This window comes from Erinaceus europaeus, chromosome 4 (assembly GCF_950295315.1).
Source record: "Erinaceus europaeus chromosome 4, mEriEur2.1, whole genome shotgun sequence".
NCBI lineage: Eukaryota > Metazoa > Chordata > Mammalia > Eulipotyphla > Erinaceidae > Erinaceus > Erinaceus europaeus.
In genome coordinates this window covers 56,653,962-56,795,783 of record NC_080165.1, presented here as the reverse complement: position 1 = coordinate 56,795,783, position 141,822 = coordinate 56,653,962, and the positions used below count along the sequence as shown (strand labels likewise).

At 45.4% G+C, this 141,822-nt stretch overlaps 5 protein-coding genes and 1 non-coding gene across 32 annotated transcripts; 1 reads left to right on the top strand and 5 right to left on the bottom strand.

Moving 5' to 3' along the window:
• Positions 1-28,643: 28,643 nt before the first annotated feature.
• LOC132538547 (small nucleolar RNA ACA64) lies at positions 28,644-28,769 on the bottom strand. Its single transcript, XR_009549895.1, has one exon. It is a non-coding gene; the product is annotated as a small nucleolar RNA ACA64 (small nucleolar RNA).
• A 26,705-nt stretch (positions 28,770-55,474) lies between these two features.
• ZBTB9 (zinc finger and BTB domain containing 9) lies at positions 55,475-58,391 on the bottom strand. Of its 4 annotated transcripts, none has more exons than XM_060189616.1 (2): positions 58,171-58,391; positions 55,475-57,995 (listed from the first exon to the last, which is right to left on the bottom strand). In XM_060189616.1, exon 2 carries the CDS (start codon positions 57,908-57,910, stop codon positions 56,507-56,509), a length of 1,404 nt encoding a protein of 467 aa, XP_060045599.1. In that variant the 5' UTR covers positions 57,911-57,995; positions 58,171-58,391; the 3' UTR covers positions 55,475-56,506. The 4 variants fall into 4 exon arrangements, with proteins under 4 accessions (XP_060045599.1, XP_060045600.1, XP_060045597.1 ...); XM_060189617.1 differs by having other exon boundaries at positions 58,178-58,391; XM_060189614.1 differs by having other exon boundaries at positions 58,202-58,391.
• Positions 58,392-59,195: 804 nt separating this feature from the next.
• Positions 59,196-93,516, bottom strand: SYNGAP1 (synaptic Ras GTPase activating protein 1). Of its 12 annotated transcripts, none has more exons than XR_009549482.1 (20): positions 93,252-93,490; positions 89,471-89,592; positions 87,307-87,412; positions 81,018-81,109; positions 80,464-80,585; positions 78,597-78,750; positions 78,276-78,374; positions 73,864-74,487; positions 73,597-73,741; positions 73,243-73,387; positions 71,459-71,695; positions 71,118-71,319; positions 70,654-70,832; positions 69,965-70,006; positions 68,526-69,600; positions 67,897-68,070; positions 66,107-66,318; positions 64,947-65,037; positions 64,038-64,117; positions 60,975-61,108 (listed from the first exon to the last, which is right to left on the bottom strand). XR_009549482.1 is itself a non-coding variant. In XM_007527438.2 (19 exons), the coding sequence occupies exons 1-19, from the start codon at positions 93,316-93,318 to the stop codon at positions 60,962-60,964; spliced, it is 4,035 nt and encodes a 1,344-aa protein (XP_007527500.1). In that variant the 5' UTR covers positions 93,319-93,516; the 3' UTR covers positions 59,196-60,961. The 12 variants fall into 12 exon arrangements, 9 of the variants coding, with proteins under 9 accessions (XP_007527500.1, XP_060045588.1, XP_060045589.1 ...); XR_009549484.1 differs by lacking the exon at positions 69,965-70,006 and adding an exon at positions 61,778-61,895 and having other exon boundaries at positions 64,947-65,050; positions 66,107-66,312; XR_009549483.1 differs by having other exon boundaries at positions 61,052-61,108; positions 64,947-65,050.
• A 2,910-nt stretch (positions 93,517-96,426) lies between these two features.
• Positions 96,427-97,963, top strand: CUTA (cutA divalent cation tolerance homolog). Of its 6 annotated transcripts, none has more exons than XM_060189600.1 (7): positions 96,427-96,535; positions 96,620-96,724; positions 96,919-97,127; positions 97,301-97,360; positions 97,451-97,496; positions 97,595-97,644; positions 97,748-97,963. In XM_060189600.1, the coding sequence occupies exons 2-7, from the start codon at positions 96,632-96,634 to the stop codon at positions 97,869-97,871; spliced, it is 582 nt and encodes a 193-aa protein (XP_060045583.1). In that variant the 5' UTR covers positions 96,427-96,535; positions 96,620-96,631; the 3' UTR covers positions 97,872-97,963. The 6 variants fall into 6 exon arrangements, with proteins under 6 accessions (XP_060045583.1, XP_016045598.1, XP_060045586.1 ...); XM_016190112.2 differs by having other exon boundaries at positions 96,429-96,535; positions 96,620-96,673; XM_060189603.1 differs by having other exon boundaries at positions 96,449-96,538; positions 96,622-96,673.
• Positions 97,964-98,069: 106 nt separating this feature from the next.
• PHF1 (PHD finger protein 1) lies at positions 98,070-104,241 on the bottom strand. Of its 4 annotated transcripts, none has more exons than XM_016190145.2 (15): positions 103,673-104,241; positions 102,555-102,731; positions 102,381-102,462; positions 102,034-102,129; positions 101,544-101,644; positions 101,318-101,466; positions 100,751-100,846; positions 100,521-100,589; positions 100,270-100,393; positions 100,096-100,163; positions 99,836-99,940; positions 99,515-99,704; positions 99,336-99,430; positions 98,982-99,059; positions 98,070-98,689 (listed from the first exon to the last, which is right to left on the bottom strand). In XM_016190145.2, exons 2-15 carry the CDS (start codon positions 102,711-102,713, stop codon positions 98,401-98,403), a joined length of 1,701 nt encoding a protein of 566 aa, XP_016045631.1. In that variant the 5' UTR covers positions 102,714-102,731; positions 103,673-104,241; the 3' UTR covers positions 98,070-98,400. The 4 variants fall into 4 exon arrangements, 2 of the variants coding, with proteins under 2 accessions (XP_016045631.1, XP_007527497.1); XM_007527435.3 differs by having other exon boundaries at positions 98,982-99,062; positions 103,673-104,237; XR_009549481.1 differs by lacking the exon at positions 98,070-98,689 and having other exon boundaries at positions 99,515-99,693.
• Positions 104,242-104,707: 466 nt separating this feature from the next.
• On the bottom strand, positions 104,708-135,490 carry KIFC1 (kinesin family member C1). Of its 5 annotated transcripts, none has more exons than XM_060189594.1 (12): positions 135,153-135,490; positions 133,660-133,741; positions 127,281-127,418; positions 127,091-127,190; positions 126,239-126,292; positions 126,073-126,123; positions 125,477-125,874; positions 114,253-115,032; positions 110,920-111,210; positions 110,746-110,819; positions 110,532-110,607; positions 104,712-104,983 (listed from the first exon to the last, which is right to left on the bottom strand). In XM_060189594.1, the coding sequence occupies exons 2-12, from the start codon at positions 133,660-133,662 to the stop codon at positions 104,939-104,941; spliced, it is 2,010 nt and encodes a 669-aa protein (XP_060045577.1). In that variant the 5' UTR covers positions 133,663-133,741; positions 135,153-135,490; the 3' UTR covers positions 104,712-104,938. The 5 variants fall into 5 exon arrangements, with proteins under 5 accessions (XP_060045581.1, XP_060045578.1, XP_060045577.1 ...); XM_060189597.1 differs by having other exon boundaries at positions 133,690-133,741; XM_060189598.1 differs by lacking the exon at positions 133,660-133,741 and having other exon boundaries at positions 104,708-104,983; positions 135,153-135,179.
• Between the last annotated feature and the right edge of the window lie 6,332 nt (positions 135,491-141,822).

Sequence of the window (141,822 nt, the reverse complement as noted above, 5' to 3'; positions counted from 1 at the left end):
TTTTGCCTCTAGGGTTATGGCCGGAGCTCGGTGCCTACACCACGAATTCACTGCTCCTGGAGGCCATTTTTTCCCTTTTGTTACCCTGGTTGTTTTACCATTGTTGTGGTTATTATTATCATTGTTATTGAAGTCATTGTTGTTGGATAGGACAGAGAGAAATGGAGAGAGGAGGGGAAGACAGAGAGGGGGAGAGAAAGACAGACACCTGTAGACCTACTTCACCACCTGTGAAGCGACTCCACTGCAGGTGGGGACCAGGGTCTCCAAATGGGATCGTCTTTGAGCCACGTGCACTTAACCCACTGCACTACTGCTTGACCCCCTGCCTGGTTCCACCATTCTAAACCACATCTCCCTCTCCCTCTACTTCTCCTCCTCCTCCTCTTTCTCTCTCTCTCTCTCTCTCTCTCTCTCTCTCTCTCTCTCCTTTCCCCAAGTCACTTCATATTCATAGGTTTCAGGGGTTAGTATGTAGATTTCTCTTTTGTGGGGGCACCACTCAACCCACCACAGGTTTTGGCGGAGGCGCTGTGGTTAGGGAGCATGTACGCCAGTTCTAGAGAGAATGGGGGCAGAGGGAGTACCGACAGCAAGTGTGTCTAGAGCTGGAGGGTAAGACTGAGTCACACTCGCCTGATGAAAGCAAGGTTCCTATTATACCCAACTCTCCATGTCGCATGCAGCACCCCACACACACCCTCAGGAGGCAGGGGAGGATAAAGAGGTGGCTGAGGGGAAGGAACTGGATTCTGGGGCTACTGTACCTGGCAATGCCCTTCTGTCCAGGTGTTGCAGCAAGCATACTGCCCTGGGGCCTCTAATGCCTAGAGACCAAATGAGCTTTACTGGGGTGGAGGTGAGGGGCAGAAAGTCAGTAGCTTTGTTAAGGTCAATGGCAATGAGGTAGACAAGAAAGAATTTGCAGTGGTTCAAACTAAGAGTCCATCCCAGCCCTTTTCCATAGGATTTCTTGAACAGGGACGCAAATAGCATGGCAACAGTGGGTTAGAGTAATCTTAGCCTTGAACAAGAGAACTAGACAGAAGGTCTTAGGAAGGGTATTGCCCAGAATAGGCCAAACTTGGATATGTAGACAAAGAGACATTGCTGCCAGGAAGAAACCACTTCCTGAGAAGAGATGACAGCACCTGGAGGAAGATGGTTCCGGGAAGGATATATTTCAAGTCTTAGTTTAAACATAACCTTTTCAAAAAGCCTTTCCTCGACATACTCCCAAGTAAGTTGGGTCCCAGTTCCTTCAATTCACTTGTTCAGTGTCCCTCATCAATCTGAGGTATCTCTGCTACAGTAGCAACTGGCCCAGCATCTCTGCTCTTTTAAAAATATACATATCATATTTGTTTATGAGAGAGTCAGAGCAGCACAAAGGCACATGCAATGCCAGGGATCAAACTCAGGACCTGGTGGTTGAGAGTCCAACACTCTATCCACTGCACCACGTTCTGGGCCATTCAGCATCTCTGCCTAGCATAGCCAAAAGAGAATGTGCTGGAGAAGGGGAGGGAAACATAATTATTGTCCCCAGAATGTTCTTGGGAGAGTGCTTTACTCTGAGCAGTTGCTATAACCTGCTGTAGGTGCCCCCTGCCATTTTCTGGAGCTCTTCTATAGGGGAGAGGGGGACAGGGACAGGAGAATGACCTTTTGTCTCTTTGAGTCACTGAGGATAAGTGACTATGACCATTCCAACAGGTTTACCTGTCTGGTCTCCTTTATTAACATCACAGCAGTTGACTGCCAGCCATACCCCTTCCCCATACCATTGCCCTTCCCCATACTCATGCCCAGGCTAAGGAATGCCATTCTCTTTCCCTCTCCCCCCCTCTAAATCTTTTTTTATTTACTTAGTATTAGATAGAGAAATTGAGAGGGGAGGGGAAGATAGAGACCACTGGTGAAGCATTCTCCCTGAAGGTAGGGACCAGTGCTTGAACCTAGATCCTTGCACACTTTAATGTGTATGCTTGAGGTGCACCACGACCTGGTCCCTAAAGTGCCAATCCGAAAGATTTCCTTGGTGCAGTAACTTCCCATCAGTTTTCCCTCCTGTATCTATTAGTCAGCCCTAGCTGAAGAAAATGCTTCAGGGGCTGGTATGTGCCACTCCAATACCAGCAGAAGCCCCTCCATCCCAGTCAGTCCTTCTGACGGTCAGGTATACTTCAAACATTTCTGGAAGAGTGGTTTTACATAGTTATTGTATTATAAACAAGGTGGGCCAGGTCTTCAACTGTTTCTGAGGCTTACCACTGGAAATGATACTAGCAGAGAGGTCAGCACTCTGCTGTGTGCCTCTAGTGTAGTCTGTAACCTACATGAGAAATTAAAATGTTGAAAAAAATCTAGAGTTTTGTTTGCTAAGCATTAGTTATTAGTCCCCTTTGTAAATAATGTTTTTAGGATTAGGGCTCTTACTCAGCGTATTATTCCATAATACCTTTTTTTTTTCTCTTACTTATTCCCTTTTGTTGCCTTGTTTTATTGTTGTAGTAATTATTGTTGTTGTTATTGATGTCATTGTTGTTGGATAGGACAGAGAGAAATGGAGAGAGGAGGGGAAGACAGAGAAATGGAGAGAAAGATAGACACCTGCTTCACCACCTATGAAGTGACTCCTCTGCAGGTGGTGAGCCGGGGGCTTGAACAGGGATCCTTACTCCAGTCCTTGTGCTTTGCGCTGCCTGCACTTAACTCGCTGCACTACCGCCTGACTCCCATACCTATTTATTTTTAAAATTTAATTCTGACATAAAAGTCACATTAAACTTTTATTTATTTATTACCAGTGCACTGCTCAGCTCTGGCTTATGGTGGTGCAGGGGACTGAATCTGAATCTGGGACCTGGGAGTCTCAGACATGGGAGTCTCTTTGCATAATCATTATGCTATGCCCCCCACCCCCAGTCCTCCCCTGCCCAAATCCACTTATTTTTTCTTTATAAATAGGACACTGCAGGCTGGGCGGTAGTGTACACACATAATACTATACACAAGGACCTGGGTTCAAGCCCCTATTCCCTAGCTGCAATGGGGACACTTCACAAGCAGTGAAACAGGTCTGCAGGTGTCTCTCTTTCTCTCTCCCTGTCTCCCCCTTTGCTCTCAATTCATCTCTATCCTATGGAATAGGATGGGAAAAGAAAAAGGAAAACTAGCTGCCAGAAACCATGGATTTGTGATGCCTGCACAGAACCCCAATGATAACCCTAGAGGCAAAACAAACAAACAAAACAGGGCTCTGCTCAGTCCTGGTTTATAGTGGTGCTGGGAATAAACCTGGGACCTGGAAGCCTCAGGCAGGAAAGTTGTTTGCATAACCACTGTGTTGACTTTGATTTGTAAAGCAGAGATATAAAAAAACTGGAAGAGGAGGGGCTGGGCAATAGTGCATCCTGTTGAGTACACACATTACAGTTCAAACCCCCAGCCCCTACCTGCAGGAAGAGGCTTCACGAGTGGTGAAACAGTGCTACAGGTATCTCTATCTCTATCTCCCTCCCATTTCTCTCTGTCTGTGTCCAGATATATATCTGAGCTGAGGAGCTGAGGATGTAGTTCAATGAGAGAATGCATGTTTCACATGTATGAAGCTCTGAGTTCAACCCCCCCCCACACACACACACAACTTTGGGACTGGAAAATAGCTCACTAGGATAGTGCTCTGTATTGGTATGTATGCAACCTAGGTTCAAGTGTGGCCCCCACCACACTGAAGGAAGATTTGGTGCTGTGATTTCTTTTCCCCTTTCTCTCTCTTTCTGTATTACTCTTCTTATCTGAAAAAGTCAGCCCAGAGCACTGAAGCTCTGGAGATCATAGGGAAAAAAGAAGAAGAAGAAAAAGAGACTTTTAAAACCTATTTTTACTGTGGTCCAGGAGATGTTGCAGTGGATAAAGCACTGGACTTAAGGTCCCAAATTCAATCCCCAGCAGCACATGTACCAGAACGATGTCTGGTTCTTTCTCTCTCCTCCTATCTTTCTCATAAATAAATAAATAAATAAATAAATAAATAAATCTTTTTTAAAAAACTATTTTTATCTTGTTATATTAGTTTCTATCTTGTTATATTAGTTGGGCTTTTTTCTTGTATGTTTGTCCCTGAAATAATGCTGATCTGACTTCCAGTCCAACTTTTTAGTATTTATTTTATTATTTCTTTTTCTTTTTTTTAATATTTATTTTATTTATTTATTCCCTTTTGTTGCCCTTGTTGTTTTATTGTTGCAGTTATTATTGTTGTTGTCATTGTTGGATAGGACAGAGAGAAATGGAGAGAGGATGGGAAGACAGAGAGGAGGAGAGAAAGATAGACACCTGCAGACCTGCTTCACCGCCTGTGAAGCTACTCCCCTGCAGGTGGGGAGCCGGGGTTCGAACCGGGATCCTTATGCTGGTCCTTGTGCTTTGCGCCACCTGCGCTTAACCCGCTGTGCTACAGCCCGACTCCCTATTTTATTATTTATATTAAAGTGTTTCATATTTAAGAGAGAAGTCAGAGCACCACTCCAGTATATGCAGCGCTGAGGATTAAACTTGTAGTTCTACGCTGCAAGTCCTGATCACCACCAGCTGATCTATTTCCCTAGCCACTGACCTAATTTTTATTCTTCTTTAAGGAAACAGAGACACCCAAATACCACTTCACCATCTATTGAGTTCCACATATCTCTGTCCCTGGTGCTCTAATGTGGTCTCAAGGATAAAACCCAGGGCCTCATCAACGGATTGAAGATATGAGACTTACCTAATGAGGCCCTTTGAATCTTTAAAATTAAAACCAGGGTCAGGCAGTAGCTTGACAGGTTAAGCACAAGTGGTGTGAAGTGCAAGGACCTGTGTAAGGATCCCAGTTCGAGCCCCGCCCCCCACCGGCTCCCCAGATTCACAAGCAGTAAAGCAGGTCTGCAGGTGTCTCTCTTTCTCTCCCCCTCTCTGTCTTCCCTTCCTCTCTCCATTTCTCTCTGTCCTATCCAACAATGATGACATCAACAATAACAATAGTAACTACTACAACAATAAAACAAGGGCAACAAAAGGGAAAAAATAATAAAAAAATTTAAAAAATTAAAACCTAGGAAACAGAAAAGTAATTTATTGGGTAGGGCTCATGTCCTCTGTGTGTTATTTAGGATGCATGTTCAATCCCTGGTACCACATGAGAGCACCAAGGACAGACAAGTGGAACTTCATGGATGGTGGAGAGATGTTTGGTGTCTCTCCCTCCCTGTCATACATATAAATATAAAATAAGGGAGTCGTTAATAGTTCAAGCCCCTGGTCCCCACCTGCTGGGGGAAAGCTTCATGAGTAGTGAAGCAATGCTCTCTCTCCCTCTCCTTCCATCTCAATTTCCCTCTCTCTCTCTCTCTCTCTCTCTCTCTCTCTCTACACACACACACACACACACACACACACACACACACACACACACACGGGATGGGCCAAGGAGGTGGCTCAGCGTTATAGTATATGCATGAGGATCCAGGTTTGATTGTTGGTGAGAGAAAGAAAAAAAGAAAGAAAGGAAGGAAAAAAGAAAAGAAGAAAAAAAGAAAGATAGGAAGAAAGGAAGAAAGAAAGAATAAAGAAATATTAAAAGTAAGTTTAAAGGAACTGCTGAAAAGAAAATATCTTGAGGTATTTGAGAAGTCCAGTATCTATTTCATTGCCTACTGGTATATTAGCTGCAAAGTTTTCTCTAAGTTTAATATTTATTTCCTGGCTGTAAAGAGAAGGGACTATCTCTGTTAGACACTTGGGGACTAAGAGGAGTGGGCCTCATTATAACCAAAGGCTTTCTCGGTGTGATGTTGCATTCAGTGTGACCTAGATATGATGCTCTAATATCATGCAATTCTCCCAACACACTAAGTATGTATGTAATTTGAAAATAAGACCAAAATTGGTTGCTGTTTCACAACTTAAGAGTGTGGGGTCCTATTTGTGTCAGAAGACTCCATTGTGTTTCTGAGCTGCCATACTGAGGTTTCTAGGTAAAAGACATCGTAGCCATTTAGTGAAAGAAAAAGCAAGAGATCATGTGGCGGTAACAGCAGGCCCCCCCACCCCCCTACGCACTATAGCCATCTGTCTGTCTAATGACTTCTACCACCTGATCACAGACAAATGGACTCCACCATCTAAAAGTTTCACCACAAATAATGTCATAACCTCATCTCTCTCTAACCCAACAAAACTCCCCTATACCCTGAACCTAGGGGCCCAGAAGATGGTTCCTCCTCTCAAAGGCCTTTTGATTATATTATAATGTGATTAAGTCTCTGTCAAGAAAGAACACCTTGTATGGGAATAATTTTTAAAAATAAATTTTACAGGGTTGGGGAAATAGCATAATGATTATGCAACAGATTCTCATGCCTGAGGCCCTGAGGTCTCAGTTTCAATCCCTAATACCAACACAAACCATAGCTGAGCAGTGCTCTAGTTGCTCTTTCTCTCAAATTAAAAATAAAATAAAAAACTAGTTTTATTTTTTTATCTAATGTATACAACTTATTAGTTACATATTTGAAAACTGGAAACATTAATTTGGGTGAATAACCATAATCGCAAGTAAAACAATTATTAAAATTTCAGTAGTGACTTAATATTGATTTACAAAACTGTGACATGACAGGAGTATAATTCTGCACGGTTCCTACCACCAGAGCTTTGTATCCCCATTCCCTCCACTGGAAACTTCAGCAGTTCTCCCAAGGTCATTGATACTGGTTGACTATTATTTCTATAGTTACCTATCTATACTTATACATATTGCCCTATCTTTTCTATGATCCTTCCTTCTTTTCCTTTCTAAGTCCAAGTGTCCTTCCTTTTGTCCTCTTCTCTCTTTGGGTTCTGATGGAATTGGAGATCAGAACCCTCTAGTCATCTTCCCTTAATATTTCTCTCCTTCTGAGAGTATGGACCAAAATTCCTTAGAGGGTACAAAAGGTGAGAGGTCTGGCTTCCGTAATTGCTTCTCTGGACATGGACATTGGCAGATCAATCCATACCCTCAGAGAGATGAAACTTTGTGACATATTGGTAAGGCCATCTGCCCATGGAAGTCTATTATGGAATCATAATAGCATCTGCAACTTGGTAGCTGAAAGGCAGTAAGATATAAAGCAAGACAAAAGATTACTAAACAGGGACCAAAAGGCAGGAATAGAGCAGATGAGAATATGGATATTAGGGTGGAAAGAAAGTAGGAAGTCTATTTTAGATATTTTTTCTAGGGCCTATGGCTTTAGTAATTTTTACTTGAGCTTGTAGTTAACATGGAAGTGAACTAAAAATACTGTCTGAAAAGATGATGTCTGAATTGAGAATAGGGCTAGGAAGTAGGATTGGGGCAGAGAATAACTCCCACACTTGAAGAAAAATCTATAAATAGTGGTCCAGGAGGTGGCATAGTGGCTAAAGCATTGGATTCTCAACCATGAGGTCCTGAGTTTGACCCCCGGCAGCACATATACCAGAGTGATGCCTGGTTCTTTCTCTCCTCCTATCTTTCTCATGAATAAATAAGTAAATAAATTCTTCAAAAAAATCTATAAGTAAAATTAATTGGGGTGGAGTAGATTGCATAGTGGTTATGCAAAGAGACTCTCATACCTGAGGCTCCATAGTCCCAGGTTCAATCCCCTGCACCACCATAAGCCAGAGCTGAGCAGTGCTCTGGTTAAAAAAAAAAATTAGCTGTTTACCCCATCAACCTGACCCAGGACCCATATACCCATATCTATTCATATTTAGCACGAGAACTTGTATAGCCTGAGTCCCTGTCAGTCTGAACTCACATTCCATGGTCACAGCTGGGAACATTCTAGGTGCATTCATTTCAGGACCAGTCTACCTTGAGTGCCAGAGTAGAAGGACTCAGCACCCTTCAGTGAATGGGGCAATCCCTACCATTGTTACTAATAAAATACATTCTTTAATTTCTTTATTGGAGAATTAATGTTTTACATTCGACTGTAAATACAGTAGTTTGTACATGCATAACATTTCTCTGTTTTCCATATAACAATACAACTCCCACTAAGTCCTCTGTCATCCTGCTTGGACCTGTATTCTCTCCCCCAATCCACCCCAGAGTCTTTTACTTTGGTGTAATACTTTGGTGCAATACTTTGGTGATCTCACTCTCAGGCAGAAGTTGAAAAACAAGATCAGAAGAGAAAACACAGTGGATCCTGAACTGGAATTGGCATATTGCACCAAAATAAAAATTTTTAAAAACTCCTTTTAAAAAAATAAATTTTGTATAATCCTTCAATTTTATTTGATCCCAATTCCACTCCCATTCTATAAACTCTTACATATTTGAATTTGAAGTTTATTATTGAGATAGGTTATTTCCCTCCCAAGAAATTTCCTATAGGGGCCACCTATTTATTTCCACACCAGCTGCTACTACAGACTTTTCTGAAAGGAGGCATTGAAGACATAGGAATAGTTGTTGGGGAGATAGCATACCAGATAAAAAGCACTGGACTCTCAAGCATGGGGTCCTAAGTTCCATCTCTAGTATAATTCATGCCAGAGTGGTGTTCTGGCAAGTGTTCTCTCTAACACATAATTAAACAAAACAAAACAAACAAACAATCTAAAGGAAAAATTTTAAAAAGGAAGGGGCCAGGAGGTGGAACACCTGGTTAAGCACACACATCACCATGCTCGAAGACCTGAGTTCAAAGCCCCTGCTCCCTACCTGCAAGAGGGAAATTTCACAAGTGGTGAAGCATGTCTGCAGGTGTCTCTCTACCTCTCTCTCTCTACCTTCCCTTCCTGTCTCAATTTCTCCCAGTCTGATCAAATAAAAGGAAAAAAGGGGGAAGATTAAAAGGGCACCAGGAGTAGTATATTAGTCATTCAGGCACCGAGTCTGAGTCTCAGTGATAGCCCTGGTTGGGGAAAAAAAAGAGAGAGAGAAAACTGGGAGTCTGGTGGTAGCGCAGAGGGTTAAGCCCACGTGGCGCAAAGAGCAAGAACCGGTTCAAGGATCCAGATTTGAGCCTCTGGCTCCCCACCTGCAGGGGAGTCTCTTCGCAGGCGGTGAAGCAGGTCTGCAAGTGTCTTTCTCTCCCCCTCTCTGTCTTCCCCTCCTCTCTCCATTTCTCTCTGTCCTATCCAACAACAACAACAATAATAACTACAACAATAAAACAACAAGGGCAACAAAAGGGAAAATAAATAAATAAGGAGAAAACAGAATTTTCTCAAAGCAGGGACCATTTCTTAGTCATTTTGTTATCTCTAGCACTTGATGTGAATAAAATATTGAATGGGGATTTAATGGTCAGGTCCTGTACTTTCTCTTTTTTTAATTTTTAAAAAATATTTATTTTCCCTTTTGCTGCCCTTGTTGTGGTTATTGATGTCGTTGTTGTTGGATAGAACAGAGAGAAATGGAGAGAGGAGGGGAAGACAGAGAGGGGGAGAGAAAGGCAGACACCTGCAGACCTGCTTCACCGCCTGTGAAGCAACTCCCCTGCAGATGGGGAGCCAGGGGCTCTAACCCGGATCCTTCCGCTGGTCCTTGCTCTTTGCTCCACGTGCACTTAACCCGCTGCTTTCTTATGGCCATAAAGTGTCAGCAATCTTGGCTTTTAAGCCAGAGTTAAGCAGTGATCAGAAAAAAAAAAAAAAAGAAAAAGGGAAAGAGAGAGAAAGATGAAGATAGTGCCTACAGACAGGGGAAAGGGTAGACAGCATAATGGTTATGCAAACAGACTCTCAAGCCTGAGGCTTCAAAGTCCCAGGTTCAATAATCATCACCCCACACGCATACACACCACCATGAACCAGAGCTGAGCAGTGCTCTAGTAGGAAAAAAAAAAAAAAAGATAGTATCTACAATTCACCAGGCTCACTCCTAGCCCAAAGGAGGGGTTACAATTGGTCTCCCAAGCCCCAGAGGGCTGAAGCCAGAATGAGATGGGGCAATGGGCTCAAAAGTGGGAACTCACCTCTGCAAAGTCCTTTGCGCCCCTCCCTCTTTTTACTAGCCCCTAGAAGGTTTAGGGACACAGGGAGCAGAGGGAGACAAGCATGAGCCTGCTGGAGAGCCCAAAAATGCACCCCAGGCCCATCTACAAGGGAACTAGAGAAAGCTTACCTCAATGGGGATAGGCAAGATAAAGGTTTTCTTTCTTCAGAGGAAAAGGAAAGAGAGCACCTCCTTTCCCAAGCAAAAGCAGCCTGCACCTTCCCCACAACACACACACACACACACACACACACACACACACACACACACACACACACACACACACACACTCCTCTTCAGGCAACATACCTTTGGCTTGGGAGAGGAGGGTTTATGAGCCTCAAAACCCTCTGAGATGTGAGAGACAATATCCATAAAATCTAGGATTGCTAGAAAGCCACATTGCAGCTCCAAACTGCTGAAAATAGAAAGCAGGAAGTGAAATTAATAGCACTGGGAGTGAGAAAGAAGCTAGGCTGGGTGTGCTTGTCTTTAAAGCTTGTCTTTAAAGCTCACCCTTTGAACACCTTCTGACATCCCAATTGCTGAGGTAAGCAATTTGTACTCATTTCCTTTAATCCTCCAAACAACCCAACATGGGTGTAACAATATTGCTTTATTGGAGAGGAAATTCTCCTACCTTAAGGAACTTGCCCAGTCACGTGGCTAAATCCAGTTCTGGCTGACTACAGGGTATGGATTCAGTCACTAGGCCCTCAGTGCCAATAGCTTTCAAGCTTGGACTAAAACCCACAGTAAGAGATGCATTCAAGATCTTCACCTGATTCACATTATACTCCATGTAACTGAAAGGAGAATTTCATAAAACAACATGTACCCATTACAACCTACAGTGTTCCTTGCTATTTTCTATTCTATTCATTCTATTTTATTTTAAAGAAAGTGCTGACTGTGATCTGCTAAATGCATTTCATAATTCATTACTGGGACAGAACTCCCTAGCTGGAGAAACATCATATTACTGGAGGGGGTGGGTTGCACCCAGAGGAGGATTTTACCTGATTCCCCAGAATGTGAAGGGCAAATAGATTCCCAGGATAGACAGTGAAGACTGTCTGCAAGAGAGTCTTACTGAGCGGCTGGGTGATGGCTCACCTGGTATAGAACGCACTTACTACCTACCATACAAGGGTCTGGATTCAGCGGAGAGTCTTCTTGAGCAGTGGAGCAGTGCTGTGTCTCTGCTTCTGTCTGTCTCACCTCTATCAAGAAAGAAATGAAGAGTAGTGTTGGCGGTGGCACATCTGTAGAGTACACATTATAATGCTCAAAGACCTGAGTTCAAGTCCTGGAGGGGGAAGCTTCATGAGTGGTGAAGCAGTGCTGCAAGTACTTCTTTCTCTTTCACTGTCTCTCTTCCCTTTCCCTCTCAATTTCTCTGTCTCTATTATAAATAAATAAGTGGAAGGAAGGAAAGAAGATAAAAGAAAGAAAAAGGTAAAGCTGTGCAGGCGTCAAGCCCCAGTGAAAACCCTAGTGACCCTAAATAAATAAGCCACTAATTGTCTGGACTTTATGAATTCTATCCCAGCATAGTGAGAGGATGTGTCTCAGAGAGGATGTACCACAAATGAAATTGGCAGTGAATTGTGAACAAATAATTAATGAGTAATTATAAAAGGGAACTATATACATCCATGAGGAACAAGTCACACCATTTTGGTCTCTGTCTATCTGGTAATTAATCAATATTTGCCTGCAGGAAGACTTCAGGGACATGGTCAAGGGTTCATGTTCAACATTCTTACTAGTCATTTGGACATGGGAATGGATGACATATTTATCAGAGAGTTTCAGAAGGAAAAAAATAATAAAAACTGGGACAGCCAAAACACTGTATGATAGAATCAGAGTCCAAAAATAACCTTGCAGTTTGGAATGGTGGGCTGAATAAAGGTGAAAAATAATAGAGGCCTGTATTCTGCTTATAGGTCTAACACTTAACTTCATAAGCATCAGATGTGGTGAGAGAGGTGTGGAGTATAAGATTTAAGAGCAGGGAGTCAGGCGGTAGTGCAGCAGGTTAAGTGCAGGTGGAGCAAAGCGCAAGGAAGAGCTCAAGGATCCCAGTTCAAGCCCCCGGCTCCCCACCTGCAAGGGAGTTAATTCACAAGCCATGAAACAGGTCTGCAGGTGTCTGTTTTTCTCTCCCCCTCTTTGTCTTCCCCTCCTCTCTCCATTTCTCTCTTTCCTATCTAACAACGACAACATCAATAACAACAACAGTAATAACTACAACAACAATATTAACTACAACCACAACAATAAAAAACAAGGTGAGCCCTAGATCAGATCAACTTGATGGGGTTTACAGTCAATAATATTTATACACTTTTCCCAGATCCAGCTTTCTGGTCCTTTTTCCAGCCACGACATCATCTCCCCAGACAATAAATAGGATCCACCTGCATATCAGATTTCAGGCTCAGGGGAAAAAAAAAAAACTAGTATAGCCACAGACTCTTTGGAATATAACTAAAATATGCCTACTAGTTATCTACAAAACGGAGACCCCACACACACACACAACTCTTCATCTGCACTACTCCAGCCTTTAGGTTCATGATTAGTCAAAAACTTGTTTGACTTTATATGTTAACTCTCTTTTCAGCCACCAGGTTCCAGATGCTAGCATGATGCTGACCAGACTTCCCTGGACAGATGACGCTACCAATATGTCCTGGAACTCCGATTCCCCAGAGCCCCACCCCGCTAGGGAAAGAGAGAGGCAGACTGGAAGTATGGATCAACCTGTCAATGCCCATTTTTCAGCAGGGGAAGCAATTACAGAAGCCAGACCTTCAACATTCTGCATCCCACAATGACCTTGGGTCCATACTCCCAGAGGGTTAAAATATCGGAAAGCTATCAGGGGAGGGGATGGGATATGGAGTTCTGGTGGTGGAAATTGTGTGAAGTCGTACCCCTTTTATCCTATGGTTTTGTCAGTGTTTCCTTTTCATAAATAAAAAATTAAAACAACAACAACAGCAAGGGCAACATAAAGGGAAAATAAATAAAATAAGTATTAAAAATGTGTGCACAAATTAAGACAAAACAGTTTAAAAAATAAGGTTTAAGAGCAATACATGCGAAGGAGTTATGGTTTTTACTGCAAGCTAACAAATGAAGTAACAATGTGTCCAGGTCTCCAATACTGCAGATGTAATCTGTGACAGCACAAGCTTAGGGAACAATAAAAGGGAGCCAGAGCCCTTCTACTTTGTGCGGGTTAAGTGATGCTGGAAGAACTGGCTTTGTGTGAACTATTAAAGATAATATTGACACATTGCAAACTTTGTGGAAGAGAATATCCTAACTTTTCCTACATCAGAATTAAAGATTTCTGTTCTGTAAAGGACACCATAAAGGTACTGGATGGATAACAGAAAACTGGGGAAAGACAGTAAAGGGTATAAAATTGACACAGACTTAATAGCTGTAGTATTTAAAGCACATCTGCAAATCAGCAAAAGAAAGGTAGGAAAGCAGGAGAAAAGAGGACTCAGGGGAGGAGTAGGTTTTTTCACAGAAGAGGAAATTTGAACTGCTACCAGTGTAACAAGAGATGCTGGGATTCACTTACTAATCAAAGAAATGCAAATTAAAACAACAGGACTTCTTTTTCTGGTAATAGCAGGATAATCCACTCCAACAGTCTTCCTACTGAAAACAACTAAATAGGGTGATGGAACATCCTCCACAAAGAAGTGACAGGATAAGATAGTATCACCACCATCCACAGGACCCTGGCATCAAACAGGGAGGCCCCAAGAGGTTGCTTTCTCCCTAGGGAAACACTAGGGTAAGATAGAATGTTCCTTCTGGTGGCCTTTTGAGATGAGCAGTTCTCCATCCAACCCAGGACCTGCTTCAGGTGGGACACTTAGCAGAGAACTTTTCCCCCCAAGTAAGCTCAGGATGAGGTCAAACTGAAGCGGACCAACCCACCAGAATGACAATGTGGTTCTGTTAGCTGTTAAGTGTGATACACACAACATACATACCTACATACATACACACATACATATGTATTACATTTATATCAAACATCAAGAACTGAACTGGGAGATAACTCATCTGGTAAAGAACATGGCTTGCATTGTGCACTGCCTGGTTTTGAACCATGGCACCTCATAGGAGTTCCAATACATCAGGGGGCAGTCCAGTACTACAATATTTCATTCATTGTCTCTCTAGAAAAAAAAAAAGCCTCACTTTTTGTGGAAAATTGACTAAACCAAAAGATCCAGAACAGTACTTTAAATAGACTCAAACCATATATTTTAAATAATTAATTGAATTTGCACTGTTAAAATAAGATTCCACTAAATCCAAATACCAGTTATAATTTATTGTGGTATTATTCAAAATAGCTTATAGGGTAAACAAGATAGTACAATGGTTATGCAGAAGAATTTCAAGCCTAAGGCTTCAAGTTTCCAGGTTCAAGTTTCTTGCACCAGAAGCCAGAGATTAACAGTGCTCAGGTATATTAAAATAAAATAAAATAAAGGGAGTCAGGCGGTAGTACAATGGGTTAAGAGCATGTGGTACAAAGTGCAAGGACCAGCATCAGCATCCCATTTCCAGCCCCTGGCTCCCCACCTGCAGGGGAGTTGCTTCACAGGTGGTGAAGCAGATCTGCAGGTGTCTATCTTTCCCTCTCTCTGTCTTTCTCTCCTCTCTCCAGTTCTCTCTGTCCTATCTAACAATGACAACAACAATAACTACAACAACAATAAAAAGCAACAAGGGCGACAAAAGAGAAAGTAAGTAAATAAATATTTAAAAAATAAAATAAATAAAATAAAAAGTACTAAAACAAAGCAGCTTACAATTACTGAACATGGTTCTTGTACTAATTTGGCGGGTGAGGGGACTGGTCTAGAAGCTATTATGACACAGGCATACCTCAGAGACATTTCAGACTGTTTCAAAACACTGCAATAAGGGGCTGAGCAGTGGCACACCTAGTTGATAACACATGTTACTGTGTGCAAAGATAAGAGTTCAAGCCCCCAGTCCCCACCCTCAGAGGGGAAGTTTCACTACTTGTGAAGCTATGCTGCAGCCCCTCTTCCCTCTCTCTCACTATCCAAAAAAGAGTTTTAAAAATGAAAGGAAACAAAGCACCACAATAAAATAAGTCATAGTAATTTATTGGTTTCCCAGTGAATGTAAGTTATGGTTAGGGAAGTCAGCTCAGTGGTAAAATACCTGTCTAGCGTGCATGACGTCCTGCACCACATAACAGCAGCAATAACAAAACCATGGCTAGTGGAGATATAGTTATACTCTCTGTTTCATAAAACATTTTTTATTTTTATTTATTTATTCACTTATTTATTTATTTACTTATTTTTACCAGAGCACTGTTCAGCTCCAGCTTGCGTTGGTGCGGGGGATTGAACCTGGGTCTTTGGAGGCTCAGGCATGAGAGTCTCTTTGCATAACCATTATGCTATCTACCCCCGCACTCATAAAATATTTTTTAAATACATTATTACTAAACCTGTTAACCATTATCTGAGCCTTCAGTAAGTCATAATTTTGTTTTCTTTTATTTCCACAAGGGTTATCTAGGGCTCCATGTCTGCACGACAAATCCACTGCTCCAATGGCCATTCCCCACTCCCCCTCTCTCTTCCTTTCTCTTTCTACTTCCTTCTCACCCTCTTTCTTTTCCTTTCTTTTATTTGATAGGACTGAGGGAAATTGGGGGGTAGAAAGGGAGAAAGATAAACACCTGCAGACCCACTTCACCACTCATGAAACCCTCCCACCCCCACCTCTCAAGTGGGTACTGGGGTTTTGAACCCAAGTCCCTGTGTATAGTAATGTGTTTGTTCAATAGGCGTTGGCAATTTCTTAAATAAGACAATAACAAAGTTGTTGCAGCACTGATGAACTCTTCCTTTCAAGAAAGGCTTCTCTGTAACACATGATGCTGTTTAATAGGATTTTTACTTACAGTAGAATTTCTTCAAAATTGGAATCAATTCTCTCAAATTCTGCTGCTGTGTTATCAACTCAGTTTATATAATATTCTAAGTCCTTTGTTATCATTTCAATAATGTTCACAGCATCTTCACTGGGAATAGATTTTATCTTAAGAAACCATTTGTGTTGTTCATCCATAAGAGGCAACTCATCTATTAAAGCTCTATGATAAGATTGCAGTAATCCAATCACATCTTTAGGTTTCCTATCTAATTTTAGTTCTCTTGCTAATTCCACCACATCCGTAGTTTGCTTTCTCAACTGAAGTCTTGAACCCCCCAATGTTATCCAAGAGGACTAAAGTCAACATATTTCAAATGTCTATTCATGCTGATATTTTGGCCACCTTCTATGCATTTTGAATGCTCTTAAGGACATCTAGAATGAGAAATCCTTCCAGAAGATTTTCAATCACTTTTCCCAGATCTAGCATTTAAATTATTATCTGTGGCAGTTCATGTCTTTAGAAAATGTATTTCTTTGTTATCTTTATTTATTTATTTATTGGATAAAGACAGCCAGAAATCTAGAGGGAAGGGTGACAGAGAGGGAGAGAGACAGAGAAACACCTGCAGCACTGCTTCACCACTTGCAAAGCTTTCCCCCTTCAAGTGGGGACCGGGGGCTCAAACGCAGGTCCTTGCACATAGTAACATGGGTGCTCAACCAGGTGCACCACCTAGCCCTGAAAATGCATTTCTTACAGAGCAACGCTAAAGGGAACTGGAAGGGAGCTCATTCAGTAGAGTGTACACTTTACCATGCCCAAAGACCTGCGCTCGAACCCCACTCAGCACCACACAAAGAGGGAGACTCATAAGCATTGAAGAAGCAATTCTGTGGTGTCTCTTTTTTCTGTATCTTTCTTTCTCTGTCTCTTAACTTCTGCCAAAAATAAATCAATCAAATAAGACTCCTCCAAAAGTGATGGAATCATGTAGGCACAAAGCCCCAACAAAAAGCCTGGAACAAAAATAAATAAATAATACCTGAAAACTGAAAAATACAAAAGGGGACAGGGGAGATAGCATAATGGTTATGCAAAAAAAATGTTCTCATGCCTGAGGCTCCAAAGTCCCCAGGATCAATCCCCAACACCACCATAACCCAGAGTTGAACAGTGCTCTGGTAATAAACAAACAAACAAACAAACAAACACCTTGTGGGGGAGGGCTGAGGAAACAGCATAAAATTATGCAAAAAGACTTATAATTAGGGCCAGGTGGTGGTAGTGGCGCACCTGGTTGAGTGTACATGTTACTATGCATTAGGACCCAGGTTTGAGCCCTTGGTCCCCACCTGCAGGGGGAAAACTTTGCAAGTGGTGAAGCAGGGCTGCAGGTGTCTCTCTGTCTCCCGTCCACTCTATCATCCCTTTCCTTCTCACTTTCTGGTTGTCTCTATACAATAAATAAATAAATAAAAATAATAAAAAAAATTTTTAAATAAAACAACAAGGGCAACAAAAGGGGGGAAAATAGCGGTGAAGCAGGTCTGCAGGTGTCTGTCTTTCTCTCCCCTCTCTGTCTTCCCCTCCTCTCTCCATTTCTCTCTGTCCTATCCAACAGCCATAACAAGGGCAACAAAATGGAAAAATATAACCTCCAGGAGCAGTAGATTCGTGGTGCAAGCACTGAGCCCCAGCGATAACCCCGGAGGCAAAAAAAAAAAGTTTTTTAAAAAGATAGTTGTGCTTCAGGCACCAAATATGCCAGATTCAATTCCCAGAAACACCATAAGCCAGAGCTGATCTGTACTCTGGTAAAAATAAATAAATAGACAACAATGAGATATCACTTCACTCCTGTGAGAATGTCATACATCAGAAAAGGTAGCAGCAGCAAATGCTGGAGAGGGTGTGGGGTCAAAGGACCCTCCTACACTGCTGGTGGGAATGTCAATTGGTCCAACCTCTGTGGAGAACAGTCTGGAGAACTCTCAGAAGGCTAGAAATGGACCTACCCTATGACCCTGCAATTCCTCTCCTGGAGATATATCCTAAGGAACCCAACACACCCATTCAAAAAGATCTGTGTACACATATGTTCTTGGCAGCACAATTTGTAATAGCCAAAACCTGGAAGCAACCCAGGTTCCAACAACAGATGAGTGGCTGAGCCAGTTGTGATATATATATATATGGAGAGAGAGATAGATATATAGATATGTATATATACAATGGAATACTACTCAGCTATAAAAAATGGTGACTTCACTGTTTTCAGCCGATCTTGGATGGACCTTGAAAAATTCATGTTAAATGAAATAAGTCAGAAACAGCAGGATGAATACGGGATGATCTCACTCTCAGGCAGAAGTTGAACAACAAGATCAGAAAAGAAAACACAAGGAGAACCTGAACTGGAATTGGCTTATTGCACCAAAGTAAAAGACTCTGGGGTGGGTGGGTGGGGAGAATACAGGTCCAAGAAGGATGACAGAGGACCTAGTGGGGGTTGTATTGTTATATGGAAAACTGGGAAATGTTATGCATGTACAAACTATTGAATTTACTGTTGAATGTAAAACATTAATTCCCCTTAAAGAAATTAAAACAAACAAACAAACAAACAAACAAAGGAGTAGTGCCTGTATCCCAGCAGTGTGTCTGGACCTGGATAACAAAAGATTGAGTACTAAAACGTATTACCACCAGCCAGCTTTAGTGTTTCCTGGTTTGGTGTAAAGTTGTTTATATTGAGGCTACATTTGCAAACTCCTTATTAAGGAATTAAATTTACATTGGTTTGCTTTGCTGTATTTGGAATGCTCAATTCAGATGCATTTTTATTAGATTCTGAGAACTCTAGGGGGTTCTTATAAGTAAGCTTCTTGCTAATTGCCTTTTTTGTACATAAACAAAATCCCAGATTGAAAAAAAATGAGAGAAAATGAAGAAATAAAATTTCTCTACTTAAAATGCAATTCTTTTGTAGGTTCTTTTTTTGCATTATTTTTATTCCATTAATTATTTAGCATATTTTTATGGTCCACAAGAGTAACTGGCCTGAATTAAAATTGAAACTGGGAGGGGGATGGGGGGAAGTACATACGTAGTCCAATAGTTGTTTATTTCAATAATACTTCTGAGAGACAATGGGATGAATTTGAAAGAATATTAATGTTACAGTCATGCAGACCTGGATTTTAAATGGGGCTCCTCAATGGGCTATATAAAGACCCTTTTGCAGTTCCTCCTCTGTTAAATGGGAATATAACCGAATCAAGTTCATTCCCAGGCACCACATAGACAGGGTTTAGCATTGCTCTGAAATCAATCCCTCTTTCTCTCTCTCTGTTTCCCTCTCCCTCTCTCTCTCTCTACATATATATATATTTTTTTCAAAGACAGGACCTCACAAATACATAATTTCCCTCCTCTGGGCTACTTTTTCATCCAGATAGTCAGAGAGAGAGAGACCACAACACTGGAGCTTTCTCTAGTTCTATAGCACCTCAAATATGGTACTGTTATTGTTTAATCTAAAACCTTATTAAAAAATTGCCAGAAATTTGGAAAGACATGAATGGAGACTGGGTATTAGAAGACATAAGAAATTACTATTATTTAGTAAGTGATGATGTCCTTATTTTGTTTTTTAATTTCTTTATTGGAAAATTAATGTTTTACATTCGACAGTAAATACAATAGTTTGTACATGCATAACGTCTTTCAGTTTTCCATATAAAAATACCACCCCTACTAGGTCCTCTGTCATCCTTCTTAGACCTATATTTTTCCCCCACCTACCCACCCACCAACCTACCCCAAAGTCTTTTACTTTGGTGCAATAGGGCAATTCCAGTTCAGGTTCTACTTATGTTTTCTCTCTCATTTCTTTTCCAAATTTATTAATTGGGAGTCCGGTGGTGGCGCAGCAGGTTAAGTGCACGTGTCACAAAGCGCAAGGACCCACATAAGGATCCGGGTTTGGCCCCTCCCCACCTGCTGTGGAGTCGCTTCACAAGTGGTGAAGCAGGTGTGCAGGTGTCTATCTTTCTCTGCTTCTCTGTCTTCATCTCCTCCATCCATTTCTCTCTGTCCTATCCAACAACGACATCAATAATAATAACTACAACAATAAAACAAGGGCAACAAAAGGAAATAAATAAATATGAAAAAATTATTTATTTTTCCCTTTTGCTGCCATGGTTGTTTTTATTGTTGTTGTAGTTATTATTGTTGTTATTGATGTCATTGTTGGATAGGACAGAGAGAAATGGAGAGAAGAGGGGAAGACAGAGAGGGGGAGAGAAAGGTAGACACCTACAGACCTGCTTCACTGCCTGTGAAGCGACTTCCCTGCAGGTGGAGAGCCAGGGCTTGAACTGAGATCCTTATGCTGGTCCTTGCACATGCACTTTGTGCCACATGGGCTTAACCCGCTGCACTACCGCTCGACTCCCTTGTGTTTTCTCTTCTGATCTTGTTTTTCAACTTCTGCCTGAGAGTGAGATCATCCCATATTCATCCTTCTGTTTCTGACTTATTTCATTTAACATGAATTTTTCAAGGTCCATCCAAGATCGGCTGAAAACAGTGAAGTCACCATTTTTTATAGCTGAGTAATATTCCATTGTGTATATATACCACAACTTGCTCAGCCACTCATCTGTTGTTGGACACCTGGGTTGCTTCCAGGTTTTGGCTATTACAAATTGTGCTGCCAAGAACATATGTGTACACAGATCTTTTTGGATGGGTGTGTTGGGTTCCTTAGGATATATCCCCAGGAGAGGAATTGCAGGATAATAGGGTAGGTCCATTTCTAGCCTTCTGAGAGTTCTCTAGACTGTTTTCCACAGAGGTTGGACCAATTTACATTCCCACCAGCAGTGTAGGAGGGTTCCCTGGAACCCACAACCTCTCCAGCATTTTCTGCTGTTACCTTTTCTGATGTATGACATTCTCACAGGAGTGAAGTGATATCTCATTGTTGTCTTTATTTGCATTTCCCTGACAATCAGAGACTTGGAGCATTTTTTCATGTGTTTCTTGGCCTTTTGGATCTCTTCTGTGGTGAATATTCTTTCCATGTCCTCGCTCCATTTTTGGATGGGGTTATTTGTTGTCTTGTTGTTGACTTTGGCAAGCTCTTTATATATTCTGGTTACTAGCCTCTTGTCTGATGTATGGCATGTAAAGATCTTCTCCCACTCTGTGAGGGAACTCTTGGTTTGGTTTTGTTTTGTTTTTAGCTGTGCAGAAGTTTTTTAATTTGCTGTAGTCCCATAGGTTTATGCTTGCCTTAGTCTTCTTTGTAATTAGATTGGTTTCATTGAAGATGTCTTTAAAATTTATGCGGAAAAGAGTTCTGCCAATATTTTCCTCTAAGTATCTGATAGTTTGTGGTCTAACATACAAGTCCTTGATCCACTTGGAATTTACTTATGTGTTTGGTGAAATATAGTGGTTCAGTTTCATTCTTCTGCATGTTTCAACCCATTGTTTCCAACACCATTTGTTGAAGAGACTCTGCTTTCCCCCATTTAATAGTCTGGGCACCTTTGTCAAAGATTAGATGTCCGTAGGTGTGGGGGTTTACTTCTGGGCTCTCAATTCTATTCCACTGGTCAGTATGTCTATTCATGTTCCAGTACCAAGCAGTTTTGATGACAACAGCCCTATAATACAATTTGAGATCTGGGAGTGTGATGTCTCCGGTTCTGTTCTTTCTTCTCAAGATTGTTTTGACAATTCTAGGTCTTTTCTGGTTCCAGATAAACATTTGTAGCATTTGTTCTATTCTCCTAAAAAATGTGCTTGGGATCTTGATGGGGATAACATTAAATTTGTAGATGGCTCTGGGTAGTATATTCATTTTGATGATGTTAATTCTTCCAACCCATGAACATGAAATATCTTTCCACTTCTTTGTGTCTTTCTCAATTTCCTTGAGAGTGACTCATAATTTTCAGTATGCAAGTCTTTCACTTCTTTGGTTAAATTTATTCCTAAATATTTTATTATTTTTGTTGCTATAGTAAAAGGAATTGATTTCTGGATTTCAATTTCTTCTAACTTAGTGTTTGCATAGAGGAATGCCACTGACTTTTTGAATGTTAATTTTGTAGCCTAACACTTTACTGTATTGCCTGATGATTTCCAAAAGCTTCTTGCTGGATTCCTTAGGTTTTTCTTTTTTATTATTATTTATTTATTCCCTTTTGTTGCCCTTGTTGTTTTATTGTTGTAGTTATTATTGATATCGTCATTGTTGGATAGGACAGAGAGAAATGGAGAGAGGAGGAGAAGACAGAGAGAGGGAGAGAAAGAGACACCTGCAGACCTGCTTCACCGCTTGTGAAGCAACAGTATTGTTTCTGATTAATTATCGTGACAAGAGATGAAAGTTCTAGAGCCTTTCACTTAGCCCTGCCTACCACATAGGTCAGAGACAAAGTGGGATTCTGTCAATTGCCAATTATATTTTCAGGAAATTCACCACAGGGTGAGATCAAGGGTCAACAGGGACCACTGTGAGTCAGGCTTAAGTAGAAAGTCCATCTATCACCTGTCAAACCCTACTTTGGATGGTGAGACACCGTTTAGCATCAATCTAAAACCAGTGTCTAGTCATCCCTGATAGGTCTGACTATTCCCTTTTCCCCAGTGCACAGTCATTCTACTAACTGGCTGCAAATTCCTCTGAGAAATGCCTGGAGCAAGATTAAGATGTGTACTTTGGCAGAAGTGCAAAGTCCTTCTTGAAAGGAACCTGGTCTTTCAAAGGGTCCTGGGTCTGTGGACTGATTTACAAAACTGAGAGGTCACTGTGCTCTATGATGATGATTCAGGTTAGGTTTTTCAATACTGGATTTAGAGATTCTCCTGTTATATCAATCAAGCACTATTCTAATAGGTTAGTTTTCCATTTCCTCCTAGAAATACCACGATCAGTTAACTACCACTAAAGATCACTATAAACCAAGAACTTCTGATTACTAAAACATCCCCGATGCCTTTACAGTGAATGCACCCACCTTCTCTTCAGTGGCTAAGTGCTTCCCCTTGGCCCATGCTACAGTGGCGTACCACTATCCTCACCAAAGTTAGGAATCCGTCTCAAAGGTAGAATCCCTTACAGTCATATCTGACTTCCAGTAGAGAGCAACCACAACATTTTTCAAAGATGCATCCAGATGCTCTCTTCTCTAATATATTTCTCAATTCAAAGGTAGTGTCTTCTTGGCCTTTCACATAGGGGATAGGTCACACATAGTAAAATCCAGTCCAACATTGCTCTTTTCCTGTCCCTTTGAATTTTCTCCTCATCATGCCAGAAAAGCTCTGGCATCTTAACTTCATTAAAATTATACCTCATTAAACTGGAATATTGCATTCAAGTTTAGGTCAACCAATAAGCAGTTAGAACCACCACTAGCTACACAATCTAATGCACTACATTGTGAATTTTAGTAAGCTCAATCATATAAAAGAATATAGAGTGGGGAGTTGGGCGGTAGTGCAGCGGGTTAAGTGCACGTGGCGCAAAACACATGGACTAGCATAAGGATCCCGGTTTGAACCTGGCTCCCTACCGGTGGGGGCATCACTTCACAGGTGGTGAAGTAGGTCTGCAGGGGTCTATCTTTCTCTCCCCCTCTCTGTCTTCCCCTCCTCTCTCCATTTCTTTCTGTCCTATCCAACAACGACAACATCAATAATAACTACAACAATAAAACAACAAGGGCAACAAAAGGGAATAAATAATCAATAAATTTTTTTTAAAAACTAAAAAAAGAATATAGAGTGATAGGGAATTCTATTTTACTTTTCTTCATCTGCCAGCTGCAGAATAACTTCTATAACATCTTTTCCAGGTAACTACACAAATAAATGATTAGCAAAGTCTTGTAATTCTTTTGGTGCTTCCAGCCCAGCCCCTCTACTAAGATTTGACACTATTTATAGATCTTCTGGCAGCAAGGGATGACTGTATAGTGGATCTTGAAGAAAATGAGCATCCTCTTTAAAGGTATCTGGGTCCAGGGAGATAGCATAGTAGTTATACAGAAGGCTTTCATTCCTGAGGCTCCAGAGTCCCAAATTCAATCTCTGACATCACCATAAACCAGAGCTGAGTAGTGTTCTGGGGGGGGGGGGTTTAAAAAATAAAAGCATCTGCCCCAGGTAATGTTCTTACAAGATTTTCAAGCAAAAGAAAACCAATATTCTCAGATAGCAGAGGGCAAACTGTTTGTACTGGTGAAGGGGATGAGAATGACCTCAGGGTACAGGATTATCAGTTCCACTTGGATATCTTGATTTGTTTGAAATATCTCAATTTCAAATTTCAGCATCCCATGCTTTCCTGATTATTGATTGGTCTAGCATTTTTTGACAAGATTGGTTTTTCCTATACAAGGACTTCACCATGCACAGCTGTCTTTTTTTCTGATAGAGACAGAGAAAAGTAGAGGGCAAGAGAAGGGAGAAAGAAAGATACCTGCAACACTGCTCCTGCACTCATGGAGCTTCCTCCCTGCTGTTAGGGGTCTGGGCCTTGAACCAGGGTCCTAATGCTTGGTAATGTGTGTGTTCTACCAGGTAAGTGCACTACTGCCTAGCCCCTTGACAAGACTGTTAATTCAAGAATCATCATCCAGCAACTTACACAATTAAACTTTGGTTTTGGTTTTCAGCAATAACAGCCATGGAACTATAAGAAATATGAAATCTTCTTACAGTTATCATGGAGTCTCTATGATTCTTATTCTATGACTTGATGAGCTGAGAGTTAACAAGCCTGTCATTTCCTCCACAGAAGTGCTCAAGTATACTCAGATGAGCTTTTCCTGCAGCAGTCACAAGGACTCTCAAGGCTTTGGTGGCACTATATCACAATCAACAACAGAGTAGCTGTGAAGTCACTGAAATGATTTTGAGGTTACTATCAACCCATCTCTCAGCAAAGAGGTCAGCACCGAGTTTAAGCTCAAGGGTATGCCCAAACCAGTACCCAAATTCCACTTCAATGATCTAGTTACTGATATCACCCCTGGTACCAATTCTTTATCACTCTGTGTCCAGTTGAGAGACAGAAACCAGGAGCGTGGGTGGTGGTACAAGAGGTTGAGTGCACATAGTACAAAGAGTAAGAATACACTCAAGGATCCAGTTCAAGCTCTTGGATCCCCACCTACAGGGGGGATGCTTCACAAGCAGCAAAGAAGATCTGCAAGTGTCTCTCTCTCTCCCTCTTTGTCTCCCCTGTGTCTCTCAATTTCTTAGTCTTATCCAATAAAATGGGGAAAAAATGGCCGCCAGGAGCAGTGGATTCATAGTGCTGGCACCAAGTCCTAGTGATAACCCTGGAGGGAGGGAGGGAGGGAGGGAAGGAGGGAGGGAATGAGGAAGGGAGAGGGGAGGGAGAGGACATACAACCTTAAAAGGATAGGTTAGGGTGGTGCGAAGTGCAAGGACCAGCATGAGGATCCCGGTTGGTTCCAGCCCTGGCTCCCCACCTGCAGGGGAGTCACTTCACAGATGGCGAAGCAGGTCTGCAGGTGTCTATCTTTCTCTCCCCCTCTCTGTCTTCCCCTCCTCTCTCCATTTCTCTCTGTCCTATCTAATAACGATGACATCAATAACAACAATAATAATAACTACAACAACATTAAAAAACAACAAAGGTTATCAGGAACAACAAAATAGACCCCTTTGTGGGCCCCCCATAGGACCTTGCCCTCAACTTGGATCAACAATGGTAGAGAATGTTCCATCCTCTGAAGGAAGGATGGACAATATACTCTATGCTACACCTGAGGAAGATTGGTCCTGATATTGGGGCTGCTTGGAATGTTTCTACTCATGACCACAAAATGTGAGCTCAGATCTACAGGGATGCAGAAGTCATATAGGTTCCTAAGCTGAATATGGGCCCCAGATCACATCATATTGATGGAGCTTACAGTCAACAATATTTATACCCCTTTCCCATATTAGGGAGCTACTCTCTTCCCTGATCCAGCTTTCTGGTCCTTTTGCCAGCCATGACATCATCTCCCCAGACAATAACTTAAATCCACCTGCATATCAGATTTCAAGCTCAGGGAAAAAAAAAAAAAAAAAAACTAGTATAGCCACAGGGCAGAAATATGCTGGCTTGCCTAGGCAAGAGCTAGTTGTTTCAGACACGTAGGAAATAATTCTTTAGAGTGCAGACCAACAGACTGAGGTGGGGTTTTGGGATAGAGAAATGAGAAATGGGCAAAGAAATGAGGCAACTGAACTATGTATTGTTTGCATTATGATTGTGAGAATAAATCTCAGGGTGACACTAGTTGAAGTTGATGGGTAGGCATACAGGGGCAGTCAGGTCACCACTGTATGACTGAAGCTTGGAAGCTTTATATCTTCCCTGGAAGGGGAGCAATAATGTGGGTTTCTGGGCCCACATTGGGGTTGAGGGACTACTTTCTCTGGCACATGGCTGGAGCAGAGTACTCTGTATGGAAAACACACACACACACACACACACACACTGCTGATAGACCATGTAGCTGAAACAATAAAAGCAAACAGTTACAAACTACTACTGGGAAGAGAAACTCCCTTCTCTCTGCAATGTCTCTCCTGTGCCTTCCATATCATGCTCATTGTAGAAGAGAAATGCATATATAATTCAGCCCACTACTACAGAGCAGGTACTAAAAGGGTAAGGTTGGAGATGAGAGTTAATAAATTGATTAACTAAAAAAAAATAATAATAAATAGGCATGTATAAACTATTGTATTTACTGTCAACCATAAAACACTAATCCCCTAGTAAATAAAAAAAGAAAAGTACAAAAAAAGGAAGGAAAAACAGGACCATAGAAAAAGTGGGCAAAAATATAGATAGATGGATAGACAGATCATTACAGAAACAATAATCAACCCACATCTGTGACCTTGGGAGAACTATTGCAGTTTCCAACGGAGGGAGTGGGGATACAGGGGACACAGAATTCTGGTGGTAGGAACAGTGTGGAATTGTTCCCATTATCCTGTAATCTTGTAAACCAATATTAAATCACTAATAAAAAAAGAAGAGAAAAAATAATAATAAATAAACAAATTGATTAACTGGCATTACACTCTCAACTACTTTGCTACAGTGCTTATCTAGCAGTTAGAAAGAAAAAAAGAGCATCAAAGGACATAAATAATGGTGAGGTCATGTATGATATAGCAAATCCTAACAATGGGATTTTCAAAGTTAACCCAATTGCCAAATAATTTGGTTATAACAATAACTATCTATTGCCTTCTTAAACCCTAAGATAGCAGGAACCTCCTGCTTCCTCTATAAAGCCCATATTTCCCCCACTCCTGGAACCTCTAGGGTAGGTAGGGTTCACTTTCCTGCATGCTTCTCTCAAGTCATACCAAATGATACTGCATCTGCTGATACCAACCTATTCAATGCAATGAGTACCATCTCAGCATGCTTCACTTCGGACTGTGTCCAGAGACGTCAAGTGTGAAATGTCAACCCTTCAGCATCATTACATGGGTGAGACCTTTCCTTTTTTAAACGATTCCTTAATTCCATTTTGGGTGGTTCATTTCCTAACAAAGCCTCAAAGCCTAGATAAAGACTATGGTCCATGTGATAGGGCAGATGTATCCATAAATTAGGGCAAAATATATACCTGAAAGCAAAAGTGCACAATAAGTAAGCCAATAAATGAAGCAAGCAAGTAGAAAGACCTAAAAAGACACCACAAAGTACCAATGAAATTGTTTCTACTTAGACGTAGATAACCTCCTCACCTACTTCCTATTACACTTCTCTCAGTCACTCCAAAGCTAACCTTATCAAAGTAAGGACTACAAAAGCTGAATAGGGGCAAGAAACTGGCATACTTTAATGATGACTCTTTAGTCACTATCAGGCCACTCCGTCACCTGGGGCTCTAGTCGGAGAGTCCTGGGATTCCCACACAGACACGTTGAGCCTAGACCTCGAATTGATCCCTCTCTACATTGTCACTGGTCATCTCCATCAGCAACAGCATATGGACCCCTTTGGAGGCCCCCATAGGACCTTGCCCTCAATCAATAATGGTAGAGAATGTTCCATCCTCCAAAAGGGGGTTGAATAACATACTCTATCACCTGAGGAAGATGGGTCCTGAAATTGGTGCAACTTGGAATGTTCCCACTCATGACCACAGAACGCGAGTTCGGACCTACAGAAATGCAGAGATTACATAGGCTCCTAAGTTGAATATGGGCTCCAGATCAAATTGATGGGGTTTACAGTCAACAATATTTATACACCTTTCCCATATTTGGGAGCTACGTTTTTCTCTGATCCAGCTTTCTAGCCCTTTTTCTTTTCTTTTCTTTTCTTTTTTTTGATCAATCAGCAGCTTTATTTAATTTACTAGAATTATAGAAGAGAAAGAACCAGACAGTCTGGTACATGTGCTGCCAGGGACTGAACTTGAGACTTCATGTTCGAGTCCAATGTCTCTTTGCACTGTGCCAGCTCCTGGACCCCTCGACTGGCAGCCTCACTGAAGCAAGGTGGGGCATCAGGGTCCTGCGGGCAGAGAGTGGGAGGAGGTTAGGGACCTGGGCGGAGGTGAGTGGCTGCTCAGGGCGTGTTGGGGCCTGGGTTTCACCTGAGCGCACTGAAGGCAGGCGGTGAGCTGAGGCCCCGCTGGCTTTAGGCGCTAGATCTCACCCATGGCCATAGTAGAGGTTCTAGCCATTTTTCCAGTCATGACATCATCTCCCCAGACAATAACTTAGGTCCACCTGCATATAAGATGTCAAGCTCATGAAAAAACTAGTATAGTCATGGGCCTCTTGGAATATAACTAAAATAGGCCTACTAGCTATCTTCAAAATGGAGACCCCAAATCTTCATCTGGAGTATTCCAGCCTTTAGGTTCACAATTAGTCAACAATTTGTTTGGCTTTCTATGTTAACTCTTTTTTCAGCCACCAGATTCCAGATGCCAACCAAACTTCCCTGGGCAGACAACCTCACCAATATGTCCTGGAACCCCGATTAGGCTAGGGAAAGAGAGAGACAAGCTGGGAATATGAGTCGACCTGTCAACGCCCACACTCAGCAGGGAAGTAATTACAGAAGTCAGACCTTCTGCCTTCTGCACCCCATAAAGACCCTGGGTCCATGCTCCCATAGGTTTAAAGAATAGGAAAGCTATCAGGAGAGGGGATGGGATACGGAATTGTGGTGGTGGGAGTTGTATCCCACTTATCCTATGGTCTTGTCAGTGTTTCCATTTTATAAACAAAAATTTTTTAAAAAGAAAGAAAGAAAGAGGGCTTGGGAGACAGTGTAATAGCTAGTAGGTTTATTTTAGGTCTATTCCAAGGGGCCCATGACCCTACTAGTTTTTGTCTGAGCCTAACATCTAACATGCAGGTGACCTAAGTTATTATCTGGAGAGATGGTGTTATAGTTGGAAAAAGGACTAGAAAGTTGGATCAGTGGGTATGAGCTCCCAACTCCCCACCTGTGGGGGTGGGGGTGGGGTTGGGGGTGAGGGGTTGGGAGAATCGTTTCACAAGCATTGAAGAAGGTCTTTTCTCTCCTCCTCTCTGTCTCGCCCTCCTGTCTCAATTTCTCTCTGTCCTATCCAACAACAACAGCAATGAGAACATTAACAGTAACAATTAGGGCACAAGGGCAACAAAAATGGAAAAAAATGGCCACCAGGGGCAGTGGATTCGTAATGCAGGCAATGAGCCCAGCAATAACCCTAGAGCCAAAAAATAAGTATTATTAACTCTAAACCCCACCGGCTTGATCTGGGGCCCATATTCAACATAGGAGCCTGTGTAACCTCTGCATCCCTGTAGGTCTGAGCTCATATTCTGTGGTCATGGCTAGGAACATTCCAGGCTGCACTAATTTCAGGACCCATCTTCCTCTGGCAGTAACTAGAGTATGATGCCCAACCTCCCTTCAGAGAATGGAACATTCCCTACCATTATTGATCCACAATGAGAGCAATCCTATAGGGGCCCACAGAGGGGGTCCACTGTGTTGTTCCTGGTGGAGATGGCCAGTGACAGTGGATAGAGGGATCTGTTAGAGGTTTAGGTCCATCATGTCTGTGTGGGAACCCCAAGACTCCCTGACTAGAGCCCCAGGTGATGGGGTGGCTTGGTTCTGACTAAAAAGTCATCGTTAAGGTATTGCTGTCTCTTGCCCTTATTCAGCTTTTATAATCCTTACTTTGTCTGACAGGGCTAGCTTTGAAGTGATTGGGGGATGTGTAATAGGAAGTAGGTGAGGAGGGTATCTAGGTCTAAGTAGAAACTATTTCATTAGGTACTTTAAGGTATCTTTTTTAGTTCTTTCTACTTTCTTGCTTCATTTTTTGACTCACTGCAAATTACTGTGCACTTTTGCTTTAAAGTATATATATATTTCCCCTAACTTATGGATATATGTACATATGCTCTATCTCATGGACCCTGGTCTATATCTAGGTTTTGAGGTTTTGTTAAGAAGTGTGCCACTTGAGGGGCCAGGCAGTAGCACACTTGGTTAAGTGCACACACTGCAGTGCACAAGGGCCCAGGTTTAAGCCCCTCGTCCCCATCTGCAGGGGTAAGGCTTCATGAGTGGTGAAGCAGGGCTGCAAATGTCTCTCTATCTCTCTTTCTCTCTATATCCCCCTCCCCTCTCAATTTCTGTCTGTCTCTATCCAATAATAAATTAATTAAAAAGTAAAAAAAAAAAAAAAGTGTGCCACTTGAAATGGAATTAAGGAGTCCTATGAGCTAGGTACAGTCTCACCAAAGTAATGAAGCTGTAGAGTTGACATTCCATGCCTGAAGTGAAACATGCTAAGGTGGTACTGGTTGCATTGATTAGACTGGGATCAGCAGATGCGGTGTCGGTTGTTATGGCTTGAAAGAAGCATGCAGGAAAGTGAGCCCCACCCTAAAGGTTCCAGGACTGGGAGGTGTATGGGCTTTATAGAGGAAGGGGAAGATTCCTGCTGTCTTATGGTTTAAGAAGGCAATAGATAGTTATTATTATAATCAAATTATTTGGCAATTGGGCTAACTTTGAAAATCCCATTGTTAGGACTTGCTGTATCATACAAAACCTTACCATAATTGATGACCTTTTATGCTATTTATATATAGCTGCATCATATAAAGTAATGCCACCAATTGCTTTTGTTCTCCCTGGTATAAGCTTTTTGGAGACAATATTTCAAAGAATGAGAGTCGGGTGGTAGTGCAGCAGGTTAAGCACAGGTGACACAAAGCGCAAGGACCGGCTTAAGGATGCCAGTTTGAGCCCCGGCTCCCCACCTGTAGGGGAGTCGCTTCACAAGCAGTGAAGTAGATCTGCAGGTGTCTTTCTCTCCTTCTCTCTGTTTCCCCTTCTCTCTCCATTTCTCTCTGTCCTATACAACAACAATAATAATAACTACAACAATAAAACAGTAAGGGCAACAAAAGGGAATAAATAAATAAATAAATGTTTAAAAAATATTTCAAAGAACAAGTCATTATTAGAAATGTATTAACAGGGAGTCAGGCGGTAGTGCAGCGGGTTAAGCGCACGTGGCACAAAGAGCAAGGACCAACATAAGGATACCAGTTCGAGTCCCCAGCTCCCCACCTGCAGGGAAGTCGATTCACAGGCGGTGAAGCAGGTCTGCAGGTGTCTTTCTCTCCCCCTCTCTGTCTTCATCTCCTTGATCCATTTCTCTCTGTCTTATCCAACAACGACGACGACATCAGTAACAACAATAACTACAACGATTAAAAAAACAAGGGCAACAAAAGGGAAAATAAATAAATAAATATAAGTATATTAAAAATTAAAAAAAAAGAAATGTATTAACAGGGAATCGGGTGGTAGCGCAGCGGGTTAAGCGCACATGGTGCAAAACAATGACCAGTATCAGGCTCCCGGTTCCACTCCCCACTTGTAGGGGGGTCGCTTCATGGGCGGTGAAGCAGGTCTCAGGTGTCTGTCTTTCTCTCCCCTCTCTCTTTGTCTCCCCTCCTCTCTCGATTGCTCTCTGTCCTAACCAGCAACAACAACAGCAATAATAACAATGATAATAACGACAACAACAAAGGCAACAAAATGGGAAAAATGGCCTCCAGGAGCAGTGAATTCGTAGTGCAAGCACCGAGCCCCAGCAATAACCCTGGAGACAAGGAAAAAAAAAAAAAAAAAGAAAGAAAGAAATGTATTAACAATTTGAGCCCACTGTTAAAACTCAATCTGATTTAGAATTTGAAGCCTTAAATGCTTAGATTGAAGGAACATATACTCAGCCTGTGGTCTAAGCAACAAAAAGTTTGAGACATTCAATCTGTTTTCCCCCTCATATTAATTAAATAGTTGTTTGTGAGTAATTTAATATTTCAAAAAAAAGAGTCATTATTAGAAATGTGTTAACAGTTTAAGCCCACTGTTAAAATTCAATCAGTTTACCAATTTGAAATCTTAAGTGCTCAGATTGAAGGAATATACTCAGAACCGGGGTCTATGCATCAAAGTTTGAGACATTCAATCTATTTTCCCCTCTTATATAGATTAAATAATAATGTATAAGACTATAAGTTAATAAGAATGTATATTAACACCATTTCTGCCACCAAAGGTCTGTGTCTCTGCCTCCATCCCCTATAGTGGAGCTGAAAATCTACCTTTACCTTCCACCCTTGGGATTTGGAGAACTACCAAGATAGCCAGAATTTGAGAGAGCAAGTTTTCAAATGAAATGGGAACTCATTGAGATGAGTTTTCAGATTCTAGTCCATTCACCCTGTGCAGGTTTTAGGTGGCACAGGGTGAGAGACCAAGAAGCTCTGGGCTGAGGAGAGCTCTTAAGACAACCGGAACTTGTATAAAAATCCTAGCGAGGAGAGTTCTGAAAAATGAACTTTCCCTATAAAGACATTTGTTTGTTTGTAAATGGCAGAAAGACTAAGAAGCTGAGCAGAGCATATGCTAAGAAAATGAGTATCTAAATAGTTTTTGGCTGTCTCAGAGCACAAGTGACATAAAATGTGGGAGTCCAAGCAAATTAAGTAGGAGGGTTCCCTCAAAACCCCAGGGCTCTCAATTAGAACCTCTTAAGGTCTACATCCTAGGATTAATGGGAAGCCAGAAGCCAGAAATAGATAAAGTTGCGCAGAGCAAGCCAGCCACAAATTAATTCAATTCCTGATTAAATTAAATTTATCTGAACTACCTCTAACTCGCTGCCTAGAGAAAGCAAAAGTAAATCTTCTCTGGAGAAGGGTAACATCACCATACTCTAAAAGTATTCAAACAAAATTTCCAACACTGAATTTAAAACTACCAAGCATACAAAGAAGGAAAAAAAAAAAAAGATAGGGAGTCAGGCGGTAGCGCAGCAGGTGGTGCAAAGCGCAAGGACCTGAATAAGGATCCCGGTTTGACCCCCAGGATCCCCACCTGCAGGAGTGTCGCTTCACAAGTTGTAAGGCAGGTCTTCAGGTGTCTGTCTTTCTATCCTCCTCTCTATCTTCCCCTCCTATCTCCATTTCTCTCTGTCCTATTTAACAATGACAACATCAATAACAATAATAAAAAAAAAAGGACAACAAAAGGGAAAATAAATAAATATAAAGAAAAAAGAAGATAATGTTAAGAGGACTAGTAACTTCATGAGAGGAACAGTCAGGTAAAGGAGATAGGAAATACAAAAGCCTTGGTATGAGAGTGTGAGTCTTAAACACACTGTTGAGCAGTAACAAGTGAGTCAGTATGGCTGCAGTGGATTGAGCAAGTCAGGTAGCAGGAAGTAAGACCTATGATGGGAAGAGGACAAGAAAAAATATGACCTGCAGTGTATCGAGTAGGGTGCCAGAGAAGCTCCTCTTCTGCAAACATCAGTGTTTGGTTGATCTACTTTAAATGTTGTTGTTGTTGTTGTTGTTGTTGTTGTTGTTGGGAACATGGGTTCAGCAATAGTCTCACTGGCTTTCTATCTTGCACCATACCCTACTAGCCATTTCCGTAAGTTTCCATAGGTCTCTTCCTTCTGGTTGTTACTCTGACTTTGCTGCCTGTTATGGTAATTATGTCAACTTCATTCCTAACAATGCAATCAGGGCCTTTATTTTTTTCAAAATCCTCCACTGACACTAGGGACTCCTGTTCCAAAACAGCCTCCTCTATGAATCTTCCCAAGCTAATCAGTAGCTTTCTTAGCTACTACCGATGATGATGCTTGACATGTAAGTGTTCCATTCTAGCACACTTCTTTCTTTTTCACTTGATTTATTTCATATGGGTTAGTTTTTATTTACTAATGAGAGAAAGGGAGAAATAGAAGCAGAGCATCAGTAAATAAAAAGACCTAAAAAGACACCATAAAGTTCCTAATGAAATAGTGTGTCTACTTAGACATAGATACCCTTCTCACCTACTTCATGTTATACTTCCCTCACTCACTCCAAAGCTAACTCCAAAGTCCTTATCAAAGTAAGGACTGCAAAAGCTGAATAAGGGCAAGAGACTGGCATAATTTAACTATGACTGTTTAGTCACTACCAGGCTACCCCATCAGCTGGGGCCCTAGTCGGAGAGTCCTGAGATTCCCAAAAAGACATGATGGGCCTAGACCTCAAATAAATCCCTCTCTCCATTGTTACAGGTCATCTCTATCAGGAACAACAAAATAGACTCCTCTGTGGTCCCCCACAGGACCTTTCCCTCAACATGGATCAACAACGGCAGAGAATGTTCCATCCTCCAAAAGGAGGCTGAACAACATACTCTATGTTCCACTTGAGGAAGATGGGTCCTGAAACTGAGGCAGCTTGGAATGTTCCTACTCATGACCACAAAATGTGAACTCAGATCTACAGGGATGCAGATGCAGATACAGGGATGCAGATGCAGGCTCCTAAGCTGAATATGGGCCCCAGATCACATCAAATCTGTGGAGATCACATCAAATCTGTGGGATTTACAGTCAACAATATTTATACAACTTTCCCATATTAGGGAGCTACTCTCTTCCCTGATCCAGCTTTCTGGTCCTTTTTCCAGCCATGGCATCACCTCCCCAGATAATAACTTAGATCCACCTGCATATCAGATTTCAGGCTCAGAAAGAAAAAAAACTAGTATAGTCATAGGCCTCTTGGAATATAACTAAAATAGGCCTACTAACTATCTACAAAATGGAGATCCCCCCCAACTCATCATCTGCACTATTCTAGCCTTTAGGTTCATGATTAGTGCACAATTTGTTTGGCTTTATAAGTTAACTCTTTTTTCAGCCACCAGGTTCCAGATGCTACCATGATGCCAACCAGACTTCCTGGATAGACGACCCCACCAATGTGTCCTGGAGCTCCGCTTCCCCAGAGCCCTGCCCCAGTAAGGAAAGAGAGAGGCAGTCTGGGAGTATGGATTGACCTGTCAATGCCCGTGTTCAGCAGGGAAGCAATTACAGTAGCCAGACCTTCCACCTTCTGCATCCCACAATGACCCTGTGTCCATACTCCCAGAGGGATAAAGAATAGGAAAGCTATCAGGGGAGGGAATGGGATGCAAAGATCTGGTGGTGGGAACTGTGTGGATTTGTACCCCTCTTAGCCTATGGTTTTTGTCAGTGTTTCCTTTTTATAAAACAAACAAACAAACAAACAAAGCAGAGCATCACTCTGGTACAGGTGATATACAACGCTGGGGATCAAACTCAGGACCTCATGCTTGAGAGTGCCATGCTTTATCACTGCACCACCTCTTGGCCTCTATAGCACATTTTCTAGTGCTTTACTGAGTGTCTTCTGCATCTCCCAGGGAACACAGTCAATGGATGGGTACTTTGATCTTAAGGGGAATCCATTCTAACATGTCTATACTTTAATTTTCCCAAGGCAGTTCCAGCATTACCACCTCTATTACTACACAATATTGTGTTCCCAAATTACAAGAAGCTTTCTCATTGCTGTACTAAGGTCAATTCAAGATATCTTTGCCAGACATTAGATCCTAAATCACAGAAGTGCCCTTCTAATCTTCCTTATCAAGGTTTATATTCTAGTCCCTTTGGCCCAACACTCAGGATCCCTCTTCCCACAACTGTGACCCCCATCCCTAGCCTAAGCATAATCTCACCATTATTATTATAATGTATTAGCCATATCCTATAACTTCTTTGATGAATAATTTCTTTCCTCCCAGTGTAAATCACTATTCCCCAATTGGGCCATGTAGAAGCAAAATCCAAATTACTGATCTAGAAGCCAGGAGGGAAGTTAGAGGCAAGTCCTAAGAGGAGTAAATAACATCTTTTTTGCTTGTCTTTTTTTTTTTTTGCCTCCAAGGTTATCACCTGGTCTTGGTGCCAGCACTATGAATCCACTGCTCCTAGGGGCTATTTTTCCCATTTTGTTGCCCTTGTTGTGGTTGTTATTCTTATTGTTGTTATAGCTGTTATTGTTGGATAGGACAGAGAGAAATGGAGAGAGTAGGGTAAGACAGAGAGGGGGAGAGAAAGATAGACACCTGCAGACCTGCTTCACTGCCTGTGAAGCGACCCCCCTACAGGTGGGGACCTGGGGGCTCCAACCGGAATCCTTATGCCAGTCGGGTCCTTGCACTCCACACCATGTTTGCTTAACCTGCCGTGCTACCGCCCAGCCCCCAGAAAGTAACATCTTAAAAGTCATCTGCTTCAGATGTGGCTTCCATATGTTTCTGAACAAAGTACAAGGGGATTGTTATCTTCTAACAAGGGGGAAACAGAGCACTTCTTTTTAAAATTTTTTTAATTTATTCCATTTTAATGACAGAAATACAGAGAATCAGAGAGGAGAGAGAGAGAGGAAGCAGAGTGTTGCTCAGCTCTGGTTTATGGTGGTGCTGGGTATTGAATCTAAGACCTTGGAGCCTCAGGCATGAGAGTCTTTGCATAACCATTATGTTGTCTCCCCAGTCCAAACGGAGCACTTCTTTAGGTCTAGAGCATTCAGAGGCATGAGAATTCAGTGGTATTAAGTATGTCCTCACAAGTATCTCCATTTTAGCTATCAGGGTGACACTTTCTGTTCCTCATGCCACTGATTTTGATGTAGAAGTCTTTTTTTTTCCCACCCCAGAGCCAGGACCTCATACAGGTATGATTTTCACTGCTCAAGGCCCCCCTTTTTTTTTTTTAATTCAGGAAGAGAGACAGAGAGAGGGAGACACATCTCAAAACAGGAACTTCCTCCAGCACCATAGCACTTCCCACATGGTGTCATAACATCTATAATATAAGAAATTCGCTCTTTTCTCTCCTGGGAATTCCATTATGCATTACTTAGGTATGCTAGTCTCAATCTCTTTTCTTTGTTGTTCTTATTGTTTTTTGAGCAAAAAACCTTATGTATGTGTGATTTCACTGCTCCTGGACTGCTTTTTCAGAGACAGAGAGGGACACCACAGCACCCAGAACTTCCTCTAATAGGGTTGCAAGCTTCTATAGGTGGCCAAGGTAAGCTATCCCTTATCTATCCCTTAAATTTACATTCCACATTTTTGCAAGATTGTAGGAATAGGTTTGGGGTGCCTGGATTTCTGCACCCCTTTATACTTATACTCCCAGCCCCTCACTCACCAATCCATAGTTTCATACCTTGCAGATCTCTTGTGCCTGTCGTTTGTTGTCACTTGACACGGCTTTTACTTTTTTGGGAGAGAGCAGTTTTATGTTTCTCACCACCTGGCTTTACTTTGATATCTCTCTCTCTCTCTCTCTCTCTCTCTATATATATATATATATATATATATATATTTCTCTCTCTCTCCCCTCCCTCTCTTTTATTGGTAAAGAAGCCATTTATTGGGGCCAGGCAGTGGTGCACCTGGTTAAGTGCACATATTATAGTACACAAGGACTCAGGTTCAAGCCCCTGGTCCCCACCTGTAGGGGGAAAGCTTCACAAGTGGTGAAACAGAGCTGCAGGTCTCTCTCTCCCCCCCTTTCTCTCCCTCCTCCCCTCTATCTCTCCCTTCTCTCTACCTCTATCTAATAATAAAAAAATAAAATAACAGTAAAAAACACAAACTTAAAAAAATAAAGATGCCATTTATATTAGACTCAGTGAGTCTATAGGTTTGCCCCCTGAACTAAACTGTTAACATCTTTCAAATAGCGTGTAAATGTATTTACAGCTGTGCCCACAAGAACAGAGTTCTGAGAGAAAGATAACCCTGGCAGGAGCTACCTCAGGCACAACACCTACAGAAATCACACCACTGATTTACCTCACATCTTCCAGTTTTATACATAAGACATAAAAACCCGGGAGTCGGGCGGTGGCGCAGTGGGTTAAGCGCACGTGGCGCAAAGCGCAGGGACCGGTGTAAGGATCCCGGTTCGAGCCCCCGGCTCCCCACCTGCAGGGGAATCGCTTCACAGGCGATGAAGCAGGTCTGCAGGTGTTTATCTTTCTCTCCCCCTCTCTGTCTTCCCCTCCTCTCTCCATTTCTCTCTGTCCTATCCAACAACAAAGCAACGTCAACAATGGCAATAATAACCGCAACGAGGCTGCAACAACTAGGGCAACAAAAAGGGGGAAAAATGGCCTCCAGGAGAGGTGGATTCATGGTGCAGGCACCGAGCCCAGCAATAACCCTGGAGGAAAAAAAAAAAAAAAGACATAAAAACTCAGGAGCAGGGCAGTAGCACAGCGGGTTAAGTGCACATGGTGCAAAGCGCAAGGGCCGGCGTAAGGATCCTGGTTCGAGCCCCCGACTCCCCACCTGCAGGAGATTGCTTGGCAAGCAATGAAGCAGGTCTGCAGGTATCTTATCTTTCTCTCCTCCTCTCTGTCTTCCCCTCCTCTCTTGACTTCTTTCTGTCCTATCCAACAACAACAGCTATGACAACAATAACAACTACAACAAGTGCAACAACATGGGCAACAAAATGGGAAAAATGGCCTCCAGGAGCAGTGGATTCGTAGTGCAGGCACTGAGCCCCAGCAATAACCCTGGAGGCAAAAAAAAAAAAAAAAAAAAAAAGACATAAAGACCCACATATGCCCTCATGAAGCCTATATGTTTCTGTGACACTTTGCTTCTGCTTAACAATAATTGTTGCTAATTGGTGCTCCAAACAAGTCTTATACCACTTGGCCGTGTTTGTCTATATCTTAAATTAGATATGAGCATACACATTAAACTCATCACTCACTTACCCTCTAACTAACCCAGTGAATCTTGTTCTAAACCCTTTAAGAAAACAAACCCACTGCCACTTTCTGTCTGATGTACTAAACTTCCTTTCACCACCCTACTCCTCACTTGAAAAATGCACAACTTGAATCACATTTCTTTTTCAGTAAGGCTATATCCATGCCGTTTAGAGGTATGATGGCACCGGGTTGGACCTATGGTAGGATATGACAAAAATCTCCACTCTGAATTTCATGTGATTAGATCACTTGTGTTGCTCTAAAGCAACAGTTAAGCCTCTAGGAGGGATGCCTTGGCACAATCTCTTTTTTTCTAAACCTCAGAGGGTCCTCTTCCAGCTCTGTACCTCTTATATTGTGAAAAGATGAAGGAGGGCCAGGTGGTGGTGCACGTGGTTGAGTGCACGTTACAATGAGTAAGGATCCAGGTTCGAGCACCTGGTCCCCACCTGCAGGGGGAAAGTTTTGCGAGTGGTGAAGCAGTGTTGCAGGTGTCTCTGTCTCTCCCTCTCTATCACCCCCTTCCCTCTAGATTTCTGGCTGTCTCTATCCAATAAATAAAATAAAGATAATAAAAAAATTTTTTAAAGATGAAGGCTCATTTGTTTTTCTTCAGTCTCATGTCAACCTCTATTTGTTCTTTACCTTCCACCAGCTCTATGTCTATTCTACTCTTGACAAAGCATTCACAGATTCTCTCAACATCAATCTTTACCTGATTCTGAACCCAGTCTACCAACAAACTATTCCAAATAATGCTGAAAAATAAGAAACCAACAACAAATTTCTTGACATTGATGTCATCAAATAATCTTTGATGATAAACATAAGCCATCAGATTAGTTGGAGATATGGAAGATGATCTATGAGAAAGGTAGGGGGATTCCTTGGTCAGTCATTTATAGAACTGGGGAATATGTTTCACCTGGAAGACTTGAACTGTGTCAAATATGGAATGAAACCCACATCAAATTCAGCTGTCATATAAGAATACTTCCCATAGACGTTCAAATTCATTGTTGCCCTGAAGTTTGTTGTGCAAAAATTGGATTAAAATAACCCAAATACTAGAAGTTTAGATGTTTTTTGTTAATAGCAGGTATCTCATTTACTGTCCTAAGAGTTTGTCTATAGGGCCCTGTTCCATGCTTGTGGTGAGGAAGGAGCTTTGAGAAGGACCATTATGGCTTTCCTAACATTCTGGTGTTCAGGGATCACTGAAGTTTTGAAAACAAAGATTTTTTTCCCTGAGGTAAAAATTAGCAGTGGCCCTCTAAGGTGTCCTCTACTTCTGTTTTCAAAAGATTATCTTCATATAGGGTTTCCAGTCAATTTGGTTCCAGACAAGAGCTGTTTGAATAAACATTTCAGAGTTCAAATGGCTTGTTGGATTGTTTCCCATGTTACTAGGGATCTTTTGATGGTCATCAAGAACATTATGTAATGGAATGCACTAACATAAACTATGTCATGGAATGCAATAGCATAAAATGCACAATGAACCCAAACAAGCAACAATTGGGTCTAGATACCAGAACATCAGGCCAATAATTTAAAGAGCTAGTTCAGTTCTCAGTAATAAGAGTCACCAATAAAATAAGATAATGAAACCTGAAACCCAAGCAGCTCAGACACGTTTGCAACCCTGGCCACTAAGTTCAAATTGCTTTCCGAATTACATCTCCCTGATGTTGATGTTGAGCTCAACTTGTCAGAATTACATGAAGCATGGTTCTATAGAACAGCAAAGAGCATTATTTCCAAGTTTACAACAAACTCTGCCTCACTTAACCCACATTTGTTGACCTTTCTGTCTCGTACTGTGGAAAGTTTCCCTGTGTGTTGTTTTTCCATGTATTACTGCAGTCTTGCTGCCAATGCGAGAAGGAGAGACACACAGGTCCTGTCTTACTCTGCAATCTTGGCTAAACCCCCAACAAAACTTTTTTTTAATATATTTTATTTATTTATTAGAAAGATAAGAGGAAAGAGAGAAAGAACCAGACATCACTGGTACATGTGCTGCCAGGGACTGAACTCAGAACCTCATGCTTGAGAGTCTAATTGCTTTATCCACTGTGCTACCTTCTGGACTCCAACAAATCTTTAAAGGAGATTTTAGACCCTGTAGATAAAATAATTGCTGTTGCTCACAAGAGATCATGATCATAACCCCAGCAGAAGCATCACATTCAGATTTACAATTTCTAGTACAGTTCATTGTTGTCAGAAGTTGTATGACACAAAGTAAACACTTTTCCATTTTGAGCTTGTCAATATTCCCTTATTATTAATATTTATTTTTATTGTATTTACTTATTTAGTTAGTTACCAGGTTTATTGCTGGGGCTTGGTGCCTGCACTGTGAGTCTACTAATTCTGGCAGCCATTTCTCCTTCTTTCCTTCCTTCCTTCCCTCCCTCCCTTTCTTTCTTTCTTCCCTTCTTTTCTTTCCTTCTTTCTTTCTGATAAGACAGAGAGAAATTGAAAGCAAGGAATAAGTAGAAATGGAGAGAGAAAGCTGCAGTCTTGCTTCACTGCTTATGAAGCTTCCCCACTGCAAGTGGGGACCAACAACTTAAACCAGGGTCCTCGCCCAATAATGTGTGTGTGTGTGTGTGTGTGTGTGTGTGTGTGTGTGTGTGCTCAATCAAGTATGTCACCACCCAGCCCCGCTTATCAAAAATTTCAAGAGTAGGTTCATAATTGTCCACCTGCAGACTGCAATGCCAAGGAAAGTAAAATATCCACTGGTGTCTGGATCCTGACATGGGTAAGCCTCAGGCACTTAATATTTCATTCATTTCTGTAGTTTGTTCTTGTTCACACTCATCCAATGTTAACAGCAGCAGTGACTACAGTCTCCACATCTACCTTCCCTTCTGTAAACTTTTGTAAAGTGTAGGAAACACTGCAATCTCCAGTAACCATGTTGAAAAGTTTTGCCTTGTGGGGGCCAGATTGTAGCTCATCTGGTAGAGCACATATTTTACTAGGTGTGAGGACTTAGATTCTGTCACCACACAGAAGCACCATGCAAAGGACATGTTTTACAAGTCGTGGATTATTGCTAGATGTTTGTCTCTTCTACCTCTGTCTCCTTCTATCTCTGTCCCTCACTATCTAAAAATAAAAAATAAAAACTCATGGGTACTGGTGTATGGTTTGAGTGCACATATCATAATGTGCAAGGACCCCAGGTTCAAGTCCCTGGGCCTCACCTGCAGGAGCCAGCTTCATAACTGATGAAACAGGTCTCTCTCTCTCTCTCTCTCCTCTATCTCCCCTCCCCTCTCTGTCTCCAGCCAATAAATAAATAAATATTTTTTAAAAATAAAGATAGAGAGTTGGGCAATAGCACAGTGGGTTAAGCACATGTGGAGCAAAGCGCAAGGACTGGCATAAGGATCCCGGTTTGAGCCCCTGGCTCCCCACCTGTACGGGAGTCGCTTCACAGGCGGTGAAGCAGGTCTGCAGATGTCTATCTTTCTCTACCCCTCTGTCTTCCCCTCCTCTCTCCATTTCTCTCTGTCCTAGCCAACAACAATGACAACAATAATAACTACAATAATAAAACAACAAGGGCAGCAAAAGGGAATAAATAATTATTTTTAAAAATATGTTAAAGGACATAAGTAATTACATTGGGCTGTCAGAAAAGTCATAACACATTTTTAAAGACTATTTATTTATTCCCTTTTTTTGCCCTTGTTTTTTTATTGTTGTAGTTATTATTATTGTTATTGATGTCACTGTTGTTGGATAACAACATTAATAACTAGGAATCAATATTTTTGTATAATATTTTTGTATAATAGAGGTATATAGTAAAAGAAGCCAAGTGAAAACATAGTAATGTTAAAATTGAATTGAAAAGTTGGTATGAATTCATTAGTTGTAATGAATATATATATTTTGGTACTGTTTATTGAAATGCACTAGAAGCAATGACTAAGCTATGTTGTGATATTTAATTCCACTCCCTGTTAGAACAAAGTATGACTTCGTGGAGAAACTGCTCATTCAAGGTATATAGCAGGCATATTCCTAGGGCTGTCTGGCACACCATTTTTGTGTGAAGAAATGGGAAAGTGGGGCTGAGGAGGTAGCATAGTGGCTATGCAAAAAGATGTTCATGCCTCAGGCATCAAAGGTCTCAGGTTCAATCCCCAGCACTACCATAAACCAGAAAACACAAAAAACAAACAAAAACAGCAATAATAACTCCCCTCCCCCAAAAGAAAGCTTTTGAAGATAATGTCATGTCAAAAGAACACAGAAGGGAGTCCGGCAGTAGTGCAGCAGGTTAAGCGCACGTGGCACAAAGCGCAAAGACTGGTGTAAGGATTCCGGTTTGAGCCCCCGGCTCCCCACCTGCAGGGGAGTCGCTTCACAGGTGGTGAAGCAGGTCTGCAGGTGTCTGTCTTTCTCTCCCCCTCTCTGTCTTCCCCTCCTCTCTCCATTTCTCTCTGTCCTATCCAACAACGACGACGACTTCAGTAACAATAACGATAACTACAACAATACAACAACAAGGGCAACAAAAGGGAATAAGTAAATAAATAGAAAAAAAAATTTTAAAAAAACACAGAAGTCCATCTGAAGGTAGCCCCACGGAAACAAATTGTGGAAATCTGAGCAACTAAAAGAACAATGATTATACTGAACATATTGAGTCAATAAAAAGTCATTAGTTTATGATACCGAATGAAATTAAGTCAACTAGACTCTTATGTCACTGTGTGAAGTAGGTGTTAAAACAGCTGTTTACTTATTGTTGTTGTTGTTGTTGTTGTTATTTCCAGAGCTTCACCACTCTTGGCTGCCTTTTTCAGATAGAGACAGAAAGGCACACAGGCAGGAAGGCAGAAAGAGAGAATGAGGCTATAGCACTGAAGCATCAGTGAGGTAGGGGCCAGGCTTGAGCAGGGCCCTCGCATAGAGCAAAACAGCGCACTACTCAAGTGCGCTATTATTTTACAAACCCAAAACAATTACTTAGTTTTAAATGTGGTGATTAATGGCTAGTCGATAACTCAACTTCAGTACCAAACTGAAGAACCTGAAGCTCCTGGTTCTATCCCTGATACTGCCTTCTCTTTCATGTGGAACTCATTTGAAAGAAAACAACTAAATGTAGGGAAAAAAGTGAAGAGGTAACTAAAGGTAAAATATCAAGGATTTGGTTTGTTTTGTCAATAAAAAAATTAAGGATAACCAAATAAGCCTGGGTATTAAAGAAAGCCTTTGAGTAATTATAATTAAATATTAGTGATCTGGGAGGTGAGACAGTGGATAAAACACTGGATTTGCAAGCATGAGGTCCTGAGTTCAATGTCCAGCATTGCATGTACCAGAAGATGCTCTGGTTCTATTCCTCTTTCTCTCATCAATTACAAATAAATATTAAAAAGTATAAAGAGATACAAGTTAGCAAAGCATAATTTCATAAACTCCAATGAGATTATTGATTCATAGAAAAATAATCAATTGATATTAAAATAAGTAGATGAATGGTTATTGCCAAAATTCATGTAGAACTAAAACAATGTCACACAGATTATCTTTGTCTCAAAAGGGAAAACATTACCTGTTAACTGAGTGACCAGACTGTCAAAACATTACTCTAGGGAATCTACCTTAGTATCACTAAAGATTGATCTATGTGTCCTTAACGGAATGCAGCATTCAATACACAACAATATAATGTCTATATGATTTTATGATTTCTTTATCGTGTATCCTTTTTATGCATTCCTCAAAGGACTGAATCCATTTCTAAAAGCATGCTGGATTATGACTGTTTTTTAGATAGTGGGAAACTGTGTATCATGAGTTGATTTATTTACTTAGTGCCAGGAATCAAAACCAGGACCTCATAAAGGTGAGCTCCATCCCTAGCCCTGTACATTATTATTTTGAATGGAAAGAATAGTAATGAATTCTCAGCACATTTAACCCCCAACTGATTTTTTTTTTCCTCCTCCAGGGTTATTGCTGGGCTCGGTGCCTGCACCATGAATCCACCGCTCCTGGAGGCCATTTATTTTTTCCCCCTTTTGTTGCCCTTGTTGTAGCTTCGTTGTGTATTATTATTGCCCTTGTTGATGCAATTCGTTGTTGGATAGGACAGAGAGAAATGGAGAGAGGAGGGGAAGACAGAGAAGGGGAGAGAAAGACAGACACCTGCAGACCTGCTTCACCGCCTGTGAAGCGACTCCCCTGCAGGTGGGGAGCCGGGGGCTGGAACCGGGATCCTTCCGCCGGTCCCTGCGCTTTGCGCCACATGCGCTTAACCCACTGCGCCACCGTCCGACCCCCCCCCCCCCCCCCCGCAGCCAACTGATTTTTTCAGTACTTGAAACACTGAAAAAAATCTATACATATATAACAATCAGCCGTTTTTATGCTTAACATAAATCATCTAAAACATCAGTTACATAATTGTTTAATATATAATTAAATTAAAGTCTTTTGTATAACCATTATGCTATCTACCTTGCCAGATTATTTTATTTTATTTTTTTGAAATATTTATTTATTCCATTTTGCTGCCCTTGTTTTATTATTGCAGTTATTATTGTTGTCATTGTTGTTGGATAGGACAGAGAGAAATGGAGAGAGGAGGGGAAGACAGAGAGGGAAAGAAAGACAGACACCTGCAGACCTGCTTCATTGCCTGTGAATCGACTCCCCTGCAGGTGCGGAGCCAGGGGCTCAAATCGGGATCCTTGTGTTTCCCGCCACGTGCACTTAACCTGCTGCACTACTGCCTGACTTCCTCCCCAGACTTTCATTTCTAAGGCTTCGAGATCCCAGATTGACCACCATCATAAGCCAGAGTTGAGCAGTGCTCTGGTAACAAAAAAAACCTACCTATTTGTTATTCAAAACAACTTTTTAAAAAATATTTATTTTATTTATTTATTCCCTTTTGTTGCCCTTGTTGTTTTATTGTTGTAGTTATTATTGTTGTTGTCGTTGTTGGATAGGACAGAGAGAAATGGAGAGAGGGGGGGAAGACAGAGAGGAGGAGAGAAAGATAGACACCTGCAGACCTGCTTCACCGCCTGTGAAGCGACTCCCCTGCAGGTGGGGAGCCGGGTTCGAACAGGTATCCTTATGGCGGTCCTTGTGCTTTGCGCCACCTGCGCTTAACCCACTGCGCTACAGCCCGACTCCCTCAAAACAACTTTTATGCCTGAGACTCCAAGGTCCGAGGTTCAATCCCCAGCACTACCATAAGCCAGAGCTGATCAATGCTGGGGTTAAATAATAATAATAATAATAATAATAATATACCTCCTGCTGTTCAAGGCTAGTCCATTCTCAGAACCTTGATTCTTTTAATTATCCTATCTCTCCTGTGTCTTCCCCTTCTCTGTCTCTAATTCCTCCTTATCATTTAACCATGGTTATAGGGTTATGAGAGTTCATTAATAATGTAAAGTAGAATAATGCATTGTACTCAGTAATAACTGTTACCTGATATTATGAGAATATTAGTTTCCCACACTTGAAAATTTTTCTCAGACAAGGATCACATACATAAGATGAAAGTATTTTTAACAAAAAAAAGGATAATGAAGTTTACAATATACAAATAAGGATGTTATTATTAATAATTATCTCATAAATGCAAGAGTTCTCCAGCACTGGTTTTGTTTGTTTTAAAGAGTTACTTATTTATTAATGAGAGAGAGGAGAGAGAGGTAGAACCAGAACATCATGTTGGCACATAGAAGGCTGGGGACTAGACTTGAGAACCCAACACTTTCTCCACTGTACCTTCTCCTGGCAACTTCTATCTCTCTCTCTTTAAAGGTTTAAAGAAATCAGAAAATATCTCATGTTCAGCGGGGAAGCAACTACAGAAGCCAGACCTTCCACCTTCTGCACCCCATAATGACCCTGGGTCCATACTCCCAGAGGGATAAAGAATAGGGAAGCTATCAGGGGAGGGGATGGGATACGGAGTTCTGGTGGTGGGGATTGTGTGTACCCCTCTTATCATATGGTTTTTGTCAGTGTTTCCTTTTTATAAATAAAAATTAAAGAAAATAACTCAGTAGATAAATTTATCAGTAATTTAGGGCTTATCATGTGAAAGGATGAGGACCTGTCAGTTGCAGAATACACCTGTTTGACATATGGATTTTCTCTTTCCCTTCCCTTTCTTCCTCCCTCTTTTCCTTCCTTCCTTCCTTCCTTCCTTCCTCCCTCCCTCCCTCCCTCCCTCCTTTTCTTCCTCCTCCCTTCCTCCCTCCCTCCCTCCCTCCCTTCCTTCCTTCCTTCCTTCCTTCCTTCCTTCCTTCCTTCCTTCCTTTCTCCATCACTGTGAAACAGAGGAGGAGCAAAGGAGAGACACCTGCAGTACTGCTCCACCTCTCATGAAGCTTCCCTCTGCAAGTGGGAACCAGGGGCTTCAATCCAGTTCCTTCTACTGCACTTTACCTATTGAATCACTACCCGGCCCCTGCTCTGTCTTTCAATATTTACTTACTTATTGGTGCTGGGTTCAAATCTGGGTTATTTTCATGTCCAAGCATGCATACTATTCAGGTGAGATGTTTTTGTCAGCACAAAGACTGGCATGTTTGACAAGGAGACCTATGAACTTAACACTATGGGGAAAGGAAAGAAAAATATCTCTTAGTCCATTTGGGCTGCTATAACAAAAAACTAGAAAACAAAAACTAGGTGCCTTTAAACAGCACAAATTTATTCCTTACTCTTTTGGAGACTGGAAAGTTCAAGATGAAAGATGCTAGCAGATTCAGTCTCTGACTGAAGATCTGCTTGATGGTTCATAGATGACATAGATGAATTAAAGCTATTATGCTTGCAGCTAAGACTAAAACAGGACATTCTAACTAATTAATGAGATATGGGAAACTAAAAAGTCATGATGATTTCTAGAGTTTTTGCTCAACCAATTGAATTAGAGGTCATTTAATGAGTGGGCAATAGGAATAGAAGTTTGGGGGAGTCGGGTGGTAGCGCATTGAGTTAAGCACAGGTCGTGCAAAGCGCAAGGACCCACGTAAGGATCCCGGTTTGAGCCCCGGCTCCCCACCTGCATGGGAGTCGCTTCACAGGCCTGTGAAGCAGGTCTGCAGGTGTCTGTCTTTCTCTCCCCCTCTCTGTCTTCCCCTCCTCTCTCCATTTCTCTGTCCTATATAACAACAATAATAACTACAATAACAATTTTAAAAAAAACCAACAAGGGCAACAAAAGGCAAAATAAATAAATATTGAAAAATGTTTTAAAAAAGGAAAATAAAGGAATAGAAGTTTGGGAGTAAGTCAGGTGTTTTTTTGTTTTTTTGTTTTTTTCCAGAGCACTTCTCAAGTCTGGCTTGTGGTATTGCAGGGGATTGAATCTGGGACTTTGGAGCCTCAGGCATGATAATCTGCTTGCAGAACCAATATGCTATCTACCCCCACCCTAGATCAGGGATTTGTTTGACTAGAAGCTGTTCAAAGAGCCAGCTGATGTACTTCTTCAGTGTTCTTTTAGACCAGAAGTTGACAAAATTATTCTAGAAAGGATCAGATAGTAAATATTAGGCCTTACATGCCAAGAAGCAAAATCAAGGTTATTATATATCTACTTAAGAAATTAAACAATATTTTTTTCCAGAGCACTGCTCAGCTCTGGCATTTGGTGGTGCGGGGGATTGAACCTGAGACCTTAGAGGCACAGACAAGAAAATTTGTCTCTTCTGCCCACCGTATCATCTGAATAACATAACCACACAGAGTTCTAAAGTCTTTACATCATTATCAAAATGAATCCCAGTAGAAAAGTTTTATCTTAAGTTCTTAAATATTAAAGTCTCTTAAATTCTATACTTTCAATACTTCTATTCTGGAATTTTAAAAAATATGTTAAAAGGGAGATGGGCAGTAGCACAGCAAGTTATACGCAGCTGGTGCAAAGCACAGTGGTAGTGCTGGGGATTGAACGTCCCCCTCTGTCTTCCCCTCCTCTCTCCATTTCTCTCTGTCCTATCCAACAACCACAACATCAATAACAACAACAATAATAACTACAACAACAATTAAAAAGCCAAAGGCAACAGAAGGGGAAATAAATAAATAAATATTTAAAAAAGAAGAAATGAAAGTCTATTGCATAAAGTGCTATTAACCCTGACATACCTATAAGATCTATCTCTTTCACTATAAGGAAAAAAGGATGAAGGTGGAAAGGTAAACTTTGTTTGAATCAAATTTTTTCATCATGGAACTCAACTTCTGTATAATGAATAATAACTTGGGGCCGGGTGGTGGCACACCTGGTTGAGTGCACGTTATAATGCGCAAGGACCCAAGTTTGAGGCCCTGGTCCCCACCTGCAGAGGGAAAGCTTTGCAAGTGGTGAAGCTGTGTTGCAGGTATCTGTCACGATCTCTATCACCCCCATCGCTCTTGATTTCTGTCTTTCTCTATCCAATAAATAAATAAAGATAATAAAAATTTAATATGTAATAACTTAAAAGAAAAAAAAAACCTCAGGGCCAGGTGGTAGTGCACCTAGTTAAGTGCACATATTACAATGCACATGGACCTGGGTTCAAACACTGGCTCCCACCTGCAGGGGGAAACCTTCATGAGTATTGGAGTGGTGCTGAGGTGCCCCTGTCTTCACCCTTCCCTCTCTATTTGTCTCTACCCAATAAATAAATAAATAATTAAAACACCTCCAGCATAGTGTTTTAATTGGTTTTACAGAAATAGTAACAAAGTGCTACAGAGATTAAGGAAAGGGAGGAAGTAATTCTACCTTAAGCTCAGACAGCCAAAGTGGAAGTTTGGGTAAGTTCAACTTTTTTTTTCTTAAGATTTATTTATTTTTTAGAGAGAACCATCACACTCTAGCATATGCAGTGTCAGGGATAAACTTGGGACCTCAGACATGTAAATCCTGTGCTCTACCACTGAGCCATCTCCCTAGTCACAGATGTTGAATACCTTTGAAGTGCCAGGTGTATCTGAGACTTTAAGAATCCCAAGATATGGAGTAGGACACCAAAGTAAAAATCCTGGGGTGAGGGTGAGGGTGGATATTTGACTTCTAGGGGTGGGGGGGTGGGGGGTCGGGGGGTAGGGTGGGAAATAGTCTTTTGGTGTGGGAATGGTGTTTATGTACACTCCTATTAATTTTTAGTCCTATAAATCATTATTTAATTAATATGAGAGGGGAAAAATTGACTGTATGTCTCAAACTTTTTAAAGTACAGACTGAGTCTTTTTAATACATAGGCTGAGTCTTTTTTTTTAAGTTTTTTTATATTTATTTATTTATTCCCTTTTTGTTGCCCTTGTTGTTTTATTGTTGTAGTTATTGATGCCATCGCTGTTGGATAGGACAGAGAGAAATGGAGAAAGGAGGAGAAGACAGAGAGGGGAGAGAAAGATAGACACCTGCAGACCTGCTTCACCGCCTGTGAAGTGACTCCCCTGCAGGTGGGGAGCCAGGGGCTCGAACCAGGATCCTTACACTGGTCCTTGAACTTTGCGCCACCTGCGCTTAACCCGCTGCACTACCACCCAACTCCCCATAGGCTGAGTCTTTGATATGTTGACTCTCTCAAAAGCCTAGACCAGGGAGAACAGAAGCAACCGGTGGCACAGCTATATACAAATAATGTCAAAGGACATAAATTATGGTGATGTTGGGTATTATACAGCAGATCCTAACAAAGGGATTTTTCAAAGTTAATCCAATTGTCAAATAATGTGATTATAACAATAACTATCTATTGTCTTCTTGAACCCTAAGACAGCAGGAACCCCACACTTCCTCTATAGAGCCTATATTTCCCACAGTCCTGGAACCTTAGGGTGGGGTGCACTTTCCTGCATGCTTCTCTCAATTCATACCAAATAATATTGCATCGGCCAGTCACAACCTAATCAATGCAACGAGTACCACCTTAGCATGCTTCACTTCAGACTGTGTCCAGAGAGTTCAGGTGTGGAATGACAACCCTTCAGCTTCATTACTCAGGTGAGACCTTTCCTTTCAAAGTATTCTCTAATTCCATTTCAGATGGTTCACTTCCTAACAAAGTCCCAAAACCTAGATATAGACCAGGTCCCATGAGATAGAGCATATGTTCACACGTATCCATAAACTAGGGCAAAATATATACCTGAAAGCAAAAGTACACAATAGTCCGCAGTGAGTCAGTTTAAAGTTCCTAATAAAATAATATCTAATTAAACTTAGATACCTTACTCAGCTACTTCCTATTACAGTTCTCTCATTCACTCCAAAGCTAACCTTAGCAAAGCAAGAACTGCAAAAGCTGAATAAGGACAAGAGACTGGCATACTAATGATGACTCTTTAGTCACTATCAGGCCACCCCATCAGCTGGGGCCCTATCCGGGGAGGGGAGTCCTGAGATTCCCAAAAAGACATAGTAGGTCTAGACCTCAAATAAATCCCTCTATCCATTGTTACCAGTCATCTCTATCAGGAACAACAAAATAGACCCCACATAGGACCTTGCCCTCAACTTGGGTCAACAACGGTAGAGAATGTTCCATCCTCCAAAGGGAGGATGGACAACATACTCTATACTACACCTGAGGAATATGGGTTGATATTGGGGCAGCTTGGAATATTCCTACTCATGACCACAGAATGTGAGCTCAGATCTATAGGAATGCAGAAGTCACATAGACTCCTAAGCTGAATATGGGCCCCAGACCAAATCAAATTGATGGGGTTTACAGTCAACAATATTTATACCCCTTCCCAGATCCAGCTTTCTGTCCCTTTTCCAGCCATGACATCATCTCCCCAGACAATAACTTGGATTCACCTGCATATCAGATTTCAGACTCAGAGAGAAAAAAAAAAACTATTATAGCTACAGACTCTTTGGAATATAACTAAAATATGCCTACTAACTATCTACAAAATGGAGGACCCCCCCCCCCAACACTTCATCTGCACTATTCCAGCCTTTAGGTACATGATTGTTCAACAAATTGTTTGGCTTTGTATGTTAACTCTCTTTTCATCCACCAGGTTCCAGATGCTACCATGATACCAACCAGACTTCCCTGGACAGACGACCCCACCAATGTGTCCTGGAGCTCCGCTTCCCCAGAGCCCTGCCCTACTAGGGAAAGAGAGAGGCAGGCTGGGAGTATGGATTGACCTGTCAATGCTTCCCTGTTCAGCAGGGAAGCAATTACAGAAGCCAGACCTTCAACCTTCTGCATCCCACAATGACCCTATGTCCATACTCCCAGGGATAAAGGGATAAAGAATAGGGAAGCTATCAGGGGAGGGGATGGGCTACAGAGATCTGATGGTGGGAATTGTGTGGAGTTGTACCCCTCTTATCCTATAGTTTTGTTAATGTCTCCTTTTTAAAATAAAATTTTAAAAAATAAATTAAAAAAAAATGTAGTGAGGGCCAGGCGATGACGCATGGGGTTAAGCACACATAGCATAAAGCGCAAGGACTGGCGCCAGGGTCCCTGTTTGGGCCACAGACTTCCCAACTGTAATGGCTTCACTTCACAAGCGGTGAAGTGGGTCTACAGGTGTCTATCCTTCTTTCCCCCTTTCTATCTTCCACTCTTTTCTCAATTTCTCTCTGTCCTATCCAACTACAATGGGGAAAAAATGGCTCCCAGGAGTAGTGGATTTGTAGTGTAAGCATCAAGCCCCAGTGATAACCCAGGAGGCAAAAAATAAAAAATAAAAAAATAGGGAGGCAGGCCGTAGCGCAGCAGGTTAAGCGCACATGGTGCAAAACACAAGGACCAGCGTATAGAGCCCAGTTCGAGCCCCCCGGCTCTCCACCTGTAGGGTGGTTGCTTCACAAGCAGTGAAGCAGGTCTACAGGTGTCTTTTTCTCTCCCTCTCTGTCTTCCCCTCCTCTCTCCATTTCTCTCTGTCCTATCCAACAACAATGACATCAATAACTACAACAGTAAAAAAAAAACAAGGGCAACAAAAGGGAATACATAAAATATAAAAAAATAAAAATAAAAAAATAAATGAATGTAGTGGGTGGACTATGAACTACTCTGAGATCCTGCCATTAAATTTGCTCTGTTAACTACAGTCAGAAAATAAGACTGCATGCCTGAAGCAATTAACAAAACAAACAAACAAAAAAATCCCAATATAGGGGGCTAGGGAACAGCAAAAGAACTCACCTGCACATGACCCAGAATCACGCACCCACTCACTACCTCCTCTACCCTCTGACTTCAGTTTCCCCTTGAGGATTCTTTCCATGCCCACTTTACTGCCTCAGTGGAACATGTAATCAAGGTGTTTGCTGAAAACTGAGCTCTCTCCTAGAAAATTTTGTCTTGAGATAAACATTAAAAAATAAGAACAATGGGGAGTCGGGCTGTAGCGCAGTGGGTTAAGTGCAGGTGGTGCAAAGTGCAAGGACCGGCATAAGAATCCTGGTTTGAGCCCCCAGCTCCCCACCTGCAGAGGAGTCGCTTCACAGGCAATGAAGCAGGTCTGCAGGTGTCTTTCTCTCCCCCTCTGTCTTCCCCACCTCCATTTCTCTGTCCTATCCAAAAACGACATCAATAATAACTACAACAATAAAACAACAAGGGCAACAAAAGGGAATGAATAAATATTTTTTAAAAATAAGAACAATGGGGGGTCGGGCAGTGACGCAGTGGGTTAAGCGCAAGTGGCGCAAAGCGCAAGGACCTGCGTAAGGATCCCGGTTGGAGCCCCCGGCTCCCCACCTGCAGGGGAGTCGCTTCACAAGCGGTGAAGCAGGTCTGCAGGTGTCTGTCTTTCTCTCCCCCTCTCTGTCTTCCCCTCCTCTCTCCATTTCTCCCTGTCCTATCCAACAATGAACAACATCAGCAATGGTAATAATAATAACCACAACGAGGCTACAACAACAAGGGCAACAAAAGGGAGAAAAATGGCCTCCAGGAGCGGTGGATTCATGGTGCAGGCACTGAGCCCAGCAATAACCCTGGAGGAAAAATAAATAAATAAGAACAATGAAGTCACCATTCCCAAATCGACGCCCTGAATATTCCTTAGAAGTTCCTAGTGCCCTAAGTTCAAGCCCAGCCCCCTACTGCACTGAAAGAATCTTCAGTGATGTGATGTCTTTCTGTTTCTACCTAAAAAAAAAAAAGTCAACCTGGAGTGGTGAAGTCCCAGTGCTAACAAAAAAATTAAAAAGAATAAGTTCCTACTCCCTGAACCCCCAGAGTTTATCTAGTTTTTGTCCTTCAGATCTGGCTCTTTAGTCCTCCCTTTCATTCCAGTCAACCTACATTGCGTTTTGATAAATTTGTTTTTATTATCTTTATTTATTTATTGGATATAGACAGCCAGAAATCAAGAGGGAAGGTGGTGATAGAAAGGAAAAGAGACACTACTTCACCACTCACAAAGCTTTCCCTCTGCAGGTGGGGACCAGGGTTGGAACCTGAGTCCTTAGGCATCATAATGTGCGCTAAACCAGGTGCATCCCCACCTGGACCCTCTATGTGTCCTGATAGACTTAGAGCCGGCTTCTGTAACTTACAATCAAAGTATCCCAGTCAATGAATACAGCCATCTACAGAATGTGCAAAAAAGAATGGCAAGTGGCTAGAAATGTAGTTGATCCAAAATTGACAGATCTTCCCCACATCGCTTTCCTAGTGTTTTCAGTTGTTATCATGAGGATGAAAATATGGCAAGATTCTTTGGAGAGGTTCAGTCATAATATCATTTTTCAGTCCCTTCTGGATATTAGACCCACTAACTCTTAAAAAACATACTCTGGGGAAAGACAATTCATATGTCTCTAACTCAGTTCTACTATGCACACCCATGGCCATCATTTGACAAATGGAATTCTTTATGAAACCTCTGCTGACCTATAATGGGAAGTTTTACTTACTTCCTTTTGAGCCACTACTTTGTATTAATAATTTTCATGGACTTATGCCACACTTATTACTAGTAGTTATAGCTTCTCTAGTTGCTGCGAACTCTTTGAGGTCAGGGTACAAATCAGGATTTAGCATAGTATTTTGCGTAAGTAAATGTTTGTAGAATAAAACAGTGACAGGTCAGGGCCTTAAAAGTGGCCCACTGGCATTTAGGAGTGTTGTCTGAACTAGTATGAAACCATCCCATTGTTCACCAATCAATACAACTCACATATACATGGAACACATCTGCAGCTCTGTTCTCACACTACTACTTTCACACAAATTATTCAATCCAGTCCACTATCAATTTACATTCAGGGCAGTTTATTTAAAGAAATTAAATAATCTACAACATTCTCCCATTCCATTATCTACCCTTTTACCTTTCAACAAAGGAACTGGCCCCACCATGTGAGGATAGGGTCAGAAAAGGTGCAGTTTCACTCTGTAGTACTCTCTAACCTTCAGCATGTCTCAGACCTGAGTCCCTCTGACCATGGCCACATGTTCAGAACATTGGTACTACCCTGAGAACATTTAAATCAGTAACCATCTCCTGAGTTTACTGGTTACATCCCAGTCATTATGATCCATATGAGTGATCAGCGTTGGTCAAAGGTAGACAAGAGGCACAAGGTGTGGGGGGAACTTCCTCAATTAAGAGGGCTCTAGGAAGGACACATGGAATGTCAATTTGTTAAAGTGCTCAACTACAACATAAAAAATAAAAAAAAAATAAAATAAAAAGGTCATGGAAAAGTGCCTACTAGTGAGAAATCAAGTTATGGTGTGAGGGGCTTCTGGAGATACAGCAAAAGAAAGCACAGAAAAGGAAATCTGTTTATATGACTGCAGCAATAATGAGGGAAAGCTTAAAATTTAGTCTCTTAATTAGTAGAATATTGAGTCAAATATATCCCTTGATGGAGACCAGCTCCTTTAATTCCTCATGGACATGATATGGGGTCTTTATCATTACGCCTTTTTGTGTTAAGTCTCGAGAAATAAAACTTCTAATCTGAAGTCTGGTTTCCTGTACAAAAAAGGTCTATGGTAGGGACATGATCAATCTACATATAAATTGTTTGCCTATATAGTTAATCAGCTATTAGCCTACATGCTAATTAAGAGTAATAAGCAAATATTTGGAGCCAGATGAGAAATCTGAGTTCCTAGATTTGCAGAGTTGAGGCTCATACCTAAGAACAGAAAAACTCACAATGTATTTATCTTCTTGGCATGAATACAAGACCCAGGTGGCATTGTAGTAAGGGGTAAGTATCCACTAGCAGCAGTGGCTCTCCCATCCTGAAAATTAAAATATTGCTTCAGCAGTCACTTATAAGTCCAGTGAGCAGTGGCCCATCCCTGGCCCTTGCACAAATCCCGGTGACGAAGGAAGCAGGCATGGACTCGAAAACGACGACCACAGTGAGGACAGGCATGCAGGGCTCCAGCATGGGTTTTCATATGCTCTGTTAGGTGGTGCTTCAGCTTGAAACGCTTGTTGCAGATGCCACAGCCGAAGGGCCGAAGGCTGAAGGTCAACATGATGTGCCGGTCACGCTTTGGCTTCACTGCGAACCTCTTCCCACATAAACAGCCAAAACGTTTCCCATCTGCAGGGGGTGTCCCCCCCAGTTTCACAGGCCCATGCACAGCCTGCCCTACTCCCCCAGGCCCTCCACCCCCTGACAAGATTTCATTCCCGTGAAGATCCACTGGTTTCCAGGATGGCCCCCCTGTCCCAGATGTTGCCCCTGTTCCTGAGGGCAACAAGAATCCCAGTTCCCCACTGCCTTCTGTGTCCCCTCCAGGAAACACTTTGGTTTCCTCCTTTACTCCTCCTGGCTGAGGTCCTCCCCCAGATATCTCCTCCTTAGGTTCAAAGGGTTCCTGCTTAATGTAGAAGATTTTGGGGGACAGTGTAGGAGTAATAGCAGGAGGCTCAAGTGATACACTCTCACCTTCAGGAAGCCTGCGGGGAGTGGTGGATATAGGCAGCGGGTGGGATCCTTGAGGTCGGGGCAGACCCCCTGATACTCTCTGCAGCTGAGAAGTTTGAGAGAGTACTGTTGAGCCCTGATCCTCCTCCTCTTCATCTTCTTCTTCCTCTTCCTCCTCCTCCTCCTCTTCCTCAACCTGAATCTGTAACACCTCTCCCAATTCACTCCCCTCCCCTACTATGGGCTCCTCAGTAGAAGCAGCAGACTGGCCAGGGGTTTGGAAAGGGGATGAGCGAATGCACCAGCCTCCTGCAGAGGTTGTAGTGGAAAGTGTGGTTCCACGGGTTGAAATGCCACCACCAGAGGTTTCTAATTCTCTGAGAATCTCTGAGCACTGATCTACTACTTGCCACATCTGGAGGCCACTGGCCACGAGGAGATGGGCAGGGAGAGCGTCCAGTGGCAGACGGAGATGCCCTGAATAAATGAGCTGGAGCAGCCCTTCAAAGGCATCGGCTTCGATGACACTGGGCAGAGTGAGCCGGGGTGCGTCCCCCAGAAGAAGTTTGTCGTGAAAGTAAGGAGAGGCTGCGGCCAGCACGGCTTTGTGGGCCCTAAGTTCCCGGCCCTGCACCAGGAGAGACACATCACAGAACTTCCCCTCCAGCCTGTGGCGGTTCAGGGCCTCGAGCAGCAGTGAGCTATGCTGAGGGAACTCGATCTGGATTGTCCGTGGGAGTGGGTTGCAGGTCGGGGCCGGGGGGACAGCAGGCAAAGGCGTCGAGGTCTCCATGGCCTCCTGGGAAAGAGAGATTATAGAGGACGGAGCACAGGCGATGAGGGGCTGGGGGGGGGGTGCACCCCACGCGGGAGGAAGGCTGTGAAGGAAAGAGATGCGGGTCACGGAAGCCCTGAATAAGGAGTACCAGGTCTTCCCCAACAATATCGTCTTTTCCCTACCCCCGCAAAGGTGAAACTTTGCAGTCAGCGATGATTTCTGCAGATCGGATCTACGCACTCCCCAAACCCAGAAAACAAAACAGGCGAACACACAGCACACCAATAGGGTTCAGACTTCCAGGACCTGAGGAGGAGGTCCTGCAGTCACCAGTCTGACCTCGCCGGCCCGAGTAGCCTCCCGCCGCGCTGCTCTGCTCGGGCGCTCACAGGTCCCCACTCCAGGGGCGCGGCGGCCCTGCCCGTAGTCACCCGGCTGCACCCTACAACCCCGAAGACCCCCGCCGGAAGCTGCCGCCTCCCCTCCCAGGCCAACGTCGGAGATGGGCGAAGACAGAGATGCAGCCAATAGGAAAGCGAAGCCTTACAACCTCAACTGTGATTGGCTGGGAGTTATAGGAGGCGGTGCTAGGATCATTAGCCCCACCCCGAGCAGAGCCCAAGCAGAAGGCGGGCGGGAACGCTGGGGTCAGGGTTCTATGTAGCGCCGCCCTGGTCGGTGTGAACCGGCAAGATGTAGTGTGTGCCTGTTGTGCGGGCCGGGCGCTGTCCACAGCACCTAGTATCGTGCCTCAGCCCAACGTACTGTGGCCCTAGGTTTCCTTTGGGTAGACTGAGGCTGGCAAGCGGTGGCAGCGGATTGGAAGCCAGCTTCACTATTGGACCCAACTTCTTCCCTCCATTCCGCATAGGTGCGTTCACACCAGCAATTGGCTTGAGTGTGTGCGCGCAGATACTTGACATTTTGTCGATGTTTCTGTCTGAGCTAAATGGAGCTGAAGCAGGGGAGAGGTGGCCTGGATAAGTTTATCCAGTGCAAACCTCATAAGACATAATGCATTTCCCCAGATGCAGGGTGATGTAGGAGACTTAAGGTATGGCAGAGATGTTCAGTTTCTCACTAGCTGTCAGCTTCCTTTAAAAAGCAGAGCCTGATGATGGAAAAGGACCTAAGTGTAGCTGAGTGTTCTGTAGAGAGATGGGGAGATGGGAAATTGTGCCTTGTGTCAACACTGTACTTACTGTAAACATATCTCCCAATAAAAATGAAGCAGCAAAAAAAGCAGGGCCTGTCACCCTATTGATACATTAGAGGTCCCAGATTAGGAAAATCACAGCGATAAAAGAACAATCTCTGTTTATTAAACATGATTTTTCTGTTTCACCACACACTCCAGAAAAAAAGGAAATGGGGCTGGGAGTGGAGAAAAGGGTCAGTGGCAGAGGACAGGAGGCTGGGAGTGGGGCAGGATGGGGAGGGAGAACGAGAAAACAAAATAAAATTGGTAGGAAGAGCATCTGCCTACCCTCAGGGGAGTGGGTGGGAAAGGAAGCCTGGGGGGAGGGGGCCAGGAAGCTCTGTACAGAGGAGTTGCCCCCAGCCCCCACACACACACCCCGGATATGTACAGTACAAACCCCAGATAATTACAACAGCCAAAGAAAGGAGGGGGGGCACCCAGGGGTAGGGTCTGAGGTTAGGAAAGCAAGGAAAGGGCACAGGGATAAAATTTCACATATTTACAACTTTTATATAAGTATAAATTTGGCCCCAGCTGGGTATATGTGTATGGGGGTGGGACTAAAGAGGATCTGTCCATACAAAAGAAAGAAGGGAAGAGTTTGGGAAGTCTCAATACCAAACGCAAGAAGGGATGAGGGGGCAAGGCTGGGAAGAGGACAGCAGTTAGGGAAGTGGGGTGCCAAGAAGGAGCTTCTCCCCTCCCATGACCTACCCACCCCAAACCCCATCCATCCTACCTCCCCTATCCCGCCAGAGAGCTATGTACAGAGAAACACCGAAAAATTGTGGAGCTGGCGGGCGGGAGGGAGGGGGGTGGAGGGAGATTTGGGGGGGTGGGGGAGGATGAGAGGGAAGCCCAGCCCTGTCCTACCTCCCCCAGGGGACAGAGTCATGGAAGGGGGTCCCCAACACCCCTCCTCCAACACAGGTCCCCCCACCCTGGGGGAGAGAGACATGGCTTTTCCTAGAGTAAGTTCCCCCCTCCCCCTGGGAGCAGAGACCAAGATGAGAGAGGAGAGGGACAGAGGGGGCTGTGTGTGTTAGGATAGAGCAGATCAACTAGTCTGACCCCCCCCAACATACACACCCTCCTAAACCCTAACCCTAACCTCAATTCCACCCCACCCAACACACTGGGGGAGGGGGGGGCATAAGCCCCCTCACCCCGCTCTGGGACCAGCCAAGAGCAGATCAGGTGTGAGAAGAAGGGGAGACAACTCCCATTCCTCCCTTGCCGCCCCCTCCCTGCCCCGGTGGCCCCTCCACCCCATCTGGGTTCTGGGTGGGGAGGGAGTAAATTTAAGAGTGGTAGGAGAAGAAGGAGTTTGTGCGTGCTGAGCCCCCCCAGACGCTCCTGAGAAATCAAGGGGTAATAGGGCCCCCTCACCTGGGGTCCCCTCCCCATAACAAGGGGGACAGGGGAGGCCAAAATGGGGTGGTGGAGGGGAATTAGATTGTCAGCTCTGGTTACTGCTAAAAAATCACCCTGAAGTTGAAAGTTTGGAGGTGCCGCACCCCCAGGGTGGGGGGAGGGTCTGTCCCCCAGTGCTCAGGGGAACGATGAGGCAGAGGATGGGGATAGCACCCCAGAGTGAAGGGGTCTGTGTAGGGTAGGTGGTGTCCTCAGGCAAGGGTCCCTGGGGGTCACAGAGGGGGCAGCACCCCAACAAGAAGGAAAAGGGGTAGCTAAGGGTCTCCACTCTCCCTCCTAGAAATGGTGTAGTGGGGTTGGGAGATTGGTGGCCCCCAAGAGGCATTCAGGGAGACAATTCCAGTGTCCCTCGGCGATATCCAGTCCTGGTGATGGGTGCTGTTCCAGAGTCGGTATGGGGAGGAAGGAAAAGGTCTGCAATGTTGGGTGGGTTAGTGGTCTGCGGTGTTTCGGAACTCGCCGTTCTCGGTGATCTGCAGCCGGGGTGGGGGAGGCGGGGCTGGGGGGGCCAAGCCGTTCCAAGGTGGGGCCAGCGTCACACGCGGGTTTGTTGGACCCAAGGGGGGAAGCTGCCTCTCCTGCAAGACACCAAAGAGGAGAGCGCGGACTTATTGAGATGCTTCCTGGAGGCCTGGCTGCCAGCCCCCTAGTAGTGGCCTCCCCATAGCCAGCCCCTCCACAAACCACGTCCCATCCCTTCCCCCACATCCACACCGCCCCACACCGCACCCCATCTTCCTATTTTGTTTCTCACCTGCAGTAGAAGTTTCTTCTGGGATCAGAGTAAAGAGAACCTCACCCCAGACTCCTAACAGGGGCCTTCAACCCAGGGAGTCACACCAGGAAACCAGTTCAAAACAAGCAAGTTTCTGCTTTACCCCCAACCTAATGTTTCCATCCTCCCCTGCCCAGCCTACCCTCCCTTGGAAACCCCCTCCCACCCTACCCCATATTTGAGGCAGGAACTTTGTGTAGAAGGAACAAGGGAAAGCAGTACAGCAAAACCTCATTAAACCAAACCCCCATGGATTTGGATTTTTTTTTCTCATAATTTGAACAAAAATGGGCATGAATTTTCCTTTATCTATGAAGAAAGAGTGTGCTAAGCAAATTAATAGTGGAAATATGTCTGTAGGAGGGAATGTTTAACCTATTCTGGAAAAGAGACTGTTCAACCCTATCTATTCATTAGCGCATGCTCCCTGAGGGCCTTGATGGAAAAGCCTTGTTCATTGAGTTCTACTTACTGTATATATTTTGAAGACATGCATTTCATTAAATAGACACTGTCATTCAGTTTTGTCACTTATTCAGAGTGGCCATCTTCTCAAATATAACATTCCAAATTAGAGAGGTTTAACTGTACTGGGGGGAAAGGAAGGGGATTCAGGGAAGTGATGTGGTAAGAAAAAAAAATAACTGTGGGAGGGTTGCCTCTCTCCCTGGCTAAGGGCAGAAATGACTCTGCCCAGCTGCTGCAGAGACACAGCATGCCCAAATCTCTGCATCCCCAGGGAGCAGAAACTGGCTTCCTTCCTTTCCACCCCCACATTCCTTTACTCCCTCTCCCTGAGCTCCCAGATAGAGGGTGAGGGGTTCTGGACACCACTCCTACTGCTAGTCCTATTCTATCACCACCTGCTGCTCCTGAACCAGCTCCTGGCTCCTGCCCTCAGTTCTAGCTTCTGTTCCTCTGCTGGGAGAGAAGAAAGCCATCTGTATATCTCAGTTCCAGTCATTTACTGGCTTTAAAAAAGATACAAACTTTATTTTTTTAAGTTAATGGGTGGGCTGCAGAGGGACCAGCCAATCTCTAAAAGTGGTTTTATAAAAGTGCCTGCCCTGAGCTGAGGAGAAAATGTAATGATTATGCAAACAGATTCCCATGCCTGAAGCTCTGAGGTCCCAGGCTCAATCCCCCATACCACCATAAACCAGAGCAGAGCAGTGCTCTGGTAAAAAACAATAGTAATAATAATAATTCCTAGACCACAAGGTATTCAGGCCTGGCACTGTAAATCTGTTTAAGCACATTTCTAAAAAAAGAAAAGTTTTCAAAAACATTCCAAATAGAAGCGCCCAGCTCTACTCTCCCTTCCAGATCAAGGAGCATGCCTCTGAAATGGTCACAAAGCCCCCAGCCTTCAGCAAAGCTGCCCTCTTAGCTTGCTGAGCATCTCACACATTTTCCATGCATCAGCAAGAGAGGAAGTTCTGTATGGTCGGGGATACTGAGTGTGGCAGGAGAGGAGAGAGAGGAAACCTCAGATTCCCTTCCCTCTGCTTGTCTGCTGGCGACAGCACATAGGCATGCCCCCTACACCCCCATGGATCCAAATTTAGAAAGTGGATAAATTAGGGTGCCATTATTCATTTTACAAAAGAATTCACTGCAGGAGCCCTTTAAATGCTGAGGTTCCCTGGTGCCTTTCAGCATCTGTTTATAGATCACTAACTACTTTGACAGAAAGGCTGGGCAGACAGAGAGTTAAAATTACAGTGTGAGGAGCCACTGCCCACTGCAGATCAATCCCATAGAAAATAAAGCAGTTCAGAAATGATGTCAGTGGCTGACAGGTTCCCATTTACTGGCTTTTTAGGTAGAATTATGTGTCCAGCAAGGTGACTGACGGGGTGTTGAGGGAGGAGAAGTGAGTGGCATTAGCAACTCCTGATATGAGCTCTTGACAAGAATACAAGAACTATTTAACATGTTCTTTCTGGCGTCTCTGGCTGAGAGTCAACATGGCTACTGAGCCAATGCCCTCTAGCTTCTCCATGAGAAGCCTCATCCCATTTCCAGCTCTTAAGCCATGTGAGCTGGTCCACATTCTCACTCTGTCCAAGGCTCCTTTCTTGCCTGTTCTAGTTCCACATACCTTGCTGACTATCCTGATATCTGAGTAGCATCCTTTCCAGGACCCCCACAAAGCCTCCCTTAGTTAACTATTCACTTCCCACCCAGTGGGGTCAAATAGCCCCACGTGCCTTCTAACTCACAGGTGTAAGGGAGGAGGAAGAGAAACAGGCAAGGGGTGGAAGGAAGGATAGAGAACCAAGGTTAGGAAAAAAAGAGGAAACCCCAACCTACCTGCTGCAGCATAGCCCCTATAACCAGGCCCCCCAACACTTTGTCACCTCCACCCTTTTAACAAACTCCACCTCCCATCATCCCAACCTCCCTCCACCCCCCCCCAACACTCTGGTGAAATGGGGGTGACAGACATACGCTGGAGAGATAAAGGAAGAGGACTGATTCAAGGGGGGGGGGTATCTGTAGAAACAGGAGTATGCTCTGGGAATGTGCTGGGCCTGTCTCAGCAATGGTAGGTGTCACTGTTCCGGGGGCAGCAGGAAGTGCTCTCTTTGGGCAGTGCACTGGGGAGATAGGTCTGTGCAAGAGGTGTTGGGAAGGTAGGGTCTGCAGAGGTTCTCAGGTGTGGAGGGCAGCAGTGAGAGAGGGGAGAGGCTCCAGAAAGTTGGAGGGGAGTGGGCTTTACGACCAACCTGCAGTGGTCCGGAGTCACCTCCCCCTGTGTCCTCCGCCCGTGGTCAAAGCGGAACGAGGAGAATTACCTGATGAGGAGCTGCAGGGGGAAAGAGTGGGGTCATGGGGTCAGGAGCCTTGGAGGTGCTGGTGGGGAAGCCTGGCGGTCAGAGCAGAGGAAGGAGAAGCATGGGTGGGAAAGTGAGCAGAACTGGGGGAGAACAAGGGGTAAGAGTGCTGAGGAAGGTCCTCTAAGCTGGCTGGTGAGAAGACAGGGAGGGCAGCAGGGAGCTGGAGAGCAGGTCGGGTATGAGGACCATAAGGAGAGACAGGCTGAAGGAGGCTGGACTACACATTAATGGAAAGTAAAGTTATAGGAAGGGAGGCCCTTATGATCTGAAGAGTCAGGAAGAGGAAGCTATCTGGGACCTGCCCAAAGAGGCAAAAAAGCTCGGGATTCAAGAAGACAGCAGTAATGTGTGCCCCAAGAACCCAAGGCACCATCCAGAGCCCAAGGAAACCAGAATTCAGATTGTCCTGTGCTCTAAAAATTACAGCTTCTAGCTCTTCTGAGCCAAAGGCTCAGGGAAGTTAAACTCCCTGGCTTGCATGAAGCAGGCAAAGAAGGGACGGGGCTTCCAGAACAAGTGGAGCACGAGGGCAGTGAGAGGTCCTGAGATGCAGACAGCAGTTGGGAAGATGGGGTGGGAAGGCACAGGGTTGGGCTGACACTGCCAGGAGTGACAGAAGCATAGACGATGGGATGGCATGAAGATGGGGCCACTGGGGGGGTGCTGCCAGCATCCCAGTGGACAATGGGAGAGACAGATGGCAATGGGGCTGGGGTGGCAGGTGCCATGACTGCACGAAAGACAGTGGGATGGATGGGGATGGGACACGGAGAAGATAAATGACATTGTAATTTCCACCTGAGCGTCGAGCAGCCTCTTCTTGGGTTCGGGCAGCGGCTCAGCCATGGTGGGGTGGTCCCGGCGCAGCTCCTCCTCCACCAGCATCAGCCTGAAGGGACGGGCTTCAGTGGGGTTAGTGGCGGGCACGGGCTCAAAGCCTGCCCATGGGACTCTTGATCCCGGGGAACCCCTGAGCACTCTTAAGAGAAGCCTGGTGCACCCCTGAGAATCCTTTCATTGTCACAACCAAGACTCCCTGTTACTCACCTTCTTCTCAGGGATTCTCAGTGCTAAAGACAGACCACTTCCTCTGTTTCTAAGACCTCTCTCTCCCAGACACCCACCCCTCAGACCCCCGAGCCCTCCAGTTTCCCATTCACAATACCCCTTGCACAGACCCTGAGAACCAAGAACTGGCTTTCCTACCCCTGCCCCTCACCCCATTCTGCCCACATTTTGGTTTCAGTGCAGCCCCGGGACTGCCCTAGCTATCAAAAGTCTCTACCATCATTATTATCCCCAGCATCCATTTCCGGTCTTTAATAGTGATTCTCAAAGTGATTTCTCATAAGAAATAACAATTAGAACAGTGGTCCTCAAAAGAAGCCTGAAGTCAAGTTGTTTTATTTCTAATCTTACTCAAAACTACATTTAGAATGGATACAGCAAAAGCTGGCTCTTGTTGGAGTGAAGCATAGGGTCCTACTCAGTTCTCAAGATAACTGACCTCCTTCGACACCTAAAATGTAAGAGCAGCTGAAAATGTGTGGGCCACTCACTCTCTAACAGAACCCCTCTCCAAGGCTGGAGGGGAGTGGATGGTTAGAGGATTCTCTGGTTAGGGAGCCCTGCTTAGGTCTGAGCTAAACATCACAGGCTGGGTTGAAAATAACCCACGGGCAGTTGCTGGGTCCAGACACATAATCATGTTTCCACAGCAACAGGCTCACTTGCTGAGGGCATTAGAAGCTACTCTGTCAGAAGAGAGGTTAACATATAGTAAAGGGACATTTTGTACACTAAGCAAGAAGCCCCCTTTGGTGATTAGAAAGTGGGAACTGGGGGGCAGGCAGGCTTTCCTCATGGAGTCCTGAGTTCAGGTATGAGGACTAGAAGGGAAGCTCACTCATTTGATTCAGCCTCAGGTTCTCTCTACCCCTCCCCGGGCCGCCCCTCACCTGCCAATGATGCTCTTGATCTGTGAGTCCTTCTCCACCTGTTGCTGTCTTAGCCTCTTCTCACTCTGCTCCAGTCGGGCCTGATACTGCATCAGAATTTTGCTGGTCTGTTCCTCCTGGGACAGCAGCCTTCGCTCATACTCTTCTAGCTTCCGGTTGGACATATGAAGCCTCTCTTTCAGCGAGTGGATCTCTTCCTCATACTCCTTCACCTGCCCGCCGGGCAAAGGACCCCGCACTGTGAGGGGCACCTCACCCTGATCCCACTGCCCAGCCTCCACCCCTGCATGCCAAGCACAGCCAATGCATGGTGAGGGTCAGTCCCAACACCTCCAGCCTCTTCCCACGCACACACACACTTTGAAAAGGTCCTGCAATGGAATCGAGTTCCCTCAAAGTGGAGAAAGGCCAGAATGCCCACAGTTTGAAATGTATACATATATGCTCACATGTGCACCTAGGTACATGAGAACCCATACATAAGTCAAGATCACACTTGAGTGACTGTACCGCAAAATAAAGATAGGGTGACTCTTTGGCCCCAAATCACAGAAAATGAGGGAGGCTCAGGAGTGAAAGTAATTGACAAGGGAGAGAAAGGTTGTGTCCAAGGGATAGAAGTCTGGGCTTTAAATGAGAGCTAGCCTGAGAATCCAGAAATGCCTCTCTTGTTGATAATAACCCTGTAATTCTGACCTGGATGGGCTCCAAAGAGTCATTTTATCTCCCCTATTAGCTCTAAAGTCTAGTATTGAGCTATCCAACACAGCAGCTTTTAGCTATCTGTGGCTATTTAAAAATTAAATCAGACTAAACATTTAGTTCCTTGAACGCACCAGCCACATATGGCCAATGGCTACTGTAACAGTGCAGATTGTAGAACAATTTCAGAAAGTTCTGCAGTTCTACTAGATAGTATAGAATCATCCTTAACAGATTCCTCATCTAAATCATGCAACAAGAGAAAAAAAAAACTTAAGATTATCTCCTCACTTTCTGAAGAAGGTACATACATAACCAACCCCATTCTAGAATGTGAAGGAGACAATGATTCACTGTCTAGGATGGCCACCTTGAGGCTTTAGGGCTTAGTTCTCTCTTAGAACTTACTGGATCAAGTTCATCTGAATCAGCCTATGCATTTTTCTATGCTCAAAGACCCTTACTCCCAACAAATCTCTCTCTGCTCCTCCAAGCTGTAGTCATACCTTTCTAATATATGATCTAATCGTACAGTCACCCTCTTCTTCAGAGTCCAAGGAACTTTCTGCTAAATTATCTATGTGTGCCTCTGAGGTTTCACTATTTTTTGCTCTAGGCCACCACCAGCTGAAAGTCTGGATGGTCTTTCCACACCTGGTCAATATACACCGGTTTCCAACACTGGCCCTATCACCTATCTGGACATCACTAGCAGTCCAACTACAACCCCTACGTTCCCACCCAATTAACCATTTCACACCATGAAGTAATTTGCCCTTGCCTGAGCAGTCATAGGAGCCAGGGCTTATATAATCTCTGGGGAAGAACATGGAGGTGAGCCTAATATATTGTTCCCAGACAGTCTATGCTGCCTGTAACCCATAAAATAAAGTTGAAACTGGCATCTCAACAGACTGTACCTGGTCTCTCCTAATAGGCTGAAGACTTCTCACAAGAGGGGATCAGGTCTTTGTCTTTTCTTTTCACCATAACTCCCTGACCCTGGAAGTTTCCCTTGGAAGTGACTAAGAGTGACCCTGTGGGTAAAGGGAAGGACGGGGGCTTGGGGCTGGGAGGGTAAGGCGTACCCTGTCCAGCCGGCTCTCATCCATCGATTTAGAGTACTCCTTGAGCTTGTACTCTTCCCGCTCGATGTGGGCACTCTCAATGTCAGCTGATAGGTGAGGCATATTGGAGACCCAGGCCACAGTCCGTTCGGAGGCTGGCATTGTGGGGTTCAGCGTGGATGGAGTCTGAGAATGCTGAGACAGGGCAAGGTGGGATAGGAAAAAGCAGGGTACATTTAGAGGGAGAAGAGGCTGTGTTAAATGAGATACTAGTCTTAATACTATTCCCCTACTCTGGCACTGGTATTTTTTTTTTTCTTTTTTACCAGATTACTGCTCAGCCCTAGCTATTGATGGGCAGAATCTGGAATTAAACCTGAGACCTCTTACATGCAAGTGCTGTGCACTACTGCTGTGTTATCTCCCCAGTTTATAACTGATCATGTTTCCCTTCTAGTATAGGAGCTCTAGAATGGCAGGTATTTCTTTCTGCTATTTGCTTCTAAAACCATAAAGCTTGGTGGGTGAAAGGAAGTGAGAAAAATGGCAACTTCAGACCAGACTCTATTCTACCCATCTAGCTCCCCAAACTATATCCTCCCTCCTGCCCTGTTCCATATCCCTCAGGCTTTCCTCCCACCCTCACCTACCTGTTTCGTGATGGAGGGCTTCAGCCCCCCACCCCCTCCGCCACCGCTGCCCCCGCTGCCCCCAATGCTGCCCTCTTTGCTGAGGCTCTGTTGTCGTGGACGGGCAGGGCCATAACTCGGCTCCGGTGACTGCAAGAGATTCCCACTGGAGGGCCGGGGTTTCTGGGCAGCACTGACTGTCAACTGCTGGGACTTGCCCCTCTGCAATGGAGGTGGCTGGCCCCCACCACCCCCACCACTGCCCCCACCACCACTCCCACCTCCAGGCCCTGAGGGGGCAGGCCTCTGAGGACCAATGGTAATCTGGGGAGGGGACAGCATGTGCTGCAGGTTGTCCTGGAGTGAGAGCTGCCGGCGGGTGAAGTCAGTGCCAGAGGGTCCAAACTCATCACTGTAGCTGTGACTGTGGAGGATGGAAGCGGCAGGGGGCTTGGGGACCCCTGAGGATAGGTCCTCACTCTTGCTATAGCCATGGAATGGGGCAAAGGTGTCCCCAGGGGGCTCTCCACCTCGGTGGTGGTGATGGTGGTGATGGTGGTGATGGGAGGAGGGTGGGCCATGGCTGCCACCACCTCCGTGGCCCCCTGGAGGGCCCGGCCCATCAGCAGCCATGTGGAAGAGAGGGTTCTGGAAGGAGAGGGGTATGCGTAGTTGCTGGGCAGGGACACCGTCCGTGGTAACGCCCATCTGGCTGAGGCGCATGCCAGCTGCTGTGATGGATGAACCACTCCCCTGGGAGAGGCGTCCGGCGGGTGCAGGCCGCAACCCCAAGGCTGCTGTCAGGGAGGCCTGGCTCGAGTGTAGCAGGTCCCCAACTGCTGCCAGGTTGGACACACTGCTGCTGTTGAGGCGACCACCTGGCCCGTCGCCCTGCAGGTCTAGCATGGAGACACTTTTATTGACACTCAGCATCTTCTGCTCTGGCTCTGTGATGTCCGAGCTACTTGTGCAGTAAGCTGGTGAGGACCGAGCCAGGGGTGGCCGGCTTACGTAGAACAGGTCTTTCCCCCCACCAGGAGGTGGCGGGGGTGGCTTTTCCTTGGTTGGGGAGGGGAGGCGAGCCATATCCATAGAGCTGTCAGAAGGGAAAGGGGCACACAAGCAAGAGTGAAGGCCAAGGCTATGGTGATTGAGCCAGCTATAATCCGGCACAGGCACTAGGGGAAGACATGGGGCCCACAGGGCAGGGCTAAGAGCTGGCAGTGGCAGCTCTGGAGCAGGCAGGTGGATTTGTGGGAACAAGGAAAAAAACAAGACCCCTTCACAGGCCCAGAGAAAGGGAAATGTGGGCAGCAAGAGGAGAGATATGGGGCAGGTCTGGGCAAATACGGAGATGAGGGTGCATGGAGGAGTAGAGGAAAGGAGGAAAGTAAAGGTTCCTGGCGTGGGAGTGGGGGAACAGACAGGAGAGGAGGGCGGGGGAGGGGAGAGCCCCTCACCTGTTTAGGCCTCGAGCCATGAAGGACTGAAGGTCGATGGAGCTGGAGAGAGATGGAAAGAGGGGCAAGCACAGACAGAGAAAAGGAGAGAGGTGGGCAGAAGAAATGGACAAGTGGAAGTAGGGAATAGTAGAATGAGTAGGGCACCATAGAGGCAGACAGGGGCAGAAGAATAAGCAGGGTGGTCACCAAACAAGGAGCAACAGTGATACACAATTCCCCCTAGGGTCCAGGTGTTCCTTCTCTAATGCTAGGGGTGGGGAAGCCTGCAGTTCTGGGGAGGGGGTGCTATTTACCAGATATAGCAGAAACGCTTGACTGTTCTGACACCACATGCTAACCCAGTATGTACAGGCTGGACTCAAGCAGGGACACAAATCGGAACTTGCAGAGGGAACCACCCCCCTTGGCTTGCCACAAGTCAAAGCTAGAGAAACCCCCACACTTTTCCTGGGGTTCCGTCTTTCTTGCTCTTTCTGGCTTTAAAGGGCTCTCAGCCTAACTACTGGTTATGCCTCTCTCTGCCATCTTCTCTGAGTACCTGCCCCCTTTCCCTTTCTTTCAAGCCTTTCAGAGATGCACATAGAACCCAGTGAAATGGATCCTGAACTTCTATGAGCTAGGTATGAGGACAGTTGGGGTTGGGGCAGTGTGTGTGGGGGGGTATCAGAGCTTCCCAGGGTGCTCACCTGTTCAGGTCCCGCATCATATAGCCCTGCATCTCAGCCGATGGGCCCCGAAGCACCATGGGTTGAGGCCGGGGCCGCTCACTCTGTCGGCTTGGCTGCCTTTGGATGTTGGGGTTCCTCAGAGCTGTGCTGATATCATTAAGGAGCCGGGGCAGTGGGCCCAGCTTCAGGAGGGCTTCCTGGAAAAGTGACACTATTACTTGGGAGTTAAGTATCCAGCTATGAGACAGTCACACCTATCTTAGGGATAGGTATGTTTTAACTCTGTCACAACACAATCATAGAAATTACTAATTTCTCAATAAAGTGATACTGAAATTAGAAAAAAAAAAAAAAAGATCTCACAGGATATAGGTTTTGGGTCAGGGGCTATAGCGGCATATCTGGGAATCAGAGAAAAGTCTGGGAAGCTCTGAAGACATGTAGGGCTGGAACTGGGACAGAGAAAGGGTACATTGGCTGACCTTGCTAAGCTGGGGCAACACCTCCCAAAGCAGGGCATGCAGTGTAGAGAGCTCTCGGCCCAAGTCGATGTAACCCTCAAAGCTACTGCTGTTGGTCAATGTATCCAGGTTGGAGATCTCATACAGGAACTGCTGCATGGAACCCCACTCCAGCTCCAGAAACTCATTCATGAATCCCAGAAAGTCCTCCTTTGAGGTAAACCTGGCCAAGGCATCCAAAAGGTAAAAGTCACACACAGAGATGCCCTCACAACCAGCCGGTCTCAGGGTCTCTGAGAACTCAAAGATCCTCCCTGCCCACCCCTAGCCCACCCTTGCCTCCTGCCTGAGGCTTCCCTTACTTGGAAAAGTTAGCCAAGTTCTGGATGACCTTGGCGATAAGGGTGAGGGTTCGTGAGGTCTGCTCATCTGGATATTCCTGCATGAGCCCAAAGAGACTGGGCGACATAATGGCTGGGCAGAGGAAGCGCAGGAAGAGCGAGGCGCTGATCAGCCTGTCAGCGATGTCCTCCCGGCCCCGCTCTGCACATCGAAGTCGCCAAGATGCAAACACCTCCTTCAGCTCCCTCGGGAACACGCTGGGGGAAAGGGGTGGGGAGACAGAGAGAGAGAGAAAGAAAGAGAGAGACCGGGACTGAGCCCCAGAGACCCTCAGCTTCCAGGGAGCATGCTGAGGGGGGTGGTAGGAGGTGAGGGTGTGGAAACAGGTGAGAGAGACAGGGAGGGAGGGACTGCAGGAGGAAGACAGCTTGCGAAAAGAAGAGGCCATGGCAGAGGGCACAGACAGCTTAGGGAGAGAGAAATGGAGTGGGAGAGAGGGTGAGGGGAGAAAGACATGTTGGAGAGAGACAGAGGGGTGTGTGAGAGAGACAAGGAGAGGAGAAGAAAGACACCAGGGAGAGACAGAAATGGGAGAGAGATGGAGGGTCACTTGAGGTACAGGGAGCTCGGACCCCCCAACTCTTCTGGATTCCAGGGAAATGGGGATGGAGATACCCAGGCATGATCCCAGTCCCTGGAATGCCTCAGCTCACTCCTCCACCTCCCCATCTCATTCAGTGTCCCATTGACACCTTAAACCCTGGCTCTGTAAAGGGAAGCTCACTATCGCCCCCACACCTCCAAATGGCTCCTCCTCCTGACTTCTGTGGTTCTGTCAATGAGGCCACAGGTCTCTCAGACACCATCCTCATAGCTTGTTGAGTCATCCCTGACTCCCCAAGGATATGCCCCCAATCAGTTCACATCTACTGCTAATCCCTTCCCCCAGAGAAGGGGCTTATAATAGCCTCCTCCTGCTTTTCCTGCCATCATCCTTATTCAGGACCTGATCTCCACACCTGACCCACTACAATCACCCCAAGCAAGCCTGGACTTCATTCTCTCTGTTCCAATCACCTGTCTCCAACTCCACTTGGGATTAATGGTCAATTGTGAGGTACTTCTAGGCACCAGCACCACTAATGGCATCTCATTACCTACCAATGAACTTAAACTCCTTAACCTGGTTGATGGGGCCTTTCAGATTCTAACTCTAATCTCTCTGCACACCTCTTTCCTACCATTCACCATTAGGAGATCCATTAAGCCTGCTTTCTAAGTGCTGCCCTCACAGCTCCTGAGGATTACACCTTCACACATGTGCTAGCTGATCCAACAGCTTTCTGAAATGCTTCTCTGTCTACCACATCCATATATCAAAACCTACCTAGTTTTTAAAGTCCTTTGTGTGTGTGTGTGTGGGGGGGTGTCCTCCATGAAGGCTTTCCTGCTAAACCTAAAGCTCTGCCTTCTCTGATTTTATGTCTCATGGGAGACCAACACTTAGCACTTAACACATCCTAAAACTGTCCTGTGGGGGAGTGAGGGGGGGAAGACAGTGAGAGAGAGAGAGAGAGAGAGTGTGTGTGTGTGTGTGTATGTGTGTGTGTCTAACTTGCCCTTGCTCATTCTGCTGGAAGCTCTCTGAAGGTGTGCCCAGGCCCCAGCCTCCTCTGACCTATGGCACCAGCATACTTTGCCCATAATTGGTATTCAGTCCTCTGAGAGGATGGACAGATGAATGAACAGATGAACAAAGGAATCCCCTAACCCCGGCCTCCCAACCCAGCGTTCCCAGTCTCACCAATGGGAGTTGACCACCTTGCACAGGGCCAACTCACAGCACATACGCAGGTTGGCCTGGTGCTCTGCCAGACTGGATGCTGTGCACTTGATGGGGTCCACCTCACAGTTCTCCTCAGACTCATATAGAGCACGGATGAATTCCCCTGTAGTGGGGGTACAACGGGGTGGTCACACTCTAAGGGCAGGGACAGACAGGGGGTTCCTGAGTTAAGGGGATCTGAGAATCAGGTAGTTGGAAGTTAATCAGCATCAAGCCAAAGATGGATGGGCTGGGATCTAGAGGAGCCAGGCTTATGGGTGGGGTGGGCATCTGGTAGTATTTGTAAGAGGGAGATGTGAGGGTGGCCCATACCAATGGCATCCTTGAGGTATTTCTGACCAATCAGTCTCATGTACTCCTCTATGGCTTTAGTGGCGAGTGTGTTCTCGCGGAATATGAGGTGCTCCCGTTCCATGAACCGATCCACCTCAGACATGGCCATGTCTGAAAGGAAATCCTGGGGCCCAGGAAAATCCAAAGGTCAACTTTTCTACTCATATCCAAACTCAAGAAGACAGAAGCGCTAAGCCTCACTGCCCACCGCCCCAAGATCACCTTTGCTGGGGACACAGCACTTACCTTGGCCTTGCCTGTACTCTGTAGGATGTGAACCAGTGCACTGGCAACCTCCTCCTTGCCCTTGACATTCAGGGCGGGTTCCAGTACTGCACATAGCATCCGATAGTGGTTGGTGACATACTCTGCAAACTCCTTATACAGCTCCATGGGCAGAATACTCATTGTCTGATAACGTGCTTTCAGTCGCACAGCCGGGCAGCCACCTTTGCCTTTGCCCCCTGAACCTCCCCCTGACCCCCCTCCTCCACCTGAGCCCATCCCCCCAGAACCCCCACTTCCTGTTGGCAGGGTGACAGGGTACCACTGCTCTGTGAAGTGGCGCCCAGCCAAGGTGGCCACAGGCACAGTCACCAGGCCAACATAGCCTGCCTTGTCCTTCTTGCGCTTTTTGTCTGAGTCACGGTACAGATGCAGCCGCAGGGCACGAACAGCCGGCAGGTTGTTAAACTCGAAGTGCTCACCCCAGAAGACAGTGTCCCCTGAGGCAGAGCGGGGCTTGGAGGTGGTGCGAGCATAGAGCATGTCGTCTAGGCAGAGCTCACAGTAGTACCGCTTCTTGGGGGGCAGCTCCCGGGCTTCTATGATCCACAGTTTCAATACATTGTCCACCCGGCGGCTGTTGTCCTGGCATTGTGGGGTAAGCATGGTACATAAAGAGACAGAGAGACAGACACCAAAAAAAAAAAAAGTGACACAGTGAGATAGTCATAAGTTTGAGAAAGAGTGTACTGAGAAGGAATGTACTAGACTGAATAGTCTCCCTCCAATTCATAGCCACTAACAGAACCTATGAATGAAACCTTGTATAGAAAGAGTCCAGATATAATCACATTAAGATGTAGTCACACTCGAGTAGAGTAAACCCTAAATCTAATGAGTGGCACCTCAAGGGAGAAGGAGATTTGGAGACCAGAGACACACAGTGAGAAGATGGCTATGTGAAGATAGAGGAAGAAATTGCACATACATTGTTACAAACCAAAGAATACTAAAAATGGTAAGTGTCAGAAGTTATAAGAAGGAAGTATTCTCCCCCAATATTTCAGAGGAGCTTCAAGACTCCTGAAGAGAGAAAAAATACACACACACACACACACACACACACACACACACACACATCAACGAGAGATAGGGAGAGAGAAAACAAGAGCATCACTCTAGTTCATGGGATACCAGAGATTGAACTCAGGATCTCATGATTGAGAGTCCAATGCTTTATCCACTACACTATATCCTCGTCTTAAGTTCTACTTTTTCAAGTGAACTGAATTATGGCAATTTTGTGTATGTGTGTGTGTGGCAATTTTTTAAAAAATATTTTATTTATTCCCTTTTGTTGCCCTACTTTTATTGTTATAGTTATTGTTGTTGCTATTAATGTCATTGTGTTGGATAGGACAGAGAGAAATGGAGAGAGATAGGGAAGATAGAGAGGGGGAAAGAAAGATAGATACCTGCAGACCTGCTTCACCACTTGTAAATCGACTCCCCTGCAGGTAGGGAGCCAGGAGCTCGAACCTGGATCCTTATGCCTGTCCTTGTGCTTTGTGCCACCTGTGCTTAACCCGCTGTACTACCGCCTGACTCCTGTGTGGCAATTTTTTATACCAATCCTGAGAAACTAACAGAAGAGTAGCTTATACACCAAACACAGAATCGGTACTAAAAATTTTTTTAATTTTTAATTAATTAATTTTATTTTATTTTTACCAGAGCACTGATCAGCTCTGGTTTATGTTGGTGAAGGGGATTGAACCTGGTACTTCAAAACCTCAGGTATGACAGTCTGTTTGTATAACCATTATGCTATCTTCCCCTGCCCAGGGAGAGATTTTTAAACCCAAAAATATTAAGAGGAGAACTGGAGATTCCTTCAAAGACAATCAAATCAGGGGTGGGAGATGGGGTGGGGAAGAGAACTGCAGTGGTCAGGGAAAAGGCTCAATGGGTAAGGTATAGTACATACATAACGAAGGCCCCTGGTTTGTTCCAAGAACTACATATGCCAGAGTGAATTAGTGCTCTGGCCTCTATCTCTCCTAAAATAAATAAATCTTTTAAAAATAACAATAGTGGGCTAGGAAGATAGCATAATAATAATGTAAGACTTTCATGCATAAGGCTCTGAAGTCCTAGGTTCAATCCTTAGTACTGCCATAGCCAGAGATGAGCAGTACTCTGGTGTCTCTTCCCCTCTCCCCTATTCCTCTCTCTCTCTCATTAAATTTAAAATAAAACATTTAAAATAGTGAAGGACTTGCAAACACAATGTCTTGGGTCCAATTCTTGGCATTGCATACACCAGAGTGATACCCAGGCTCGCTCTCTCTCTCTCTCTCCTTTTAATAGACAATTCAAATAAGTAAATGAATAAATACAATTTTAATTAATTATTTTTAATAATTAATTAATAAGAATAAGAGATACTTAGAGGGAGAGGGGAGTCAGGGAGAGAGAGAGAGACCTACAGCATGGGGGGAGCTTCACGAGTGGTAAAGCAGGTCTGCAGGTGTCTTTTCTCTCTCTCTTTCCCTCTCCCCCAACTCTCTCAATTTCAAACTGTCCTATCAAATAAAAAAGAAAAAAAAATGGCCACTGGGAGTAGTAGATTCATAGCTGGCACTGAGCCCAGCGATAAACCTGGCAGCAATAAAATTTTTAATTTAATTTAATTTAATTAAAAAAGAGACACCTGCAGCACCACGTCACCATTCACGAAGCTTCCTCCCTGCAGGTGGGAACCAGGGCCTCAAACCAGGGTCCTTGCACATTGTAATATGTGCAGTCTCTATCAGCTGTGTCACTCACTGCCTAACCTCTAAAGTAAATCATAAAAAAAACAACAACTGTGCAATATAGGAGAGGTGAGGCTAAACAGTTACCGTGAAAAGGACCTAGTGCACTACATAGTCAGGCTTAGATGATGCTATAGCATGTTGAAAGGTCCCTGTATGAACTAAGTAACAGCCAGCATCTTAGCTCTAGTTCCTTAGGAAGAACACAGAAACAAGGGTTCCCCAAGGAGGATCACCAGGACTATGTATTTATTGGAGAAAGGGATACAAAAACAGCTGACAGAACTGGTAACATTTCTCCTGGAAAGACACCTCAGAGGTGGCTCCCTGAAAATTGTGTTGTCTTATGGAAACACTGCACACAGAGGCTAGGCCAGCACCTGTCAGGATATTAGTGAGACCTTCCTGCCTTCTGGGATGATAGCCAGCAGCCCCATCAACTTTTTTTTTAATATTTATTTATTTATTTATTTATTTATTCCCTTTTGTTGCCCTTGTTTTATTGTTGTAGTTATTATTGTTGTTGTTGTTATTGATGTCATTGTTGGATAGGACAGAGAGAAATGGAGAGAGGAGAAGAAGACAGAGAGGGGGAGAGAAAGATAGACACCTGCAGACCAGCTTGTAAAGTGACTCCCCAGGTAGGGAGCTGGGGGCTTGAACTGGGATCCTTACGCCAGTCCTTGTGCTTTGTGCCACCTGCGCTTAACCGGCTGCACTACTGCCCAACTCCCTTTTTTTAAACCATAGCACTGATCATCTCTGGTTTATAGTAGTGGGAGGACTGAACCTGGACCTTTGAAGCCTCAGGCATGAGAGTCTCTTTGCATAACTATTATGCTATCTACCCCCCCCCATCAACTTATCTATGCTATCAATAGTAGAAAAAAAAGTATGGGGAGTCGGGCGGTAGCGTAGTGGGTTAAGCGCACATGGCGCAAAGTGCAAGGACTGGCTTAAGTATCCGAGTTTGAGCCCCCGGCTCCCCACCTGCAGAGGGAGTCGCTTCACAAGTGGTGAAGCAGGTCTGCAGGTGTCTATCTTTCCCCCTCTCTGTCTTCCCCTCCTCTCTCCATTTCTCTCTGTCTTATCCAACAATGATGACAACAATAATAACTACAATAATAAAACAACAAGGGCAACAAAAGGGAATAAATGTTAAAATTTAAAAAAGCATGAAGCAGGAACAAAGGAAAAAAATAAGTAACAGAAAAAAATGGAGGTCACCTTCTGTTCCCATGGATCCCCTCGACTTTGGCTTCCTCTTCCTTCAGCTTTCTGTCCTACCTGTGTCCTCCTGGAGGCTATTTTTTCACTTTTGTTGCCCTTGTTGTTTATCATTATTATTACTGTTTTATTGCTGCTGATGTTGGATAGGACAGTGAGACATTGAGAGAGGAGGAGAGACAGAGACGGGGAGAAAAAGATAGACACCTGCAGACCTGCTTCACTGCTTGTGAAACAACCCCTCTGCAGTTGGGGAGCTGGGGGCTTGAACCAGGATCCTTATGCCGGTCCTTGCGCTTTGCACCATATGCTCTTACCTCTCTGCGCTACCGCCCACCTCCATCACTTTTTTCTTATAGCAGCCCACCTGTGTCCCTTTACTCTCAATACCTTGTTGGGTTTTACTGCCCGCTGTAGATTCTCGATCCATTTGTCCCTTTCGGCTGCAGAACGACAGGCAAAACATTTTGTTCCTGATGATGTTGTTACCTAGAGAGCAGGGCATTAAGTTGAGATGGGATTCCAGCAGGGAGATGACTCAAGAACTTGAGATTCCACCATCATCTCTCCCTCTCTGGTCTATCCTCCTTTCTCCCAGTTCCAGAGATTTCTGTCTGACATTCCTGCTTGTGCTACTTTGTCCAGGTCTCTCTGCCCTCAGCCATCATCACCCCTGCCTTTTGACCCTCCCTAGTCCGCTTGATCTAGTACCTCAAAACAGAACTCCTGGCCCAAGATGGAGCTGTGCACTGGCTTGATAATAGAATCTTCATCCAAGTTGAGTTCCAATGCTTCAGCTGCACTGCTAGGACTCAGCAAGGACTCATGAGAGTGTGACTCCTTAAAACTTTGCATCAGCCGGGCCCTGGCAGGCAGGAAGTTCAGAAGACAGGATCAAGACCCTCCCTCCTCTTACATACCTGGATGTCTGCATCATCAGTCCAGTTCTAGGACAGGCTTGAGGAGAGAAGCCCCTTTCATGTGGACAGAGACAAAAAAAAAAAAAAAAAAAAGCCCAACCTGTAGGACATCCCTCCTCTCCGCCTCACCCGTCACCTCAAGGGATTATGAAGACTGTGGACACCTAGAAATATCTCAACACAGAAATAGATCATGGCAGAAAAACAAAAAGAACATAAAGGGGGAATGAAAGGTTAAAAAATAAGAAAAACTAAGTACAAAGATGCTTAGGCATGACACACAGCTTGTGCCTTTAAAAAATTAAATCATTTGAAGAATGAATGAGGAGAGAAGTTTTTTGCAGAAAGTCTTTATTGGGGGAAGGGTGGGGGAATCACAAGAAATAGGAGAAAGCTGTGGGCGGTAGAGTGAGAATGAAGGTAGACTGAAAATAGGGCTGAGGAAGACAAAGAGAAGAGGAAGGTGAAAGTGTGAGGGATATCTGGAGAGATGGACATGGAAAGAGAAGAGAGAACTTGAGAAAATCAAGTGACAAAAGCATTAGCAAGGGCAAAGAGCAAGGACGCCAAGAGCAATGGAGACCGGGTGCAGGAAAGAGGAAAGGGGAAAGAAAGCCGGCGGCAGGACAGTGAGAGGTATGGAAATGGCTAGGGGATGAAGAGTAGCGAGCAGCAGCAGAGGGAGGGGGAGCTCGGGTGTGGGAGCCTCCATGGGGCTATTTATAGCAGCCCCGTCATTCGGGCCCAATTGGGCTCTGTTGCCGTCAGCGCAACGCCCCCCCCCCCCCCCCCCCCCCCCGCCCCCGCGGCCAGGAATACCATACCTCACCCCCTTGCCGGCCCCAAATCCAGCTCTGGTGACATAGGAGGGAGCAGGGAAAGGTGTGATTCACCTATTGCAACTCCCCACCAGCCCCATCCCGGGGGCTGCCAGACAATGGGCAAAGGAAAGGAAGGGTCCTCCCCGGAGAGCATTGGGTGTGAGGAAAAAACCCTAAAAGGACCCCCCCAAAGTGACAGAGAAGCAAATATCAGATATCCTCCACTCCAATGTCAGAAACTGTGCCCTCTGGTCTTCCCAGATGGCTTCTGGCACATTCCTCAACCTAGGGACTCTTCTGCAGCCTCCCTTCCCCATCCTTCCAACCAGCCCACTTGTGCCAGCTTTCTCTCCCTCGGCTCCATGCTGCCCCTTCTCTTCTCTATCAGCATTTGCCAGCCCAATGCCAGGCCAGCCTGCCATCCATCTCTCTCACCCTTCCACTGAGATCACGCTGTGCCCTCTCCTACCAATCCACAGCTCCCCTCCCTGGATTCCTTAAATATCCCTCCAGGTTTCATTTCTCCCTCTCTTCCCTTCTGTTCTTCCTTACTCCTGGGCTGGAGCTCATCCTACAACTGACCAGCAAAGGGTCCCTCCTTGGTTTCACCTTCATGCCCTCTCCCGTCTCTCTGCTATCCTCTCCCTGCACCCTGTCCCATCCTGGTGCTTGCTCTTCTCCCTCCTGCCTGCTCTAACACCCCTCAACCAATCTGAGGTTGTCAATATGCACTCTGACAAGCCCCATCCTTTCCTCATCTCATTGTGGAGCCCTCCAACTCTAATGCAAGCCATCCCACCCTGATCCAGCCCACTCCAGCCCCTGTACTCCATCTACCTGTCATGGTCAGCACTTCGGAAGCGAGGCAGGATCTGGCGAAAACTGCTGGTCCGGTCAAGTTTGGGTTGTGACTTTGTGCGTTTGATGGAGCTTTTTAGCCTCCGGCTCAAGAAGCCTTGCTGAAAGGGGAAATAGGTATAGGAGTGGGGTGGGGTGGGGGCACTTCTACCTATTCATCCTCATCTGGTAAAGAGCCTCTGGATAAAGGTGGGATGAGGGGATAAAGGGAAGTCTCTAGAGGCAAGCAAAAGGGGACAGGAGCCCTGCTACCAGTTTATCTTCCTTTGCTCCCACGGGTGTGAGCACATACAAACACACACACACACACACCAGCTTGGAGAAGGTAGGAGGGCTGGTCTGAGAAGTAGGGGGGCAGAGCCAAGAAGGGGAAACCAAAGAGGTGGGGAGGCACACTCACACCACACACTCATATGCTCTCACTCTCTCTCCTTCCCTCCTGCCCCCTTTCTCAGAATTCTGGAGCTCCAGCTGGGACTGAAAGGGAGGGGGCCCAGCTGAGCCACATCTGGCTGGGGCTTTCACTCACTCACCGAGGGCCGGAAGGGTGCAGCGGGGGCGGCCTCCATGCTGTACTGCTTCCCCCCTGGGACGCTCTTCCTCCTCGAGCGACCCAAGTGGTATTCTGAAGGGGAAGGAAAGGGCCAGAAGGGAAGCTGGGGAGGAGGCCCTGCTAGCCAGGGTTTCCACCCTTGACCCAGGTCCACTTGTCCACTTCCCCCAGCCCCTCAGCCACTCAGCTACTCAGCTACAGCCTCACCTACCCCCTGGAAAGCAGCAGGAAGAGCATCTGCGACTGAGAGGCTGTCGGCGGGAAGGAGGGGGCAAGGAAACTGAGCCGGAGCCCCCAGAGGGGGATGGGGTGGGGGGCCTTAGGCCCATGACTGGGGCTGGCAGTCAGCACAGGGACATGGCCAAAAGGATCAGTAAAACCCAGTAATAAAGGACACTGAAGAGCCACAGACTCCAGATCCTTGGTGCCCACCCCCAAAGGAAGGCGCTAGCTGTGGGGGAGCTGGGTTAAAGGTCATTGCCCGATGGCTGACTTTCCTCTTCCCTCAGCTGGGCACTTGTCCACCTGCCCACCCACCCCCCTTTTCTGGAACCCTTGTCTGTTCAGAGGGCCTGGGCTGCCTCCCATGACCCCCTCCCAGGACTGGAGGGGGAAGTCTTGGAAGGGACCTGCGAGGAGTGGCAGGAATAGAAGCCTGGAGACAGAAATCTAAGAAAGCAGCAGAATGGGGGTGGGGGGCAGGAAAGGGGCCTCAGTCCATGTGCACTGCAGTAGCCGGGACTAAGGATAGAAGGCAGAAGGGAAAAGAGAAGAAATGCCAGAGAGTGGGCCGAGAAGAGAGAGGATGAGCAGTGAGGGTTCAGGGGACTCTCAAGTGAAGGAAAGGAAGAGGAGGAGGAGGATGGGAGGTAAATGCGGGTGAAGCTGAGATTGCCCAGAGTCTAAAGTGGCGGCAGCTCCAAGAAGGGCAGCTGAAGCTCTGGGGCTGGGAATTTTGAGGGGACGAGGGACTGGAGAATGAAAGTGGGGGGATGCCAAGCTCCGGCTCCAGCTCCAGAATGGCTGCCCAGGCCTGGGCTCCCCCTTCAGCCCCACAGTCACCACTGCAGCCAATGGGGGGGCAGGTGCTGCATCAGGGGCGGGGCTACCATCTCCACGGCAACAAGAAGCTACAGGCAAGAGGGGGATGGACCGGAAGAGCTAACTATTAACACTCTCAGTTCCAGAACAAGGAAGAACCACAGCCACATTTTCACTGTCTGCCTCCCGAATTGAAAATCACCCACAAATTGCCCTAGAATCAGTCCCGGCTTCCCGTTATCTCTAAAACCCAGGTGTTAGGAGCTTTGCACACAAAAATATTGACCCCATGACACAAGACCAAGACCCCTATCAGTCCTCAGAAACATAAGTGTAGAGCACGGAAACATACTGCATTGTGGGGGGGACACGTATATAAGAGCATCAATATAAAAAATAAATTCGGGTCGAGGTGCTTCTGAGATATACAGACAGCTGTAAGCACAAGAGTGCCATGAATCCATATTCTCAGACCCTAAAGCCTACATACTCTGTAGAATACATGCTAAGACATATGTGAGCACTGCAATAGGATTACATACTTGAACCCAGACACCTACATGAGAACTGCTGGTGTGAACATGTAGCCTGAGTCGCATGGGCAATCATGTAAGCAGCACACTACAGAAATGGTCATTTAACCCATCCTCTGCTTCCCCCCTCACACACACATTGCCCACACAGGGAAAGCCAGTTTAACCTCTAAGACACATGCTTGAGTACACCATGATCCCTATCAAATCAAGGTATCCCCAGATCCCAAAGTACAGATAGCCTTCATTCACATGAAAAGTACAACCACAGGGCAGGGGTAGAAAGTATAATGGTTATGCAAAGAGACTCTCATGCCTGAGGTTCTGAAGCCCTAGGCTCAATCACCTGTACCACCAAAAGTAAGAGTTGATCACTGCTCTGGGAAAAAAAAAAAAAAAAGTACAACCACATCCACTCTGTCTCAGGCCAACCCACCTATCCGGCCCTCCCCTGACTGCAACACAAGCATCCATGACTACTAACAGCACAAACAATATAAATGAAGCAAACAAGTTAATCATCCTTCTGCTATATGCTTACCAACACATCTAAGAGCTCAGGATATCTTTTTCCTAATTTCTGCATTGCTCAAGTATGGCTGCCTCACTCCCATCCCAGTGAATCTAGCTCAGCCATTATTTTCATATGCAAACTCTTCTAATAATGACACAGAGTCTAACTTTAAATCCACTAAATTTTACTTTGGAACTAAAGAATTAACAGAAGGAGAACAAATATGCCAATGGGTTCACTTGGTTCCTGAAAGTAACATAACCTTACACATATCACCAGGAACTAAAAATCCATGAACTCACACATAAGTCACAGGTACACAGAGGCCACATACAGAGCTTACAAAAATTCACAGCCATGAAGAAAATAATAACAGTAACACACAGGAAAAGGGAGCAGGGTGACAGAAATATAGGACATCCTGTTATTAGTGCTGTATGCAGTGACATGTACAAAAAAAAAACAGCACATACCCATGTACACACAAAGAACAAACCTGGTAAGCATACACTTCAATCTTGGGTCTCCATGTCCCAACCCTGCACGATGTATACACGCATGCACACACATAACAGCCACCTACACAGAACCGTAACACAGGCATTATGCACACTCCCACACATGTATACACCCAGTGTACACACACAATTGCACTCACAGAGCCAGTGCCTGGACTCCAGCCTCTCCAACCTCTCTAATCTTACCATCACCCACAGAATCTCCCCTCTGCCTCTAATCACCCAAATCCCTAACCTTCTCTTTGGTTTTTCTTCCATGTCACACCCAACAGGCAACTCTTAAAGGGAGCCAGGGGAAGGAGGCTGCCAAAACAGGATGAGGAACAGAGTCGGGCAGAAAGCAGAGAAATGAGAGACAGAACTCTGTGCTGGGGACAAGAACGTCTTTGCTATAATAGGTCTAATGAAGCCTGAGTGACCTCCCTGATCCAACCAAGCTGACTCTACAGGGTCTCTTCTACCTTGCCCCTTTCTTCTGAGATCACTGTACCAAAAGGCCTGACTCCCTCCTCCTTCTCCTCCTCCTCCTCCCACCCCCAGCTCTGTGGTCCCCTCTCCCACCATCTCCATTTCCCCATCTTGGGCTCACTTACCCTCTCTCTTTTCTAAATCTGGCTATCTCCTACACTCCTGTTCTCCAGCTAGTCTTTCTCCTTGGCTCTCTCTGCTCTCCAAGCCTCTCTTGATCCTCTGCTTCCTTTTTCTACTTTTCCTCTTCCCAAGATTCTTGCCCTCTCAGGTTGTTTCTCCTCCTGTTCCCTGTTCCTTAAGGAACAGGGGGCCCACACCTGCATAACCCAAAGGTGGATCTGGATCATATACAGCAGGAATCCAAAGAACTCTCTCATATACACACTTACTCCCTGCCCCCACTTGCACACTACCCACATCTAGACACACCCTGGACACCCATGCTGGGATTGACACAGATACCCAGGCCAATGATGGAAGCACGCATGCAAAGACACACACCTGCCACCAGGGACACAGAAAATCTTGCTCATACAGCCACACATCCACACACAGGAGACTGAGGGAAGGTGAGTCCCAGACAGGGACGTGCATTCTCAGGGTCAGAGGTGACGGGCATCAGAATGGGCAGTGGTCGACCCAACAAAGACAGGCGAAGCCAGGCTAAGACAGGCTCACAGCCGACTGCACATGTGTGCAGGAGGACCTGGGTCTGTGTGTGCACATGGCACCGACACGCTGGAGACACGAGCATGGGCGCGGGCACACACGCGGACACACGGGCGCCGAGACCACCCCGCCCGGCCGCCCCCGCGTTCCCCCCACACCCGCCCCGACCCCTCTCCGCGGCCCCCCCTCCAGTTACCATAACTCCCCCCACTCGGAAGATGCAGCGAGAACATGCGGAGGGAGCAGCTGCCGCCGCCGCCGCGGCCTCCCCACCCCCCCCGCGCCCACGCACCGCGCGCCCCCGCCCCCCGCGCGCCCCGCCCTTACCTCGCGCCGCCCCCCGGGGGGGTCGGGGGTGTCCCCGGTGAGGGAGGGAGGGACGGAGGAACGGAGGGGCCCCGCCCTGCGCGGGGGAGGGGCGGGGTGCGGCGGGAGAGGGGGCGGCGCGAGCCCGCGCGGTGGGGCGTGGGGCGGGGGGCGGCGGGGCCCGGGACGGCCGGGACGGCCGCGGGGACGGCCGCGGGGACGGCTTCCTCCGCCGCCGCTCCCGCCGCTGCCTCCGTTGCCCGGGCCCCGCCGCCGTTGCTAGGCGACCGCTGCTGCCGTGGCCGCCTCTGTCACGAGCCCCGTCGCCCGGAGACAGCGCAAGAGAGACGGGGGAGGGGGACGAGGGGACCCCCGAAACCAGCCGGGCCTCCCACCATCCCCTCCGGAGCGAGACCCCCCACCACCCAAAACCGTGGAAGGAAGGGGGGCGGCGGCCCCACCCAGCGGAGGAGGAGCCGCGGATTCCGGAGCCCCTCCAAGGTCCGGCGACCTCTCCTGGGCTGAGCATCCACAACCTCAGCTCACAGCGCCGCTGAGCCAGGACCCCAAGGTCCCGAGACCCCTCTGCTCCTGTGCACATCACTCAGACCTTCCATGTCTCCCTGAAAACCCCCAAAGGCTCACCAGCTACCCATTCAGGAAGCCCTCCCCCATCTCGACACCCCTAAAGCCCTCCATCCCTAAAGTCCCCAACAGGGCTATCTCTACATATCACCCCTAAGTCCAAACACACACAGGAGACTCAGGGTAACAAGAAAGATGAGGATTATATGGGCAAAGATAGCCAGCCACCCAACATGTCCCATAAGCATGTGACATTCTGGCCTGGACACACCGATATGCACATGTGCACACAAACACACAGACCTTCCTCAGACGTGAACATGACTCACACATACACACAGATGTGACAGACATCACACACATTCCCTGTATACACACCACCACCACCGCCACCTGACTTTGCCTCACGGAGATGTGCTACCTACCCACACCCATGACCATAGGCTTCCAAGACAATGACACACATCCCTGACAACCACCCACTAAGGGTCTGGGAGCTGGTCCCCAGGGCAGGGTGGTCTCTCAGAAGTGGACTGGAGGGAACCAAGGCCAATGGATGAGGACAGGCCACTGGTCTCACTTTGAGGAGGAGCTGGAAGCTTGGATCCCTGAGGGATAGGAGCACTGATGGAAAGGGTCACCAAGGGTTGGGGGAATGGAGGAACTGGATCCCTGGTCCTGGAAGGGAAATGCAGTGTTAGGGGACAGTGACGAGGGGGCTTCCGGGGGCTGAGGGTGGGTGTCTCTTTGCACCTTGGCTGCAGATCTCTGTTCTCTGCCTTCATCTCCCCTCACTGTTCCCATGGAAACCTTTTAAGCGAACTTCTCAGGAAGACAAAAATCTTTTTTTAAATGACTAAAGAGGGGGGTGGAGGGGGGGCAGAAAAAGGGAGGGAGGGGAAGAGACAGATGGAGAGAGGGAGAGAGTTGGAGAACGACTGAGTAGATAGCTCTACAGACAGACAGAAAGGAGATGAGATGGGGGTCTAATGGAGTTCCACCAGGAGCAGAGGAGAAGAGAGAACAATCAAGTGTGGTAGCGAAAATAAGATGTATTGGAGAGGAAAGAAAGGGAGGGGTGTTTATAGAATCTCAGAAAATAGAAGCAGTCTATGAGAAGAGGGTGAAAGGGGATAAGAAGAGGAAAGGCCCTCAGACCTGAAGGTCTGGAAGAAGAGTCAGGAATGTGGGGGTGGAGCAAAGGGGGGCAAGGAACTAGGTCATTCATTCTCTCCAAAAATCCAGATCCAAGGGCTGGGAGGGACAGAGGCAGGAACAGTCGGACAGGCGGGAAGCTAAAGATCTAAGGAGACTATTTTTGCTACCACCCGGGAAACAGTCAAACTTCGCTGCTGGCGAGGGCAAAGGGAGAGAGAGAGAGAGAGAGAGAGAGAGAGAGAGAGAGGAGAGAGAGAGAGAATAGGACCGCTGGGCCACTCACCCACGGCTCACGCAGCCCAGAGGAGGGCGCCTTCAGGCTCCCACTCCCTGGGAGCCAAGCTCTGTCCCCGCCCCCTCGCAGCCCCTGACAGCTCCCTCTGCTTCCCAGGCGCCCCTCCGTTGCCGCCTGGGTTCCCTTCGGCCCTCTCCCCACCACTGTCCGGGGCACGGGAGCCTGCTCGGCCGCCGTACCATGCTCGCCGTGGGGCCGCCCCTCCACCGGCACGGAGACCGTGCGTCTCAGCAGTTTGTTGCGGCTGGACTCGCTCCTCCGGTCCCGGATCAGAAGGGGGTGTATCTATGGGAGGGGGGGGAGGGGTGTCAGACTCCTCCAGCCCGTGCCACCTCTCCTCGCCCCCTCCTCCTCCGAGGCAGGCTGGACCTCCTTTCCCACAGACCCGCCCACCTCTGCCCCGGCCCCTAAGCGCTCAGACTCTGGGGTGAGCCGCTACCTGGAGCACCCAACTCGCACTTTCTACCTGACACTCTCCATCCTCCCTGCCTCCATTGCTTTAGAGTCGCTCGTCAGGGCTCTCTCCCAAAACTACATTCAGCTTCTCCCGCAACCCCTCAGGAATTTGCCACTCCCTGAATCTACTTTCCCCTTGACCTTCAGTTCCTCCATTCTGCTTTCCTCCCAACCTCCCACCTCCCTCACCCCCTTCCCTCCCTCCGTGCCTGTCACGGGGGTAGCAGAAGCTGCATTTATAATCAGGAGCCACAGCTTGTCTCCCTCCCACAGCCCGGCTTGCGGCCAGACAGACCCAACCTCCCCCCAAACCCCCCGGGCCTGATCACCTCCCCCCACCTTTCATCTCCTTCCGCACCCCTCACATATAACCTCTCCCTTCCCTTCTTCAGTCATCACCCTCACCCTAAACCTCACCCACAACTCCCTCATACCACCTCTTTCCCAGCCTCCACTTCTCCATTCCTTCACCGTTACAGAAGTCCTCCCACCACCCCCAACTAGTCCCTAGTTCCATTACCCATCCACCTCGACTCCCTATGGCTCTACACACTGCTCATTTTCCTAATTCTCTCTCTCTCCACCATCTCCACACCCTTCCTACTCCAGATTCTGACCGCTTCTGTTGCTCCTCAGCTTGATGGTCACTGCTCCCCTGCACCCCTGTCTTCTCTCTTCCTCTTCACAACACTTATTAATTCCAGTTTTCCCACTTCATCCTAGACTCTAAACCCTTGGTCCACCTAAGTGATCACTAGTGTATCACCCAATGCCCACATTTTCTACACAGCCATGTTTCTCCCTGCACTCAGGTGCTCTCAGATCTCTGATAACCCTGGTTAAACCCCAACTTCATTTCCAGCCCTGCCTCACCTCACCCTCCCAAACAGCTTCTGTGACACATCTCTTATCACCTCTCAGTCTCAAAGGCTACCCCATCACTCTCTGAAGGCTGCCCCCAACCCCCAACATCAGCCCCACTCTCTGAATCACACCTCTCAGAGCACTCACCCTTCATATTCAGGTCCCCAATTTCTTCTGAGGGACCCTCCACTGCTGATTTAGTTCCCAAATCAGAATCTACAGTCCCTGGCTCTCTTACTGTCTATATAGACACCACTTCCCACAAGAAGAAACCTTCCCTTCATCTCACCCTTTTTACTCTGGCTGGTCTTTGCCTCCTTCTAGACTCCTATTCCTTTACATGACCTTCTGAACTTTCTGAACACCTAGTTTCCTTCATCCCCAGGAGTCCCTCCCCTACTCCTTCCTAAGTTCTCTCAGTCTTTCTGGACCCAGCTCCTTCTCAGTCTTCATTGCCATCCACACCAAGATCTACTGACCTATGCCATCTCTCCCAAAAGCCAAACAACCTATTCTTCCCTGTTTTTTTTTTCCCCCTGAGTCTCTCACTGCCCAAAAGATGGGAAAATGGCTAGTGACTGATGAGTTTTGCACAGTGGAGGGAGGGAAGAGGGTTTCCAAGGAAATAATCCTTCCTAAATGGTCCGTCCTTCTCCCCCCCACACACACACCCGCTTTTTAACCCCTTTCCCAAGTCCTTCAGTTTCCTTTTATAATTCTAACCTGACCCACAGTATGGGCAGGTAAAAGCAGAAGGTATCTCTAAATCTTCAGAACCACTTCTTTTGCCTCTCCCACCCCTGCCAACACTAACACAAGGCTTTCAGAAATCACCTGCCTCTTTTTGTCATATTTTAATTTAAATCTCAACAGTTACCCTCTTCCCATTGCTTACAAGTGTTTCTCTCTATTTTGCCTGCCTTCTTTGTGTCTCTTACTCCATTAGTAAGGACTCTCCCCATATTTCTCTCCACATTCTCCCATGGTACCCAGAGATCTCCCAACCATCTCACCCCCGCTCACCTCATCCTCATCCAGCATGAGAAGCTGGTTTCCCGAGATGATGCAGAACCGAGGGTTCCAACCAGGACGATCATATGGGGAATGAATGTATTGGGTTCGGTGCATAGGGGGTCCCCGTACATCTGGGGGACAGAGACATACAGAAAAGGTAAGGAAGCTCTATGTACTTGGAAGAAAGAGACTTATAATGATAAGAGAGTCCACAAAGGTGGGAGAAGGGGATCCCATCTGCCTTGAGTTGTCAGGCACTGGTAACATTAAAGAAACAGAAGATAAGACTCTATACTTGGGGGAGAAAGAGGGTAGGGGAATCACATCACATGGGGCCTCTGTAGACTTGGGGGAAGAAATACAGAGGGTGGCTTAGGGCAGAAAATTATAGCATGACAGAGAGGATAGAAGTCTGGGGGCAGAAAAAGATGGAGTTCTTCATTCACTTTAGAAAAAATATATAGGTGAAAGGACAGAAAAACTGTCAGAAGGGAAACAGTGGTTGGTGACAGGTGTTTGGGAAGGGCATATAAAATGAAGACTAGGACTTTGAATGAAGAAGACAAGGACTTTGAAGAACACACACACACACACACACACACACACCATCTGCAAGAGTAAGGACAGCTACACAGCTGGAGAAAGAATGATTGGGTTGGGGTACAGGAACATTTGGATCTTGAGATTTTGAGAGCTAATTAACAACTGGAGAAGAGAAGAAGTGAAGGAAATTACCTGTTCAGAGTCAGAATGGAGAATGCCTCCCTTTCTGCTCCATCTCCTTCCTCCTCTCACTCTTCCCTTACCCCAACACTGTTCTTCCTTTGGGGAAAGTTCTGATGTGTTTGTTTGTTTGTTTGATTGATTGTTTTCTTTTGTTTTTTTAGTAGAAGAGTTAGTCTGTTGTTGTTATTGTTATTTTTCCAGAGCACTGTTCAACTCTGGCATATGGTAGTACAGGAGATTGAACCTGAGAACTTAGAACCTCAGCTCTAAGACTGTAAGAGTTTCTTTTAAAAATTTTTAAAATTATTTTTATTTATTGGGTTGCCAGAAATCGAGAGGGTAGGGAGAGATAGAGAGGGAGAGACACCTGCAGTCCTTCACCACTCGCAAAGCTTTCCCCCTGCAAGTGGGGACCAGAGACTCGAACCGGGGTCCTTGCACATTGTAACATGTGTGCTCAACCAGGTGCACCAACACCCAGCCCCAATTCTAAGAGTTTCTTTGCACAACCATTATGCTGTCTTCCCTGCCCTCAAAGTTCTGGTCCTTCTGGTGATAAGCGGAGGGTGAATCTTATTAGCTTCTGGCTGTGGAAAAGCCCGGGAAGGAGAAGATAGGAAATATTGCCCTTTTTTGAATGAAGAGAGTTTAGACTGATCTCTTCCCTACTCCAGATCCAAAAATTTAATACTGTCATTTCCTCTAGCCCCACACCCCAAACCACCACCACAAAGGCTCCTTACAAGAGGAAGGCCAAATCTATAGCTTTGGAACCTCTCTAAGGCACCAGTGAGAAGCTAGAGGTAGAAAGCAAAGAGATGAATGGTAGATCCAGGCTTTTGACACAAAGGGAACCATCAAAGACTAGAGTTGGGGATAGGGACACAACTTCCAGAGGAGAGAAAAAAAAAAAAAACAGGGGTCTCCCATATTCAGAGATGCTTTCAGGGTCTCTCTTCCCCAATTGTGTTGTTCTGCCTCCCATCCCTGAACATTGCCTCCTCTATAAATCCTGATGGTACATACTGTCATAGGAACAAACACAGGGAACAAGCTCTTTGAAAGAAGTGAAATTAATAACAGAAATCAGGTTTAAAGTATCAGAGTGAGAAAGAGTTTAGAGGAAGACATCATTTTTACAGAATAATTAAACATGGGTATATTGCAGGGCAAGAACCGGCCTTTCAGCTTCATTCCAAATGAATACCATGATTTTTGAAAAACCTAGCCCCTTTCTGCCTACAAACATGTCCTTCAAATTTGCCCAACCTGAGAACTGGAATCAGAAGTCTGTCAGAACGTAAGTATTTAAGACACCCACTTATTTTGAAATTTTGACCACCTCAGTGCCATCTCAGAGAATCTAACCCTTTGGATACAAGATTACCAGTAAATACCTAGGCCCTGAGACTACAGACACTGCAGGCAATGTGCTCCCAGCACTCATATTCCAAGGACCCCCATAACAGAAACCTCTTGACACACATAATCATTATAGGAGGGGATGGTACAGGCTGCAGCCACAAAGAGGCAGGTTAGACTGGGGATGGGAAACCTTCCTCCTGGGAGCAGGGAAGGACATAAGGAACTTGGGAGCAACTCTAGAAACACACACACACACACACACACACATTGTCTAGACTTAAATTGGGATGATTCTGGGAAGCAGATGTAAGAGATGCAGAGACACCATTGAGAAGGCATAAAGATTTTACTAGGATGAAAAATCCCAGAGGGCTCAATTGGGGAGCTCTTGTAGGCCCTGTTCCAACCACCAACACCTGTGCCTTTGCACCACAAATCTAATGCCACCAGGAAGTAGGCATGATAAGAAAAGAGGAATGGGTGATAAGAGCTGGTTTACTAAGGAGAGAGAGATAGGCATAAACTGGCAAACAAGATGACAAGATGGGGACTGGAGTAAGGACTAGACGATGGGCTGGGGGCAAACAGCAGGGAGAGACCTAACAGAAAAAGAGGCAAAGGGTCAATTCTTAGGGACAAGGGGATATACCAGAAGGCCCCAATTGGACATGGGCCACAGGGAATGAGGTAGATTTTTTACAGGGTATAACAAGAGGGTCAAGGAGGGGGTACAGAAGTGGTAGACATATAAGGGTGCTACCAGATAGAAGAGAGGAAGAGAATGAACAACAGAGGGGACTAATATAGGGGAAGGACAGAAGGGGGACTCATATAAAGAACGGACATCATATGGGGGAAAGATATAGGTGATGGACACCAGAGGAGGAAGGGACAATGGAAATAAGGATTGAGATGGGGGGAGGGGGGCAAAAGTGGTGAAGTGAAGGCAACAGATTAGACCTCAGGCATTATCTGCTTTGGTCTAGGGCCTTCATCAGGGTACCTTTACTCCCATCACTCAATCTTACATTGAAACTCCTCCCCACCCCACCCCCAACAAACACACACATAATCTGGCCCTCCCCTGTCCTGGTCTCTCCTCCCCCAACCCATTCCCTCTCTCTTCTCTCTTCCCTCCATCTGGACCCTTCATTCCTACCCCCCCCCTTGCCTCCCTCTCTCTCCATCTGGCCCCTTCTTCTCTCCCTCCATCCTCCTCTTTAACTACCCCCTGTCATTCTTTAAGCCCCCCTCCCACCATATCCTACCCCTCATCTTCCTGACTTCTCTTTGCACCCCTGTGCTTTCATTCCCCCCCAGCCCCTTTCCTAAGATTCTTTCCTTCTATTTCCTTGATATTTTCCTCCTCTCTCAGCTCCCACATCCAAATTTTCTCTGCAGCTCTTCCCCCAACCCTATCATTCTACCTTCCAACCCTAGCTAGTGATATCTTCCCCTTTCATCATTTTCCCCTCAGCTCTCCCTTAGGGCCTGTTTCCTGGCCCCTCCGACCCCTACCTACTCCTATCCTTTGGCCTCTAATCCCCTTTCCCATTGCTCCAGTTCCAACCTTCCCGGTCCTCCTCTCTCCCTCCATTTCAGCTACTCCCCTCCCTAGCCCCGGCTCTGCCCCCCATGCCGCCCCTCCCCCTCGTCCCCCTCCCCCCAGCAGGACCTCCCCTTCCCCTCGCCACCGTACCTCTGAAGGGGGCATAGGACATCGCGGGGATGCTCCCCCGATGGACGGAGGCGCGAGACCTGCTCATCAGGCCTGGGGGGGAGGGGGCGGGGGACAGGGGGAAAAAGAGAAGAGAGAAAGAGGGGGAGTGAGAGGGGGAGAAGGAGGAGGAGGTGGAGGAGGAGGAGGAGAGAGGAGGAGAAAGGAGCAGAGAGGAGCACAGAGGAGGAGAGAGGAGGAGGAGGAGAATAGGAGCCAACGGCAGCAGCGGCAGTCGGGAGAGAGAGAGAGAAGGGGGCGGGGGAGCGAGCGAGAGAGGAGAGAGCAGGAGGAGGAGGAGAGAGAGACTCTGCAGCCCCCATCCCTACTCAGTGAGAATCACTGAGAGAGACCCCCTGACTCAAAACACACCAGAGAGAGAGAATTTTTAAAGATGAAGACCTCAGACCTGAGACAGAGACCCCATACCCACAGATACCTTGTGTTTGCCCTCCCCCACCCTAGGGTAATCTAAGGCACAAAACCAAAATCTAAAGGAAAAAAGACCCAATCTTAGAAAGAAAAAAAGAAAGAAATGAAAGAAAGAAAAGAAAAAAAGATGACCTCCTCCCAAGGATTAAAAGTCAAAATCTGAGTTTCTAGTCTCAAAATGTTTCTTCATTGCCACAGAAATCTTAACCTCTAGGCTCAGATTTTAGGGATCAAGATTTGTGACTTATAGCAAGGATGAGACCCAGATTCATAAAGAACCCAGACATAGCATTAGCTCTTAGATATCTTAGATCTAGAGGATGGACCCTAGATTTAGATTTCAGAGGAAAAAAACTACAGATTTAGAGACCAATTACTTAAAGGCAGAGAAATTCTCAGGTAGGGGGATGATGATTACAACACTTAGCTCAGAGATGGAAAACTCAACCACAAACTAAAAAAGAATAGTTTGAAAGATCTCTGAGTGTGATCATGGACCCAGAAACAGAGGGGGGAAAAAAAAACAAACCACCCATCCCCTCCCTTTTAACAGAGCACTGTTTAGCTCTGGTTTATGGTGGTATTTGGGGATTGAACCTGGGACTTCAGAGCCTCAGACATGAGTCTGTTTACAAAACCACCATATTATCTAGCCCTGCCCCCTAGATAATTTTTAAATGTTTTTTTCTTTGTGAGAAAGAGGGAGAGAGGACTAAAGCACTCTGGCATATGCACTGCTGGGGACTGAACTCTGGACCTCATGCTCAGGATGCAATGCTTTTTATCCACTGTGCCACCTCTCTCTGGGGCTGCTACAGTACAGGTTTTAAAGGAGTGTCTTCATCCAAAGATGTTCTTATTTTTTTATCTTTTATTTATTTATTTATTATTGGATAGACAGAAATTGAGAGGGGAGTAGGAGATAGAGAGGGAAAGAGACACCTGCAGCCCTATGTCACCACTTGTGAAGTTTTCCCTCTGCAGGTGGGGTCCAAGGGCTTCAACCTGGGTCCTTGCACACTGTAATGTGTGCACTTAACCAGGTGCAGCATGGTTTACTTATTTTTTGTATATTTATTTATTTTCCTTTTGGTTGCCCTTGTTTTTATTGTTGTAGTTATTATGGTTGTTGTTATTGATGTCGTCTTTGTAAGATGGGACAGACAGAAATGGACAGAGGAGGGGGAGAGAAAGATAAGACACCTGTAGACCTGCTTCACCGCATGTGAAGCTACTTCCCTGAAGGTGGAGAGCAGGAGGCTCTAACTGGGATCCTTACACGGGTCCTTGCGCTTCGCTCCACGTGCCCTTAGTCTGCTGCGCTACCACCCGATTTCACATGGTTTACTTATTATGGGGAAATGAGAATGAAAGGAGGGAAAGAGATTGAGAGGACTAGAGAACTACTCAGCTCTGGCATGATATGGTGTCATAGATTGAACCCGCAGCCTCTGGGTCCCTAGGAATGCAAGTTGGTGCCTAACTTCACACCTAAATACCTACACACACACACACACACACACACACACACACAACATTTTGGATATAGACTCCAAACCCAGACAGATCTTAGACATCTTAATCCTAGAGAGGTTATGAGACAACTTTGGTATCAGTTTGGGAAATGCCCAATTATACCCACCCAGCAGACCAGGAACCCCAGAACTTGCAGAGAATAATACTGGGGTGGTGGTGTCAAGAGCCATTTTCCATTCCCTTGCCTCACCTAACCCTCCTATCACTGGCCCCTCTACTTTTTTGGGTCACAGGATGTGCTTGGGCCCCAGGGAGGTTATGTAGGGCAGGTCCTGGCTCCTATGGGGATGGGTTCAGGGAAGGAGACCCAAACCTGAGAGGTGGAACAGCTTTGGAAGAGTTAAACAGGAAAAGGACAGAAGGGACAGAAGGACCACTACTTCCTGCTGTCTTCGCCATATCCCCACCCAGTGGCTCTCATCTCTCCTCCACAATCACCAGTCTGTCTCTAGTTTTGGGGTTTCAGCTAAGAATGAAGAGGTGCCCTCCACACCATTGTCATAGTCTTCTATCCCATTTTCAGAGTGTGTCTTTTCTCTCCTAGCCATCATCTTGCCCTGCCGGTACCTGCTTAATCACATCCCCCCTACCCAGGGACAGCTGGCTTCTCACATTATCGTTCTTCATTCCCAAACCTAGGCATCTGTCAGTCCTAACCAAAATGGCAGGGGGCGCTGTCTTCACCCTCTGAGGATCACTCTTCTCAGAACACACACACATACACACACACACTCCTTAAAGCCTTGGGACACACACACACACACACACACACACACACACACACACACTCCTCAAAGCCTTGGGAACAACACTGGACACACACTCCTCAAAGCCTTGGGAACAACACTGGGCACTGGGACTATTACTAGGCACCTTCTGGGGTTTAGTGATGATTCCACAGCCTGACGCATCGACTCTGCGGGGGTTTCCAAGTACCACCCCTCTCCTAGCACCAGTTCTCTCCTCACGTGACCAGCGAGGCTGGCCAGCTATTGGCTTCTGGGCAGCGCTCATTGAGATACTGTCACCTGGGGGGGGGAAAAACCAAATCCCCTCACGTGACACTGGAACTCCGCAGCGCAGTTTCTCAGCCTACCATTGGTTGCTTCCGGTTTACACGGAAGTAGGCGTGTTTCTTTAAGCGTATGCCTGCAGCTCCCCATAACGATTGGTTACCTTCCCCTTCGCCCCGCCCCCTCTCGGAGGCAGGGCAACCCGGGCCACGTGAGCCCCAGGATTGGCTGGCTCTGGAGGTTCCGGTTTTCGAGTATCTGCTGTCACGTGGCTGCTCCCCCCCCCAGGTAATAAGTGGTAGTTCTTTATGAATTTAGGGGTCCTGCTCGGCATTACGTGTGGTCTTTGATTTTCAACCCTCCTCTAACAGCTTAAACTGCATGAGGGGGGAACGAACTCCCGTAATCCTGCTCAGCGGAGGGGTGAGTGACCGGCCCCGCCCCTTCCGGTCCTCGACTCCTGGACCACTACGGGTACCCCAAATCCCATAGGTTGGCCTCTGAGGAGCGAAGGAAAACCGAATCGTTGCCTTAATTTTCCAAGTTTCACTCCCACCTTCAGTGATGTTTTCCTTCAGGCCGCAAAAGGGGGGAGGGGTTAGCCTAAGTAGTCAAGCGAAGGTTTCCCGGGGTGCAGCTGGGAAGAAACTGAATGCACCTCCTCACAGGCCGCTCTGCTCCTGTCGCTTCTTTGGATGCCGGCGCTGCTCCCTGTGGTCTCCCGTCTTCTGTTGCTGCCCCGAGCACTGTTGTCCATGGCCTCAGGAAGCCCTCCGACCCAGCCCTCACCAGCCTTGGGCTCCGGCTATGTTCCCGGCTCAATTTCTGCAGCCTTTGTCACCTGCCCCAATGAGAAGGTCGCCAAGGAAATTGCTAGGTGGGCACCTCGGTGTGAAACTAAGGATGATCATGAAGGGAGAGCCATGGGTGGGATAGAAGAATGCCCTTTCTCCTGCTTCCCACCTGTTCATGCTTTGAAAGTGTGTTTGGGCTCCCAGTACAATTCAGGTCATGGGGCTTTCTGAGTGGGGGCTGTCTCTTCACATCCAGGGCTGTGGTGGAAAAGCGTCTAGCAGCCTGCGTCAACCTGATTCCTCAGATTACATCCATGTGAGTCATAAGAATTGGGGGGTTAACTTAAGTCTCGGGACTGACTGGCAGACTTTTTCTACTCTCACAACCTGCTCTTGTATATTTCAGCTATGAGTGGAAAGGAAAGATTGAGGAAGATAGTGAGGTGTTGATGGTGAGAAACATTCCCCCACCTAACTTAACCTCAATTCCCTGACCCCTTTACCTGGCATCCTGAAATCAACCATGTCAGTCATGTTTCTTTGCTCTTAGATGATTAAAACCCAAAGTTCCTTGGTTCCAGCTTTGACAGATTTTGTCCGGTAAGTTAGGGTTAAGGGTGTGTACTGTATAGTGGGGCTAGACTGACAAGTGGACTTCTTTGGGTAAAGCTTTTGAGTGTTCTATTCCCCATCCTTTTCACAGTTCTGTGCACCCTTATGAAGTGGCTGAGGTGATTGCATTGCCAGTGGAGCAGGGGAACTATCCATACCTACACTGGGTGCGCCAGGCTACTGAGTCAGTTTCTGATCCCACAGTTTTGCCATGAGGAACTGTCCCTGCCATGTTTTCCTCATATACTCCAATGGTGTCTGGCTTCTACGTGATGGCTGGCCCACTAATAAATACTATCTACTGTTAGTCCAGTCTGGTTTTATGCCTTTCCTGTTGTCATGAGACTCATGTGAATTTGGTTGGGTAGGATTCTGGTACCTGCATTTTCATCTTACAAGATAACCCAGCACTGTTAGATTTATTTATCTTTATTTCAATCATACAGAGTCAAGATCCTTTATCACCCCCCCACCTCCAAAGTCTCCTTACTCAGGGGTTAAATAATCTTTAAAAATATTTAAAAAGCTGTAACAAAATAACATCAAAGGAAATGGGGTGAGGGGGAGGAGTCAGGAATCATGAAAGGAGTAGAGAAGTATCTTCCCCAGCCCCTCACTTGGATTCCAGCCTGGGTAGTAGGAAGAACTACCCCCTACTTTCCCAGGTACATCCCAGCTGTTGGTGAGGTCAGAGGTCAGGGTATTGAAAGTGCCTTGTGTGTGAATGGGGTGGGTAGAGGCTGTTCAGAAGATACCCCCACCTCCCCACTCAACCAGGTACTGCACAGAGCCATCAGGCCGTACTCTCCGAGCAAGGACACGAACAGGGTCCCCTCGGGACAGGTAGCCAACCCCACCTCGGACTCCTCCCCCGGTCCCAGGAGACAAACTACGGCACAAAGGGGAAGGGGGTGCTGAGCGTCTAGGAAGACCTGGGGAATGAGCTGGGACTGAGGAAGATGAAGCAGTCATCGAGTGGGGGGCACTTTTAGGGATGTCTGTGGGGAAACCAATGTGAAGTTCCAGGGGTGACCTAGAAGAGAAGGCAGTTGGGAGTCCACATGCAGATAAAGACAAACCAGGCTTGAGGAGATAGCAAAGTTACACAAAGGCTTTGTAACCAGAGAACCTGTAACCAGAGGTCCCAGGTTCCACCCTGAGCACCATTATAAGCCTGAGCTGAGTAGTGCTCTGGTAAAAATTTAAAAGACTAATAAAAAATGGAGATCACATATGGATCAGAAGAATCAAGAAATGGTTAGATACCAAGAAACTTAAAGACATGGACAAAAAGAAGTGTGAAAGATTAAGAGGTGGAATCTCACCTGTCTGGGGGTTCACCATCCCCAGAGGTCCCTGCAGTGCTGGCAGAGGGGTGAAAGGAAGCAAACATCCGGATGGGACTGCTGGGGATGAGAAAGGGGAAGTTACAATCTGAAGTAGGGGCATAAAACCCTCTCCACCTGAGTATGGCAGAGCTCCAACACTAGCCCTCTTCCACAAAGGAGCCTTGATCCCTAAAATATTGAGGGGGCCAGGGTTTTAGAAATCCCTCTAAAACAAGAATTGGGTGCCCAAGGGAAAGAGGAAGAATTCTAGATGAGAAAGTGAAGAGGATGTAGACAATTGGAAGAGGCTCCAAGGAAGTTCATCTGGTTGGAGGGTGGAGGAGCACAGACCTGGGCAGGCAGCGGGCATCTGTGGGCCGGAAGTTGTAGCCGCTGCTGCCCTGGTAACTCTGGTTAGGGCTGGGGGATGGTGGAGACACCGAGGCCTAGAAAAAGGAGCAGAGGACTGAGAATCCTTCGTTCCTTCCCACACCACCATCTACCCCGTTGACTCCCCCCTGCCCCTGTACCTGCAGTGCGCTCTGCAGACGTGCCCGCTCCCTCTGCTCCTCGGGCCCAGGCTGATTGCGCACTGCTGAGGGTGGCCCCAGCTCCTCCATTTTCCCCTTCTGCCTCCTCCTCACAGCATCTGGCTCCGATCTCCGGCGCTTCCCCGGGGGACGTGAGACCCCTCCCCCAGGGCCCTGCCCTGAAGGGAAGCTGTAAGAGGCCTCCTTATCCCCCCAGCCCCCTCCCGAATACCCCCCAAAGACCTCCCCATTCCCATATGCCTCCCCCCCACCTCCACATTAATGCCCAGCAGATTCTCCCATCTCCCCTGGACCAGTGACCTGGTTGGGTCTCCATCTCCAGTAAGGGACTCCACAGGGGGAGGGATGCGAGCATGAAGACCAAATAAGCATTTCCTCTTCTTAATCTCCCTTCCTGAAATGAAACTGGGGTAGGGAGAGAAATGAGAGTGTTGTGGAGAAGAGCCCCTCATATGCCATTCAATCCACTTCATAGATGACCTTGCAGATGGGTTAAAGGCCCTTTCCTCCCAGGCTTCCTTCCCTATCTCCAGTTCTTTCTGAGCTTCCTTCCAACTCACCGGTCTTTGTGGCTGTTGAGAGCAGAGAGGAGCTTAGAAGAACGTTCTCCCTTGGGTGTATCTGAGAGCTGGGGATGAGGTGAGGAAGGGAAGGAAAATAAGAATCAGGGAACAATGATTCCTCCTTTCCCCTTTTCTTCATATCTCCCTGTTCAAAGCTGCAGTACCCCTTACCTCCCCAAGAAGCAAACTGTCCCAATTCTCAGAGGTGAAGGGGAGTATCTCACGGTCAAAATCAAAGTATTTTTTCTTACAGCAAACACTGAGGTGATAGAGAACAAGATGGGCCACATCCACCCTAAAGAAACATCAGGTTGTCAAGATAAGGGAAGTATCACAAAAGCCAGGTGGGAGATAGCTGGGGCATGAAAGGTAAAATACTGTTGGTGTTGAGCTATACTGAGGTCGTGCCCAATCCAACTCACCAGCGAAGCTGTAGCCTCCTGACCTTCTCCGGGCCTCCCCGGCATACACAACATTCAAATTCATAAAATCTGGATGTAAGAAGAAGAGAACACAAATCACACAGGAAAACTACACCAAGCTATGAAGGACTCACAAGCAAGGATAGGACAGGTGAGGAAAGTTTCAAAGGCTAAGAAAAGTGCATGGGAGCAGACAGGTGAGGGCAACTGGCAGGGAGCAGTTATCTCACCTGTCTCCGTAGAGGAGGGGCTTGCTCAGACATTGGGTGCAAGCCTCATGAAACCACTGCAGGCAGTGCTGACACTGTAGCATTTTCAGGTTCCACCTAAGGGGAACACAGAACTAGTGACCTCCAGACACCCATTAGTGGCCCAAACTCTCTTTATCAACTACCTTCCCTCCACCCCTTTTGAAAACTCAAGGCCAGGGAGATAGCATAATGATTATGGCAGAAGACCTTCATGTCTGAAACTCTAAAGTCCCAGGTTCAAGTCCCAGCACCACCAAAAGCCGGAGCTGTGGAGTGCTCTGGTAAAAATAATAACAATGGTCCGGGAGGTGGCACAGTGATAAGACTTTGGACTCTCAAGCATGAGGTCCTGAGTTTGATCCCTGGCAGCACATGTGCCAGAGTGATGTCTGGTTCTTTCTCTCTCCTATCTTTCTCATTAATAAATAAAATCTTTAAAATAATAATAATAATAACCATCCAGTCACCCCATTCTTTCTCCCTCATTCCCTGGGATTTCCTGTCACTACAACACTTATTTCTCAACCCCTGCCCCTCATTACTCACTCCCCAGGGCCACCACAATAGCAGTAGCTCTGCTGCCGGTTGCTCAGATGTCCAGCGTCCCATTCCAGTCCCTTTAGTCCATATGGCAGAGAGAGCTTCATGCTTAGCATGGCCCGGGCGTAGGGTCCCTTTTTCAGCGCACCACCCCTCTACAGAGACAGATTGGGCAGGAACCTTAGGGTGGGGAGAGGCAAGGCTGGGGAGTAGGCTGCGGGTGGGAGGTTACCTTGGTGGCGATGGCAAAGACGCACTGGCGGCAGACCCAGGATGTGCCCTCTCCCTCTCCAGGGGCTGGGGCCCTTGGAACATGGCAGTCCTGATGATAAGCTAAATAATGACAGATGTTGACAGTATTGGCAGTGTATTTCATACCTGTGTGTGCTAGATATTAGGATAGGACAGATCATCTCATTTCATCCTTGACCATAGATCAAGGTACTAGGCTGGGTATATGAATCAACAGCCGAGGAAACAGAGAATCTTAAAGGTTTAGAGATTTGCCCGAGGTCATGATTTTAAAAGGATATATTTGAGTCCCTTCTGCCTACACCACATACATCCTCATTCTATGGTTGCTTCTCTTTGATCTTGAAAAGCCTGGTTGGGGCAGTAGACTGGGGACTTTGGTCATGACAGGTGGCATAAGGGCTAGTGTTGGAAAGAAGAGCCAGGAAAGCCAGAGCAAGCTGAACTAGTCAAGTATCCTGCCCTCTCACCGTGGCGACACTTTTCACAGCTGACCAGCCGGTTCCCAGGAACCACAGTTTCAGAGCGACAGACACAACAGAGAAGTTCCTCTCCGGGGAGGGCAGCTATGAAGGAACACATAGTGTTAGAACCTGTCCTTAAGCTCTAAACCAGGTTTATGTTTTCCATGGACGCACATTATTTATTTGATATGGGCAGAGAAGCCGAGAGGGAAGGTCAAGATAGAGACACCTGCAACCCTGCTTCACCACTTGTAATGCTTCCCCCCTATAATTGGGGACTGGGGGCTTGAACCCAGATCCTGTGCTCAACCAGGTAACCCCAGATGCACATTTTTAGGTCTCCAGAGTCTCACCAGGGCTAATATCTTTCCATAGAACCAGAAACTGGGAGTCATCCTCAAACTGGACCAGACACACCTCTCGAGTACTGTCCACCTGGAAAGGGTGAGCACAGAGGATGAAATAGGAAGCAGAACTAAATAACTGGAAAGGGGAACAGGTGACAGGTCGGAAGTTAAATGTCTTACCTTTTTAATGGTTCCCAGGTATAGGAGCCCATCTGTCCACCTGGCCAGAACATCTTGACCCTCCCAAAGCCGAGGCCTGAGGCCTGAGGTGGTAGCAGATGAAGCAGGGTCCCAAAGTGAAGGGGCACCAGAGCGGCTCAGCCGGGGGGGCTGTGCCATTGCATCCTGGGGGGGTGTCTATCCAGAAATGGGATAAGAGATTATTAATCCTGAGAAACGATTCCAGTTTTCTCTGCCTTTCTGCCAAGGACTCAAACCACTGCACTTCCAGTTTCCCTGAGACACCTGGATAGGAAATTACTTGGTGGGGCCAGGCAGTGGTGCACCTGGTTGAGCAGAGACATTACAGAGCACATGGACCCAGGTTCAAGCCCTAGGCCCCACCTGCAAGGAAAAGAAGTGGAATGGTGCTCCAGGTTTCTCTCTCTCCCTCCCTATCTTCCCCCTTTCCTCTCAATTTTTATTTCTATCCTAAATAAGTAAGTTAAGTAAATAAATAAATAGAAAAATATCTCTAAATTTACAAAGGAAATTGCTTGGAACCGCTCATAAGGTTCTTGACTCCAGCTCCTCCAACACCCCTAACTGGCTCTCCTCTCCCTAGACCCCTCCCCTCTTCCCAACCTAGTTCTTTAGTTTCCCGGTTTTCAGAACTCCCCTGGTATATATATCCTGGCCTGGAGATTTTAGCAGAATTGCTGGTTGCAGAAGCAAAGGTGACCAGTCTGTTTCTCCTGTCACCTGCTGTTTAAAGGTAACATAATTGGAGTGTTCTGTTCTCTGTTTTAGGAGATTTTTCCGGAAATCTTTTTCAGAGTAGAAACAGCTGCTTTCCTGGGCCCGCTCTTTTCATTCAGAACAATCATCCGGGTGCCGAGCTGTCAGGTCACCCTCAAATTCGGGGCTCCCTGCCCCCAGGTTAGAGAACTTCCCTGAGTGCCCCAGGAGGGGGGCGTGTCCCAGTCCCCGTCTCTACTCCCCTTGACCGCGGCGACTCCACCGGGCACTGGAGTTGGCCCAGCCGGCCCGGCACTGGGGCGGCGAGGCTCTCCCGCCCGCGCCCTGCGCACCGACCCCCGGCTCCCTGCCCCCAGCAGGCGCCTCCGCCGCCTCCTTACCAGTGACAGCTGGGGCCGCTGGGAGCGGGGCGCGGGCAGACGTCGGAGACCTGGGCGAGTCCCCCGCACGGGGAAGGCAGGTCTGGGCGTCGGGGGGCGTACAGGCGGAGACCGGGGGTCCCCGGGCCCAGCCCCTCCGTCCCGGCGGCTCTAGGGCGTATGACGCAGCAGCCAAAGCAGCGGTAGAGGCAGGAGGAGGCGGCGGGGGAAAGGAGGGGAGGGACAAACTGGCTTGGGGGGAGGGCCGGGGGTGAAGGAGGAGCCAGGGGAGGGGACAGCCACCGCCTCGCTCCACCTCCCTCACCTCCCACAGGCCTGGAGGGCGCTGCGCTGGGGGCGGACTTTCCGCCGCCGCAGCGGGAGAACCGCGGGACTCAGGGAGAGGGATCTCCGCGGCCTTTCCCCTGCACCCTTCCCGGGAGGAAGACCCGCCCTCCGGGCAGGAGGGAATCCCCCGCTTTGCTGGGAACCGACCCCGCCCCATTCTTGAGCCGCCCCCCCACCCCGGTCACTTCCAGGACCGCCCCCCATTCACTCGCCCCAGGCCCACGCCCCGCCCCCTTCCACCTTTGCCCCCGCCCTCCCCGTGGCAAGTGGGGCCCCCGGGCGCTCTTCTGCGCACGCGTGACCCCTCCCCCGCGCAGCACCTGGGAGGACCGACCCCCTCTTTCGCGGGGCGGCGGCCGGTGCTCAGGGCAGCGCCATGCGGCCGGTCCCGCGCTTCCCCTCCAGAGCGGGTGCAGAGGCCGGGAGGGCAGCAGTCGGGCGCTGACGCCGCCGAGAACCAGCCAATGGGCGGCGGGCGGGCCAGCCCTGGCGGTTTGAAAAGGAAGACCAGGAAAGGGCGGGAAGAGCCCTTTCTGTGGGAGGGTGCGCGGGCTTTGGCTGGGCTTCCACCTCCCTACACCCACTGAAGGCGTGTACTGGCCCGGGGCTGGGGCAGACTGTGGCAGAGGGCGAACATAACTGGCATCGACGGATAACAACTAGTGGGCACACCTGAGCTGAAGGCAACCCAGACTCAGGCAGACCACCTGCCCTCGCCCAGCTAAAACGTGATCATCGGTACAGTTCCCACCGTTACATAGATATGAAAAAGTTTCTCTACTCAGGCAACTGATCACATAATCTTTATTTAAAAAAAAAAAAAAACTTTAAATCTTAAAAAAAACAAACTATTTGATAAGCCCAGCTAACAGCCCCTGTCCACCCGCCTCCCTAAGCTCCCCAACCCCTCCTCAACCCCACCCGAGGATCTGGATATCTTCATTTTCTGTTGGCCTGGGCAGTACCAATAACACACTGGTTCACCTGAGGGGGGAAAAGTTCGGGCAAAAAGAAAGGATTAGGTTAAGAGAACAATCTTCTGCAAACTGTCTCCTAATCCGCAATACTAAGGATGCCTACAGAGAATACTAAAATAAGGACATTTAAGGTAAGTTCAAGGGAATCCGGTGGTAGGACAGAGGGTTAAGCGCACATGGCCCAAGGCTTAAGGCCCGGTGTAAGGAACCAGTGTAAGGATCTAGGTTAGAGCCTCCAGCTCCCCACCTGCAGGGAAGTCATTGTAGTTGTTATTGTTGATGTCATCGTTATTGGATAGGACAGAGAGAAATGGAGAGAGGAGGGGAAGACAGAGGTGGGGAGAGAAAGACAGTCACCTGCAGACCTGCTTCCCCTCCTCTCTCCATTTCTCTGTCCTATCCAACAACGACATCAATAACAACAACAGTAATAACTACAATAAAAAACAAAGGGAATAAATATTTTTTAAAAAAGAGAAAGAAAAAGAAAAGAAAGGAAGTGAGGTGAAGCGACTCCCCCGCAGGTGGAGAGCTGGGGGCTCGAACCCGAATCCTTATGCCGGTTCTTGCGCTTTGCGCCACGTGCGCTTAACCTGCTGCACTACCGCTGGACGCCCGGAACCTGTATTCTAACACCGGTCCTTGGGCTTTGCAACCTGCGCTTAACCCGTTGTGCTACCGCCCAACTCCCAAAAATATATTTTAAAAAAGGATATACATGGGGGCCAGGCAGTAGCACACTGGGTTAAGGACACATAATACTAAGTGCAAGGACCTATTTAAGGATCCAGTTTCAAGCCCCTGGCTCCCCACCTGCAGTGGATTCACTTCACAAGCAGTGAAGGTCTGCAGGTATCTTTCTCCCCCTCTCCCCCTCCTCTCTCAATTTCTATCTTATCCAATAATAATAAATACAAAAACCAGAGGGAAAAAAATTCAAGGACTCAAGTTCAAGGCCCTGGTCTCCACCAACAAAAGGAAAGCTTCACAAGTAGTGAAGTAGGGCTGCAGGTGTCTCTCTGTCTCTTTCCCTCTCTCCTCTCAATTTATCTCTTTATCCAATAATAAATAAATAAATATTTAAAAGAAAGAGAAAGAAGGAGTCGAACGGTAGCACAGTGGGTTAAGTGCAGGTGGCGCAAAGCGCAAGAACCAGAATAAGAATCCCAGTTCGAGCCCCCGGTTCCCCACCTGCAGGAGAGTCACTTCACAAACGGTAAAACAGGTCTGCAGGTGTCTATCTTTCTCTCCCCCTCTCTGACTTCCCCTCCTCTCTCCATTTCTCTCTGTCCTATCCAACAACGACATCAATAACAACAGTAATAACTACAATAAAAAACAAAGGAAATAAATATTTTTAAAAAAAGAGAAAGAAAGAAAGAAAAAGAAAAGAAAGGAAGTGAGGGAACAGGCGGTAGCACATCAGGTTAAGCACACATAGTATAAAGTGCGAGGACCCACACAAGGATCCCGGTTCCAGCCTCCGCCTCCCCACCTGTGGAGGAGAGAGATCGCTTGACAAAGGGTGAAAAAGGTCTGCATGTGTCTTTCCTCCTATCTTCCCCTCCCCTTTAAATTTCTCTCAGTCCTATCCAATAAAAGTGGGGTGGAGTCGAGCGGTAGCACAGAAGGTTAAGCACAGGTGGCACAAAGCGCAAGGACCTGCGTAAGGATCTTGGTTCGAGTCCCTGGCTCCCCACCTGAAGAAGCGTTGCTTCACAAGCAGTGAAGCAGGTCTGCAGGTGTCTATCTTTCTCTCCCCCGTCTTCCCCTACTGTATTTCTCTCTGTCCTATCCAACAATGACATCAATAACAACAACAATAATTACAACAATAAAACAAGGACAACAAAAGAGAAATTTAAAAAAAAAGTGGGGAGGAAAAAAAAAAAGAAACCAGAGGAAAAAATATTATCAACGGGAGTAGGGCGATAGCGCAGCGGGTTAAGCACAGGTGGAGCAAAGCAAGGACCACATAAGGATCCCGGTTAGAGCCCCCGGGCGCCCCACCTGCAGGGGCGTCTGCAGGTATATCTTTCTCTCCCCCGGTCTTCCCTGCCTCTCTCCATTTCTGTCTGTCCTATCCAACAACAACATCAATAATAACTATAACAATAAAGAACAAGGGCAACAAAAGGAAATAAATACATAAATAATTTTTAAAAAAGAAAAGAAGTTTTAAAAGATGTTATCATCAACTAGAGGAGACAGTAGAGAAACTGATGAGGGAGCCTGGTGTTAGGCACTGAGTTAAGTGCATATGGTGCAAAGCCCAAGAACCAGAGTAAGGATCCCAGATCAAACCTCCCCCCCACCTGCAGGGGGGTCGCTTCGCAGGAGGTGAAGCAGGTCTGCAGGTGTCTATCTTTATCTTTTCCCCTCTGTCTTCCTTTCCTCTCTCAATTTCTCTCTGTCCTACCCAACGACGACGACAGCAACAATAACAATGGAAAAAAGATGGCTGCCAGGAGCAGTAGATTCATAGTGCTGGAACTGTACCCCAGGGATAACCCTGAGGCAAAAATGAAAAAAAAAGAAACTCTGATTAAATTTTAATGTAGGAAACATAAACACATAAGTCTATAATAGCAAATAAAAAAATTTTTTTAATCTCCTTAAGAGTTGAAGACCATGGCTACAGCTGACCCTTGTGGAATTTGGAGCCTGAGTTGATACTATTTAAAGTGCTCTGAATGGGACTGGTTGGTGGCGCACCTGGTTGAGCTCATGTGTTAAAATGTGCAAGGACCCACATTCAAGTCCCCAGTCCCCACCTGCAGAGGGAAAGATTTACAAGTAGTGAAGCACTGTTGCAGGTGTCTCTTAGTATCTCTCCCTCTCTATCACCTCCTTCCCTCTTGATTTATGGCTGTCTCTATCCAATAAATAAAGAAGTGCTCTGAAAAACCTATATATAGTTATTTTCTTTGATCCATAACCCTATTTCATGAAATTTCTCCCTAGATAGTTAGATACAACTAAATAAATACAAAATGTGGGGCCTGGGCAGTAGTGCACCTGGTTGAGAACACAGTGTGAAGGGCAAGGACACGCAGCAAGGATCCCAGTTCAAGCCCTGACTCCCCCCGCACATGTACGGGGATCGATTCGGAAGTGGTGAAGCAGGTCTGCAGGTGTCTTATCTTTCTCTCTCCCTATTTATCTTCCCCTCCTTCTCAATTTCTCTCTGTCCTAGCAAAAAAAATGGGGGCGGAAAAGATGACCTCAAGGAGCAGCGGATTCATAGTGCTGGCAGCGAGCTCCAGCGATAACCCTGGAGGCAAGATGAGTAAATAAATAAATAATAAATAAATACAAAATGACATACATACTAGGTTAGTTAACATATCTTTGTTATAGAAAAAGGATAGAAACAGGAGCCAGGTGGTGGCATAGTGGTTGAGCACACATATTATACTGCGCAAGGATGCAGGTTCAAGCCCTTGCTTGCCACCTGCAGGGGAAAAGTTTCACGAGTGGTGAAGCAAAGCTGTAGGTGTCTCTCTTTCTCCCTCTCCATCTCTCAATTTCTCTGTCTCTATCCAATAATAATGTGGTTTTTTAAAAAAAAAAAAAAAAAAAGGTTGACTCAATAAAAAGAAAAAAAGAAACAATCCAAGTGTCCAATAGAGGGAACTGGTGGGTAAATTTTGGTGTATCCTCATAGTAGAATATTAGGACCTAGAAATAGTGGGATGGCTTCTGTATGTGCCGGTGGGAAGTAAATTTGGAGCTATATTGTTAAGCCAAAAAAAAAGAGTAACATTATGTATGAGAGAGATGTCTTTTCTATAATGGTATAAGTTTATGCATATTGCTTGTATTTGCCAAAAAAAAAAAAATAGAATAAGTGAAAAGATAAATAATAATAGTAAAAATCATAGTAAAATACCAAAAAAAAAAGAAAGAAAAAAAGATTCAGAGGCCAGGAGATAACACGGAGGTTGCACACCAAACTTTTTTTTTGTTTTTGCCTCCAGGGTTACTGCTGGGGCTGGGTGCCTGCACCTCGAATCTACTACTCCTGGTGGCCATCTTATTTCCATTATTGTCGTTGTTGCTGCTACTATTGTTGTTGGACAGGACAGCAATTGAGAGAAATGGGGAGGACAGAGAAGGGGACCTGTTTCACCATTTGAGAAACGACCTCCCCCCCCCCCCCGCAGGTGGGGAGGGCCTCAAACCAGGATTATGCTTTGCACTATGTGCACTTAACCCAGTGCACTACCACCTGCAGCCCCAATAAAATCTTTAAAACAACTATAACAAAAAACCCAAATTGGATGAGTTGGAAAATAGCTCACAAAGCAGAACACATGCTTTGTCATGCACAAAGAGCCAAGTTCAAGTCCCCAACACCACATAGAAGGAGGCCCATGCACAGCACAGACAAAACTTCATAAAGGGTGGTTCAGTGCTATTGTGTCTCTTCTGTGTCTAAAATTATAAAAGGAGGTAGAGTGGGGGAGGGATAGACCTATCAGAAATCACTCAGGCAACAAAGCCCTGATGCTAAAAAAGAAAAAGGATGCAGGGCCAAGGAGATGATGGCTCAGCAATATAATGTATATCTTACACTTGGGAAATGCCACGTTCAATAGCTGAAACCATATAAAAATGAGACACACAGCAGGGTGGTGCTATGGTCTCTCCGTGAAAATAAGTAAAAAATTCAGATCCAGCAAAATAGCTCACTTAGATAATGTACCGCTTTGCCATGTGTACAACCAAAGTTCAAGCCTTGCCTCATCCCCCACCCCACATTCAAGGAAGCTTTGGTGCTATGGTATCATTCTCTCTCTCGCTCACTCATTCTGCTTAGCTCTGGCTTATTTATGGCTTATAGTAGTATGGTCGAATGAATGTCTCTTTGCATAACTATTGTGCTATTTACCTTACCCTTTAAAAGATATTTATTTTATTTATTAACGAAAGAGAGCAATAGAAAGGGAGACGGGAGGGAGTCGGGCAATAGTGCAGCAGGTTAAGTGCACCTGGTGCAAAGCACAAGGACCCAAGGACTGGTGTAAGGATCTCTGTTCGAGCTCCTGGCTCCCCACCTGCAGGGGGAGTCGCTTCACAGGCAGTGAAGCAGATCTGCAGGTGTCTATCTTTCTCTCCCCTTCTCTACATTTCTCTCTGTCCTATCCAACAACAGTGACATCAATAACAACAACAATACAACAACAATAAAAAACAACAAGGGCAAGTAAAGGGAAAATAAATATTTTAAAAATTTTAAAAAGAAAAAAAAAGAGAGAAAGGGAGAGTGAGACAGAACCAGAGCATCACTCTGACACATGTAATACCAGGAATGGAACTCAGGTCCTCATGATTAAGACTCTAACACTTAATCCAATGCACTACTTCCTGGGCTGCCGCTCTCTCTCTTTTTATCTAAAAAAGCCAGCTTAGAGCAGTGAAAAATTGATCCAGGTAAGTAGTGCCCCAGATGCATATCAAATGTAAATTCTTTCTAGATAAAGGCACCCTCTAGGAAATTGGGATGGGGAAGCCTACAACTTCACTGGGTCTGGACTTGGTGGTAAACTCACCTTGGAGGCAAAGCGTAGAGAGTTAAGGGACTCAGAGAAGTTCTCTTCTAATGGGGAAATGTTCACAAACATAAGCCTATGGAGACAGAAAAAGATTCAAACTGCAACATCAGTAGGAACCAACACCAGGTCTCCGTTATTTCCCCTTTCCCACCTCTGACCCTAACAACATACAGTACCCATCAGAACCCTTCCACCTGTCCTTTTCACCCACATTTTAGCGCTGCCACCCAGAGAGTTCTGCAGCAGATAGGTGAGCTTGCTGTTCCGATAAGGCACATGGGACTCCTAGAGGGTTGAAGGAAACAGGGAATTAATTTAAGACAGGGTTCAGCATAGCCAGTCCGCAATCTACCCACAAGTCCTACCTGCCCCTTCTGATTCCCACCTTGTTGCTTAAGGCCATGATGACCAGCCCCAGTGTGGACAAACTACTATTAATGGCCTGTGTTTCCCGAAGGCGTTTCTGCTCCTCCTGGCCAAGGGCTAAGCCAGGGTCTAGCCGCTCACTCCCAGCTAGGTCCACAAGACTTAGGGGGGCCATGCACTGCAGGCCTCGTCCAGTGTGCTCCCCATAGATCTGCAGCTGGAATACACTGTGGCTGCGTGAGGACCGTTCATTGTGTGCTGTCCGGGCCACAGCCCGGTTCTGGTGGGCCAGATGAAGCAGGGCTTCCACCTAGGGATGGAGAGCAACAAAGGACAAAGCAAGAAGAAAGTCAGTGTGTGGTAATGTCAGGTATGACAATGCAAGTATCAGTACCTGTTCTCTTGGAGCTTTCTTTCTAACCAATATAAACAAATAAGTAAAACACTGGGCTGGAGACAGTGTCTGGGGCTTCAAGGTCACATATTCAATTCCCAGCAAAACCATGAGCATTGTGCTGGTATGGGGGAGGATGCAGTTTTCTGAAGTGGCATATGAAACACTAATGATAAGATGAAACGGGAGTCAGGTGGTAGCACAGCAGGTTCATCGCAAGTGGCATGAAGCGCAAGGATCCCAGTTCGAGCTCCCGGCTTCCCACCTGCAGGAGTAGGCAGTGAAGCAGGTCTGCAGGTGTCTATCTTTCTCTCCCCCTCTGTCTTCCCCTCCTCTCTCCATTTCTCTCTGTCCTATCCAACAACAATGAAAACAATAACTACAACAATAACTAGGGTAACAAAAGGGAATAAATAAATATATTTTTAAAAAAGATGAAACAGGAAATAAGGCATATAAAGGTAAGTAGGGGGAGTCGGGCAGTAGCAGCAGCGGGTTAAGCACAGGTAGCGCAAAGCACAAGTCCTGGCTCCCCACCTGCAGGGGAGTCACTTCACAAGCAGTGAAGCAGGTCTGCAGGTATCTATCTTTCTCTCCCCGTCTACCCCTCCTCTCTCCATTTCTCTCTGTCCTATCCAACAACAATGACATCAATAACAACAACAATAACTATAACAATAAAACAACAAGGGCAATAAAAGGTAATAAATAGATAAATATTTTTTTAAAAAGGTACATAGGGCGAGGACTGGAATTTTAAACAGGATGATCAAGGACATCTTTGCTACCACTAAGATTTTTATTATTAATAATAATAATAAAAAGTTGTTTTTGTAATATAAGGTAACATTTTACCAGGTTGTAAATTTTAGAGATTAGATTGCATACCTCTCACTGCCTTAAGAGCTTAAGGGACAAAGTGGCTTGGGATGTGGCCCTGTAATAGAGCTCTGGACTTAGAAGCACTGGGTCCTGAGTTAGATCACAGGTACTACATTCAACTAGAGTTCTGCTTTGGCCGGTCTTTCTCTCTGTGGCTCTCTTTCTCTCTCCTCTCTCTCTCCCTCTCTTTCTCAATCTACCTGTCATAAAATAATATTTTTGGGGGGAGTTGGGCAGTAGCACAGTGGGTTAAGTGCAGGTGTCACAAAGTACAAGGACTGGCGTTAAGGATCCCAGTTTGAGCCCCCAGCTCCCCACCTGCAGGTGAGTCGCTTCCCAGGCGGTGAAGCAGGTCTGCAGGTGTCTATCTTTCTCTCCCTCTCTGTCTTCCCCATCTCACTCCATTTCTCTCTGTCCTATCCGACGATGACGACATCAGTAACAACAATAACTACAACAACAATAAAATAAAAAAACAAGGGAAACAAAAGGGAAAAATAAATAAATGAATGAATATAAGAAAAAACTTTTAAAAATAATATTTTTTTAACTTTAAAAACTAAAGGGGGTAAAACAACAATGGCAACAAAAGGGAAAATAAATAAATAAATAAAATTAAAAATAAAATCTTAAAAAAAAACTAAAGGGGGGGCAGGTGGTAGCACTCCTGGTTAAATATGTTACCATGCACATGGACCCAGATTCAAATTCTCTGTCCCCACTTACAGGAGGAAGTTTCACTAGCAGTGAAGCAGTGCTGCAGTTTTCTCTCTTACTCTCCTTCCCCCTTTCCTCTCAATTTCTCTGTCTCTCTATCCAAAATCAATACATCTTTTTTTTTTTTTTAAGAAAGGAAAAGAAGAAAATGACGTTAAGAGGACTAATAATTTCATGAGAGGAACAGTCAGGTAAAGGAGATAGCAAGTGCAAAAGCCTTGGCATGAGAGTGTGAGTCTCAAGCACACTGTTGAGCAGTAGCCACTGGGTCAGTATGGCTGCAGTGGATTGAGCAAGTCAAGTAGCAGGAAGTAAGACCTGTGATGGGAAGAGGACAAGAAAAAATATGGCCTGCAGTGTACCGACCAGGGTGCCAAAAAAGCTCCTCTTCTGCAAATGCATCACTCCTTTCCACCGCCTGGTTCTGTTAAGACTGGTTGACTTTACAGACTACCAATCAAAGCCAAATTGGCAAGCTACAGTAATAACTACTTTTTTTTTAAATTTATTTTATTTTATTTATTCCCTTTTGTTGCCCTTGTTGTTGTTTTATTGTTGTAGTTATTATTGTTGTTGTCGTCGTTGTTGGATAGGACAGAGAGAAATGGAGAGAGGGAGGGGAAGACAGAGAGGAGGAGAGAAAGATAGACACCTGCAGACTTGCTTCACCATCTGTGAAGCGACTCCCCTGCAGGTGGGGAGCCGGGGTTCGAATCGGGATCCTTATGTCGGTCCTTGTGCTTTGCGCCACCTGCGCTTAGCCCGCTGCACTACAGCCCGACTCCCCAATAACTAATTTTTAAAAAAAAATTTTTATTATTATTTATTTTCCCTTTTGTTGCCCTTGTTGTTTATTACTGCTATTGTAGTTATTGTTGTTGATGATGATGTCGTTGTCGTTGGATAGGACAGAGAGAAATGGAGAGAGGAGGGGAAGACAGGGAGGGGGAAGAGAAAGACACCTGCAGATCTGCTTCACCGCTTGTGAAGCAACCCCCCTGCAGGTGGAGAGCTGAGGACTGGAACCCAGATCCTTATGTCAGTCCTTGCACTTCGTGCCATGTGCACTTAACCCACTGCGCTACCGCCCAACCCCCAGTAATAACTACTTCTTTTCCTACAGTCATAACTATAGGGAAATACACTTCCTTCATCCTTCAACACTCCCAACTCTCTTTCTACATCTCCATCTACCTCCCTCCCCTTCTGTGTCACTCTGCCCACTCCTTCTCCCATCCAAGTACTAACCAGGCCCGACCCTGCTTAGCTTCCGAGATCAGACAAGATCGGGTGTGTTCAGGGTGGTATGGCCGTAGACTCACTCCTTCTCATTTAAGTGCTGTGCCCATCAGTGCTTACCTCTTTTTCACAGGAGACAGGAACATATCTGGCATTGGTGACAGTAAGCTCCTTACTCCCTGGCCCTGCCCGGCGAATCTCACACTCACCACCCTGACCCTTCCGGGTCCTGGTGGCCAGCAGGTCTCGGACAGTCTCATTGTAGATCTCTACATAGCTTGCCACAAAATTATAGGTCCAGCCCTGGACACTCATCTCCTGTGCTACTGAGAAGAGGTGCCTCAGGGCCCGAGGGATCAGCCCCTCTGTCTGGGGGTCCCCCTCAAGTCCACCCTCCATTGTGAAGGTCTTGCCACTGCCTGTCTGACCATAGGCAAAGATGCAGACTGGGTAGCCATCCAGGGCTGACTGGACAAGCATAGAAATCTCCTCAAATACTTCTTCTTGTCTACTGCCTGGTGGGAACACTCGGTCAAAGGAGAAGTCATGGCGGGTAGTGGGGGCTGGTGCACCACTTAAGGTTGAACGGCGCTCATCAGACCAGGAGAGGCTGAGGCGAGTTGGAGGGTTAGAGGGCCCATTAGGGCCAGAGGGAAACTGGAGGAAGCCAGACAGTGGGGTAGGCTCCCCTGGGAGAACTGGGCGGACTCGGCAGAATACACGGATATTGCCTTTGAGTTCTTGTAGCTGGTTGTGAAGTCGCCGGCGTTCCATCTCTAGCCCATGGAGACGTTCTCCCCGCTCCGTCAGTAAGGCTGCCTGGGCTGCAGTTTCTTGCCGCAGAGATGCCACCTCTACTTGGCTGCACGACAGAGCTGCTTCTGATGCCTGCAGTCTCCTCTGCCAGGACAGAACAGGACAGGTTGAGAGACAACCAAGAATATAAACAAGTTATGGAGGCCAGGCAGTGGCACACCTGGTAGAGTGCACAAGTTATCATATGCAAGGAACTGAATTTAAGCCCCAGGTCCCACCTGCAGGAGGGAAGTTTCACAAGTGGTAAGGCAGTGCTGCAGTTCTCTCTCTTCCTCTCCTTCTCTTTCAATTTATCTCTATCAAATAAAATAAATTAGTATTTTCTAAAAAAAGTTATGCTAGACTGGGAAGTGGAGGTGGAGGGGCTTCTGTCCCTAAGGATGTCAGATTCTGATAAGAAATGAGCTGTGAGCCAGGAGTTGGCACAGCAGTTAGAGTGTCAGAATGATGTTTTTCTCTTTACTCTTTCTATCATAAATAAACAAATCTTTATCAGCTATCTTGAGAGAACTACTGTAGGTTCCAGTGGAGGGGATGGTACGGAATTACACCCCTGTTATCTTATAGTTGTGTAAATCAGTATTTAGTCACTAATCAAATTAAAAATATATATCTTTAAAGTAGGAACTTTTTTAAAAGACAGAGAAAGAAAACTAAGAAGAAGCAGGGAGTCATCTCATCCAGTGAACACACTTTACCATGCACAAGGACCCAAGTTTGACCTCCCAGTACCCCAGTACCACATGGGAGCACCATGCATGGCACCAAGGGAAAACTCTATAAACAACAGAGCAATGCTATGTTGTCTCTCCTCCCTCCCACTCTCTCTTTTCCCTTTCTCCCTTCCTGAAACTGAAAGGAAAACAAATCCACCAAGAACAATGGAATCATGCAGGTATAAGGCTCCAGCAGTAATTTTATAAGAATGGTTTGGGAGCCAGGCAGTAGCACATCCAGCTGAGCCCACACATCACCATGCCCGAGGACCAAGATGCAAGCCCCTGGTCCCCACCTGCAGTAACGGAAGCTTCTCAAGTGATAGAGCAATATCACAAGTGTCTTGCTTTCTCTTGTCCTCTCTCTCTTTCTCCCCTTCTTTCTCCCTATTTTTGTCTCTAGAAGAAAAAAAAAAAAAAGAAAGAAAGAAAGAAAGAAAGAAAACGCCACTGGGAGAAATGGAGCTATACCTGGGAGAAATGGAGCTATACAGGCACTCAAGCCACAACAATAACCTGGTTGTATATACACATTACAGTATACAAGGATCTGGATTCAAGTCCCCAGCCCCGACCTGCAGTGAGGAAGCTTCATAAGCAGTGAAGCCATACTACAGGTGTGTCTATTCGTCTCTCTCCACTCTCAATTTCTCTCTCTACCCAAAATAAGTATATAGATATGAAAGAAATGAAATTAAGAAGCTATTTTAAAAAATGAAAATAGGGGTTTTAAAATTTTTTTTAATTATATTTATTTATTTATTGGATAGAGATAGCCAGAAATCGAGAGGAAAGGGGAGGTAGAGAGACAGAGAGACACCTGCAGCACTGCTTCACCACTCATGTAGCTTTCCCCATGCACGTGGGGACCGGGGCTCAAATCTGGGTCCTAGCACAGTGTGACATGCACTTAACCAGGTGCACAACCCTGGCCCCTGAAAAAAGTTTTTTAAGAGGATGCAAATTAAAACTACACTGAGATACCATCTCACACCTGAGAGAATGGCTTACATCAACAACTTAGGAAATATCAGGGTGTTGGAGAGGTTTTGAAGAAAAGGGGACTCTGCTACACTGCTGGTGAGAATGTAAACAGGTACAGCCCCTTTGGGAGACTGTATGGACAGTCCTTAAATAAATAAAAATGGAAATACCTTATGATCCAGCAGTACCACTCTTGGTTATTTATCCAATGAATACTCAAACATTAATTTGAGGAGACATGAACCCTTATGTTCATAGCTGTATTATTCACAATAGCCAAAAATGGAAGCAGCCTAAATGCCCATCAACAGATGACTGGCTAAAGAAGTTATAGGATGGGGGCCGGGCAGTGGTGCGCCTGGTTAAGCACACATATCACCATGCACAAAGACCCAGGTTTGAGGCCCTGCTCCCCACCACTCATGAGTGGTGAAGCAGGTCTACAGGTGTCTTCCTCTCTTCCTCTCTATCTCCCCCTGCCCCAGTTTCTCTGTCCTGTCAAATAAAAAACAGAAATAAAACAAAATAAAGTAAAAATAAGGGTGGGGGTAGATAGCATAATAGTTAATGCAAACAAATTCATGCCTGAGGCTTTAAGTCTCAGGTTCAGTCCCCAGCACCACCATAAGCCAGAGTTGAGCTGTGTTCTAGTATTAAAAAATTTAAAAATAGGGGGCCAGGTGGTGGCACACCTGGCTAAGCACACACATTACAGTGTGCAAGGACCTGGGTTCAAGCCTCTGGTCCCCATCTGCAGAGGGAAAGCTTCACGAGTGGTAGAGTAGGGCTACTGGTGTCTCTCTGTCTCTCTCCCCCTCCTTTCTCAATTTCTCTGTCCAACAATAAATAAGTAAAAATTAAAAATTAATTTAAAATAAATGAATAAAGGCCACTAGTGGTAGATTTGTAGTGCTGACACTGAGCCCCAGTGACATCCATGGTGGCAATAATAAATAAATAAATAAATAAATAAATAAATAAATAAATAATGTCATAGAATATATATTTCTTGTGGTCCAGGAGGTGGCGCAGTGGATGGAGTGTTGAATTCTCAAGCATGAGGCCCGAGTTTGATCCCTGGCAGCACATGTACCAGAGTGATATCTGTTTTTTTCTCTCTCTCTGCCGATCTTTCTCAATAAATAAATAAAATCTTTAAAAAAAAAAAAGAAGAGTGGGGAGTCAGGCGGTAGCGCAACAGTTAAGCTCATGTGGCGCGAAGCGCAAGGACCTGCGTAAGGATCCCGGTTCAAGCTCCCAGCTCCCCACCTGCAGGGGAGTCACTTCACAGGCAGTGAAGCAGGTCTGCAGGTGTCTGTTTTTCTCTCCCCCTCTCTGTTTCCCCTCCTCTCTCCATTTCTCTCTGTCCTATCCAACAACGACATCAACAACAATAACAACTACAACAACAATAAAAACAAGGGCAACAAAAAGGAAATAAATATTAAAAAAGAGAAGAAAAAACAAGAGTGGTCTGGGAGGTGGTACAGTGGATAAAGCATTGGATTCTCAACCATGAGGTCCCAAGTTCGATCCCCAACAGCATATGTCCAAAGTGATGGTTGGTTCTTTCTCTCCTATCTTTCTCATGAATAAATAAATAAATTCTTTTTTTAAAAAAAAAAAGAATATATATCCCATGGAATATTACTCTGAAATCAAAATAGATGATATCATATCCTTTGGATAAAATGGATTAAAAATGAAGGTGATTATGTTTAGTGAAATAAGTAAAAAGATGAAAGGCAACTACCAATGGTTTCACTCATGTGTAGAATCTAGAGATCTGAACTTGGGGGGAAAAAAAGGAAAAAAAAATAGAAGCAAGCAAACTAAGATTTCTGAGAACTATGGTGGTTATCTTTGGGAGGCAGAAGGGTACAGATACAGAACTTTGGTGGTGGGAGTCGGGCTGTAGCACAGTGGGTTAAGCGCAGGTGGCGCAAAGCACAAGGACCAGCATAAGGATCCCGGTTCGAGCCCCGGCTCCCCACCTGCAGGGGAGTCGCTTCACAGGTGGTGAAGCAGGTCTGCAGGTATCTATCTTTCTCTCCTCCTCTCTGTCTTCCCCTCCTCTCTCCATTTCTCTCTGTCCTATCCAACAATGACAACAACAATAATAACTACAACAATAAAACAACAAGGGCAACAAAGGGAATAAATAAATAAAAAAAAAAAAAGAACTTTGGTGGTGAGTGTGGTGTGTAACTACACACTGTAATCTTACAATCTGTAACCTGCTGTTAATCACAAATTAAAAAGAAAGAGGAAGGGGAAAAGTCTCTTAAGGGGAAAAACAAGAGCTAAGAAATTAGGGGTTGTGTTATTAGAAATGAGACTGTTAGGGGAATATCTAGAAGGGGCACAAAGATGACGCTATCTAGGTTGATATTCAAAACTAAACCTAGAAAAATATGGAGTAGAGAAAATTATTCCACAGGGGCCAGATGGTGATGCATCTGGTTGAGCGCATGTATTACAATGCACAAGGACCCAGGTTTGAGTCCCCGGTCCCCACCTGCAGGGGGAAAGCTTCACGAGTGGTGAAGCAGTGCTGCAAGTGTCTCTCTGTCTCTCTTCCTCTCTATCCAACCCTTCCCTCTCAATTTCTGGCTGTCTCTATCCAATAAATAAAGATAAAAAAATTAAAGAAAAAAAAGAGAGAGAGAGAGGGAGAAAGAGAAAGTACATTCTACAAAGAAAGAAACACAAATTACCCTGAAGTGACAACTGGATCAGTGAGAGACTGAAAGTAACTCAATCTTGTCAGTGCTCACCAATGAATCCAGTAGATAGAAGAGGGAAAGAAAATGCCATGGGGGGTTTGGATCAAGAAAGGAAGGGAAGAATATAAAAGGGGAGACACCAATCTAAGTGGGAGCTATGAAAAGAATTAAGGACAGGCAGGAATGGTGTTTCCAGAAAATAAGTAGAATCAATAGTCATCTGATATAGATGTAGATAGAAGGCAGATCACTGAAGTGAGGTAGTCAGGGATTCTAAACTGAGAGAGACTTCAGGGTAACTTGAAATTGACAGAGTATGGAGCAGAGGGTAGATAGCATAATGGTTATGCAAACAGACTCTTATGCCTGAGGTTCCAAAGTCCCAGGTTCAATCCCCGCACCACTATAAACTAGAGCTCATCAGCGCTCTGGTGGTAAAAAGAAAGAAAGAAAGAAAGAAGGAAAGAAAGAAAGAAAGGAGAAAAAAAGGAGAAGAGACTTCTGAAGGCGGGGCTACAAGCAGCAGTAGATCTGTTTCTCTCCTCTCCTCTCCTCTCTTGGATCAACTAGGAATACCAAAAGAGACCACCTGGGACCAAAACAAGACAGGACTAGAACAACTACAGGAACCCACGAAACCACTGGTGAGTGCAAACACTTGTGGCTGGTAACAGAGAGGAGCCTAGGGAGAGACTAAGTGGCTGGTAACAGACTGGCGGTTTATCAGTTGAGACACCAACTCCAGTCTGTTCCACCAACAAGAGGACAGCTAAAGGGAGGAGAGTCTCTCCCCAGAGACTCACTAAGTGCAACTCTGAGTCTCCATTGCTACTGCCCTCAGAGACTGGAGCAGTGGCAGGAAGGGACACCGGGGACAGAGATCTAACCAGGACAATCAGGAGAAGACCTATACCTCGGTGGCATAGCTGTGGGGCTATGAAAGTCTCTTTGCATAACCACTGGACTATCTCTGCCACACCCTGCCTTATCTCTTGATCAGGAGTCAGTGATTAAGCTAAGAAGCCTACTTATAGTTGAGAAGCCCTCAGGTTCCCATAGCCTACAGAAAAAAAAAAAAAAAAAAAAAAGGCTTTTAAAATCACTGAGCCCCAATTCAGGGATTAAAATACTATTGAAACAACTGTTGACTTCCACCACTGTGAACCCTTTAATTACCTTACACAAGTCAATCCAGGAAATAGTGATCAGTAATTTGAAAAGTACTAAGAGAGGGAACTCACAACATAATATATAAAATGGGTAAACCAACAAGAAGAAATACTGGAGAAACGAACCAGGACAACAGTCCAGCTAAAAGCCCCCCAAAGGGTGAAGCACAAAATAATGAGTTCAACATCAAAACATTAGCTAAGAAAATAATCACAGGAGTGAGTAAAGAGTTTGAAAGACCACATCAACAAAAGCAAGACCAAAAACCACATGGTCATATCAATAGATGCAGAGAAAGCCTTTGACAAAATACAACATCCTTTCATGATCAAAACACTACAAAAAATGGGAATAGATGGAAAATTCCTGAAGATAGTGGAGTCTATATATAGCAAACCTACAGCCAACATCATACTCAATGGTGAAAAACTGGAAGCATTTCCACTCAGATCAGGTACCAGATAGGGCTGCCCACTATCACCATTACTATTCAACATAGTGTTGGAAGTACTTGCAATAGCAATCAGGCAGGAGCAAGGGATTAAAGGCATACAGATTGGAAGAGAAGAAGTCAGTCTCCTTATTTGCAGATGACATGATAGTATACATGGAAAAACCTAAGGAATACAGCAAGAAGGTGGAAATTATCAGGCAATATAGTAAGGTGTCAGGCTACAAAATTCACATTCAAAAGTCAGTGGCATTCCTCTATGAAAACACTAAGTTAAAAGAAATTGAAATCCAGAAATCAATTCCTTTTACTATAGCAACAAAAACAATAAAATATCTAGGAGTAAATCTAACCAAAGAAGTGAAAGACTTGTATACTGAAAATTATGAGTCACTACTCAAGGAAATTGAAAAAGACACAAAGAAGTGGAAAGATAGTCCATGTTCATGGGTAGGTAGAATTAACATCATCAAAATGAATATACTACCCAGAGCCACATACAAATTTAATGCTATCCCCATCAAGATCCTAAGCACATTTTTCAGGAGAATAGAACAAATGCTACAAATGTTTATCTGGAACCAGAAAAGACCTAGAATTGCCAAAACAATCTTGAGAAGAAAGAACAGAACAGGAGGCATCACGCTCCCAGATCTCAAATTGTAGTATAGGGCCATTGTCATCAAAACTGCTTGGTACTGGAACATGAATAGACACATTGACCAGTGGAATAAAATTGAGAGCCCAGAAATGAGGCACCACACCTATGAACATCTAATCTTTGACAAAGGTGCCCAGACTATTAAATGGGGAAAGCAGAGTCTCTTCAACAAATGGTGTTGGAAACAATGGGTTGAAACATGCAGAAGAATGAAACTGAATCACTATATTTCACCAAATACAAAAGTAAATTCCAAGTGGATCAAGGACTTGGATGTTAGACCACAAACTATCAGATACTTAGAGGAAAATATTGGCAGAACTCTTTTCCGCATAAATTTTAAAGACATTTTCAATGAAACGAATCCAATTACAAAGAAGACTAAGGCAAGTATAAACCTATGGGACTACCTCAAATTAAAAAGCTTCTTCACAGCAAAAGAAACCACTGCCCAAACCAAGAGACCCCTCACAGAATGGGAGAAGATCTTTACATGCCATACATCAGATAAGAGTTTAATAACCAACATATATAAAGAGCTTGCCAGACTCAACAACAAGACAACAAATAACCCCATCCAAAAATGGGGGGAGGACTTGGACAGAATATTCACCACAGAAGAGATCCAAAAGGCCAAGAAACACATGAAAAAATGCTCCAAGTCTCTGATTGTCAGAGAAATGCAAATCAAGACAACAATGAGATATCACTTCACTCCTGTGAGAATGTCATACATCAGAAAAGGTAACAGCAACAAATGCTGGAGATGGTGTGGGGTCAAAGGAACCCTCCTACACTGCTGGTGGGAATGTCGATTGGTCCGACCTCTGTGGAGAACTCTCTGAAGGCTAGAAATGGACCTACCCTCTGACCCTGCAATTCCTCTCCTGGGGATATATCCTAAGGAACCCAACACACCAATCCAAAAAGATCTGTGTACACATATGTTCTTGGCAGCACAATTTGTAATAGCCAAAACCTGGAAGCAACCCAGGTGTCCAACAACAGATGAGTGGCTGAGCAAGTTGTGATATATATACACAATGGAAAACTACTCAGTTGTAAAAAATAGTGACTTCACCGTTTTCAGCCGATCTTGGATGGATCTTGAAAAAATCATGTTGAGTGAAATAAGTCAGAAACAGAAGGATGAATATGGGATGATCTCACTCTCAGGCAGAAGTTGAAAAACAAGATCAGAAAAGAAAACACAAGTAGAACCTGAAATGGAATTGGCATATCGCACCAAAGTAAAGGACTCTGGGGTGGGTGGGAGGGGAGAATACAGGTCCATGAAAGATGATAAATGACATAGTGGGGGTTGTATTGTTAAATGGGAAACTGGGGAATGTTATGCATGTACAAACTATTGTATTTACTATTGAATGTAAAACATTAATTCCCCAACAAAGAAATAAATTAAAAAAAAAATACAGGAACAACAAAATGAGACTCTGGAAGAAAACACTAACTATCTCAAGGTTATTAGAGAGCTGAAAGCTGAAATCGCTGAGCTAAGAACACAACTAGCTGAACAAGCTAAAATAGTATCAGAACAGGGTAACAAAATAGATGAACTCCAGAAAACAGTAGAGGGCAGAGAGAATAGAATCAATGAGGCTGAAGACAGAATTAGCAAGATAAGAGGACGAATTAGAGACAACTAAAAAAGAAGTAAGAGATCTCAAAAAGAGATTAAGAGATGCTGAAAACAACAATGGAGACCTTTGGGATGACTTCAAAAGAAACAATATGCGCATTATTGGCTTACCAGAGGAAGAAAGAGAGGGAGAGGAAGAAAGCATTCTTCAGGCCATAATAGCTGAAAACTTCTCTAGTCTAGACAACATCAAAGACATAAAGATTCAAGAAGCCCAGAGGGTCCCAAACAGAATTAACCCAGACCTAAAGACACCAAGACACATCATATTTAGAATGGAAAAGAATAAGGATAAAGAAAGGATCCTGAAGGCTGCAAGAGAAAAACAAAGAGTCACCAGGGGAGTCGGGCTGTAGCGCAGCGGGTTAAGTGCAGGTGGCGCAAAGCACAAGGACCAGCATAAGGATCCCGGTTCGAACCCGGGTCCCCACCTGCAGGAGAGTCGCTTCACTGGCAGTGAAGCAGGTCTGCAGGTGTCTATCTTTCTCTCCTCCTCTCTGTCTTCCCCTCCTCTCTCCATTTCTCTCTATCCTATCCAACAACGACAACAACAATAATAACTACAACAATAAAACAAGGGCAACAAAAGGGAATAAATAAAATAAATATTAAAAAAAAAACAACAAAGAGTCACCTACAGAGGAAAACCCATAAGATTAGTAGCAGACTTCTCCACACAAACACTACAGGTCAGAAGAGAATGGCAAGATATCTACCGAGTGCTCAATGAGAAAGGCTTTCAACCAAGACTGTCATTCAGACTAGATGGAGGCATCAAAACTTTCTAAGATAAGCAACAGTTGAAGGAATCAACTATCACCAGCCTGCCCTGAAAGAAGTTCTGAAAGGTCTTCTATAAACAGTCAGACCATCATAAATAGGACATATATCAGAACACTCTAAAACTCTACAAGAATGGCATTAAAATATCTTCAATCTTTTATATCAATAAATGTCAATGGCCTGAATTCACCTATTAAAAGACACAGAGTAGGAAGATGGATCAGAAAATACAGCCCAACAATATGCTGTCTACAGGAAACCCACCTAACTCAACAAGACAAACACAGACTTAAAAGTGAAAGGATGGAAAACTATCATACAAGCCAATGGCCCACAAAAAAGGGCAGGAACAGCTATTCTCATATCTGACATGATAGACTTTAAAATAGATAAGATTAAAAAAGATAGGAATGGACACTACTTAATGCTCAGAGGATCAGTTAATCAAGAGGACTTAACAATTATTAACATCTATGCACCCAATGAGAAGCCATCTAAATACATCAAACTTCTACTGAAAGAGCTACAGCAATACATTAATAGCAACACAGTCATAGTAGGGGACTTGAACACCCCACTCCCTCAACTTGACAGATCATCCAGGCAGAAAATCAATAAAGACATAAGGGAGCTAAATGAAGAGATAGATAAATTAGAACTATTGGCCATTTTCAGAGTCATTCATCCCAAGAAACTGGAATACACATTTTACTCAAATCCACATGGGTCATTCTCAAGGATAGATCATATGTTAGGCCACAAAGACAGCATCAGCAAATTCAAGAGCATTGAAATCATCCCAAGCATCTTCTCAGTCCACAATGGAACTAAACTAACACTTAACAATCAACAGAAGATTAGTAATAGTACCAAAATGTGGAAGCTCAATAGTACACTTCTTAATAACCTCTGGGTCAAAGAGGAAATCAAGGAAGAAATCAAAATATTTTGAGACTTCAATGAAAATGAAGACACAAGCTATCAAAATATTTGGGACACAGCTAAGGCAGCACTGAGAGGGAAGTTCATAGCTATACAAGCACACATTAGGAAACAAGAAAAAGCACAAATAAACAGCAGAAGTTGAAACACAAGATCAGAAAAGAAAACACAAGTAGAACCTGAAATGGAATTGGCGTATCGCACCAAAGTAAAAGACTCTGGGGTGGGTGGGTGGGGACAATACAGGTCCAAGAAGGATTCAGAGGACCTAGTGGGGGTTGTATTGTTATGTGGGAAACTGGGGAATGTTATGCATGTACAAACTATTGTACTTACTGTTGAATGTAAAACATTAATTCCCCAATTAAAAAGTAATCATAATAAATTTTTTAAAAAAGAAAGGAAGAAAGAAAATGAAAGAGTATGGCTCCTTACCTCCTGATCCTCTAGTCGAGTAGCCAGTCTCCTCCGTTCTTCCTGCAATTCCAACTGTTCTTTCTGAAGTTCTTGCACCAATCCCTCCTTTAAGCCCAGCTGCTCTTCCAGCTCCAGGACATGGGCTTTCAGATTCCCCAACTCTTGTTGGCCATGCTCAGTCTGAACTCGAAGTCTGGTAAGCTCCTCTTCCAGTGTCCTGTGCTTTGACCCCAGAGCTGTGGCCTGTTGTTGGGTCTCTTTAAGCTGCTCCCGAAGCTGTTGGTTCTCCTGATCCAGTGTCTGAGTCTTCTCATGGTAGCACCTGAGTTCTGCATTTAGGTCAACTAACTGACCCTTTAAGTCCCAGGCTGGACGTTTGCTGGGTCTTTTTACTCCCAGCACAGGAGCAGTGGCTGCTAAATTGGGCACAGAAAGGACAAAGGTCAAAGAAGTCGTGGCTCTCCATCTCTCTTCCCACCTAGCTTTTGAGCCATCCACATCTGATGTTCCTTTTTCTCCCACCCAGAGAGGAAAAAGAACAAATTAATTTTTCTGAGTATTCACCACCTCCTCTTCCCTACCCAATCTCTTACCCAAAATTGATTGTTACCTACCACCAGGCTTCTGGGTAGGAACAGCAGGGCCTGGCTTCTGATTCTTCAACACTAAAGAACAAGGGGCTCACATAAGAGTTGATAGCACCACTGTCCTTCAACCACCATTCTTCTCCTTTCCACATCCCCAAATCTCTACTCAACCCTAGCTCTTAACCACTATTACCTGTGGTAATAGTTGTGGAACATCGGGGTCCTGTCTTCTTGGTAACTTTTGGAGCTGTTGGGAAGTGGGAGAGAGAAAAAGTAGAAAAATCACAAGATGGCAAAACAATTGGATAGTATGCTGCTTTGCCATCCATATGACCCAGGGTCAAGCCCAACCCCCACCACACAGAAGAATATTTAATGCTATGGTCTTTTCACGCTGTCTCTTTAAAAAAAAAAAAGTACAATGATCACTGTCAGGGTAGAACATGCTCTGTTTGGGTCAGAGCACATACAAGTTGCTTTTTTATAAATTATAACAGTCTAAGAAACAAATTTTGCAAAATAAGCAAATAGAGCAATGGGATAGTATATTACTATCTGTATAGGAAAATATAGGGGACATGTCCATATTTGTTTGAATATTCACAGAATATCCTTGAAATGGCACAGTTGTTCCTGGTCTTCTCCAAAAGAACTGGACGGTGGAAGGGTGAGGGGGTTAGAGGAGCAGAGGTAAGAAGTACACTTTTTAAGCTTAACAATTTTTGTACCTTTAGAATTTTGAACCATGTATATAGCCCATTACCTATTCAAAATAAGCTAAAATTGAAAAGAAAATATGACATTAAAAAAAAAAACTGGATTTCTGTGTCCTTGATCTGTTCCCCTCCCCCCTGCTTTTTTTTAAAGTATTTTTTAAAAATATTTATTCATACATCTTTGTAAAGAGAGACAGAGAGACAGAACCAGAATATCACTCTAACATATACAATGTCAGGGATTGACCCTAGGACCTCATGCTTGAGAGTTGAACACTTCATCCAGTATACCACTTCCTGGGTCATAGTCTCTTTGTCCTTAAGCCCACCTGTGGTCTGGCCTTGTGTCTGTGGTACTGTGTTAAGAGCAGATGTTACTGGGCGGGAAGGGGCAATTTTTGTCACTGTGCTTAGGCCTCGTATTCTTTTCTACGGAAAGACAAAGACATGGTCCACAGTTATCATCCCAAGTTGCTCTCTCACTTTCTTATATTTTAACACAACATACATCCAGCTCACCTTCTGAGGTTCTAAGGTATCCTCCATCTGGTCAGGCCTCCTTTTAAGTCTTCTTTGTGAGAGAGGCAGCCGGGTAGGGGCCTTGACCAGGGGTTTCTTCAGCTCTACATTCCCCTTCACTTCTGACAAAGGGGACCTCTGTTGGGAAAAGAGGAATTTAAGACAACAGTCTGAAGCTTAAATGCCCCAAGAATTTATCTTCTTGGCTTCCCCAGACTAATTCTTAATATCAACAACCAATAAGCATCAACTGAGTACCTCTTGTACCACAAATTACTATTCACAAATCTTGCAGCAGCCAAAACTCATGCAGAAAAGTGGGGCATAAATCATAAGTGGGAGTACTGTCAAGGAAAATGTTGGATGGATATTGGACTTCAGCTAACTTTAAGAATAGTACTTAAATAAGCAGTCAAAAATGCAACATGCACATGACATGGCTAGGAAACCACCAGGCTCTTTTTTGCTATAGCTAAGAATCTTAAAGAGAGTTGATGATATGTAAGTAAACACATGTAAGTAGAAAGAGCTGATAGCATTTATATTAACTGTTTAAAATACTTCATCGGAAGTAGGGCACCAAAGTAATAACCCTGAGGTGAGGGGTAGACATGCAGCTTCCTGGGACAGTGGGGGGTGGGAGTGGGTGGGAGTGGGTGGGAGTGGGTGGGAGGGATGGGTCACAGTCTTTTGGTGGTGGGAATGGTGTTTATGTACACTCCTAGTAAAATGTAGTCATATACATCACTAGTTAATTAATACGAGAGGGGAAAATTAATTGTATGTCTCGAAGTTTTTCAAAACACAAACTGAATCTTTTCTCAATATATGCAGTGTAATTGATATGCAGACTCTCTCAAAAGCCTAGACCAAGTAGATCAGAAGCAATATACAAGATATATACACAGCTATATACAAGATACTGGGTACTGTACAGCAAACCCTAACAAAAGGACTTTTCAAAGTTAACCCAATTACCAAATCATGTGATGATAATATTAACTACCCATTGCCTTTTTGAACCCTAAGACAGCAGGAACCTCACATCTCCACTATAGAGCCTCTACTTCCCCCAGTCCTGGAACCATTGGATAGGGCCCACTTCCTGTATGCCTCTCCCACTCCATATCAAATAATACTGCATCTGCCGATCACAACCTAACCAACACAACGATTGCCACCTCAACATGCTTCACTTCAGACTGTGTCCAGAGACTTTACGTGTGGAATGACAACCCTTCAGCTTCATTACTCGGGTGAAGCCTTTCCTTTCATAGTATACTCTAATTCCATCTCAGGTTGTTCACTTTCTAACAAAGTCCCAAAACCTAGATATACACCAGTTTCTGTGAGAGAGAGCATATGTTCACACGTATCCGTAAACTACTGCAAAATATATACCTGAAAGCAGAAGTACACTAGAGTTTGCAGTGAGTATCCCCCTAACACTTCCTCTCCACTATTCCAAGCTTTGGGTCCATGATTGCTCAACAACTTGTTTGGCTTCGTATGTTAACTCTCTTTTCAGTCACCAGGTTCCAGATGTCATCAGGATGCCGGCCAGGCTTCCCTGGACTGAAGACCCCACCAATGTGTCCTGGAGCTCTGCTTCCCCAGAGACACACCCTACTAGGGAAAGAGAGAGGCAGACTGGGAGTATGGACCGACCAGTCAACGCCCACGTTCAGTGGGGAAGCAATTACAGAAGCCAGACCTTCTACCTTCTGCAACCCACAATGACCCTGGGTCCATGCTCCCAGAGGGATAGAGAATGAGAAAGCTATCAGGGGAGGGGGTGGGATATGGAGAATGGGTGGTGGGAATTGTGTGGAATTGTACCCCTCCTACCCTATGGTTTTGTTAATTAATACTTTCTTAAATAATAAATAAATAAATAAATAAATAAATAAATAAATAAAATACTTCATCGGGTGGTACGGGATGTGGTGCAGTGAATATAGCACTGGATTTTCAACCATGAGGTCCTGAGTTCAATCCCCAGCAGCACATGTACCAGAGTGATGTCTGGTTCTTTTTCTCTCCGCCCATATTTCTCATGAATAAACTAAAAAAAAAAAAAATATATATATATATATATATATATATATATTTCATCTATATCAATTTAGTTAATCTTGACAGCAATCCACTAAGGAGATGCTATTATTAGTTTCGTTTTGCAGATGAGGAAAGGAAGGCACTGAGAGATGAAGTAATCTGTCTAAGGCTATCAATATTTGGCTCTAAATATAGGGAAAAATATATACAAATTATCATTATTGTTATTATTATTTTACTCTACTTCTTTAAAATTTTTTTGCCTCCAGGGTTATCGCTGGGGCTGGGTGCCTGCACTAGAATCCACTGCTCCTGGTGGTCATCTTTTTTCCATTGTTGTTGCTGCTGCTATTGTTGTTGGATAGACAGAGAGAATTTGAGAGAGGAGAAGACAGAGAGGGGGAGAGAAAGACACCTGACCTGCTTCACTGCTTGTGAAGTGACCCTCCTGCAGGTGGAGAACAGGGACTCTAACCTGGGTCCTTGCACATGGTAATATGTGTGCTTAACCAAATACACTACTGCCTGGCTCCATACATAAATTCTTTTTTAATATTTTTAAACAATTTTTTTAATTTTTTTTATTTATTTTTATTTATTGGATAGAGACAGTCAGAAATCAAGGGGGGTGATAGAAGAGAGAGATAGAGAGACACCTGCAGCCCTGCTTCATCACTCGTAAAGCTTTCCCCTTCCAGGTGGGGACCGGGGGCTGGAACCCGGGTCCTTGCACACTGTAATACATGCGGCTCAGCCAAGTGCGCCACCACTTGGCCCCCCATATACAAATTCTTTAAGATTATTACTTTTTTATTGTTGTGGTTATTATTGTCGTTGTTATTGATGTTGTTGTTGGATAGGACAGCGAGAAATGCAGAGAGGAGGGGAAGACAGAGAAGGGCAGAGAAAGATAGACACCTGCAGACGCGCTTCACCGCCTGTGAAGCAACTCCCATGCAGGTGGGGAGCCAGGGGCTAGAACCCGGATCCTTAACGCCGGTCCTTGCGCTTTGCGCCACGTGCGCTTAACCCGCTGAACTACCGCCCGACTTCCTTCTTTAAGATTATTTTATAAGGAAGAGAAAGACAGGGGACGGGTGATGGCACACCTGGTTGAGCGCACATGTTGACATGTGCAAGGACCCAAGCATGAGACCCCGTTCCCAACCTGTAGGGGGAAAACTTTGCAAGTGGTGATGTAGTACTGCAGGTGTCTTTCTGTCTCCCTCTTTATCTCCCTCTTCCCTCTCAATTCCTTGCTGTCTCTATACAATAAATGAATAAATAAAAATAGCTTTAAAAAGAGAGAAAGAGGGGGTTGGGCAGTAGTGCATAAGGATCCAGGTTCCAGCCCCTGGATCCCCACCTGCAGAGGAGTAGGGTACCCTCTCTGTCTTCTGCTCCTCTCTCCATTTCTCTCTGTCCTATCCAACAACGATGACATCAATAACAACAACAATAATAATATCTACAACAACAATGAGAGAGAGACTAGAGCACTGCTCCAGCAATATATTACATGAGAAACTGAGCCTGGAGCCTCATACATGCAAGTCTTATGTTCTACCCATTGAGCCACCTCCCTAACACCCAGCTAAAATCTCTGGTCAGGCAAGTAAAAATATGCCAAAAAGTCTACTGCAAAGAGTAATAATGACTTGTAAGTATGGTGGGTTGCATGGAGAATCTAGGAATTAATATGGTCAGTTTAAGTGCTATTAACTGATAGCTATCAGGTGGGGGAGTGAGAAAAAGAGATCTATTTTAAGCAGCTTAAATTCAGTGTCTGGGGATTATATCTATGTTAACTCATCTTGTGTGACCAACCATTATGATTTGTCCAGGGTGAGGAATTTCTTATCCAGGGTGAGAACTTTCAGTGCTAAAGCAAGGTAATGGGGGCCGGGTGGTGGCACACCTCTGAGTGCACATGTTGCAAAGTACAACGACCCAGGTTCTAGCCCCTGGTCCCCACCTGTAGGGGAAAAGCTTTGTGAGTGGTGGGGCAGGGTGGCAGGTGTCTCTGTCTCTCTCCCTATCTCCCCTTTCCTTCTCAATTTCTGGCTGTCTCTACCCAATAAACAAATAAAGATTAAAACAAGGCCATGGTCTAGGGAGATAGCATAATGGTTATGTAAAGACTTTCACGCCTGAGACTCTGAAGTCCTGGGTTTAATCCCCAGCATCACCATAAGCCAGAGCTGAGAGGTTGGTGCTCTGCTTTCTCTCTCATTAAAATAAAGGTTTTTTTTAATGTATTTATAAAATTAAAAATATCTACAAGAACATAGGATAAGAGGGGTACAATCCGACATTAACTTCCACCACTAGAGTTCTGCATCCTCAGCAAAATTCTTCAATAATATACTTTGTCCAATTTCTCTCCTAAAACCATCCTAAGCAAACTCCCATTATACCAAAACTGTTCTCCTCAAAGTTACAAGTAATTCTGTGTTGCCAACTCAATTAAAAAGATTACTTTCCTGAGACCAGAGCTCTGCTCTGATAGACGCAATTATAGAGCTCAACCCCAAGATCCCAGGCACTCTACCTGCTGAGCCACTAATTCCTTATGTTCTTACCTCATCTCTTCTTTAATATACTTTCTTCATTTGTCCCTAGAAGACCATCTTCCTACTGTACTGGTCAAGTCTAAATCTCTCCAAACTTTAGTGGTAATTCCTCTACCCTTTATCCACACTACAGTCTATCCTCATGATTTTACATATCATCCCTGTGGTCACAACTCCGGAAGTACTACCTTCAGCCCAGCCTCCTGAATGTAGATGGAACTGCCTTCTCATTGTTTCCACTTGGAAGTCTAATAATAATAAGTCCAAACTGAACTCCCGCTGTCCAAACCCCTTCAAATTCATTCCTCTTGCTTTTTCCACCTCTAGTTGATATTTTTCAGTTGCTCAAACCAAATGACCCATAATTCTCTGGTCCTCTTATAGACTACATCTAAAGTCAGCAAAACATATTGACTCCATCTTCAAAATATATCTGGAATCTAACCATTCACTACTTACTTCCATTTCTACTACCTTTATCCAAGCCTAAATCATCTCTCACCTAGATAACCATATTCCACTGGTTCTCAACTGAAGGTGATTTCACTTCCCAGAGGACACTCGACAGTGTCTGGAAACATTTTAATGTGCTATGTGGAGATTGCTACTGGAATCTAGCTGGCAGAGTCCAAGAAAGGAGCTATACATCAGACAATGCAGAAGATAGTCCCCGCAAGAAAAAGTGAACAGTGAGAAAGTTAAAAAAAAAAAAAAAAAAGTCAAACCCCTAATAGTCCCCCACCCTCCTTCACAGCTGTGGAATTAACCCAGAGGCTCAGGTATGCATTATACCACTACTGAGAGGTCCACCACGTCCCAATATTTTTCATCCTCTATTTTAGAAAGAGAGTGTATGAGGAGAAACACTACAATCCTGCCCAGAGTCCTTAGAGTTTTCTTGGTGCTGACCATGGTCTTCCCATATGATACTGGAACTCAAACTTAGGGCCTCACACATGCTATGAAGTTTTGCTCTGGATAAGGGAGATAGCATAACGGTTATGCAAAAAGACTCTTTTGTCTGAGGCTCTAAGGTCCCAGGCTCAATCTCCAGCACAACCATAAGCAAGACCTAAGCAGTGCTCTCATAAAAAAAATTTTTTTTAATTAATAACAATGCAAATAAATTAATAATTTTTTAAAAGCCCTGCTCTACCTAGTGACAGTTCTCTTTATTTTTATTTGCACTCTATTTTCAATGTGGAGACTAGAGTAATTCTAGTCTAATTCTTCATGGGAGCTGGGCAGTGGTCACCTGGTTGAACATACACATTACAGAGTACAAGGACCTGGGTTTAAGCCCCTGGTCCCCACCTTCAATGTAAAAGCTTCATAAGCAGCACTGCTGGGGTTTCTCTCCCCCTCTCTACCTTCTCATTCCCTCTCAATTTATGTCTCTGTCCAAAGTATATAAATATACTTAAACCTTCACAAAGCCTCCTGAAAACAATGGGATCAACAAGCCCATACTCCTTCATCTGACTTCCCAAAATTTCCACCTGCTCACTTTGTTCTAGTTTTCCTTTGCAATTTTTGAGGACCTTTGTTCTAGCAGGTTCTCCTGCCTGAAATGCTCTTCCCTCTATATTTATTTACTATTCTTTCATCTCCTTCAATTATTAATTCAACTCTCACCTTCTTAATGGAGCTTACTAAGGCCATCACCATCTTTTTCACTGTTCTGATAGTTGCCCTCCCCTCTTCCCTTATAATGTGCTCAAATTTTTCCCTTACTCTATTGCACTTACCATCTTCTAATAGTCTTATCATTCACTTACTCCATAGTGACTGTCTCACCACAGCACCCCAAAAGAATTTTGGTCCATACTCCTAGAAGGGGAAATGTTGAGGTCAGAGAATGAACAGGAAGAACCTGGGGGAACACAGACACTACTGTGCCACACCAGAGCACACGTTCCCCAGGCACACATGCTTCCCATGCTAATGGGAGTGATAACAGGTGTGGGTGTGGCTTCTCCCTTTCTGCCCAGGTGAACCCATCAACATGTTTGTAAAATCTATTAACTAGGTGCCTGGAAGCAGCTGACTTACAGCTGGTACAGAGGGAATACAAAAACTGACCTCTATAAGATTGTAGAATAGGAAAGATTTCCTGGGTGCAAAAAGAGGAGGGAATGAAATGAAAAATCCAAGGGACCCAGTGATGGCACACCTGGTTGAGCGCACATGTTATAATGTGTTAAGGACCATTTAGAGGCCCCGGTCCCCACCTGCAGGGGGGAAGCTTTGCGAGTGGGGAAGCAGGCTGCAGGTGTCTCTCTCCTCTTTTATTTATTTATGTATTTAATTATTTTTTACCAGAGCACTGCTTAGCGCTGGCTTATGGCGGGGGGGGGGGGGATATTGAACTTGGGACTTTGGAGCCTCAGGCATGAGGCTATTATGCTATCTTCCCCCTCCCTCTCTCCCTATTTCCCTCTTCCCTCTCGATTTCTGTCTATCCAATCAATAATGAATAATAACAAGATGTGAAAAATCCACACAACTTGGCACCTCAATCAGCTGTGCCCTCCGATTCTGTTTACAAACAGCCCGCGCCCTTTCGGATCCCGTCGGCAGCCAATCAGCGCGCGCCGCGCCCAGTTTGAAAGGGATAAAGGCTGGAGAGGAGCGAAGGCGGTCGGGCTGGGCGGAATGGGCCCGGAGCCTGAGCCGTCGACGAGAAATAAATGTAAACTCCCCGCTCGCCACGCGGCCTCGGTCTGGCTCTGCGGCTGCATTGGAGCAGCAACATGGACCTCCCCGTAACACTAGACGTCAACTCACTCTCGCTGTCTGTCTGTCTGTCTCACACACATCCTTCCTCTGCGCAGCAAAGCTCTGGTAAGAGAAGAGACTATGTCAACCAGCGCCACATCTCTGCAAAGCCCGAGGGGAGAAGAGAGGCGCGCCCCTCGCCCCAGATCCCCCACACCCCGAGGCAGCGGCACAGAGGAGGAGGGAGACAGGATAACACCGGCAACACCAGTCCAGACACCATCTCCCCAGTCGAATCCGCCTCCCCCTTCTCGCGCTGACGCCCGGGGCGGTGACATTGCGGACGTGAGTGGGGAGGCCCGGGGTCACGACCGGGAAGGAGCGGCCGGGGCGAGGGCCGGCGGCTCCGCCTCTCTCCCGCCGGATCGTCGCCCCGCCAGGCTGCAGGCCGCGAGCGGCCGGGAGCCGGGGACTCGTCTGCACCGGGGCGACCAGCTGACGCCCCGCCCCGGCCCGCACTGACCTGCGGCTCCATGTCCGGCTGTGTCCCTCACACTCCGGGGAAGACGATGGGGATCTGGGGGTCACGGGACCCGCGTCCTCTTGCCGGCTCGCGACGCCTAGCGCGAGTAGCTCCCGGCTGACAACCACCAAGGTGGCCACACACCCGCCACTTTTGAATTCTAACGGCCGTTCCCTGAGTACCTCGGCCGGGAGCCAATCGTCGCCGTCGCCACAGCCAAGAGCCAATCACAGCACCCTCCGGCTCCTCAGGCCACACCCCCGTCCGGTCGGCCGGCGGGCGAGCTGCACTTCCGGCTCTCTTTTGCTCTCAGACCCACACACTTGCGTTGGCAGTTGTTACCCTGACTTCCTCTCCGTGTTACCCTGACTTCCTTTCCGAGTCCAGCCGCCGCGCCGTGCGCGAGCGTGAGACGTCAAAAGATAGGACCGACGCGCAGCAGGCACGTAACTGACGGAGCTGGGAAAGGGGAGGGCAAATGTAAGCAGAGAAATTGCGCGTGCGTAAACGAAGACATCCCCCCCCCCGCAAGGTGCCGGACCAAAACAAGCGCCCCCTGGCGACCGTAGTAGGAAGCGCACTCGTTCAGGCTGGATCCGACTGATGGAGCAGCCCCTTGCCTCCTAGTTAAACAGGAAGTGGAAGCTGGAGTCTTCCCTGGTCATTTTGGCAGGTCTCACCAAACTCAGGAACTCTGGACACAAACTGAGGGGCGTTGAAAAGCATAACTCCGGGGAGTCCGACGGTAGCGCAGCGGGTTAAGCGCACGTGGCGCAAAGCGCAAGGACCAGTGTAATGATCCCGGTTCGAGCCCCTGGCTCCCCACCTGCAGGGGAGTCGCTTCACAAGCAGTGAAGTAGGTCTGCAGGTGTTTTTCTCTCCCCCTCTGTCTCTCCCCTCCTGTCTCCATTTCTCTCTGTCCTACCTAACAACAATGACATCAATAACAATTACAACAACAATGAAAAACAACGAGAGCAACAAAAGGGAAAATAAATATTAAAAAAAAAAAAGAAAGAAAAACATAACTCCATGGCTAGACGCTGCATGGAAACCTAGAAGAGGAATCCAAAACTTTTAAGGGGGGTAGTTTGCATAATGGTTATGTAAAGGGTCTCTCATGCCTGAGGCTCCAAATTCCCAGGTTCAGTCCCCCACACCACCATAAACTAGAGCTGAGCAGTGTTCTTGTAAAAAAAAAAAAAAAAAAACTTTGGGAGCAGGATTTTTCTCTGTAGCTCCCCCACCTCATCTCACTTGTGTACCTGGTCGCCATGACGGGACTGGGAAGCTGGCTTAGGTCCCCTGGAAGCAGAAGCCCATTAGGGGGGTGCACAGCTTTCTTTCATGGAGCTTTTTCTTTTTTCTTTTCTTTTCTTTCTCCCTGCTTTTCAGGTTATCTATGTGCATCAGTTGTTTGATAAACATTAAATTTACTGAGTGCTTCGCACACCTTGCCTGCAGTGTAGCTGAAAGAAACTAAAGTGGTTAAGTAACTAAGGCAAAATCCCAATTCTGGTTGAGTGTTCTAGATTCCTTCAGTGTCAAAATCCAAGCTATGTATCTCATACCCCCCAACCCCCAACAATTTTAAATTTACTATGAATTCATTGGAAGAGTTTATTCTTCTGATTGTTTTTTTTTTTTTTTCAGAGCACTGCTCAGCTCAGGTTTATGGTGGTGCCGGGGACTGAACCTGGCACTTTGTAGCCTCATGAGAGTCTCCGCATAACCATTATGTTATCTCCCTCACCCTTCTGAGTTTCTAATCAACCCTGTGACTAGGCAGAACAGGGATCTTATTTATAAAACTGAGAAATTGGCAACTAAATTATCAGGTACATGATTGGAAATTGGCAAAACTGGAACTCAGGCCACCCATCTTCAATTCAGAGCTTGAACTTCAATTCATATCTGCCTGTGGAGGTTTGTGGAGACTTGCAATGTCTGGTTGTTTCCATTCTCCAATTTTTTTATCCTTACAAAGACCTACAGTGGTCTGGGAGGTGGCTAGTGGATAAAGTGTTGGATTCCCAAGCATGAGGTCTTGAGTTCAGTTCCCGGCAGCACATGTACTAGAGTGATGTCTGTTTCTTTCTCTTTCTCTTCTTCTGTCTTCATGAATAAATAAAATCTTTAAAAAAAAACTGCAAAAATTAGAATCAGGCAAGGTGGTGGCACACCTGGTTAAGTCCACAGTTACCATTTGCAAGGACCCAGGTTCTGGTTTCAATCCCCAGCATTACATGTGCCAGAGCAATGTTCTATTGTCTTTCTCTTCCTCCCTCTGTCACTCTATCTTAAATCAATATTGTTTTAAATATCAAAATTGAGGGCCAGGAGGCGGTGCATCTGATTGAGCACATATGTTACAATGTACAAGGACCCAAGTTCAAGCCCCCAGTTCTCACCTACAGAGGAAAAACTTCATGAGTGGTGAAGTAGGGCTACAGATATCTCTCTCTCTCTCTCTCTATATATATATATATATATATATATATATATATACCCCTTCTCTCAATTTCTGGCTGTCTTTATAAAAAAGTTTAAAAGAATACTATCTTAAAAAATTAAATAAAAATAAAGAGGGAAGCGTGATGGCACACCTGGTTGAGCATATACTTCACAGTGCACAAGAGCTCAGATTCAAACCCCTGGTCCCCACCTGTAGGGGGAAGTGTCACAAGAGGTGAAGAAGGGCTGCATTAGGTCTCTCTCTCTCTCTCTCTCTCTCTCTCTTTCCCTCGCTCCCTCCCTATTTCTTGGAACAGGCATCACCATGCAAGCTGTTTGACATGGTACCAGCTTTGCAGGAAGTTCAGCACGGCTGGACTCTACAGGCCAAACTGAAACCATCTTGCCTTTTGCTGTGTATAGGGCTTGGGATTGAGCTATCTGTGGTCTTAACAATCCTGACCTATGGCCAGGCTCGGAGCCTGACCAATAACAAAAGTAATGACAAAACTTTCACTGCACTCTGTAAGATTGATCAAAATGGAACAAGCAATATCAGTAATGCAGAATTTTTCAGGAGGCTCCAAGAGGAAGAATTGTTTCCCCTTTGTCTACACCACTTCCTTTAGTATTCCCCCAAAAATATAGAGAAAGATTGGTTCCCACAGTGGAGGGGCTACCTTACATAGCATAATTAATAAATGGAAAGTTATGGTACTCACCTAGATACAATGGGCTATTTATTTATGTATTTATTTTTTTATTTTAGCAGAGCACTCTTCAGCTCTGGCTTATGGTGGTGCAGGGGATTGAACCTAGGACTTCAAAGCCTCAGGCATGAAAGTCTGTTTACATAATCATTATGCTATCTACCCTTTGCCCATAATGCGCCTTTTAATCTACCACTCTCCACTATGCCCCCACTTCCGTATGCAGGAATAGTACATGAGAACCTAGGTCACATAGTGAGCATACAAGAAAGATGGATCTCAGTTAGAGAGCTTAACTTTATGGAGAGGCTGGCCAGGTCAGCACCACCTTGGTGCCTTCTCAGTAAGGAACAAAACAAAACTCCTTGATCAAACAGTGGAACAAATTTTATGAAAAATTGGGCTGTTCAATTTGTTTAAGAAACAAAACAAGTTTGAACTTGTTTAAGAAACATAACAAGTTTGAACTTTCTATGAACCATGGCTTCTGATGCATAGGGGCAAGAAGATGGTATAAACATACATAATAGGTAGAATATTAATCTTAATCAATAGGCCATCTGCCTAGCACACAGGTACAGAAATAACAAAAGACATAGATACTGTGATGTGATCTCTAGGGAGAAAAATACCCCCTGGAATGTAAATGTTCCACAAAGCAGGAAATATTCCCTACCTGTACTTTTCTTACTTGATGATTTTTGTTTTAATAATCAAAGTCTTGGTGATTTTTGTATTAGTGATCAAAGCCTTGGTAATTTTTGTGTTAGTGATCAAAGCCTTGGTGATTTTTATATTAATGATCTAAGCCTTATGAGACTATAAAGTTCTGCCTGAGCACAGCAGAGGTGCCTCTCTCTTGCTGTTGAAGGAGTTGACATGTTTGTCATTCTTCCTCATTCACGCCAACGCCCCTCCTCCCTTTCGCCTCTCAATTTCTCTTTGTCTCTACCCAAAATAAACAAATAAAATATATTTTAAAAATATTTATTTATTCCCTTTTGTCTCCCTTGTTGTTTTATCATTGTACTTATTATTGTTGTTGTTCTTGATGTTGTCGTTGTTGGATAGGACAGAGAGAAATGGAGAGAGGAGGGGAAGACAGAGAGGGGGAGAGAAAGACACCTGCAGACCTGCTTCATTCACCGCCTGTGAAGCGACTCCCCTGCAGGTGGGGAGCCGGGAGCTGGGACTGGGATCCTTACACTGGTCCTTGCACTTTGAGTCACCTGTGTTTAACCTGTTGCGCGACCGGCCCGACTCCCACAAATAAAATATTTAAAAAAAAAATTAGGGGGCCGGGAGGTAGCACAGCAGGTTAAACACACATGGCACAAAGCACAAGGACTGGTATAAAGATCCTGGTTTGAGCCCCTGCCTCCTCGCAAAATAATAATAATAATAAATAAATTATTTATTTATAAATATTCTAGGCAGTGGTACCCCCTGTCGAGTGCATGTATTACCAAGCACAAGAACGTAGGTTCAATCCCTCTGCTCCCCACCTGCAAGGGGTCCGATTCACAAGCAGTGAAGCAGGTCTGCAGGTATTTGTCTTCTTTCCCTCTTTTTTTTTTTCCTCCTCCAGGGTTATTGCTGGGCTCGGTGCCTGCACCATGAATTCACCACTCCTGGAGGCCATTTTTCCCCCTTTTTTGTTGCCCTAGTTGTTGCAGCCTCGTTGCGGTTATTATTGCCATCGTTGACGACGTTGCTTTGTTGTTGGATAGGACAGAGAGAAATGGAGAGAGGAGGCAAAGAAAGAGAGAGACGGGGAGAGAAAGATAGACACCTGCAGACCTGCTTCACCGCCCGTAAAGCGACTCCCCTGCAGGTGGGGAGCCGGGGTCTCCAACCCAGATCCTGATGCGGGTCCTTGCGCCACGTTATTAACCACCCGCTGAGCTACCGCCCAACTCCCTAGCACCAGCATTAACCAGAGCTGAGCAGTGGTTTAATTAAAAAAAAAAAAAAGTTAAAAGGGGCGGAAGGTAGATAGCATAATGGTTATGCAAACAGACTCTCATGCCTGAAACTCCACCGTCCTAGATTCAATCCCCCACACTACCATAAGCTAAAAGTGAACAGTGTTCTGGTTAAAAAAAAAAAAAAAAAAAAGTTAAAATAAAACAAATATCAGACTAAAAGAAATATGGACAGACACATTAGTAGAGTACCAGGGGAAAATGTTATTCATCACATTAATGCATAAAAACTACTCAAAAATTTCAACATCCTTTCATATTAATGGGGAAAGTAAAAAAAAAACAAAAACCCTAACAACCTGGCAAAACACTTTACAGTAATGATGAGCACTGAACCCCCCCTCCTGTTTAGATGAAGAGCAAGGGCTAGTAAAACAGCTCATTTGGATACTTGGAGAGAGTGCCTGCTTTGCCATGCACTCAACCTAAGGTCAAACCTGGCCCCTACCACACTGGAGGAAGCTTTGGTGGCACTGTCTATCTATTCATCTGTCTGTCTGAAAAAAAACAAAACAAAAAAAAATGTCATTCCAGAATGATGAGCCCATGAGGATAACAACAACAACAAAAAGATAAGAAACAAGGCAAGGATATCTGCTCTGAATAATCTGATTTAGTACAATAATGGAAGCCTAAGCCAGTCAGTAAACAACAAACATATAAGCACTGGAAAGAAACAAAAAAAGTCAGTATTTAGAGACAAAATTACTTCATGTGTTGCACACACCCAAAAAAAATTCAGGTAGAGTTGATAACTGAGTTTAGCAAAGGTGCTGGGTAAAAAATAAATATAGATAAATATAACTATTGATTTTTTATTATTTTAATATATTATTATTGTTATCTATCGCCACCAGGTTTATCACTGGGGGTCAGTGATGGTACTACAAATCCTCAGCTCCTGGTGGCTTTTTTTTTTTTGTCTCCAGGGTTGTTGCTGGGGCTCTGTGCCTGCACTACAAATCCACTGCTCCTGGAGGCTATTTTTTTTTCCCCTTTTGTTGTCCTGGTTGTCTTATCATTACTGTGGTTATTACTATTGTTTTTTATTGATGTCACTGTCAACTCCCTATTATTTTATTTTTAAGAGAGAATTGGAGCATTACTCTGGTATTATGTGCTGTTGGGGGAATTTTCCTACAGTGCTACTTATATGTATTCCTTGGTGAGGTGTCTGTTCAGCTCTTCTCCTTTCTCCCTTAATTTCTTTTTTCTTTTTCTATTCTTTTTTTCTTTTTTTTTTTTTTTTGGGTTGGTTGTTTGGATTTTTTGTTTTTATTTGCTAGAGTTTTCTCCTGATATTTCACACCTACAAGATTTTATCATTCCCAGGAACTTTTTTTAAAGATAGTATTTATTTATTTATGAGAAAGATAGGAAAGAGAAAGAACCAGACATCACTCTGGCACATGTGCTGCCGGGGATCGAACTCAAAACCTCATGCTTGAGAGTCCAAAGTTTTATCACTGCACCATCTCCCAGACCACATTATTTTATTTTATTTTATTTTATTTTATTTTA

Coding starts and splice junctions, on each gene's coding strand:
- ZBTB9 (XM_060189616.1), bottom strand. CDS start 57,910: ATGGAGACCTCGACGCCTTTGCCTGCTGTCCCCCCGGCCCCGACCTGC.
- SYNGAP1 (XM_007527438.2), bottom strand. CDS start 93,318: ATGAGCAGGTCTCGCGCCTCCGTCCATCGGGGGAGCATCCCCGCGATG. Junction 89,593..93,251: donor GTCCTATGCCCCCTTCAGAG/GTACGGTGGCGA, acceptor TCTGTCCCCCAG/ATGTACGGGGACCCCCTATG. Junction 65,038..66,106: donor ATCAAGAGCATCATTGGCAG/GTGAGGGGCGGC, acceptor CCGTCCCTTCAG/GCTGATGCTGGTGGAGGAGG.
- CUTA (XM_060189600.1), top strand. CDS start 96,632: ATGAGGGGGGAACGAACTCCCGTAATCCTGCTCAGCGGAGGGGTGAGT. Junction 97,128..97,300: donor GTCGCCAAGGAAATTGCTAG/GTGGGCACCTCG, acceptor CTTCACATCCAG/GGCTGTGGTGGAAAAGCGTC. Junction 97,361..97,450: donor ATTCCTCAGATTACATCCAT/GTGAGTCATAAG, acceptor TGTATATTTCAG/CTATGAGTGGAAAGGAAAGA.
- PHF1 (XM_007527435.3), bottom strand. CDS start 102,713: ATGGCACAGCCCCCCCGGCTGAGCCGCTCTGGTGCCCCTTCACTTTGG. Junction 100,590..100,750: donor CCCCTCCTCTACGGAGACAG/GTGAGATAACTG, acceptor TCTTACATCCAG/ATTTTATGAATTTGAATGTT. Junction 99,063..99,335: donor GATGCCCGCTGCCTGCCCAG/GTCTGTGCTCCT, acceptor TCTCATCCCCAG/CAGTCCCATCCGGATGTTTG.
- KIFC1 (XM_060189598.1), bottom strand. Junction 127,191..127,280: donor ATACCTTAGAACCTCAGAAG/GTGAGCTGGATG, acceptor GTCTTTCCGTAG/AAAAGAATACGAGGCCTAAG. Junction 104,984..110,531: donor CTCTACGCTTTGCCTCCAAG/GTGAGTTTACCA, acceptor TTCCCCCCTCAG/GTGAACCAGTGTGTTATTGG.